The sequence below is a fragment of the Glycine max genome, chromosome 2, assembly GCF_000004515.6.
Source record: "Glycine max cultivar Williams 82 chromosome 2, Glycine_max_v4.0, whole genome shotgun sequence".
NCBI classification, from domain to species: domain Eukaryota; kingdom Viridiplantae; phylum Streptophyta; class Magnoliopsida; order Fabales; family Fabaceae; genus Glycine; species Glycine max.
This window is the reverse complement of record NC_016089.4, coordinates 27,968,474-28,112,652: the sequence shown is the minus strand read 5'-3', so window position 1 is coordinate 28,112,652 and position 144,179 is coordinate 27,968,474. Positions and strand designations below refer to the sequence as shown.

Below are 144,179 nucleotides of genomic sequence, written 5' to 3'. Positions count from 1 at the left end.
GTAAAAATGGGGGTGCAAATAGCACCCAGGCCCACTTGGGCCCTCCAGAATATTCCTCCAGAAGGCTGTTGCTTCTGGAGGAAGCAACCTGGCTCGCCTGGGCGAGCTGAGCTCGCCTGGGCGAGCTGGGCGGCAACCACCTCCCCTATTTTGCTATAAATAGGGGAGGAAGTGAAGAAGAAAAGGGTTCAGCCCCTTTGGCACTTCTCTCTCTTTCGAATTTGCTTGGAAAAATTGTTTCCGTGAAGAAAATCTAAGCCGAGGCGCTTCCGAAACGTTTCCGTAACGTTTTCTGTGAGGAATCTCGCAAAGGTTTCAACAGTTCTTCGACGTTCTTCATTCGTTCTTCATCGTTCTTCGATCTTCAATGGGTAAGTACCTCGAACCAAGCTTTTCGATTCATTCTATGTACCCGTAGTGGTCCACATTGTGTTTCGTGCATTTTTATTCTCGTTTTGTTTACTTTATATACCCCCTGTTGACGTGCTTAAGCCATTTTACTTAAGTCATTTCTCGCTTAACTTAAAAATAAAATCAATTTCCACCGAACGTTTGAATTGTATTATCCGTTAACTTCGGTTAAAATGAATTCCGACCGTTCGGTCGTGCCGTAACCACGTTGGAAATCAAAAAGAGGTAAAAAATAATATAATAATCGAGAAAAACATCTTTTAGCAAAATAAAGCGGAAAATCAATTGGACGTTTTCTCTTTGGGATTTCTCATTCTTAATCGAATTGATTAATAACTAAAGTGAAACTAAGGCTAAAATCAACTCGCCTAGTCAAGCTCGTCCACAAAAATAGGCTTTTGAAGTTTGTCATTTCAATTTCTCACTAAGTAAAATGGATCATTTTTAAGGTCCAACGCCTTAAAATGATCACCACTTAAGTAAAAAAGAATCACTTGACAAAAAGAAAGAACTACGTAGGTCTGAGTTCCTCATTGAGGATACGTAGGAGCAAAAGCCCCGCTTTTGTCGACCACCCCAAGAGATCGTTAATGGTCCAATGCCTTAACGTTTCTCTCCTTTCAAAAACAAGAGATCGTTAATGGTCCAACGCCTTAACGTTTCTCCCCTTTCAAAATCAAAAGACCGTTTAATGGTTCAACACCTTAAATGACCTTTTGTTCAATAAAAACATATTTTGCAAAAAAAGACAAAAACAACTTAACCAAACACTTTGTTCCGAAAGAACTACGTAGGTCTGATTTTCTCATCCCAAATTGAGGAATACGTAGGAGCAAAGGGAAACACCCTTGTCGACCACAAAAAGAGAAAATATAAAAAGGGTATAAAGGATATAAGGACATAAAAGGGAACATAAAAATCAAAGTTATGTTTGCACATTCGATTAAAGGCTGCCGTCCTTTGTGATGGACGTGTGGGGTGCTAATACCTTCCCCGTGCGTAAATACAACTCCCGAACCTTTCACTTAAAAGTTCGTAGATCGCGTCTTTTCCGGTTTTTCCGACGTTTTCCTCAAATAAACGTTGGTGGCGACTCCGCGCGTATTCCTTTCGTGGAACACGCATCCCGCGAGTCTCGCGTCGCCCTCCCGCCGAAGGGTAGGTTGCGACAGTTGGCGACTCCACTGGGGACTGTTTTTTAGAGAGTTAGGCCATTTAATCTTGTGCAATGTTTTATCATGACTTTCTCCTTTGTTGGTTTCCCTTTATTTGTCTTATGTTCTTGTGTATATAAACTATTTGTTGCTTTTAGTGTGTTTTAGAATGTATGCATGAGGTAAATATTTATTCATTTGATGCACACAAACACTAACACTATTTGCACACACTGTGAGTGAAAAAGGGCCCTATACCCGGGTTCATGGGAACATAAGGAGTAGAGGTGAATCTGTGATCATGCTAGGTCTCCGACTTGCTTGATTACAGTGAACCCTCATCTAGAGCTTTTTTCTTTGAAAACTTATTGTTGCTAGTAGTCCCTACTGCTGCAATATGTTCTTCGAAGGGGATGATACCTCTAGAAACCATCAAGAGAGATATGACTACCTTGGGGATTATTGCTAAAAGCCTAGTTAGTTCTCTCCCTTATAGGTCCCTTAAATAGGGGCACGGAGCAAACACGCTGCGTGCCATTTTTCACACTGCCATGCATAAGTATCATATACCCGTTTGCTTATGTTCAGTGAATATTATCATACTATGTACATCCCCGTATTGTACCTTTCGCATGTGCATCATGTGCGGGTTCCGTCTTAATCCCCTCTCTTGGGCAAACCAACGGAGGGTCCGTGTCACCTTCTTAAATACATACATTGGGGCACTTTGCTACCCCTAGACGTTGTGTCTAAGAAGGAGACAATGTCCCGGGCACCCGCATTCTTAAATTACATCTGTGTCATATGCATTTCTTCATGCATTCATCCATTCCACCCATGATAGATGTCGGAGTTTTGATTCGCACTAGATTTTATTTCACTTTAGTAAAACATGGGATCAAGTTAAAAGCCTTCACTTAAAAAGAGGTTTTATCCAGTCAAGGTCAAGAGCCTAGGGATCACCAGTCTAAGAGAGTTAGGGCAATTAATGGGTCAACTTCAACGGCAAGCCTTCTGCAAAGCCTACGGTAAGATTTGGGACCTAGCTAGGGTAGAAGTCTCCATGGGACCGATTGCATCCATTTCCCAGTATTATGAGCAGCCCCTAAGGTGCTTCACATTCGAGGACTTCCAGCTAGTGTCGACTGTGAAAGAGTTTGAAGAAATCCTGGGATGCCCACTGGGAGGAAGGAAACCATATCTTTTCTCTAGGTTCTATCCGTCCACGACAAGAGTTGCCAAGATAGTGAAAATCTCAGCACAAGAGTTGGACCGGGTAAAGCAAAACAGGAATGCGGTAGTCGGAGTACCAAGGAAGTGTTTGGAGGAAACGGCAAAGGCCTTGGAAAATCAAGGCAAATGGGCTTTCTTTTATTGACATCTTGGCGCTTTTGATCTTTGGAGTTGTCCTCTTTCCGAATATGGAAGGGTTAGTGGACCTAGCAGTGATTGACGCTTTCCTCACCTTTCATCATGGCAAGGAAAGCCCGGTCGCCGCCATTTTGGCCATGTATGACACGTTCGACCGGGGATGTGAAAAGAGCAGCGTAAGAATTTTTGTTGTGCACTGGCTCTCTATGTGTGGCTGGTTTCACACCCTTTTCTCCAAGAAGGTAGGCCCGTCTATCCGCTACAAGGTCACCGCTCGTGCGTCGAAAAAGGAAAGGCGAATCGGGACCAACTCTTGGCTAGCATAGAGGGGCGTCTGTTAATTGGTTCCCTCGCTAGAAGGAAGGAAGAATCAGGATTCTATCTTCATGCGAAGGATGTCCCATGAGAGGAGTGCCATCAGACGAAAGCATCACGCCTTTCATCGCACGGGGTTTCAGTGACCACAACGCGAGGGTACTCCAAGGAGTTCGCAAGGCATGGGATACGGCGTGAAGAAAGGACAGAGAGCTTAGGGGAAGCAGTAATGGGATCATCGGCGGCTATCATAAGTGGCTGGGAGTCCGAACACAAGGATTGGATTGGCTCCCAAATCTAAAGACTGTGAGGGACGATGAGGTTAAAGCTTCGGAAGAAAGTGATGAGGTACAAGCCCTAAAGGCAGAGCTTGAAAGAGCCCGAGTAGTCGAAGAGAAGTTCAAGTCCATAGCCATCAAAGTCTGAAAAGAGTATGATGAACTAAGGGACGTCAATATGGCCACCGCTGAAGCCTTGGAACGAGAAACCAAGAAGGCCCAAAAGGAAGAACACGTGCCAGCAAAGTTTTGAGGGGCTTTATAGGGCAGCAATAGTAAGCTCAAGCTCCGAAGAGGTGAAAGGAATCATCACGGGTCAAAGGCATGATCTTGAAGGACGAGCTAAAGGCTTACCTTAGGTCGAAAAGAAATTTGTCCCAACAGTTAAGCGAGACTGAAGGGAATATGTGGGCCATCATCGATAAGTGCAAAGAGAAGCTAAATCTAGCGGCGACTCACGAGCAAAGGCTAGAGGATGAGTATGCCAAGATATCAGCAGAAAGCGAAGCAAGGGAGAGGGTAATTGATTCATGGCACCAAGAGGCAACAATGTGGACGGACCGATTTGCTCTTACTTTGAACAGGAGTCAAGAACTTCCCCGATTGCTAGCCAAGGCCAAAGCGATGGCGGACACCTACTCCGCTCCCGAGGAGATCCACGGACTTCTCAGCTATTGTCAACATATGATAGACTTAATGGACCATATGATTAGAAACCGCTAGGAAGTTCGTATTGTCGCTCAGATCTTGACTAGTTATAACTTTTTGAATAAAATGAGTTTATCCCACGTTTTTACTCCAAAAATCAGTGCGAATCAAGTCACTCCCGCATTTTATCCCTAGCATGCATTGTATGTTGGTCTCGTCCTTTGTCACGGGAAGCCGGAAGGTCCATATCACCTTCTTAATTGTACACATGGGGCACTGCGCTCCCAAATGCGCAAGTAAGAAGAGATAATTTTCCGGGCTCTCGTGTCCGTAAAATGCGTTCATATCATGCATCGCATAAGCATCTCTTCATAACATCATAATGAACATATCGTTCCTGCATTTGTCCGTTATCATATTCCAGCCTCACATTTTGCATGAGTCATGGCATCATCATGCATATGCGTTCAACAAACTTTTTGATCTGCAAAATTGCATACCATTTGTTTTCATGTTTGCTCATCCTTGCGTTTTCCTCTACAAAACAAAAACAAAAAAGGGGAAGCGCGAAACTTCACACTACCTTCTTAGTTGCATGTGTTAGGCACCATGAGCCAACCATGTTGGGATCATAAACCCATTTCTAAAAAAAAAAAAACACACAACAACAAAACAAAATAATTGAACATGGTACCTAATGCATGGTTAACTAGGAAATGGTGTTTCTTCGGGCATCTCAATTTCATAATTACATTTTCCGTGCATAAGCTTAAAGTATGCCCGAGTCATTCATCCCTATGAGATGTTGTTGAAGTATTGGCGATCAGAATTGCCATTCCTTGGATTATAGGGTTGAACCAAACTCATGCTTTTACAAAAAGGTTCATCAAGTCAAGTTGAAATATGGAAGTAACCGTCCTGCAAAATTGGGGCAAAAGATGAATTGAGTCACATCACTGCTTCGTCTACTGCCAAACATATTTAGGATTGTTGATGTCCTTGTTACTTCCAGTTTCACCTTGACAAAGATGTCATGGACCATGTTGAAAATCTAAATTGATTCAACCCCATATCCTGCGTAAAAATTCGCAATACTTCGACTGTACATCATTCGCATGCATCCATGCTTTTCATTGGTTGCATTGCTCATTGCATTCTTTCCTTGAAAAATAAAATAAAATAAAATAAAATGAACTTATCAAAAAGAAAAGGACACGCTTTACGGCGCCCTTACCGAACTCGTGCTAGAGCTAGAGTAATGGGTGAAGCAGAGGAGGTGCAAGAGAAGATGAAGGCTGAAAATGGAGGCCATAAAAGAGCAAATGGCCACAATGATGAAGGCCATGATGAGCATGAAGAAGATAATGGAAGCCAATGCGGTTATAGTTGCCGCTATTAGCGCTGTCGCTAAGGTGAACCCGATGCTCCCATCTGGCCTCAAGCAAATGAATCATCCAACCTCAAATATGGTAGGCAAAGATTTGGGAAGTACGGATGACCCCATGATGTGCAAATTCAAAACGAGTACGCCTTCCCATCATATGGCTTGCCTCCCAACTATACACCACCCAATGTGGCATACACTCTCAATGAAAATCTCATCCGATACTCATTGAGAACCAATAACCTCATCAGGCACATATCTCTCAAACCATGGGGGAGACACATGAAATTCCCCACCACAATCTAGCTGACTTCGAGCCTTGGCTCAGATATGCCACTGAAGGGCAAGCAGTTGGTGGTATACCCTTTGAAAACACTTTGGAGGGCCCTCAGTTTCGCCCACAACCACAACCATTGCATTTTGCGGTGGGAAGAGCCCCTCCTGCTATGGCCGAAAAGGGAAAGGCGGATCATCTAAAGGAAAGGCTCAGGGCCATTGAAGGAGGTGAAGATTATGCCTTTGCTAACCTAGAAAAGTTGTTCCTAATACCCAAACATGGTCATTCCCAAGTTCAAGGTGCTGGACTTTGACAAGTACAAGGGGACTACTTGTCTCAAGAACCATCTAAAGATGTATTGTCAGAAGATGGGGGAATACGCAAAAGATGACGAATTGCTGATACATTCCTTCCAAGAAAGTCTTACTGGGGTAGCTGTTACCTGGTACACTAACTTGGAACCTTCCCGAGTCCATTCTTGGAAGGACCTAATGGTTGCCTTTGTTAGGCAGTATCAGTACAATTTTGATATGGTTCCGGATAGGATGCAACTACAGAACATGTGCAAAAAGGGGGACGGATCATTCAAAGAACACGCCCAAAAGGTGGAGGGATCTGGCGGCCCAGGTGGTACCCCCAATAATGGAAAGGGAGACGATAATCGTGATGGTAGACACATTATCGGTACTCTACTATGAAAAGATGGTGGGCTGCACACCCTCAAAGCTTTGCAGATTTGGTCTTCGCCAGTGAAAGGATCAATGTGGGTCCGAAAAGAGGCAAATTTGATCATCCTACTAGGACGACTGAGAAAACTGGGGCAAATAAAGAGGGTGAGGATGAGGGAGAAACCCATGTTGTGACTGCCATTCCTGTACGGCCAAGTTTCCCACCAACCCAACAATATCTTTACTCAGCCAATAACAAACTTTCTCCTTACCCACCACCCAGTTATCCACAAAGGCCATCCCTAAATCTACCACAAAGTCTGTCTACCGCACTTCCAATGACGAACACCACCTTTAGCACAAACCAAAAACACCAACCAAGAAGTGAATTTTGCAGCGAGAAAGCCTGTAGAATTCACCCCAATTCCAGTGTCCTATGCTGACTTGCTCCCATATCTACTTGATAATTCAATGGTAGCCATAACCCTAGCCAAGGTTCATCAACCTCCATTTCTCCGAGAATACGACTCGAACGCAACGTGTGCTTGTCACGGAGAAGCCCCGGGGCGTTCCATTGAGCATGGTAGGGCTCTGAAGCGTAAGGTGCAAGGTCTAATTGATGCAGGCTGGCTGAAATTTGAGGAGAATTGCGTGTAAATCCTGACATTGACAAGAGATGCCACACATGGGGCAATTTTGAAAGCTGTTGTTAGGTGTCCCTAATGACTCATCAGGGTTTCCAAGTTTATGCCATTATTGTAAACCACAGCTACAATGTTAAATGAAATGGATAAAGTTGATATCTTTCTCCCTCATCCTCTCACAAACGCATGTTTGCTTATTCAACTTTCACCAGAATATGGGTGTAAGCCATTGGTCTGTTTGCTCAAGCAACCTGCGCTCCTGAGTGTTGACTTCCAAGACCGTTCAATCAGAGATTACTCATCTTGCACGTTGGTGGGGGTGCCGTAAAACAACGAGCAAAGTTCAAAACAAATAAGTTTCAAAATAAAGAATAAGTTTCAAAATAAAAAATAAAAAGGCATTTGATTGACTGTGTTTTCAAGTAAAAATATAGACCTTCATGTGACCTCATTTTGTCTTTTTAGAGAGAAGTGAGTTATCAAGAATAGGATGTTGGACAAATGGCCTCAGTTACCTTAAGAAAAAGGGGGGTTGAATTAAGATGCAAAGACTATTCCCCAATTGAACTATCAATCTCTCTTTTCGAATTAACAATGCACACAGGGATAACCCTTCCCTTGTGTTCAGGAATCCTCTACAACAAGAGACCCACGGTCTCTTAATCCCTTTTCAGAAATAAGAAGAAGAGAAGAAGAGGTCTCTCGTAAAAGAGGTAGATTGTAAAATGAAGATCAATCAAAAATTCCTTATTGAATAAGCAAGTGGTTGACCAAGGAATCTTTTTGAGAGGATAAGACATTTCAGTTCAGAAAAACTCTTGATCTTTCGAGAGGATAAAACTGTTTGGGCAATGAAAACTCTCTTTAAAACATTTGAATGGCCATTCATAAAACATTTGAATAGATATGTCTCTTGGAAATTATTTTCTGAAAATCCCCTTTGGTAATCAATTACAAGACTTATGTAATCGATTACAGGTTTTAAAAATTTGAATTAAAACATTTTCAAACTGCTAGTAATCGATTACCAGAGAGCAAATCTCAATTTGAAAGGATAGAATTCCTTGGTCAAACCTTTTGTTTCTTCAATTTGGAAACTTCTTCCTAAGATTCTAGAGATCAACTTGATCATATATCTTGATTTTCTTGGATTCTTGTCTTGAATAAAACTTGGAAGCACTTGATCCTTTGGCATCATCAAAACATCAAAACATCTTGCTTCTACATAGGAGTCAGTTGACTTAATCCATCAACTAAAAAAAAATCCTTCAACTATTTCTCGTCCTTGGAAAATTCTTTTTTGCAAGAATCAACTGCTTCTTTCATTCTTCCTCACTACGAGGTCGTGAAAACAAGACAACAATTGGTACCTCTAAGCCCTACACTGGGGCAACGAAAGGCACCATGCAAAAACTTCAAGCGAACCTAGGGGCAGATTAGAAGTTCTCACCCAATAGGTTCCCTCCTACAAGGTCATGACGAAAGGCAACGATTGATACCTCAAAGCCTTACACTGGGGCAATGAAGGGCACCGTGCATGAGCCTCAAGTGAACATAGGGGCCGATCAAAAGTTCTCACCCATCGATGTTTTTAACAAAAAAAGGGGGACAAACCCTAGGATTTCAATGGATTGATCAAACATCAAACGACTCCATTGCCGTCGCTCCAAAATGGTCAAGTGACTAAATCAAACAGAACACATACTCTGAGGGAGTTCCCGGAGAGATTTGCAAAAGATAGGATGAGGTTGCATGAATTATCACCTCTTTCAAAAGGACAGTCAATCTGTGTTTTCCAAAAAAATTAAAACAAAATCAAAATCACAAAATAGGGAAAGAATGTCATGAACGTTGTACAAACTTTCCATTACATTGCATTGTTTCATATGAAGTCTGCATTTACCGCATTTCAAGACAAAGGTTGCATGCATCTGCATCCCTAAAAATCATGTTAACTGCATAGATTTCCTACATCTGATGTCCAAATCTTTTGAATTTGGGATGACCGGCTCTCTCGATGAGTCGATCTCTTGCTTTCTCATAAGGGTGGACCCATGGGTACTTGTACCTATCACCTTTAGAGGACTACACATCCTCGCCTTGAGAGGATTACATGTCCTCACCTTCGTAGGGCTACACGCCCTCACCTTTAGAGGACTACATGTCCTCGCCAACAGAGGGCTACACGTCCTCACCTTTAGAGGACTACACGTCCTCGCCAACAGAGGGCTGCACGCCCTCACCTTGAAGAGGACTACACGTCCTCGCCAACAGAGGGCTGCACGCCCTCACCTCCAGAGGACTACACATCCTCGCCTTGAGAGGGCTGCACGCCCTCACCTTTAGAGGGCTACGTGTCCTCATTTTCAGTGGGCTCCACATCCGCACCTTAAGAGAATTTAAGGTCCTCTGTCCTTAAAAGCTTAACCGAGGCTCGCGCTCCCGGTTAAGGGGCCAGTAGTTTCCTTTTAATAGTTCCTGGGCCACCCCCTGATATTGGAGGAGGGCCAACTGTGCGAGCACAACCAGAGAGGGAGGCTATCACACAGCAACTATGCATACCGGGGCAAGATTTCACCCGTGCCGCTGCAAAGAGACGAGTGCGGATCATACGCACCAACATGACCACTCTTACACAGATATAGATGACATTGCTACTTAGCAACATTCTGCCCAGCGACCGCAATGCCAATCTCCCCCTGCAAAAGTATCAGTTGGTCTGTGTCGTCCCGACATGGGTAAGTATGCATATGGTTCAACTGATTTCTGATACCATCTATTGTTTGCAGGGATCGCACCCACAAGACACCCAGTGGACCCGGAAAAGTCCAATAGGGCCCTGGGGTTTCCAGCTCTGGTTACGGGCCTCTATCAGTCCTACAGGGTGCACGTACACCCCCTAGCAAGGTCATGCCATCCCGACATAGGTGAGTATGCATATGGTTCAAACTAATTTCTGCTGTCATCTATTGTTTGCAGGGATCGCGCCCGCAAGACATCCAGTGGACCCGAAGAAGTCCAACAGGGTCCTAGGGTTTCCAGCTCTAATTACGGGCCTATGTCATTTCTACGGAGTGCCTGTCAACCCTAGCAAGTTCATCAGGCCCCTATTAATCAGGCTTTCATCAAGAAGTACTACGCCCCCAGGCAGACGCAGGGCGAGACACCACAGTAGCATTAGGATGGCCGGTAGCGGGCAATAGACGCACCGCCACCACCTTTAGAGTTCACCTCTGCTCATCCACAAAAAGGTTAGAGCGTTGCCTACGACACATGGCCGACCCATAGGCGACCAAGTCCAAAGCCAAAGGTAAGCAAAGTACTAGGTCAGTGACCGACAAGTCATTAGGCGTCCAGCTAAAGACGTTAAAGAAGCGCTACTAGGAGGCAACCTAGTACCTTTTGAATCTATGCTTGTTATTTGATCACTTTTTATAGTAGGACACACCTAGTTGTTCATGATCCTGGGGATTTAAATAAAACAAGCACAAGCTCGAAAGGTAGTCATACCTTACAAAATATATATATATGTATGTTTAGGTAGAAAGATACCTTAGATATGCATGTATGTAAACAAAAAATACTTCACAAAATATATATATGTATGTTTAGGTAGAAAGATACCTTAGATATGCATGTATGTAACAAAAAAATACTTCACAAAATATATATATGTATGTTTAGGTAGAAAGATACCTTAGATATGCATGTATGTAAACAAAAAAATACTTCACAAAATATATATTTGTATGTTTAGGTAGAGAGATACCTTAGATGTGCGTGTATGTAGCAAAAAAATACCTCACAAAACATATATATGTATGTTTAGGTGGCAAGATACCTTGGATATGCATGTATATAGCAAAAATACCTCAAAAATATGCACATGTTTAGGTAGCAAAATACCTCATGAAAAAAAAGAAGAAGAAAAAAAAACAAACAAGAAAAAGAAATAAACAAATGATAATGATAAAAAAAAAGAAGGAGAAAAAAAGAAAAATAAGTTGTCAAGCTGAAAACCCAACATGCTTTTGAAAAGAGATGACTTCCAACTTTTCTTTGGAAAAATTCATTGATCATAACCGATTTTTGAAGAAAAAAAAACGTGTCTACACTTGAAGGGTGAATGCTGTGAAAATTTCCTCGGACGCCCGAAGTGGACTTGGAGGAATGCACAAATTGATAAAAGAACATATTTTGGAAACATTGGGTTGATTTAAAATAGAGGAAATGAATCCTGAGCCCTAGCATCACATGACCATAAAAATTTGACACTTGAGCGTCCGCATAGGCGCATGCATGACCAGTTTTGCATAAAGTTTCCAAATCATCATTTTTTGCATTTGTGTCATGGAAATAATGTGGGGCATCCCTTTTATCCTTGAACCAAACCAAGCCCTGACATGTATCATGTCTAGCCATTCTACAAGCTTTGACCCAAAATCCTGACTCACCATAAACCTTGACCCAGGGTGAGAATGTCAATCCTTACCCTCGGAAGCAAAAAAGAATAGAAGGGAAATTTCCAATCAAAGAAAAAGAGAAGGAAAATTTCCAATGAAAGCAAAAAAAAAGAAGAGAAGGGAAATTTCCAACAAAGAAAAAGAGAAGGAAAGTTTCCAATCAAAGGAAACAAAGGAAGCAAGGAAATTCCCAATCAAAGAGAGGGAGAAAGAAAAAGAAAAGAAAGAAAATTCCCAACCAAAGAATGGGAGAAAGTAAAGAAAAGAAGAAAACTCCTGGTCAAAGAAACCAGAAGAAATGTGCAGAGAGGTCTTTAGACCGGACAATATCTGAACAATACAGAATTGTCACCAAATGAACAAAAAGAAGGAAAGGAAACCATGACCTAAAATGGTCTTCTCCCTTTAATTGCCAACCAGAATCAGTGCGCTAGCGACTTTTTCGCCCCGCACTAAACAAAAACAGAAAAGGAAAAAGCCAACAAAAAAACACACAAAAGCCGAAAAACCCATCAAGAAAACCCATTCCAAAGGGAAGTCCTATTGATCCATGATCACACATGTAATTTTTGATTTGATAGGAAATAATTTGCAAAGTCAAGTCATGACATATCTATGGTTCGGAATTAGGATGAAACACTTACCTGTGCGAGATTGATACACTTTGAGTGATTTTCTTCTATTTTTGTCGGACCCAGTGTTTCCTCTAAATGTTCATTTAGAAACGAAATGCTAACATCCAAAATCTCAGTTAAAGGTTATGGGGGATTTCATCAGCAGACTCTCCTTCCCCGGTAAACGCATTGTTTTTCACTCAAAAAGAAAAAAAGGGCGTATGCTGCTCTAATCAGTTGGAATATTTATCTCTTTACTTAGCATGTTTGCATTTTTAGCGAAGAAAACACCGAGACTTTTTCAAGTCTCACAAGTTATCCAGAACTACATAGGTCTGAGTTCCTCATTGGAGGATACGTAGGAGCAAGAGCCTCGCTTTTGTCGACCACACCGCCTTTTGTTGCCATGACCCAAGAGCTGGTAGCCCGCGGAGACACCTTACGGTTATCCGCACCTTGTCATTCAGTGACCCCAAGTGTGATTGACGAGTAGAGGCCAATGTGGTCATCTGCGCCCTTTCCGGAGATGTCAGCATTTTCCGATGGAGACTTTTCAAGTCTCACAAGTTATCCAGAACTACGTAGGTCTGAGTTCCTCATTGGAGGATATGTAGGAGCAAGAGCCTTGCTTTTGTCGGCCGCCCCATAATCTTTGTCATACTGACCCTGAGGTCATGTGACATGCACCCTTGTATCATCCAGAGGCGGCGGGCCCGATGATACGCGGAGATACCTTACGGTTATCCGCACCCTTTTGTCATCCAGAGGCGGCGGGCCCGATGACAAGCAGAGACAAAATTTGGTCATTCTGCACCCTTGTATCATCCAGAGGCGGCGGGCCCGATGATACGCGGAGATACCTTACGGTTATCCGCACCCTTTTGTCATCCAGAGGCGGCGGGCCCGATGACAAGCAGAGACAAAATTTGGTCATTCTGCACCCTTGTATCATCCAGAGGCGGCAGGCCCGATGACAAGCAGAGACAAAATTTGGTCATTCTGCACCCTTGTATCATCCAGAGGCGGCGGGCCCGATGATACGCGGAGATACCTTACGGTTATCCGCACCCTTTTGTCATCCAGAGGCGGCGGGCCCGATGACAAGCAGAGACAAAATTTGGTCATTTTGCACCCTTGTGTCATCCAGAGGCGGCGGGCCCGATGATACGCGGAGATACCTTACGGTTATCCGCACCCTTGTGTCATCCAGAGGCGGCGGGCCCGATGATACGCGGAAATACCCGAGTGGTTATCCGTATAAACATTCTTTTGCTATCTGTAAGACAGAACGCTTGATAGCATGCAGAGGCTGACATAGTCTTCTGCACCTTTTGTTCCTCCGGGAACAACAAGTCATTTACATGCGGAAATTTCATGGTCACCTGCGACTCTCGTCAACCGAGAGGAGCGAAATTAGTGTCATACCCTAATTTTCGTCCGGGGACCTTTGCTTGATGACATGCGACCTTTCTTTGGTCCTTGTGAGGTGCTTGGCACCCATCATTAGGCAATTTGTGAAATTCCGGGAACGACAAGTCATGGTCGCCCGCGACTCTCATCAACCGAGAGGAGCGAAATTAGTGTCATACCCTAATTTTCGTCCGGGGACCTTTGCTTGATGACATGCGACCTTTCTTTGGTCCTTGTGAGGTGCTTAGCACCCATCATTAGGCAATTTGTGATATTCTGGGAACAACAAGTCATTTGCATGTGGAGATTTTATAGTCACCCGTGACTCTCGTCAAATCGAGAGGAACGAAATTAGTGTCTTATCTTTACTTTCCTTTTATCTCCAATAAAAGACAAGTAAAGAGGGGCAACTGTCATACCCTAATTTCGTCCGGGGACCTTTGCTTGGTGACATGCGACCTTTCTTTGGTCCTTGGGAGGTGCTTGGCACCCATCATTAGGCAATTTGTGAAATTCCAGGACATGCTGAAAAACCAAAAAAATATTGATGCGCAATCCGTAAGTTTCCATGACACACCGGAAATCAAATGGAAGCATCGTTGCATAATTAAGTGAGGTTCCGTAACATTCCGTAAGTCAAAAAGGGGATGATTATGTAATCCGCAAGGTTCCGTAACATTACGGAAAGAAAACAAGTATCGTTACGAAATTCGTAAGTTTCCGTAACTTTACGAAAAAAGAATCACCAAAAAAAGCAGAGGGGGGTGTACTTAGTAAAAATGGGGGTGCAAATAGCACCCAGGCCCACTTGGGCCCTCCAGAATATTCCTCCAGAAGGTTGTTGCTTCTGGAGGAAGCAACCTGGCTCGCCTGGGCGAGCTGGGCGGCAACCACCTCCCCTATTTTGCTATAAATAGGGGAGGAAGTGAAGAAGAAAAGGGTTCAGCCCCTTTGGCACTTCTCTCTCTTTCGAATTTGCTTGGAAAAATTGTTTCCGTGAAGAAAATCTAAGCCAAGGCGCTTCCGAAACGTTTCCGTAACGTTTTCCGTGAGGAATCTCGCAAAGGTTTCAACCGTTCTTCATTCGTTCTTCATCGTTCTTCGATCTTCAACGGGTAAGTACCTCGAACCAAGCTTTTCGATTCATTCTATGTACCCGTAGTGGTCCACATTGTGTTTCGTGCATTTTTATTCTCGTTTTGTTTACTTTTTATACCCCCTGTTGACGTGCTTAAGCCATTTTACTTAAGTCATTTCTCGCTTAACTTAAAAATAAAATCAATTTCCACCGAACGTTTGAATTGTATTATCCGTTAACTTCGGTTAAAATGAATTCCGACCGTTCGGTCGTGCCGTAACCACGTTGGAAATCAAAAAGAGGTAAAAAATAATATAATAATCGAGAAAAACATCTTTTAGCAAAATAAAGCGGAAAATCAATTGGACGTTTTCTCTTTGGGATTTCTCATTCTTAATCGAATTTATTAATAACTAAAGTGAAACTAAGGCTAAAATCAACTCGTCTAGTCAAGCTCGTCCACAAAAATAGGCTTTTGAAGTTTGTCATTTCAATTTCTCACTAAGTAAAATGGATCATTTTTAAGGTCCAACGCCTTAAAATGATCACCACTTAAGTAAAAAAGAATCACTTGACAAAAAGAAAGAACTACGTAGGTCTGAGTTCCTCATTGAGGATACGTAGGAGCAAAAGCCCCGCTTTTGTCGACCACCCCAAGAGATCGTTAATGGTCCAATGCCTTAACGTTTCTCTCCTTTCAAAAACAAGAGATCGTTAATGGTCCAACGCCTTAACGTTTCTCCCCTTTCAAAATCAAAAGACCGTTTAATGGTTCAACACCTTAAATGACCTTTTGTTCAATAAAAACATATTTTGCAAAAAAAGACAAAAACAACTTAACCAAACACTTTGTTCCGAAAGAACTACGTAGGTCTGATTTTCTCATCCCAAATTGAGGAATACGTAGGAGCAAAGGGAAACACCCTTGTCGACCACAAAAAGAGAAAATATAAAAAGGGTATAAAGGATATAAGGACATAAAAGGGAACATAAAAATCAAAGTCATGTTTGCACATTCGATTAAAGGCTGCCGTCCTTTGTGATGGACGTGTGGGGTGCTAATACCTTCCCCGTGCGTAAATACAACTCCCGAACCTTTCACTTAAAAGTTCGTAGATCGCGTCTTTTCCGGTTTTTCCGACGTTTTCCTCAAATAAACGTTGGTGGCGACTCCGCGCGTATTCCTTTCGTGGAACACGCATCCCGCGAGTCTCGTGTCGCCCTCCCGCCGAAGGGTAGGTTGCGACAAGTAGGAAGACCCAACGCCTTTAGATAATCAGTTTTTTTTTCTCACACTTACTTGCTCGTGTTTATTGTTTTCATTAGGATAGAATACACTTTTACTTCAATTCACACTTATTAATTTCTGTTTACAAAATGCCTGATTATTGAACACAACTTTGCTAAATGAACAAGTTCACTGTGTTTGATACTCGGGTTATTTTGTTTTAATTATTTACTTGGCGACCCGGTGCACTTTCCGGTAAATCACTTTCGCGTAAAAAAAGTAATTACAAATTTTAGAAAAAGGAATTGTGGAAGAGGGTCAACAAGCAATTTTTGGCGCCGTTGCCGAGGAACTTTTTCCATTTGGAAAGTTTAGTTCAGTTTGAAGGCATTAATTCATTATTCTTTGATTTATTAATTTTTATTTTTGTTAATATTTGTTTAGTTCAGAATTTATTTTCTTCTTGAATTGGTTAACTATTGTTCCTGTTAGTGTTTGTATGCGTAGATCTTCTATAGGTGAATTGGTTCCATTGGATTTAGAAATTTAAGCCACCTTTAGAAGAAACAACGCAGAGAGAAAAAGAAAGCTTTTGCACGACAGAACAGTAGCATCAATTCTTGAAGAGACTCACTTTTCTGAGTCATCATCTTCTAATTCACCTACATCCAGGGAATCTCAAACAGCGGAATTTGAAGCCGAAGTCATGGCTGAAGAGCAACCTCGACGAGTGACCTTGGAAGATTACTCAAGTACTTTAGTGCCGTAATATTTCTCAAGTGTTGTGCTGCCAGAGGTTCAGGCACAAAACTTAACTTACCCACCTTCATTGATACAGCTAATACGGAGCAATTTGTTTCATGGTTTACCAAATAAAGATCCATACTCACACTTGGCAACGTATATTGAGATTTGTAATACTGTCAAGCTTGTCGGTGTACCTGAAGATGCTATTAGGCTCAGCCTGTTTTCATTTTCTTTATCTGGTGAGGCCAAGAGATGGTTGCATTCATTCAAGGGCAACAATTTAAAGACTTGGGATGAAGTTGTTGAGAAGTTTCTAAAAAAATATTTCCCAGAGTCTAAAACTGCAGAGGGAAAAGCTGTAATTTCTTCATTTCACCAGTTTCCCGATGAATCTTTGAGTGAGGCATTAGAAAGATTTTGTAGCTTGCTGCGGAAAACTCCCACTCATGGTTTTTCAGAACCTATACAGCTGAACATCTTCATTGATGGGCGACCGCAGTCAAAACAATTACTCGACGCTTCTGCAAGAGGAAAAATTAAGTTGAAGACACCTGAAGAAGCCATGGACTTAATTGAAAATATGGCTGCCAGTGACCACGCAACTTTGCATGATACAGTTCATATTCCTACCAAGAAGAGTTTATTGGAGCTTTCATCACAAAATGCCTTGTTGGCCCAAAATAAGTTGTTGTCCAAGCAACTTGAAGCTTTAACTGAAACACTAAGTAAGTTTCCAACTCAATTGCATGCTAGTCAACCTTTACCTTCATCTATTTTGCAGGTTACAGGTTGCACACTTTGTGGCGGAGCTCATGGGTCAGGCTTGTGTATTCCCACTAAAGAAACATCTCATGAAGTTAATTAGATGGGAAACCAGCCTAGACAAAATTTTAATGCAGGCGGATTTTCTGGATTTCAACATGGCCAACCTTACCAGCAGCATAATCAATGGAGAAATCACCCTGGTAATCAGTTCAATAAAGACCAGGGTGGGCTACCTAACAGGCCACAACAACAAGGGCCTAGTTTATTTGAGAGAATAACAAAGCTGGAAGAAACTCTTGCTCAGTTTATGCAGGTGTCATTGACTAATCATAAGAGCACAGAGTCAGCCATCAAAAATCTAGAGGTCCAAGTAGGCTAGCTAGCCAAACAACTTGTTGAAAAATCTTCTAGTACCTTTGGAGCTAACACTGAGCAGAATCCAAAAGAAGAATGCAAGGCTGCAATGACCCGAGGAAGGAAGGTAACCATGGAGGAGGAGAAAAAGAATGAGAAAATGGTGGAGGATGACAAACAACAGCTGGTAATTGAACCAGCACCTGAACTAGTGCAACCCTTTTCTGAACTTATAGAGGAGGAAGAAGAAGAGGAGGATGAACAGATGAGAGAGACACCAATAATTTTGAGTGAAAAAGAAATAAATGAAAAAGAAAAGAAAGAAAAAGAAAAATAAAAAGAAAATGGAAAAAATGAGAAAAATGAAAAAGAAAAAGAGAGAAAAGAAGAGACGAGAAAAAGCAAGAGTAAGTGTGCTAGAGAGAAAAAGAGAGAAGCATCTCCAGTTGAAGGGAGAGAAGTACCATATCATGTGGTACCTTCTAGGAAGGAAAAAGAAAGACATCTAGCTAGATTTCTGGATATTTTCAAGAAGCTAGAAATTACCATGCCCTTTGGAGAAGCTCTACAGCAAATGCCGCTCTACTCTAAATTTTTGAAGGATATGTTGACAAGGAAGAACAAATACATTCACAATGAGAATATAGTAGTGGAAGGTAACTGCAGTGCAGTCATTCAGAAGATCCTTCCACCAAAGCATAAAGACCTTGGGAGTGTGACCATTCCTTGTTCAATTGGTGAAATCTCGGTGGGAAAAGCTCTCATTAACTTTAGAACCAGTATCAACTTGATGCCACTCTCCATGTGTAGAAGGTTGGGGGAGTAGGAAATAATGCCCACAAGAATGACCTTATAGCTAGTTGATCACTCCATAACCAGACCCTACGATGTTATTGAAGATTTTTTGGTTCGAATCAAACATTTCAATTTCCCAGCTGATTTTGTAGTGGTGGACATAGAAGAGGACTCTGAGATTCACTTAATCTTAGGGCGCCCGTTCATGTTGACTGCAAGTTTTGTAGTAGACATGGGAAAGAAAAAGCTGGAGTTAGGCATTGATAATCAGAAAATCAGCTTCGACTTGTTTGATGAAGAAAAACATTTGTCGGACCAAAATGTTTGCTTACAGGTGAAGGAGTTTGATGAGAAGGTTCTGAAGGAGAGAACCAAGATTGATCCAGGATAACAGAGAACTATGCGTCAAGCTAATGACGTTAAACAAGCACTTGCTGGGAAGCAACCCATTCATTTATTTTTAATTTTGTTTTGCTTGCATTTAGTCTAGTTTGATTGTTTGTGATTGTGTGATCTTCAGCATGTTTGGTATTGAAGGAATGGGTTCATAAGCTTTTCTGAAGAGGTGGACAGAAAAAGAACTCAGAAAAATTTTCAGTTGTTCACTCACTAAGTGCACCTCTCACGCTAAGCGGGCCCTTGCTCGCGCTAAGTGCTTGGACCCCTGACTAGTGGCTGGAAGGTAACACTAAGCGCACTTCACTGCGCTAAGCCCAATTACCTCTCTGGAGTTTGATTTCTCGAATTGGGCTTAGCAAGGTGATGCACCAAACGCAATTCCCTCTTTGTTTTGGAAATCTTTGGAATTGCGCTAAGCGCCAGCTAAGTGCTAAGCGCAAGCCATCACTGCATTAAGAAGCATGTTTTTGCGCTAAGCCCACCATTGGTAGCTAAGCGCGGATTGCAGGATCAATCCAAGCTGCAGGAAGCGCTAAGCGCGTGTCCTCGCGCTAGGCCTAAAAACCACTTTGGAATTTGAAATTTGTGAATTGGGCTTAGCGTGAGAAGTCACGCTAAGCGCTTGGGCCTTAAAACCCAAACATCGTGTTGTCACGCTAAGCGCGGCTGTGCACTAAGCGCGCAACACGAAACTGCTAAAATAGAATGGGAATTGACTAGGCAGTTACCATTTTACACTAAAGAGCATTTTTCCCATACACTTTTGTGCATTGTGCCCTTCTTTTGCGCTGTTTTATGCATAAAGTTCCCTGCATTCCCACATTTCTGCTTCTTCATGCTATCTGTACTTCAATCCAAGTAAGCTTTACTTGCTTGATTTTCTTTTCAAGTTTCAAACTTTAGGATAGAGGACTTAGTAGTTTGTAAGTTGAATCTCTGTTTAGTTTTAGTGTTATTAGGTTAGTATGGTTAGAATAGACTTAGGGTTTCATTGTAGGAGTAATGTAGTTAGGATCTAGTGGCCTAATAGGGGCCTTAATCGAAAGGGGTGAAAAAACCCTGGGTTTTTTCTGGAAATCGAGATGAATTCACTAAGCATCATGTTGCGTTAAGCGAATTCATCACTTATGTTGAAGATTTTGATTTCCATATGATCCCGCTAAGTGTGGCCCTGTTGCGCTAAACGAATTCATCTTCTCTGTTGAGTATCAATGTTGAACTCACTAAGTGCGCATGTGCACTAAGCGAGGGATGTGTTTCAGACACTTAGAATTTTTGAATTTTGTTGAGCGCTAAGCGTGCCTGTCACGCTAAGCGCTATTTCGTCTTTGTTTTCAAATTTCATAGAATTGGGCTTAGCAAGCCTACTCGCTAAGCCTGTGCTTTCTTTTTGAGTGGTTGCGCTAAGCCCGGCTTGCCGCACTAAGTGCTAATCCCTCTCTATTTTGAAAACTTGTGGAATTGGGCTTAGCAATTGCTAAGCCCATTCTACAGAAAAAATATTTTCTGCGTTCTCGCGCTAAGCGCGTGGCTATCGCGCTTAGCCCATGAGTAAATTTTCATAAGGCGCGCTAAGCGCCCAGTCTTATTTCTAGTTTTATTTTCTGCTTTTCTTTTTGAATAAATCCTGTGTAATCTTGTCTTGTGCTTCTATTGTTTTACAGATGGCTTCACGAAAGAGGAAGGCAACAGCTTTGGTACCCCAGGCCAGATATGATAGATCTAAATTTTCATCCCAAGACGCTTGGGACCGTTACATAGATAATATACACGGCCAGAAGATCCTTTCGGAGAGAAATGTAAAGTTGTATGTCACTGAGTTTGATGAATTCAGAAGGGAACTAGAAAGGAGAAATTGACATAAGGAACTTACAAACTTTTCAGATGGGAGCATAGACGTAGAAATTGTCAAGGAGTTCTATGCAAATCTCTATGACCTCGAAGACAAATCACCCAAGCAGGTAATGGTTAGGAGGCATCTAATAAAATTTGATGATGATGCCCTTAACTGTTTCTTCCAGACATCGGTGGTCATAGAGGAAGGGGAGAGCCTGCCAGCCTAATCTAGGTTTGCTCAGTTGAGGCCAGATTCACAAGAGTTGGCAGCCCGCTTATGTATCCCTAGAAAGGGATTTGAATTGAATGCAGACGGGCTGCCTCTGAAGATTTTGAGAAAGAATTTGACTATGTTGGCCCAAACCTGGAGCGTACTTTCCTTTTCTAACTTGGCCTCTACCTCTCACACTTCAGACATCACTTTAGACGGGGCCAGGTTAATTTATGGCATTATTCAAAAGATGGACATGAACCTCGGGTACCTCATCTCGAGTCAGATTTCTCTTATTGCTCAGCATGACTCCTCGAGGCTAGGTTTTCCTGCCCTCATCACTGCCTTGTGCAAGGCCCGAGGAGTCACCTCTGACTCTTTGACTTTTGAGAGCTTGAGCCCAGCCATTAATTTGGCATATGTTAAAAAGAATTGTTGGAACCTGGATGACCCTTCGGTCTCTTTTCGAGGAACCCACAAATTTAGGGGCAAATGATCTGAGGTACCATCTTCTTCTGCTCCCCCTTCTTCAACTCCTTCCACATCAACTCCATCTACATTTGCATCTGCTCTCCCACCTTCAGTCCCAGCTCCCATTCTCCTAGGGCTTGCCACTCCTAGCTCAGAGCATTTATTGTCCATGCTGCAGAGTTTGCATCAAGGTCAGATCCTGATTATGCAAAGTCTGCAAAACTCGGTCTAGCAGAGGCATGTGATGAGCGTTGAGGAGTTCATTCAGTCGGTGGCTTGGCCAGGAGTCCAGTCTTCTCCTTCGGGAGGGGGTAAGGCCTCAGCAGCCCAGGAGTCGCAACCAAAGGAGGAGGATGACACTATCATTCTAGAGCCCACTCCACCTGAGTCCTTTACTTTTGAGGCTGACACAGTTATTGCTTAGGAGGATGTGGCATCACCAGAGCCCTTCCCTTAGGTAGAGCCATCTCCATCTCCTTCCTCTGAGCCTAAGCCATCTGCACTAGCACCAGTGCCTGACCAGTCTACTTCTCAGGACCCATCATCTATACCGCTGTTGGATCTGAACGAGCATGCGGAGGATCATTCAAAGGATGATTGACAGGATCAGGACTTTTATTTTCTTCCATTCTGAACAGTTTATTTTTATTCTATCTTTAGTAATTTTTATATTTAGATCTATGTTTATGTTTCAGTCTTTAAATTTCAGTTCAGTTTTTAATCTCAGTTTATAGTTATATTTTGTTTGGTAGCTTGTATAAAAGCATGATTAAACAGTACATTGATTATATTCAGTGGTTTGATGTCTGATTTGAAATTCGGTGTTTGTGATTGGTTTGAAATGATCAATTGTATGATTTGAGTGGATTGGAATGTGTAGATCATATGCCTTGAATGAGCATGCTGTCATTAGAAGAGAAAGAACATGAAATTAAGATTATGACTGAAAATGCTAGTCGATTTGTCAGATTGATTGTGAAGGAATGCGTTAACCATAACCCGGTGAGAGTGTGATCTCTAATTGTGAGAGAATGACTAACATTAAGTAATGATTTTTTCATGAATCTCTAAAGTATGGAAAGAATGCATGAAATTGAGGATGATGAAGGCCATGTTTTGATTGAAAGTAGCCACTTAGCCAAAAAGCTTACCTTGTGTATGAATGAATTATCCCTTGCACCCAGTTCAAGTTGAAAGTATGATTGTTTGATGGAACCTTGAGCTTGTACAATTCATCTCCTGCTACCTTGTCTTAGGTTGTAGGAGAGCATCATTCGTAGAAAGAATCTTGGTTCAAGGCAAAGTTGCTCCAAATTTGGGGGAGTTACATTTCAAGTTAATTTTGTCCCAAATTTGGGGGAATCACTGGGTAAAAGATTGAAATGGTAAGAAAAGAGTAGCACACACAGTTAGTTAATAAGTATGTGTTAAAAAAACTGTAATTATAAAATAAAAGTGTGTGTGCCGCTATTCAAGAAAAAGAAAGCTAAGTGTGAAAAAAGGCAAGTAATAAGGTTGGAACAAAAAGAAAAAGGTTGATCTATGGATGAATGCTCTCCTAGAACTTAAGTTTTGCATCCTAGAAAAACCATGATTAGTTTGTAGCCCGGCCTCATTACAAGCCTAATAAAGTCCTTCGAATTCAGTTTGTGTGTTCTTGACTGTATGATATGAGATGAAGTGCAAAGGTTGAGACTTGTGTTAGTTGTTGATTGATAGATAACCTAAACACTTGTGCTGGAGTGAAACAGTGACCATGAGGCTTTGGTTAATGACCCTTCCTTGATATCTATCATTTTTACTAGCTTACTTCAGTTATGAGGCCTAATAAATATGTTCATATCTTTGAAAAGTTGCATGTCTTGTGAGAAGCTGTTGGTTGAAGCATTAAATGCCATTTATTTCATGTGATTGAATTCTTTGGAACAAACTTTGTTTTTGAATAACCACTGTGATTCTGTCACTTGAGGACAAGTGATTTGTTTTTTCTTTGCTTGAGGACAAGCAAAACTGTAAATTTGGGGGAGTTTGTTAGTCATCTTATACGACTAACTTCTGTACATAAAACTTTTACAAAATATCTATATTTTCCCCAATTTATAGTTCTTTTCTAGGATTGTACATAAATTTTACTTTTCTTTGATCTCTGTTCATTAGAAGCCTCTTTATATGGAATTAATATTAAATTCTCTTCAATTTCAGGCAAACATGAGCAAATTTGAAGAAGTGCCAAAGTGAATGTCGTACTAAGCGAGTTTCGTGCGCTTAGCGCGTATCAGCGGCTAAGCCCAGCACAAGAGCGCTTAGCGAGTCAAGGGAATCTGGAAAGACATCTACTACGCAAGCTCGCGCTTAGTGCGATATCAGCTCACTAAGCGAGTCATCTGTCGCTTTCCAGGCTCAACGTGAGATTGCGTTAAGCTCAAATTCACTTACTCGCGCTAAGCGCGACGTCTAGGTTTTTAAGCCCTTTTAAAGCCTGATTTGCACAGAAAAGAGAGGGGGGAAGAGCTTTTGGAGTGAGACCACAGAGAGCCTCTGAGTGTGGACTGCAAAGAACGAAGAAGCAGAGCAAGGAGCCAAGTTCTCAACTTTTAGAGAGATTAGGGAGCTTTTGAGTGATTGTGCGGTGCCAAGAGGTGGAGGAGACATCCCCCCTCCTGTGTAAGCAAGCAATTTCTCTTCATTCCCTTTCTTTATTGCAAAAGGAGCCGTCAATACTGCATGTTACATCATGAATAGGGCCTTAATAAGACTCATTTTAAAGAAAACCCCATATGAGTTATATAATGGTAGAAAACCTAACATTTCACATCTTCATGTTTTTGGTTGCAAATGTTTTGTGCTTAATAATGGTAAAGATAATCTAGGAAATTTTGATGCAAATTTTTGATGAAGGCATCTTTCTTGGATATTCATTGCAAAGTAAAGCATATAGAATATATAACAAAAGAACTATGAGTATTGAAGAATCAATTCATGTTTCTTTTGATGAATCTAATGCTATTCTATCAAGAAAGAATATACTAGATGATATTGCAGAATCTTTAGAACAAATTCATATACATGGACAAGATTCTAAAGGAAAAGGGAAAGGAAGCAATGAAGATCCTCAAGAAGAAGCAAAATCAAATGATGAACTTCAAAAAGAATGGAAAGCCTCAAAAGATCATCCCCTCGACAGCATTATTGGTGATATCTCAAAAGGGGTTACAACTAGACATTCTCTTAAAGAATTATGCTATAATATGACTTTTGTATCTATGCAAGAAGATGATAATTGCTATGCAAGAAGAACTAAATCAATTTGAAAGAAACAATGTGTGGGAACTTGTTGAGAAACCTAAAAACTATCCCATCATAGGAACAAAATAGGTATTTAGAAATAAGTTAGATGAACATGGAATAATCATTAGAAATAAGGCTAGATTAGTTGCAAAAGGATATAATCAAGAAGAAGGTATAGATTATGAAGAAGCGTATGCTCCAGTTGCTAGATTAGAAGCCATTAGAATGCTCTTAGCATATGCATCCATAATGAATTTTAAGCTTTATCAAATGGATGTTAAAAGTGCTTTTCTAAATGGCTTAATTCAAGAAGAAGTATATGTTGAACAACCACCAGGTTTTGAAATATTGGATAAGCCAAATCATGTCTATAAATTGAAAAAGGCTTTATATGGCTTGAAATAAGCCCCTAGGGCTTGGTACGAGCGTCTAAGTAAGTTTCTTTTAGAAAAAAAACTTCTCTAGAGGAAAAGTGGATACTACTCTTTTTATAAAGAGAAAATCACATGATATTTTATTAGTTCAAATTTATGTTGATGATATTATTTTTGGATCCACTAATGAATTATTGTGCAAGGAATTCTCCCATGACATGCAAAGTGAGTTTGAAATGTCAATGATGGGAGAACTTAATTTCTTTCTTGGATTGCAAATTAAACAAACCAAGGATGGTATCTTTGTCAATCAATCAAAGTATTGTAAAGAGTTAATCCACAAATTTGACATGGAAAATGCTAAGCACATGGCTACACCAATGAGCACTGCTTGCTATCTAGATAAAGATGAAACCGGTCAGTTAATAGATGTTAAGCAATATCGAGGTATGATCGGATCACTTCTTTATTTATCTGCTAGCAGACCTGATATAATGTTTAGTGTGTGTATGTGTGCTAGATTTCAATCAAATCCTAAACAATCACATCTTAGTGCTATTAAAAGAATCATAAGATATTTAGTAGGCACTATGAACATAGGATTATGGTATCCTAGAAATTCCACATGCACCTTAATTGGATATTCTAATTTAGACTTTGCCGGTTCTAAAACAGATAGAAAGAGCACAAGTGGAACTTGTCAATTCATTGGATCTGCTCTAGTTTCTTGGCATAGTAAGAAACAAAATAGTGTTGCTTTATCCACTGTAGAAGCGGAATATGTTTCTGCCGGCAGTTGTTGTGCACAAATCTTGTGGATGAAACAACAACTTTCTAACTACGGAATCCTTCTTGACCATATACCTATTAGATGTGATAATACAAGTGCAATTAATCTTTCAAAAAATCCACTTCAACACTCTGGAACTAAACATACAGAAATTAGGCACCATTTTCTAAGAGATCACGTTCTAAAGGGAGATTGTGTATTAGACTTTGTTGATACAAAGAATCAACTTGCTGATATATTCACAAAACCTCTCCCCAAAGAAACATTCTTCTCTGTTAGAAGGGAATTAGGCCTCTTAGATGTTAGTGATTTAGATAAATAAGGATTGATTGATTAATTTATTTTTATGATTGATTGTTTGTGTTAAGTATGTTACTTTGCTTGATTTTGTTTAAATTCTTGTTATTATGATAAGCTTTATGAATTATTGTGTGTTTGATGTTTGAATGATTAAATTAAATGCATTAGCAGTGATGATTGATAGTATTAGATGTATTTAGCATAGACATAGGTAATTTTTAGAGAAACTAGCCTAGTTTATGCTCTGGTAATCGATTATCATTCAGTGTAATCGATTACACAAGAACAGGCAGCCTGTAATCGATTACAGCACCCTGTAATCGATTACCAGAAGGCTTACTACTCCTGTAATCGATTACCATACCTTGTAATCGATTACACTTCGTCCTCCTCTATAAATACCCACGAAACCAGTCACGCTGCGCAGCCTTACCCTCGTTCTGGAGCCTCCTTCATCCCTAATCTTCAAATTCTTATATCTTCCTCATTTCTCCACCAAAACACGTCCCGTAAAGCCCAATCTTCCTCTTTTTCACTCCTCTTTCGATTCCACCGATTGAAATTCACTAAAACTTCATCAAATGGCAGAATCGCCAAAAAAGAGAAAGGGATCATCCTCCACCGCCGCTGCTGCTGCCCATCGCCGCCACAGACCATCCGAAGCACCCACAGCACCTATCCATCCTTCCTTGTCATCTCCAAGATCATCCACTATGTTTTCTTCCGATGATCAACGTCTATGGTACCTTTCTCAATTTTCTTCTAGGATCATTTTAGACCCTAAGTACCTAGACATAGATTTCTTCAATGATGAGACATTTGATTGTTATCAAGTGTTTCAAAATTCTTGCTTGGTTGATTTCATGTCTTTAGAATTGCGTTATTATCCTGAACTTGTCAAAGTCTTTTATTGCAATTTAAAAATTCAGGATGACATTCTTTCTTCTAAGGTGCATGGTATTCCCATGATCATTGATCAATCATTGTTCTTTTCTTTGACTAAACTACCCAGTCAAGGTGCACCTTTTGAGAGCACCATTGTTGATGATTGGAAATTTGATTATTCTAGTCATGATGCTTGTTGTATGGTTTGCAATGACCAGGCTGAAATGACCGGTAGATTGCTGGCCAGATCATTAACTTTTGATAATCGTATCATGCACTACATTATTGTTAGAATTTTGCTTCCCTGGTCTTCAAATTTGGCTCAAGCCTCTGAGGAGGATTTGATTTTGATGTGGGCTTTCCTTACCGGTCATCAAATCGACTGGGCTCACTTGGTTCGGTACCGAATGCATAAGGCATTACGGGCCAATGCACCTCTCCCTTACCCTCAATTGGTCACTCTATTTCTCCGTCATTTTCAAATTCCGCTTGATTATGAACCATTTGTTTAAGTCAAGCGTTCCTTTGCTATTGGTGCTGGTGCAGTCACTTCTTTTGGATACTGTAAGGATTGGAATGGTCCATGGCTGAAGAAAGATGCACTTCCTCCACAAGATGAGCGTACTCCTTCTCCTCCTCCTCAGCGAGATGATTCAGCCCTCATGACTGAAGTTCTTTCCGAGTTACAGGGTCTGCGTACTTATGTTGGAGAACGTTTTGATTTATTGGATAATCACTTTGCCGGAATGGATATCCGTCTCACACAGCTTGAAGAAGATGTGGGTTATATTCGTCAGAGCTTCGACCTTCCACCACCACCTCCACCTTCTTAGAGTTTAGTTTCTAATTTTCTTTTAAGCCTTGTATTTTGGCTATGGTAGTTAAGTTATCATTTTTTGCACTTTATTTATCTTTTAGTATTTGGACTTTAGTCTTTTATGTTTAGATTCTATGTGGTTTTGAATTATGACTGTTTGGATTATATTTTGGTTATGACTTATTTATGATTTTGGTTGGTTATCACTTATAATTGATCTTAGTCCACTTCATTATTTTATCTGTATTGATTCCCACGAACTTTGGCTTTTTGATGTTGCCAAAGGGGGAGAAAAATGGGGTGATAGAGAAGCTTAGAAAAAGCTTAGAAATCAAGTGATCATCAATTCCAAAACATAGGGGGAGTGAACGCGCAATATATTATGCATATATATTGCTTGCTTGTATCTTGATTTCAGAACTTATATTGTCATCATCAAAAAGGGGAAGATTGTATAAGCAAATGACTTTGATGTTTTGATGATGATCATGATGATTTGATGCAAATGATGCAAATGCGCTTTTCAAGTTTAAATTCAAGACAATGATTCAAGAATACAAGACACAACATCAACATGATCACTAGTATTTTAGGAAGGGAATTCCTAATTGATATAGCAAAAGGTTTGGCCAAGTAATTTAAGTTAAAAAGTGTTTTTCAAGAGATTTACTCTCTGGTAATCGATTACCAGAGGATGTAATCGATTACCAATGCCCAAAAATGGTTTACAACAGCTATTAAAAATTTGAATTAAACCATTTAGACTGTGTAATCGATTACACAATATTGGTAATCGATTACCAGCAGTTAATAAACGTTATAATTCAAATTTTAAAACCTGTAATCGATTACACAAATCCTGTAATCGATTACCAGAGAAGATTTTCAGAAAATAACTTCCAAGAGTCACATCTATTCAAATGGTTTATGAATGGCCATCAAAGGTCTATTTATATGTGACTTGGAAACACGAATTGTGAGAGAGTTTTCATTGCCCAAAAATTTTTATCCTCTCAAAAGATTAAGAGAGTTTTTCTGAATTGAAATGTCTTATACTCTCAAAGATTCCTTGGTCAAACACTTGCATATTCAATAAGGAATTGTGATTGATCTTCATTGTACAATCTATCTCTTTCAAGAGAGATTTCTTCTTCTCTTCTTCTTACTTCTGAAAAGGGATTAAGAGGACGAGGGTCTCTTGTTGTAAAGGATTCCTGAACACAAGGGAAGGGTTGTCCCTGTGTGGTTCAGACTTTGTAAAAGGAGTTTTACAAAGAGAGTGGAAAATCTCAAGTGGGTTGCTTGAGGATTGGACGTAGGCACAGGAAGTGGCTGAACCAATATAAATCAGTTTGCATTTCTCTCTTCCCTTAAACTTCTTTTATTTATTGCATTTATCTTTTGCTTTAAAGAAGTTTATTCTGAATTGTCTTTTGAGTAATTCATGTTAAGGGTGCATTGTTAATCTAAAAAGAGAGAGTGGAATTTTAATTTAGGAATAGTCTTTGTATCTTAATTCAACCCCCCCCCCCCTTCTTAAAATAACTGAGGCCATTTGTCTAACAGGTTTTAGTTTTTATTATGTTGTGATTATAATGCTATTTAAATTAAGCCGAGTTCAACAAAAGGAATCTGAGAATGAAGTTTAGTTTAAATTAGTCTAAACTTGCGAGACATCAAGGTTTAGTACTTGATCCTTTGGCATAGAACACAGGAACATCCATAATTAGAGAAACATCTTAAATTGCATCAACTTGTTTAGTAGGAAGACCCAACGCCTTTAGATAATCTGGTTTTTTTTCACACTTACTTGCTCGCGTTTATTGTTTTCATTAGGATAGAATACACTTTTACTTCAATTCACACTTATTAATTTCTATTTAAAAAATGCTTGATTATTGAACACAACTTTGCTAAATGAACAAGTTTCATGTGTTCGATACTCAGATCATTCCATTTTAATTATTTACTTGGCAACCCGGTGCACTTTCCGGTACACCACTTCCACATAAAAAGAGTAATTACAAATTTTAGAAAAAGGAACTATGGAAAAGGGTCAACAAGCAGTTCACATTCACTTCACTATTACCAAATAAGACTTATTAAAAACATATTTGGCTCAAAACAAGGCCGTCAAAGTTTACAAAAAAATGTTTTGTTAAATCAATGAGGTAATATAAAATAAAATAATATCATGCAATTAAAATAAAAACTCATCCCCAATGTCACATCCTATCAGAGCATTGTGTCCCAACGTCCTCTAGCACAAGGTTCTTTAAAGTCATCCACCTAGTCATCTGCTCCCACGAATACAAGGTTCGAGATCATCATAGGATCCAAACACAAATACCACACAGGGAGTGAGTTATCATACAGAAAAAAACTAAACAAATAAACAAGACGTAATCAAAATAAATTATGGAAATATTTATAACATAACTCAACTTAATACAACCCACATCACTTCACCACTTTATCTTTAAAATTCATTTTTTTCAATCACTAATCACATTACACATGAATCACACACTCAAGTCAAGACATAATAACACTCATCAATTTCATAATAAACAATTAGCAAGCATTATGCAACAATTATACTAAGACTTAAACCTACATGCAATGCAGTACCAGGTCAATGAAAAACCACCCTAGGGAGCCGAGGAGTACATAACAAGACACACCACACAATGGGTATGTCAGGTCATTCTCACTAAGTAAAATCATAAGGTGATTGTTTGCAAACGTCGGCAAGTGTACTGATTCGCACAAGTAGTATAAAACAATAAGACCAAGTATCGTATCCTCGGAGAATTTGTTTCACTCAGACCACGTATATTCAGTATGTAAACATTTGTATGGATTAAAGGTAAGGTAAATGTTAAGTTCTATACTAGAAAACCCATTTGAACATAAACAAAATATCTAAAGCTATGAAAGTGAACAACTATCAAGTTAAAAGCGTTGGGTCATTCTACTGTATTTCCCTTGATGTTTAATATGTATTTTTCTCTATTTAACGTTATCCCTGTGTTCTTATGCTGAGAAACTACTCAAACCAAGATCCCTCTAGTGAATGAGTCTAACTTTCTTTAAACTTCGTCCTTGATCCCTCAACAAACTTAGTCTAAAATAGTTGCATTAAGCCTATAGCATAATATGGACTAGATCACTGCACTCAATTCTTAGACATACAGATTTCTAGCTTGCTTTACCAAGTTCTAAGGCTTTAAAGCATTTCCTAATGCTAAAAATCCTAAGTGTATATACAAATGGGTGATCAAGCCACAAGCACATAAAATAAGCATAGATAGAAGTAATGAACACATAAAAATAACATTAAATAGATAGTAAGAGTGTTACATCAAGGTTTTTCAGCAGAACTCCCCAACAAAGAGGCTTAGCCTTCCATTACAAGCAATGCAATCTCACAATACAAGGAAGGAATAGCTTTGAGTTAAAGAAAATGGCAAAAGATGATTGAGGATGTCTCCTACCACCTCTAAACCCTAAACTTCACTCCTTCTCACCTAAGCTCTCTTTGCTCTCTTTCTGTCTCTTGTTCTCCCAAAAAATGTGCTTTCCTCTAAACTCCCTTTATTTTCGCCAACTTCAGTGTTTTAAAGACTCTTGGACCTTTCAGCTTCCAAAGGCTCACTTAGCAAGACTGGCTCGCTAAGCGAGAGTAAGTGAATTTTGGCTTAACGAGACTGGGCACGCTGAGCGCGAGAAGAGACAACGTCCTCCCTGGGCGGGCACATCTCTGGCTTATCATCTTCTAGGGTTTCCCAATCCGTTAAGCGAGTTGTATGCCTCGCTAAGCGGATGCCACTCGCTGAGCGGATCAGTCTCATTGAGTGAGTCATCAGTTACACTAAATTTCTCTTCTTTGGCCTGAAATTGAGTTGAATTCAACATTAATTCACAAAATTGGAGTATATATTCTATAAAATCACACTAAACAGAAAAATATGTAAAATTCCTACAAAAATAACCATAAATTGGAGGTAAAACGTTATTTCCTTGCAAATATTCAACATTAAACTAACTCATGAATAGCAACTAACGATGACCAATCAGGGTCACTCTATTTTGCAATAATACTCTAACCATATGAGATCAACATAGGCTTAAAGGAGCACTCAAACCGAGTGTCTTTACCCCCAAAGCCTAGACTCCGAAGAATCCGTTAGGGCCTCACCTTCCTGATTCAGGTCCAACCCCTAAAACAATTTTTGCAAGCAAACACTGCTCATGAATTATACAATACCCATGATGTCACACTCGTGTTTCAAACACGTTTAACATATTGCGCTACAATTTAATACTAGTTCCTAACTAGGAACCTACACTTTCTCTTTAACATTGCGCATAAACATTTTTCTCAATATAAACACTGGTCGGGTTATTCTAAAATTCACAGCTCACAACACAATTATTATCACATCAAGTGTTAAACGCACACACTTATTCACAATCAAATATCATGCCCACAACTTAACATCTCATAATGTCACAATCCACCATCACAAGTTTACATGTATCTCACAAATTAACACATGTTCAACTTTGTATTTATACTTGATTTCAACAATAATATCATAAGCAGGCACTGCTCATGAATTATACAATACCTACGATCAAACACTCGTATTTCAAACATGTTTAACACATTGTGTTATAGTTTAACACTGGTTCCTAACTAGGAAACCTACATTTTTCCTTTAACATTTTGCATCAACATTTTTTTCTCAAGATAAACACTGGTCGGGTTATTGTATAATTCACAGCTCATAACACAAGTAATGTCACATCAAGTGTTAACCACACACTCATTCACAACTAAAACTCATGTTCACAACTTCACGTCTCATTATGTCACAATCAACCATCTAATGTTTACGTTTATCTCGCAATTTAACACATTCAACTTTGCACTTATACTTAATCTCCATAACAATATCATAATCTCAAAGAAATATATTATTCTACAATTCATCGTATATTCAATTTATCACTTATATACAATTTCAATCACAATTTCATAATCTCAATATAACTATTTGTTACGCTAATCTTATTCAAAACACAAACAAATTATACAAAAATATTTCTCAATCCACGAGGAGTAAAACCCCTCAAACAATTTCATATAATCATACAAGAAGAATTTTAATACAATAAACATTCCAAAATAAACCCCAATTTGATCCTTTAAGAACCCCTACACATGTTCATTCTAACCCCAATTGTGATAAACTCATCCCTTACCTCTAAGCGGGCTCATGTGTGTATTCTAACGGTGATAGCATTTCTAACAGTTTCCTAAGATTCCTCAAATTTTTCCTCTGATTGTTCTGATAGGGTTTCCAAGCATTAGAGAGAGGTGTGACACCCTCTACCCCTCACATATATATTAATAAAGGAATAAAAATTCAAATATTAATTAAAAGTATTTTTAAAAAAATTTTAAATACAAGTCTTTCAAATGGGAAAAAGGCTCACATTCACTTTTCAAACATCATCATAAAATTTTTCTAAATAAATAATAAATTCACTTCGACTCAAAGAAGGCCATCTAAGTTTCATACAATTAATATAGAACTTATATCCTAATGTCACATCCTATCAGAGCGTGGTGTTCCTGTGTCCTCTAGCATGAGGTTCTTCATAGTCATCCACCTATTCATCTGCTCCCCCGAACACAAAGTTCAAGATCATCACAGGATCCAAACACAAACAGCAAACCGGGAATGAGTTATCACATTTCTAACTACTAGAGAGAAACAACACAACATATAGTAGCCAAATACAATTTACTTAGCATATCTCACATTATTTCATCACTTTGTCATTCATCAATCACACTTTCCATCCATCAATCACACCTTTCAATCATCAATCACAATACACAGGAATCACACACTCCGATCAAGACATAATAACACATTAATTTCATAATAAACAATTAGCAAGCGTATGCAACAGTTATGCTAAGACTCAAGCCTATATGCAATGTGGTACCATGTCAGTGAAAAACCTCGTCAGGCGCCTAGGAGTACATGACAAGACAAACCACACAATAGTAAGTCAAGTCACTCTCACTAGGTAATATCATAGGGAGACCAGTCAGGGTCACAGTGTTTTGCAAGAATGCTCCAACCATATGGGATCAACATAGGCTTAAAGGAGCACTCAAACCGTGTGACCCCCAAGGCCTACACTCCGAAGAGTCCGTCAGGGTCTCTCCCTCCTGATTCAGGTCCAACCCAGAAAACATTTTAGCGCACAGACTCTATCAATGAACTGTACAAAACACACGACTTCTCTATTGTTCTCAAAATAGTTTTAACTCGTCGCCCTAAAAGGGACTTAACATTAACTCGTCGCCCTTAAAGGTACTTATAGTCGTGTGATTATACAATTCATAGTTCATACTCAATGCACATAATATCTCAATCACATACATACACAATTTATCACATACACTCGATCTCAATCACAATGGTATAATATCAAAATAGCATGTTATCACACATCATGGATCATATACACTTTACTTATGAACTATGCAATACACACATTTACTCAATTGTTTTCAAAATTATTTTAACTCGTCGGGTTCCCACAGTGAATCCCTATCACAATACTCGTCGCCCTTAAAGGGTCTTACAATTGTGTGATTGCTTAGTTCATAGTTCACAACTCAATACATACATCTCATCTCAATACACATATATTTCATCATCCGTCACATGTTCCATTTATCACATACGCACAGTTTGAATCATCATTTCATAACCTAAACATAATAATTTATACAAAAGATTTTATCACAACATGGGGTGTAAAACCTCTGAAATAGTTTTTCACAATTGTATCAAAATCAATTAATCAAAATCATGGGTTAAACACAAAGACATCAAGAGCACTCAAGTTTATCAATCAATTCTCATCAGGACATCAATTAGTACATAGAACACAATAATATTGTATTTATAATCATAAAGGAAAAGTTATGATTCAATAAACATCTCAAAATAAACTCAAATTTAGTTCTCTAAGGATCCCTACACATGTTCATTCTAACCCCCAGTTGCGATAAACTCATCCCTTACCTCTGAGCAGACTCACGTGTCTTCAGCCAGCGATAGTAACATCTCTAGCGGTTCCCTGAGATTCCTTCAATTATTCCTCCTACTGCTTTGATAGAATTTCCAAACGTCAGAGAGACGGAGAAGAGATTGAAACTTCCACTTGTACTGTCTTCATGCGATTCATTTTTCTCCCTCTACAAATATTATTTCAAAAATCCCAATGGTGTAAGTGTTCGCAATTGAATTTCAAACAACATACCCAAATTTCATGAAAATCCAACGGTTAAAGAAATCGGGATCATAGTTTTACCGAGACATTTTTGGGTTTCTGCGGGAAATTAAAATGCTACAATACGAAGGATTTTCCTCTAAGCTCAGATATGATTTTGAAATTCCCAACGGTGAGCATGTTTGAAATTGGGTTGCAAACGTGGTACTCAAATTTCACAACGATCCAACGGTGAACGAGTCTGAGATCGTCTTTTTTCTGAGACAGGTTTGGTGGGTTACGGGAAAAAGAAAGGGTTTTGAGAGCAGAAGGGAAAAAACGAAAATGAGACCAACGAGAGACACCTGACTCAACATAACTATTTATACCTAGGGTATTCAGCCTATTATTTGCTCTACATTTATTTATTTGTTTATTTTATAAAAATAAACTTTATTTTATTTTCTATGAAACAAATAAATGAAATACCCTTTTTATTTTCTCTCAAATCATTATTTTAATTAATAATTATATCTCCTTATTTATTTATTTATAAAATCTCATCATTTTTCTAAAACTCAATTTATTTATAAATAACAATCATTTTTAATATATATTACAAAAATTGGGATGTTACAAGAGGAGTTCCACTGTCTACGTGAGATGAGTATTTCTCCCTCCACAGATAGTAGTTTACAAATCCAAATGGTGAAGATGTGCATAAATGAATTTCAAACCACGTATCAAAATTTCACACAATCCAACGGTTAACGAGTCCAGGATCATAGTTTTACCGAGACAGTTTTGGGTTTTTGCGGGAAAAGAAAAAGCTACAATGCAAAGGATATTTCTCTCAGGTCTGACATTTTTGTGTAATTCCCATGATGAGAATGTTCGGAAATGAGTTCCTAACCCGGTATTCAAATTTCACGATGATCCAACGGTGAATAAGTCTGAGATCGTCATTTTTCTGAGATATGTGTGGTGGTATGCGGAAAAAAAAAAAGAGTTTTGGGAAGAGGAGAAGGAAAACGAAACTGAGAAGAAGAAGAGACGTAGAAAGTATTGTTATTTTTTTATTTATTATTTTATAAATAAATACTCTATTTTATTTCTTATCAAATGAATAAATCAAATATCCTTCCTTTTTTTCCTTCAAACCATTATTTTAATACATTTATTTCTCCTTATTTTTTTTAATTATAAAATCTCATCATTTTCTAAAATTGTTTTTTTTTACTAAATTTTTTTTTAATTTATTTACGAAAAATGGGATGTTACATAGTGAGTCTTTAGCCCTTACCTTGGTCTTGATATGAGCTTCAGGGATGTAATTCACCTAAACTTTCGTATATAAAAAAGTATTAAGTAATTACGTTATTATTCAATCATAAAATAAATTTTCGTATATAAAAAAGTATTAAGTAATTACGTTATTATTCAATCATAAAATAAGTTAATTATCTTTTATAATAATTATTTTAAAACTTTTACCAAAAATATTTTTGATTGATTTTCAGTTTATATCATTAAATTCTTATTATATTATAATTTAGAATAACTTTATGGGTTTGGTTAACAATAATACCACAAGGACACTATAATAAACTAGGGGAAACACATCATGATTTTTTTTACAGATATATTTGGTTTAAGTATTTTAAAAAAAATAGGTTCATTTCCATTATTTGTTCTTTATATTTTAGTGATTTTTTTGTTTTGTTCCTTTAAGTTTCAAAAGTATCATTTTGATCTTTTATGTTTTTAAATGTTTTGTTTTAATCTTTTTAGCAAAAATATTAAATATGTTAACAGAAAAGTGTGACATGTTTGTTAACATTGATTGGAATGATGATATGGCGTGTTAATTGAAACAGCATTGTTTCAAACAATTTTAATCCAGTCCATTAAGTTTTTAAATGGTTCCATTTTGGTCATTTAAGTTTAAAAAAATCATTTTAATACTGTCAATTCCAAATACTCATACTCAATACTGGTAGCAGATTACCTTCTACCAAAATTATCACACTACTTCAAAGAGAAAGGGAAGCTCAATTGTTCATTTGCTCAAGCGATTTTTCCATTAATGATTCCCCTGTATAAGAAAAGTGGTACCTTAGTAAGATTGTACTGAAACTCTATCATTAAAAAATTGACAATTTAAAGTAGCTACAGCTTCCTCAATGGCTTTTGTTCTATATAAGTTGTTGTCAAAAGGATCTTGCCGCAACAAAACAGCTATTGCATTTGCGAATTCTTCAAGAAATTAAATTAATTTCATGTGTAATAATGGAGTGGCTAAAAGTACTGAGTCGCAAAATTTAGATAGTTGTGCATAACCAATAATTCCAAATAAGCACTACTATTGAATGTGTTAAAATTACCATGAGATCAAGCACCAACACAACAACAATATCCCTGCAACTAAAGGGTGTAATCCAGTCCAGGTAGAGCCTTCTGAAATTAAATGGAAAAAAATGTATTATGTTTAAGCCACCCCATCCATAATCTTTATTCTATTCCTGTTCAAAAATTTAAAAAATTAATTCTTTTGGTACAATTAATTTAGATAACTTCAACGTATTAAGTTTTTGTTATTCGGGTGAATTGTATCTAAATTTGAACTTATCTAAAGTAATTTGAAGTAATGTGATAGTTTTGGTAGAAGGTAATGGTATTTACCAGTAATAGATACTGAGTATGCATATATGGAATAGATAGTACTAAAATGAAATTTTTGTAAACTTAAAATGACCAAAATGAAATAAGTTAAAAATTTAATGGATTGAATTGAAATCATTCTAAAATCATTAAGGATCAAAATAACATCATTTGAAATGATGTTATTTCAATTAACATGTAATATCATCATTCCATTAAGTGGTAACGAATATGTCACACTTTTCGGTTAACATGATGTTTATGCTAAAAAAGGCCAAAACGAAATCCTTTGGAAAAAAAATAAAAGATCAAGATAAGACTTTTAAAACTTAAAAAACCACAACAACAAATGCTAAAACATAATAACCAAAAGTGACATTTAGGGTGCATTTTGATTCGCTAAAAAATAAGGGATTGAACAGCACAAAAATATTTGTCCAACTTTTGATTTAAAAAATGACTGAGGGACAATACAAAATAAAGAATGATGAATTGGATAAAAACCCAAAAACTTGTAACTCATTAAATCGGTACAACTTTTTGTCTAGTATCTAATAAAAGTCACAATACAATATTATTCCTATTTTTTTACTTTTCATTTTCCCACATCTGTTTTCTTTTTCCATATGTGTCTCCTTCTCTTAACTTTCCTCTCCAAACATTAACAACCTCACTGCCCTCCTCTTCACCGTGCCAAAACTCTCCCAATTTACCTCCCTCCTCGCCTCTGTCATGTCCCTCACCACGAATCTCTTAGATCGTTCCTCTTTCTCCATTCTCGTCGTCCCCAACACCTATCTCATTGCCGACGACCACATCTCCCACCACCACCTCTCCTCGACAGCCCTCGCCGACATCCTTCACTACTGCCATGTCATCCTTTAGTTTCTCTCTTGGTTCAACCTCCGCTCACCCCCTCCCCCCCATCTAGCAAGCTCATCACCACGCTTCTTCAAATCACTAGCCGTGCCACCGACAACTTCGGCTCCATGAATCTCACCCGCGACTCCCAATCTGGCGTAATCTCAATCCACTCCCCTGCACCATACTCCCCCTCCAACACCACCATCCTCTCCTTCAATATTTAATAATTAAGAAAGCTTGAATTTACATATTACCAAAAATATCTTAATAAGATTTTATATTCTTAATAACATTGTATTATTGTGAAATATTTTTAGTTATAACATTATAAATTATTATTAGTTTACTTATGCATTTCGTTAATTTTTTTTGAATTTTTTTTTAATTTATAATATGATACTTATAAGATATAGTTAAAAATATATCAACATAATTAATAAATTATAAATTTTTTATAACAATAAATCTAAAATAATGCTTTAAAATATATCACAATATTAATAAGTCATGAAAATAAATTTTATGTTAAATAATAAGATAATGTAAAAAGTTTCAAAATCTTATTCTGGATCTTTTCCTGGTGCAAATCAAATATTGCATGGTACAAAGGATATTATTATAGTAAAATTTATATTATTTTGTTCAGTACATAAACACATCAAACAAAATACAATACAAAATTATTTATACTGTGCATTGATCACCAAACAACATACAATACAAAAAGTTATCTTATAACTCAACTACTTGTCCAATATTGGTCTATTTATCCTATCTTTTTAGCAAATCAAATACAGCGTTAGTCTATTAGCTTTATGGTTACATTGCATTTTACTCTCCATGTGCAGGGTTTGGTGAATGGTTATTCATAATAAACAATGGTATTGATTTTTTTTATCATAATTTTTCAAAATTATGAAATGACAATTTTGTTCCGATCCATATTTCTTTCTATTCCATTCCATTTTATTTCATTCTTTAAAAACGATAATTAATGAAATAAAAAGTGAATATGAATTAGTTTTAATGGTCTTTTGTAATTTATATTAATTATGATCTTATCACAATCATTACTAAGCGAGGTATGATTTTTTTTTTCATAAAATGGAGGGATGGCATGTTTAAATAAAATAAATCTAATTGGGCAAAACATAATTTGTTGTAAACTTATATCTTTTTTTTATAAGCTAAAAGAGGTATAACACAAGAACTTATTAGGCTGCCATTCATCCTATTACTACTTTTATCATAAGTTTATGTAATAAGTGATAATATGTTATATTTGTGTTATAATGAATACTTTTTTTGTGAAGGTTATAATGAATACTTTAATTACTTTTATTAGTAAAATAATAACATTTTAGTTTAAAAAATAAAACAAAGTTCCTCAAATGTAGGGTTGTCAAAATAATTTGTTTTTATAATCTAACAAATTCATCCAGACATATATTCAATTAAGTCGTTTTGATAAACAAAAATAATTGAATTATTATGATTAATGGACAAATGGATCAAGGGGTTCTTTTCATTACTATTGTCTAAAACTCATTTCTTCTTCTTCCTACTATGTGATCAATTGACAATAATATCGTAGTTATTAAAAAAATCAAATATAACACCTTTTAATTAGATTGGATAAGATATCCATTTATAAATAATAATTAATTGATGAGTTATATATTTTTAATTAAATGAGTCATGGGTGGGTGAGTTAAGTGAGTTAAATTTTTTCAATATATTTCTAATATTATAAATAGATTTTTTTTTTCATTCATTACAGTACAACTTAAAACTTAAAATTTATCCAATCGAGCCACCTACCCAGGCAAGAAAATGAAATTTTTAAAAATAATTACTGAGTTTTAATTAAGGTCTCTAAATCATTTATTTCTTCTTAGTCCACTTCTAGTTTCTTAATAATTGCTTTTTCAATATTTTGATAAATAGACTAGTTACAATTAATAAGACAGTGTCCTATAGATACAAGATGTCCTTAATCATTTTTATTTTTGTCTAATTTAAATATAATATTGAAAACCCATGGTGAAATTTTAATGGTTCCTCCCCTAATTTACACACAACTATCAATTCTAGATATTTTATCTCGAGGACAAGAATGGATTCAATATCATCATATCCAGATGAACAAAAATCCTAATCCTTAATTCAATTTAGGTTGTTACACATATAAATTAAGGTTGAGAAGACTAACAACAAAAAATAGTATAGTATTTTAGTTGATTTAAAAATAATTCATATTTAAATTTAAATTAATATACAAAAGGCTGGATAAGATGATAAAACGAGATAAGATATAAAAGGCTGTATGAGACACGATGACAGTTTACTTTTTCACATAACCTTACTCAATCTCAAAAGTTGGATAATGTTCTTTGACAAACATTAGGAAAAATATATAACTTTAAAGATCTTATAAAATCAGGGTAAACCAAAATTTTATAAGATGTAGTATAGAACCATTAAACTAACGATAAGCTTAAGGGTAACTTAGCTATCAAGAAGAATTCTTAATTGCTGATTTTCTACTAACAGAGAGGCTAGGAAGTTACAGCCACTCATAGGAAATTGATTCAATTGATACTTTTAGTGTAAAAAAAAGACAAGATTAGGTAATTAAGCACAGAACCATTTAGTTGAGAGAGTAATCAAATCAACGATATGTGCATGCTAATTAGGGATAACTCCCGACTTAGACTGTCAAAGGCTAAGGACCCTATCAAAATACATAACACAGAATTACTCATGCCCATTGGTCCCCCTCCAATCTGTTTACTCCCTCTCCTCTCCCTCTTCTACAGACTCAAACAAGTCATCCCAGTCAGAAATTTTTGGGTTGCTTACACAGATTGTCTTCTCCATATGCAGCATTTCCCCACCTTATTTGCCAAACCAGCAAAACCAAGAAAATGGTAAATCTTTCCTATGATAAAAGATTTCCTGTCATAAGGAATGCATGGATTCAGGCAAACCGTGGTTGAGAAGATACAGCTTTTTCACCATTAAAGTCAGAAATTTTATATACAATCAACAAGAGAATGAATTAGTGATGTGACACTAATCTAATCCCAAGCACTAGGCACACCTTGACCATACCCTCCACCATAATTGCCACAATATCCACCACCAGTTCCGCCACCATAGTAATCTGTTGCTTTATTAAACGAGCCCTCTTTCCTAAAATCTCGGCCACCAAAACGGGATCCCCCCGACTTCCTATTTCTGTTGCCACCACTGTAAGTAGCCCTTGCCGCATAACGGCTGAGCCAGGCAGGTACTTCTTGATTTGCTTCTTGCATCAGATCAGCTAATGGTTTAGCCATGTTGAAATTACCTTCGTTGAAGAAGGCCGTTGCTAATCCCATTTTACCAGCTCGCCCCGTTCTTCCTATCCGGTGCACATAATCATCAATGTCATTGGGAAGATCAAAATTTACCACATGTGCTACCCGTGGGATGTCAAGACCACGTGCAGCAACATCTGTTGCCACTAGAATTGGTGTGTTTCCAGTCTTGAATGACCTCAATGCTAGTTCTCTTTCCTGCATACAAAACCATTACATTGTGCACATTTATTTTCAGGAGTACACAGATCAAAAGAAATATGGGTTTGGATCCCCTAATGTTACATTTCTGTCATGTGAAATCTCAACCTTTAATAAAAAAATAAGAGAGAAAATTTAATAATATATAAAAGGACAAATTCTAGTTCAAAAGCTCTAAAAATATATATATGAGAAAGCACTTTCTAAACTGTAAATTGATTGTGAATAGAATCTTTGGAAACCCTTTTGGGGGGGGGAATTAAAATAACTATAGCATTACGGCAGATTTTAAGTAAGGATTTCAACTAGAAGTTGCCACAATAGACAAATTCATTTCTCACATAAAAAGATGGGAGCCCAATAATATCAAGATTGCTAACAATTAAAAAAAAAAACTCAATTGGACCCAAAAAGGTAATTTGAAAGTTCAAAGCACAAATTCTATTGGTTCTAATGAAAAGAGGACAATATAACTACAAGAAAAATCACCTGAGAAGCAGAAGTGCCATTCAATATTATTATTCGATGAAATGATGGTGGCATGAAGATTTTCTCCCTTTAAAGTAGGAATTGGGTAAAAGAGATGAGCTGTCGTGGTTAATTTGAAACCCCTCATTTCAATTATAACAAAAACAAAACAGTAGATTTTCTATGGAAGAGAAAAATTAGAGGTAGCACAAGAGACCATCCTTATCATCAATGATTACACAAGTAGGATTGGAGACTCTTGTCAAAGAAAAGATTTGGAGGGATAGGTACAAGGTGTTCCACAAGAGGAAAGATTTTCTTAGACAGGGATTTAAATGAGCATGCTGGTGAGGCAAGGCAATTATCAGGAGGTCATGGTGGTTTTGGTTTTGGAGGACTAAATGAGGAAGGACAAACTATTCTTGATTTCACTATGACTTATGATTTCAGAATTATGATCAAGAAGCATGAGGAACATTAAATCACTTATAAGAGTGGAGGTTTAAGGTTGCGAATTGATTTCTTTTTGGTAAGAAGTGTTGTTAAAAGAAATTGTAAGGATTAGAGGGTGATTCCAGGAGAGTCTTAATGCGCAACATAGAATTGATTCTTGATGTTTGTTCCAAAAGGCATAAACAACAAACCCAACAAGTTACAAATCCAAGAATCAAGTGGTGGCAACTCAAGGGAGATAAACATTTGACTTTCAAGAAGAAATTATTGGAGGAATGTAATTGAAAATAACAAGGTCATGCTAACCTCATTTGGGATGAGATGTCTTAGAAGATTAGGAAGGTTGCAAGAGCTGTCTTGGATGAATCAAAAGGTTTTGGACCGAGAGATGAGGAATCTTGGTGGTGGAATGAAAGCATTTAAGACAAGTTAAGAAACAAGAGTGTTTTACAGCCTTACATGGGTGCAATAATGTTAAAAGTTGAGCAAGGTATTTGATAAGCACCCAAGTACTTGGGAACCCTGCCTAAAAAGCTAGCTGCTAAGGGGGAAACCAAGCACTTAAATAATCCACCTCGCATTCCATACTACTTGATGTTGGACTTAGGCACCCCATAATACCAAGTCCCATCATGGCACCACCCCTGAGAACCGACATCCAGGCAGTTTCACTCTACAGCCTTTCAGTCAACCTTTTTTATCAGCCCCTCTGTAGGTAGCCTTTTTCAAGACATCAACAACTGGCTCTAACACCAATTAACAATCATCCAAGTACTTAAGTCGCATTAAGACTCTCCTGGAATCACCCTGTAATCCTTACAATTTCTTTTAACAACACTTCTTACCAAAAAGAAATCAATTCGCAACCAATTAAGAATACTAGAAATGAGACAAGAAAAATTGTGAATGAAGCACAATCTAAAGCTTTTGAAGAGTTCTACAAAGATCTTGAGACAAAAAGTGGAGAGCATAAGATATATAAGCTTGCCAAAAATAAAGAAAGGAATAGATTTGAATCTAGTAAGATGCATTAAGGATGAAGAAGGAAAAGTATTGGTCAGAGATCAAGATATCAAAGAAAGATGGGAGAAACATTTTATAAGCTTTTCAATTATGGACAAAGGATCAGCTTGGAAGTGAAGACAGAGCATATGCATTGCAATTTTAGCAAGAGGCAAGAGGAGTATGACTTGGAAGTGAAGATGGGAGAAGATGTCATACCACATGTTACTAAGTTTAAATATATGGGATCAATAATATAATACAATATCATGAGGAAATTAATGAGGATGTCACACATAGAATACAAGCAAGGTGGTTAAAATGGAGAAAGGCGTCAAGGGTTATTTGTGATTGCAAAATACCAACTTTAAATGCAAGTTTTGTTGTACAGCAATAGTTTGACTATACTCTATGGTAGTGAATGTTGGTTTTAGAGGGACAATACGAAGAAAAGGTCGGGGAGATATAAGGTTGGCTCAGTGGTTGGGAAAGGGTGAAGGGAGAATGTAGTGGGGAGAGGTTGCGGGTTCGAATCTCCCCAACTGACATTTCTAACAAAAAAAAACTAACATACTAACATTTGCCGATAAAATAAAACGAGGAAAGGTGGGAATAACATAAATGAGAATGTTAAGATAGATGTGTGACTACACAAGAAAGGACAAGATACTATATGATTGTATACAAGGAGATATTAGTATAGCGCCAATTGAGGAAAATATGACAATTGGTTAAGGTCCAATGGAAAAGGGGGAGAACCAGAGAAGGAGTTAAGAGGGATTTTTTGGTAAATAATACGAACTCTGGTCCTTAATATAAGGTCCAATTCACTAATTCACTAGGATTAAGGAAATTGGTTAATTTAGTTGAGAGCATTAAATTTGTCTTAAATTAATTTTTTTCCAAAACTACCCCCATGAACAAAACTAACAAACATTATCACACCATTCTAGGACTGACTTTAATTAAGGGAATTTTTATAAAAAATAATCAATGCAGGGGACATTTTATGTTGGAAAGAGGAGCATTTAATGATAATTTCCTTTCAAGTAGCTTAGTTAATAGTTAGTTGGGTTTAATGTATCTAAGGAAGTTGTGATATTTTAATTGTTCTCTTGAAAACAGAATTAGTTATTTATTATCCAGGTAATCATTTTGATTATAAATAAATCAATCTGCTGGGTGAAAGACTAAACAAGAAAGGCATATTCAAAATAGCTTTGCTTCTCTCACTCTCTTAACATGAGAACAGAGCTCCTGATCTAGGGGGGCTCTGCTTCCGCACAAAAAGGGTTATTTAGCACGTTTGACTGGACTTTTGAAGTTGTCAAACTTTTCCAGCAACTGTCAGAATTCCGGTGACTTTTACAGCGACTGTCAGAATTCTGGAGACTTTTCGGTGACTCTCAAAATTCCAGTGACTCAGAATTTCGGTGACTTTTCGGTGACTCAGTTTTCAAACAATTTTTCCTGCTGCTTTCAAGTATGGAGGGGGAGGTTGTGCATCCACCTCAGAGTAACCAGTATTGTGATTTGCAGAGCATTCAGTCCGCTTATAGATTGAATGGAAAAAATTATTTGAAGTCGTCACAGCTTATCTTTCGAACTCTAAATGGAAAAGGGAAAATCAGCCACTTGACTGGTGCTGGACCAAAGAAGGGAGACCCAAAATTTACAGCATGGGATGAGGAAGATTCATTGATAATTGCTTGGTTATGGAATTCTATGAATCCAGAGATTAGTGATACCATTATGTTTCTCAGCACAGCAAAAGAAATTTGGGACGCAATAGAACAAACTTATTCTAAAAATAAGTTGTTTGCTCATGTCTATGATGTAAAGGTGAAAACATTAGCTGCAAAACAGGGAAACAAATCTGTTACTGAATATGCTGACCATTTAAAGTCTCTTTGGATGGAATTAGATCATTACAAAGTAATTAAGACTAATTGTGCTGAAGATGCTGCTGTTCCGAAGGAATTTATTGAAAAACACAGGGTTTATGATTTTCTTGTAGGGTTAAATCCTGAATTTGATCAAGTCCGGGTTCAAATCCTTAGAAAACCAGAAGTTTCAAGCTTTAATGAAGTGGTTGCTATTATACGAAGTGAGGAAAGTAGGAGGAATTTGATGCTTGATTCTCCAGTTGTTGAAAGCTCAGCCATGATTGCTGGAAAAGCCAAAAATGACCAGGCAAAGAAAGTAGATTTGTGGTGCACTTATTGTAATAAGGCATGGCATACACGGGAGAATTATTGGAAATTACATGATAAACCTCCCAATCGAGAATTGGGACAAAAAGAAGGAACATCCGGAGGAGCATCTCAAAGAAGTGGACAGGTCTATGTGGCTGAAAAGAATGAAGAAAAAGCAAACTCTTCCAACTTGTCGAAATCTACTAGCCTTAGTCAAGAAGAAATAGAAAGAATGAGAGACTTTTTTAGCAGCCTTGAAAAACCATTAGGTACTTGTACATTGGCATATTCAGGTATGCTTCCTCTTTCTTTTGGATTTAATGTCTCAAAAACACTTCCATCCCTTTGGGTTTTAGATTTTGGAGCCACTAACCATATGACTCCTTCATTTAAATACTTCTTCACCTATTCTCCGTGTCCTAGCAATAAGAAAATAGCAATTGCTGATTGCACTCTTATAACTGTAGCCGGTATAGGAAACATCCAAATAAATCCCTTCATAACCCTAAAAAATGTTTTGCATGTCCCAAAGTTGTCCACAAATCTTGTCTCTGTTCAGAAACTTACAAATGAAGTCTTGTATTATTATTTTTTACGGCCATTGTTGTGTATTCCACGACAAGGAATCGGGGAGGACTATTGGATGTGCTAGAGAAAGAAATGGCCTTTTTATCTTCTTGAAGAGTCTTGTGTACCAGTTTTAGAAGAAAACCAATCTCATTCCTTCATGTTATAGTCTCAACTATAAAAAAAAAAAAGTTCTACTTTTTCATTATCGACTAGGACATCCCTCTTTTGAAATCATTAAAGTTATGTTTCCATCTCCGTTTTCTGGCTTAAAAAATTAATGCCTTCAATGTGATGTGTGCGAAATTGCAAAACACAAGCGTGTACCTTTCCATCAAGTAATAAAAAGAGTACCTTTCCTTTTTACCTTGTTCATACTGATGTTTGGGGCCATCTCCTATTCCAAATGTGTCCGCGGCTCGCTGGCTTGTGACTTTTATTGATGACTGTACTTGAGTGACTTGGGCTTTCCTTCTTAAACACAAATCTGAAGTAAGCAATGTCTTTCAAAATCTATTCTAATTGATTAAGAATCAATTTGGTGTATCCATAAAGAAACTAAGGTCGGACAATGGGAAGGAGTATTTCAATCAAGTCATTATTCTTTTTTTCCAAAAAGAAGGGATCATTCATGAGTCTTCTTGCGTCCAAACACCACAAAAAACTGGCATTGCAGAAAGAAAAAATAGGCACCTGTTAGATCAAACTAGGGCATTGTTTCAAAAAAATGTTCAAGAAAGTTATTGGGGGGAGGCTGTTCTCACAACTGCTACTTATCTTATCAATATATTACCCTAAAAAATCTTGGGATATAAGAGTCCTATGGATGTACTTTCTTCCTTCTATCCTAACTTATCCACTTCTAGTAAACTTCCCCCAAAAGTCTTTGGGTGTGTCTCATTTGTCCATGTTCATGGTCAAGATAGGGGTAAACTTGATCCTAGAGCTCTTAAGTGTGTCTTTGTTGGCTACTCCTATACTCAAAAAGGGTATAAGTGTTTCCATCCTCCTTCCAAGAAATTTTGTGTCTTGGGATGTCACCTTTCTTGAGGATCAGAATTATTTCAATCATCCTTATCTTCAAGGGGAGAGTCTTTGGGAAGATAAGGAGAATAATTTTGATATACTTGTCCTTCCGACTCTTGAGTTAAATTCTTGTGATCTTACACAAAAACCTGAGCAAGAAACGTTAGCCCAAAATGAATCCAACAAGGATGCGCCCACCAGACTTGAAAATGATATAAGGTTTGGGAAGAATCAGGTTTACACCAATGTTGTTAATGGCGGATGGTGGTTCATGGCGGAAAGCCAAAAATCTACCATAAAAATATGGCGGATGGCATAACGGGAAATGGCGGAAGTCATGGCGGACCAAAAAAAAAAAAAAAAAAAATATATATATATATATATATATATATGCACACACACATTTATATATACATATAAATATTAACAAAACAATAGATAAAAAATAAATATAAATAAAAAATTTAAAAAAACAATGGATTGCATTCAAATAAACTAAAAAAATTTCATGAATTGACACAATAACCAACACCAAATAAACTCATTCAAGAGTTCAAAATAACAAAAGGATAAAAGCATAATGCAAAGTGCAAAGTAAAGGTCGAGGTTCTAATCATCTTCTCCAATCCCAACATAATCCTCTTCGTTGTAATTAGTAGAAGAGGACTAAACAGAAAGGAAAAAAAAAAAGCAGAACCAAAAATTAAAAAAGAGTGTCAAACAGAAAAAAAAAAAAAAACTGAACAAAAGAAAAACAGAACCAGGTGCCGCTGCAGTCTGTAGTCGTTGCCGACACCGTCGCCGTCGTTGCTCGCGTGCGTGGTGCATGGTGCCGTCGTCAACTTCGGGTGAGACCTCACACTAGTGCGTGGTGCCGTCGTCGCTGGTGCGTGCTGCTCGCGCTGGAGTTCGGGAGTTCGCGTGTTGTGTGCTGCTCATCCCATTTTGATTCGAAAACCGGGTTTAGGGTTGGGTCGGGTCAGCCCAAGACGACCCAATCTCATTTTCGGAAAATTTTCAAAAAAAAAAAGTTTCTTCCGCCATTCCGCCACCACCACCGTTAAGCCTATGGCGCCGCCATTTGAAACCCACAACGCCACCGCTATTTGGTGGCATTTTTTCAAAAATCCGCCATGCCATACCGCCATGGCACCGCCATAACCGCCATTTGACAACACTAGTTTACACAAGAAGATCAAAGGTCATTTCTGAATTAACACATGCCCAAGAGGCCAATCCAACTCCTGTAGATCAGGTACCTAACTTTAATTTTCCAATTTTGAATGATAATCTTTTAGCTTCTCCAAATGAAACGGAAATTTCAGAACATAATGATGACCTTTATCTTCCCATTGCCTTTAGAAAAGGAACCAAAACATGTATCAAAAAGCCTCTTTATCCTCTCTCAAATTACATCTCATTTCATAAATTTTCTCCAACCCATAAAACCTTTCTTGCAAACCTAAACTCTATCTCAATTCCCACTAATGTTTTTGAGGCATTATCTGATAAAAATTGGAAGCAGGCCATGGATACAGAAATGGAGACATTGCCGAAGAACAAAACATGGGAGTTGGTTTCTTTGCCAATAGGAAAGAAACCAGTGGGTTGCAAGTGGGTGTATACAGTAAGTGAGATTGGTCACTTAGGGTTTCACACAAACCTATGGGATAGATTACTCGGAGACTTTTGCTCCAGTTGCAAAGATGAATACAGTTCGAGTAATACTATCTCTTGCTGCGAATTATGGCTAAGAATTACAGCAGCTTGATGTAAAGAATATTTTCTTGCATGGGGAGCTTGAGGAGGAAATTTATATGGAGGTTCCACCTGGATATGAAGGTGCTGCCAATTCTGTTTGCCGGTTAAAAAAAGCTTTATATGGGTTGAAACAATCCCCTCGGGCATGGTTTGGGAGATTCACTAAGGTCATGACAGCCTTAGGATAAAAACAAAGCCAAGGAGACCACACTTTATTCATCAAACACTCGACCTCAGGGGGAGTGACTGTATTGTTAGTATATGAGGATGATATCATTGTTACTGGTGATGATTGGAAGGAACAACAACTCTTAAGTCAACATCTAGAAAAGGAGTTTGAGATGAAAACTCTTGGGAGGCTGAAATATTTTTTGGAAATTGAAGTGTTCCACTCCAAGAAAGGTATTTTCGTATCCCAACAGAAATATGTCACAGATTTGCTGAAGGAGACAGGTATGACAGCTTGTAAACCTCTAAGTATTCCCATGAATTCAAACCTTAAATTGGGTAATGAAGATGAAAGTGCAGAAGTGGATAAGGAGATATATCAACGTCTAGTTGGAATTTGGAAAATTGATTTACTTGTCTCACAAGGCCTAATATTACTTTTGTTGTTAGTTTAGTGAGCAAATTTATGCACTTTCCAAGAGAAGTCCATTTACAAGCTACCTATAGAATTCTCCATTACCTTAAGGGGACACCAGGAAGAGGAATTTTGTACAAAAGAAATGGGAATACAATACTTGAAGCTTATACAGATGCTGACTATGCAAGATCAATAACTGATAGGAGATCCACTTCAGGATATTGTACCTTTCTAGAAGGAAACTGGGTAACTTGGGCTATGGAGCTGAAGCTGAATTTCGGGCTATGCAAGATGTTGTCACGTGATCTAGTGCTGAAGCTGAATTTTGGGCTATGGCACGCACAAGGTATTTGTGAATTGCTTTGGTTAAAAATCATCTTAGAAGACTTGAAGATTAAATGGGAGGGACTCATGAAGCTCTACTGGGATAATAAGTCAGCAATCAGCATAGCCCATAATCCTGTACAGCATGATCAAACAAAACACATTGAAGTGGATAGACATTTTATCAAGGAAAAGTTGGATAGTGGTTTGATTTGTACTCCATATGTGCCTTCACAAGGTCAACTTGCAGATATTCTCACTAAAGGATTGCGCACTCCAAATTTTGATAGAATAATATGCAAGTTGGGAATGGATAACATCTATTCTCTAGCTTGAGGGGGAGTGTTGGAAAGAGGAGCATTTAATGATAATTTCCTTTCAAGTGGCTTAGTTAATAGTTAGTTGGGTTCAATGTATCTTAGGAAGTTGTGATATTTTAATTGTTCTCTTGAAAACAGAATTAGTTATTTATTATCCATGTAATCATACTGATTATAAATAAATCAATCTGCAGGGTGGAAGAGTAACCAAGAAAGGCATATTCAAAATAGTTTTGCTTCTCTCACTCTCTTCTTAACATTTTAGATTGGAACTTATGAAAAGGACCAAGTCAAACTTATAATTTGGACCTCAAAATAAGGATTATAGCTAGTACCTCTGAAAATATGGCCTTTAACCAAGCCAAATAACGTCATGTAATCTATTTAGCCCACGTTACCTAGTGGGAAAAAGGATTTTCTTGTTGTTGTGTTTGTAGAAAAATTAGATACGTGATATCAATCCCCTTTCTACGGTGGTAGGGATTAACATGGATAGGAAGTCTTAAATTTGATCCTTGATTTTTCTTTTTTAAAAAAATTGAGCTGCTAGGATTTTATAATACCTTTTAAATCTCATGAGGAATTTAGAATTTCATAGCACAAGTCAAACTCTTATTTACTACATTTACTTGCACTAAACCAATTCAAGCCCCTGGCCACAACAGAAACATAAAACAAACAAAGAAAAGAAAGGTAATTTTAATGTAATCAAAATAACACAAGTCAAACTCTGATTAACTACATTTACTTGCACTATACCGATTCAAGCCCCTGGCCACTACTAGAAACAACAAAGTAACATAAAATAAACAAAGAAAAGAAAGGTAATTTTAATGTCAATGCTGACATGTTTTACATTTTATACATAAACTTCAATTAGCAAAATAGACTTACTTGTTGTGTTCTGTCACCATGAATGCTAGCTGCAGGAAATCCATTAACACACAAGCAGTGTTCCAATGCATCAGCTCCTTTCTTCGTTTCCACAAAAACTAATGTCAGACCTTGCTGCAAAAAACCACCCAAAAATCCTTAAAGCTATGAATATGATAAATCAGCAACTCAGATTTAGCTACTCTTATGGCAAACAGTTGTTCCAGTGCAGCATAATTTTAAGAATAGTGAACTTTACTAACAAAATATAAACTAATCACAAATACAAGGCTGATGAGAAGCAGTGCATACAGGTGACAACAAATTTACCTTGCCATTAACTCCAGTTTCCCTCTGAGCATGAAGAAGGTCCATGAGGTGGCTTCTCTTGTCTGACTCGAGCACATATTCTACTCTTTGAGCAATTAGATCAGTACTTGAACCGACCCTTCCAACAGCCAGAAACACATAACGTGAAAGAAAATCTGATGCAAGAGCCTGCGTTCAAATGGAAATTGCAAATGTGCTATATCAAACCCACTTTTTCAGAAGAGTCATTACAATCATTGTTCTATCATGTAGCTAAAAGAAAATTACATCTAGCTGATTGCAACATGGTTGTCAACAACTCAACCTTTTATTGATTCATTGATTGGTGTTTCTATCTCATAGAAGGCATGATCCCCAGCACAAAGTGTTAATAACTCATTCAACAGTCAAACACAACCAAATTTAAGTATCCTAGTGACAATTAGAAAGCATCACCCTTAACAATTACCAAAAACTATATCACCATCACTTCATTCTGAATAAACTATTGCCACAACCACCATACTAGCTCTATAAATAATATTTTCTGTCGACTAGTAATAACCGAAACACTGTCATTTTTGCACCTGCCAAGCAAATGCAGCTTGGTTACAGGATCAACAGTAACACTTTCACCTTCCCAAATCAAGTTCCACATGCAATGATATAAATTTTAAAACAGCATGGTTATAGAAACAATAGGAATCTACACAACAGACACAGACGTCATAGCATTGGCATTCCACCACAATGAAACAAAATTTGAATTGGGAGTATTGTCTAAGAACTATTGTATCAAATCTAACTATCTAAGGGTTCATTATCACAAAAATCAATCATTCAAAAGTAAGAGAAGTGTTTAATTTGTGCAAAATTATGGATGTCCAAATTGCTAACTTCACACCTAGACTCTCCTTGGGGACTAACTATGAAAGTTAAAAGCAATTTTTCCATGTTTGACCATACCATAGCAGGATTTTCCATAAAGTTGTCAACCTTTCAGTTATGTAAAAGTGACAAAGTATAAAACAAGCTTTTTCTCCCCTTGTTCAATCAAATGCTTTCTTTTTTCACCACTTTCATGCTTGTTACTGTTGGGGAAGTCTTCTATGATTATTAGGCTTTAAAGCAGTTACTCAAACGCCTTAAATAAAGCAATCGCAATTTCCACTAGTGCAAGAATGGAGTAAAAACTTAAAAACACTTCATTTTCTCATTTCTGCCAGCAGTAAAAAAAGAGAAGAAATACCAGAAAAATGTTTTTTTTTTACAGTAATGGGATTTGTTAGCTTGTTTAAAGAAAAGGTGTTTCCAGCTTTAGAAAAAGATGAAAAATTCAAATTTTTCCCCACATTAGTTTTTTTTTTACAAAAGCAGTTTTGAGCTTCTTTTTTTTTCTTTATTTTTTTTTAGGGGGGAGTTCCTCATGCAAAAACATGATCAGTTTGAGAATGAGTCCCAAGATACCTGTATCTCTTTGGGAAATGTGGCACTAAACAACAGCGTCTGTCTCATGCCTGGAGGAGGCATGTCCATTTGTTCAACTATCTTTCTTATTTGAGGCTCAAAACCCATATCCAGCATCCGATCTGCCTCATCAAGAGCCAAGTATCTTATCATCTGCAATGACAACCTAGCCCTCTCAAGCAAATCCACCAATCGTCCTGGAGTTGCCACCAGAATATCAACGCCTCTCTCAAGCTCCCGTAACTAAACAATGCAACACAACATTATTACCTAGTCAATTTAAGTTATTAACAATGGGCTAGTCATTAATCAATTTTGCGATTAAGAAGTTGAAAACCATCATCTATCAGTTAAACCTTTCATCAGAGCATATAATATAATCGATCAATCAATTCTTCATTTTCGGGTTCAGGATCTCTAAAACCATATTCCATACTGTTCATTTCAGACCAGTCTCCTCTAAAGTGTGCAATTCACTTTAGAGAGTATAGTAATCTCAGTCAATGATGAGAAAATAATCGGTGGTTGATATTATATGAACATGTATAATAAATCATGGATGTGTTGGAATATTAGTCATGAATTTTCACACCAATAACTAATATTACTTACTTTACACGTACTTTAGAGGAACCAAGTCCGTTCATTTCAACACAACTTTGCCCACGCTTGAAATGAGAAATAGTATGATTTTTTGTTTGATAAGTTATGTTCCTTACTAAAAAATATATATATACGCACATATAAATATTACATGCATCAGCATAAACCATAATGTCAAGGAGGTGATGGTAAACAAAACAACCAAAATAAAGTATATATAGGCAAAAGTTAAAATAAGTCAGAGTGCCTTGAACATCAGTGGGTAAAAATAACCTGTTGGGTGATTGGTGCTCCTCCATAAGCAACCACCACTTTGACACCAGTTTGATAAGAAAACTTTTTGGCCTCATCATGTATCTGCGAGACAACAACATTTTAGTTTTTAGTATATATAGATCAACATCTACACATATGAAGGCAATGCAAACCAGGATCTAAAATCAGAATTGCACCTGACATGAAAGCTCCCTTGTAGGGGAGAGGATAAGTGCCAGCGGATAAGCAGTTCGAGCCACACGCGGCCTTTGAGCATATTGCTCCCTCATGATTCCACTTATAATAGGGAAGCAAAAGGCAGCTGTCTTTCCTGACCCAGTCTGAGCACAGGCCATCAAGTCTCGCCCCGCAAGAGAAATCGGAATGGCATACCTCTGAACCGGGGTTGGTTTCACATACTTGCATCTCTGTATATTCTGATTCAATGCCACACCCAAATCTATTTCCGCGAATGAATTCACGGGCAGTGGCACATTCTCCCCGCTAGTCTCCACAGGGATATCATCATATGCCTCAAAGTTAATCCCCGTATTCTCTTGCTCACTAAAAGATTGATCCTCAGCTTCAACATTCTCAAAAGGGTTCGCCTCACGCCTCCCACGGTCCCTCCCCACCCCTCTACCATTCCAGCCACCGCCACCACCACTCTGAAAACCAGAACCATATCCTTGCTGCTGCTGCCGCCCGTGATCAGGTTTAAAGTAACCACCACCCTGATGAGGAGCTGGACCACTATGATTAACCCGGTCATTCCCCAGAGCCACCGCCGGGTGTGACGCTGCCGCCAGAGGAACCTCTGACGACAATGCCCGGTTCCGAAGATGTGGCGGTACATAAGCTCCCCGGGAAGGGCAAGCCGAGGCATTGGTGATGCCAGAACCAATGGCAGAGTTGTCAGCAGAATCCGCCCACGAAGTTCTCATACTGCAGAAACCGTCGTGACTTTGCTCTTACAACAAGCAAATGCTGGAAAAAAAACAAAAACTAAGCTTCCCAATCCACGATCCTCTTACCTGCACGCTTTATCACACAATCACGACCAGCTAAACAAAAAATAAAAATAAAAACGATCAAACCACATAACAAAAAAAAAACGAGATCGCGGCAAGGAAAACTCAAATTCCAAACACGAAATCCACAAATCACAAGAACGCAAGTCGCAAACGCGAAATCCAGCTAATCAAAACAACAAATTCCCAAATAATCATAAGAAAAAAAAACCAACAACTTTCCAAATTGAAAATCATTTTTCCAAAAATTAAAAAAAATAATAATAACAATCCGCAAGCAGATAGATCGAGAAGAGAAACGAAAGCAAGCTCGTGATTTCTAAAAACAATGAGCGAATCAGATTTCAGAGAAAGAGAGAAAAAAAAAAAAAAAAAAAAAAAAGCGAACCTGAACGAATTACAGAAGAAACGAGCTTCGATAGAGTTTTTTTTTTTCTTAAACACGAGGATATCGCTGAAAGGATGAAAGGAGATTTATCTTTTCTTTCTCAAGTTGAAATGAATCAAAACTTTTTCCTTATTTTCTCTTCAAGTTTTCTCCGCTGCCAAACGCAATTTTTTGTTGTGCGCTGAAAATAAGGAGGTTAAAATATCTTAATGTGTTTCGACAGTCGGATAACATATCTTGCTTTGTATTTTGGAATTGATTAAAAATTCTAATCAAGAAGTCACATGAGATTATTTTGTTATTTTTAATTAAACTAATTGATCAAAATTATCAATAATAACATTAGATAATATTTTTTTATGATATTTGTTAATCTTATCTTCATCAGAATAATTTTAAATTTCATAAAAAAAACATTTATCATTCGTACATCTTTTTTGCTAAAAAAAAATTTAAATTCTTGACAATTAAAGATTGATTCAAGCGTTCTCGATACAACCAATTGAACTTTTGTAAGTTTGTTTTTAGACATATTATTGTTAAATCGTATCAATACCATAATTAACTTTTGCATAGTTTTACGTAATGAACAAAGAGAATTAGTTTTCTTTAGCTAACTAATAGTAATGTTGTGATTTTATTTAATTGGAATAGTTTTGTTTTTCAACCACGTAGTCAATATGATTCAATGAATTGGTACACTTAGAACCATATATAGCCAATTAGAATTGATAGACATATTGTGTTCATATGATCATTACATGCACTGAGTCTTAAAAAGGGGACTCTCGTTTAAAGGAGGTTGGTGTTCCACAGTACCGGGCAAAGCTTTTGCTTCATTCTTTACATGGGTTACGTTATTCATAGGGGATTCCTCACTCCTAATACTAGGTTTGGTTTTATTAATACCATCGTTTTTTGAGAAAAAAAATAGTTAATAATTATGACTTTTCGAGCAAAATAAATATAATTTTTTTAGAAAAAAATAACTTACAGAGATGGCAATATTTCAAACATATGTATCAAATTTTAAATAATAATAAATAGAATTTTATTACATTAAATACTGATAGAATAATTATATTAAATATTGATAAATAATATAATGTATACAGAAATTCATAAAATGTCACAAAATTATGCCTCAAAAAAAATGTATAATGTATAAATTAATTATACATGTAAATTATAGAAAATCATGATAATCAAACAAAAATTATCATAATTATAATACATTAAATAAATTGAATAACATATAATAAAAAAAATTCATAATCAACTTAAAATGTAATGAATCAATTCAGTCTTGATTTTGTTTTAGTTATTAATTTTTTAATCTCATTTATCATTTAAATTATAATTATTTCCAAATAGAAGAAATGTCTCACTTAATAATATCATATGATCAATCAATCAAATACGGACCATTAAAATTAATTGATTAAATTGAATAAGGCTATTTAATAATTTTAGAAGAAATGAATACAGGATTCTCATATAAGACTATTTTATACATACACCATCTTAGTTCCTAGTGTGCCTTGTATAGGTGTTAAATGTTAGCAATTTTGGGTCATACATATATATAACACATAATTGAATGAGTTAGGGCCATTATTTTATTAGTCAAAATATTAAAGTGGTCTAATCAATATAAAATTATGGTTAAGGGCATATATGTCATGAAAGGTTAATTGTATAGATACTATCAATGATATTATAATTTGATAAGAGGCCAAATTATAATTATTATGATCCTCATTTGTAGATAGGAGTGATAGACGTATCGTTTCACTTTTTTTTTTCTCTTTGTCCCCTATCATAATACAAAAATTCACATAAGACAAAAAGAGCTCTCTAAATTTGGAAGATCATAAAACCAATCTTGATCCTCACCAATCTTTCATCATTTCATTATGCCTAATCCAGGTACGTTTCCGCATTTAGTTTTTTATCATGATTTTGAGTATGGGAACACAATGTGGTTTTATCATGATTGATGATTGTCAGTTAGAATCAAATTAGGTTGATTGATTGAATCTCAACATTTGGTATTTGATTGAATCCCAACATTTGGTATCAAAGCCTCCCATACTTAATTCATGTATGATTTTGGAGATTTTATTCATTCAGGCAGTTGGCATATTCTAAATTTTAAATGAATTTAGATATTTTACATATTGTTGGTAAGATCAAGCAAATAACTTTAGATATTTTATATATTTTCATGTACTTTGTGCTCGTTCTTACTGTTAGAGGCCACTACAGTAAATTAAAATAATAATCATGGGCTTCTGAAATTTAAAATAAATAAACAAAGTTAAAAGAATTTACTCTAGAAATGTTTTAATTTTGGATTTAGTGCATCAATGTTCAAAATTTAGCTATGGTATATCATTTTAATTGTTTAGCATTTAGATGAGCTAATTGAATCAAGATATCACAAAAGTGACCCCTCTTGTGTAGATTGTTCATGAGAAATGTTAATGTGTGTGATTATTTATATGAATGGTGATTGGTCCAAAGGAAAGTTACCATTTAACTAATTTACATACACACGTGTGAAAACGTGTGATAATTATGAGGTTTTGCATGTGAATGATAAGTCAAATCAAAAAATGGGTTTGTCATTTGATATGTTTTTATTATCAATGTTTGAACATAACAACAAGGATATCACTAACAATTAATACTACTATCCAAAGACTTGATATTAATGGTGCACTAGATATCTTGAGATGGGATATACCATTATTTAAATGCATTGATGATTGTTACGTGAGTTTATTGTATTATTTGTTTTGATCTTTTCAGTTGTTCTTCTGTATCTGCTAATCTGAATTCGATTTCGGTTCTTAATGGTACAAATTTTAAAGACTAGAAAACAGAACATGCAAATTGTTCTTGGTTGCATGGATTTAGACCTTGCATTAAGGATTGAGAAACTCCTTTCTCCTATGGATTCCAGTACCTCTGAACAGAGGAAACTTCATGAGAAGTGGGATCACTCAAATCGCATGAGTCTTATGATCATTAAGTGCGGCATTCCCGAGGTCTTTAGGGGCACTGTTTCAAATGATATAACTAGTGCAAAGAATTCCTTGCTGAAATTGAAAAGCGCTTTGCAAGAAGTGATAAGGCGGAAACAAGTACTCTTCTTCAGAACTTAATGCAAAGGAATTGTCAAGGAATACATTATGGGAATGTCAAATATTGCTTCAAAATTAAGGGCACTAAAGCTTAAGCTATAAGACTTGCTTATTCACAGTTCAGTCAGTTTAAGATCTCTTATAATTGTCAAAAGGAGAAATAGTCTCTTAATGAGCTCATTTCATACTGTGTGCAAGAAGAGCAAAGGCCGAAGCAAGAAAGGACCTGCTCATGTTGTGAGTACCTCTAAATACAAGGGCAAAAGAAAAAGAACTGAGGAGCTCAAGAATGAAGCTGCTAAAGGTTTAGTACAAAAGAAACAAAATCAAGGTGACAATTGTTTCTTTTGCAATGAGCCTGGACATGTAAAGAAGAAATGTACCAAATATCATGCTTGGCATGCAAAGAAAGGTATGTTTCTTACTTTGGTCTGTTCTGAGGTCAATTTAGCTTCAGTACCTAAAAACACTTGGTGGTTAGATTCTGGTGTCACTACTAACATCAGTGTTTCAATGCAGGATTGCCTAAGCTACCGGAAGTCAATTGATTATGAAAGATGGATCTATGTTGGAGATGGTAAATCGGTGGAGGTGGAAGTTATAGGGCATTTTAGATTATTATTATGTATTGATTTTTATTTGGATTTGAAAGATACTTTTGTTGTACCGTCATTTAGAAGGAATTTGATTTCAATTTCTTATTTGGACAAATTGGGTTATTTGTGTTCATTTGAAAACAACGTGTTTAGGTTGTCTTTTAATTCAGATATTGTTGGAACTGGTTCACTCTTGGCTTATGATAATCTATATTTACTTGATATTGTAGCTTCTTATGGTGAATCCTTTAATGCGGAATTACGTGGTACTAAGCGTAAAATTGATAATACAAACTCAGGAGCATTATGGCATAAGCACTTAGGTCACATTTCTAAGAAAAAAATTGAACGACTTGTGTTAAATGAAATCTTGGATTCCATTGTTTTCATAAGCTTTGATGTTTGTGTTGAATGCATAAAAGGTAAACAAACCAAAAGCAAGAAATTAGGTGCATATAGAGCTACAAACGTCTTGGAATTGATACATACAAACATTTGTGGGCCATTTCATACACCTTCATGGAATGGTCAACAATATTTTATATCATTCATATATTACTACTCCAGATATGCATACCTATTTCTTATACATGAAAAGTCACAATCTCTAGATGTGTTCAAAACATTTAAAGTTGAAGTTGAAAATCAACTCAACAAAAGAATCAAGTGTTAGATCTGACTGTGGTGGTGAATACTATGGCAGATATGACAGTTTAGGTGAACAACGTCCGGGACCTTTTGCTAGGTACCTAGAGGAATGTGGAATCGTCCCACAGTACACCATGTCGGGGTCACCTAGCATGAATGGTGTGACTGAAAGACAAAACAAAACTCTTAAGGATATGGTAAGAAGCATGATTTGTCATTCTAATTTACCAGAGTCACTCTGGGGAGAGGCACTAAAGACTGGAGCTTACATTCTAAATAGAGTGTCAACCAAGGCAGTTGCCAAAACACCTTATGTGCTTTGGGTTGGGCGAAAGCCTAGTCTGAAACATTTTCATGTATGGAGATGTCCAGTTGAGGCAAAGCCTTATAAGCCAAATGAAAGGAAATTGGACTCCCGAACAGTGAGCTGCTACTTTATTGGTTATTTTGAAAGATCCGGGGGCTATAAATTTTATGATCCCAAATTAAAGACAATTTTTGAGATGGGAACCACCACATTCTTTGAGGATATTGAGTTTGGGAGGAAGAATAAGGTTAAAGACTTTGTCTTAGAGGAAGAATTAGTAACAATTCCAGAATCGATTCATAAAGTTGCTTTTGATAAAACAAATTCAAAACCTCTACAAGATATTGTTATTGAATCTCCCATCAAGATAATTTGGTCGTTCATGAAGAACAAACTCAAGATCCTCAAGAACCTATGCTTCATGAGCCAGTACCTTTGTGAAGATTTACAAGAGAAAAGAGAAGTACTATTCTGAATGATTATGTGGTATTTCTCAAGGAACATGAGGAAAATAATGGTATGATGGAAGATGACTCAGTCAACTTCCCTCAAGCCATGCAAGATTTCAACTCAGAAAAGTGGATTGAAGTAATGAATGAGGACTATAAGTCCATGCAAGACAACAAGGTTTAGGAACTTGTCCATTACTAGAAGGTGTGAAACCCATTGGTTGCAAATGGATATTTAAGACCAAGCGGGATTCCAAAGGTAATGGGGAGAGGTATAAGACTCATCTTGTGGCGAAGGGCTATACCCAAAAGGAAGGGATTGACTTTAAAGAGACTTTCTCTCTAGTTTCATTGAAAGACTCTTTTAGGACAATCATGACTCTTGTTGCACATTATGATTTGGAGCTTCGTCAAATGGATGTCAAGACGACATTTCTCAATGACAACATTGATGAGACAATTTATATGGTGCAACCAGAAAACTTTGTGTCAAGAGACCCAAAGAATATGATTTGCAAACTGACAAAATTCATTTATGGGCTAAAATAGACATCTCGTCAATGGTATCACAAATTTCATCAAGTAATTCTCTCATTTGGTTTCGAGATAAATCTTGTTGATGATTGTGTGTATCACAAATTCAGTGGGAGCAAGTACATTTTCCTGGTCTTATTATATGTTGATGATGTACTGCTTGCCACTAATGATATAGGCATGTTGCACGAAACCAAGAGATTTCTATCAAGAAACTTCGAAATGAAAGATCTTGGTGATGCCTCCTTTGTATTAGGAATTCAGATACACCGAGATCGATCTTGAGGTATTCTAGGATTATCACAAAGGAGTTATATCGAAAAGGTACTTAAAAGGTTTGGCATGCAGGAATGTAAATCCGAGGATACTCCAGTTGCTAAGGGAGACAAGTTTAGTCTCAAACAGTGCCCAAAAGGAAATTTGGAAATTCAGGAAATGCAAAAGATTCCTTATGCATCAGCTGTAAGGCCTTTGATGTATGCCCAAGTATGTACGCGTCTGGATATAGCATACATAGTTGGGGTATTAGGTAAATATTTAAGCAATCCATGAATGGATCGTTGGAAAGTAGCCAAAAGAGTTATGATGTATTTGAAGAGATCAAAGTATCATATGTTCACATACAAGAGGCCATATCAGTTGGAGATCACTGGGTATTCTGACTCGGATTTTGCAGGATGCCTAGATAGTTTGAGATCCACTTCAGGTTACATTTTCATGTTAACTGGTGGTGCGGTTTCTTGGCACAGTGCCAAGCAAACCCTTACTACTTCATCCACTATGGCAGCAGAATTTGTGACATGCTATGAGGCATCAAATCATGGAATATGGTTGAGAAATTTTATCATAGGGCTGCAAATTGTGGAAGGAATTGAAAGACCAGTTATATTGTGACAATAAATCAGTTGTATTATATTCTAACAACAATATGAGCTCGACCAAGTCAAAATATATTGACATCAAGTTCCTAATTGTTAAGGAAAGGATACAGAGTGGACAAATTTCCATAAAACACTTAGGGACAAACTCCATGATAGTAGATCCTCTTACTAAGGGACTTTCACCTAAGGTCTTTCATGAGCATGTTGCTCACATGGGTGTTTTACAGTTCGAGGAATCTTTGGTTTAGTCAGAGTTAGTCACTTTTATGTATTTTATGTTCTATGTTAGATTTTATGTATACATTGAATTTTGAATATATTTGGTTATATATATGTGTGTGTGTATATATATATATATATATATATATATATATATATATATATATATTATTCAATTATTACACTTTGTACATTAAGGTTATTAAATGATCTCATTGAGGTAAAGTAGGATCAGTTGAAAATAGACGTGTACAAGCCACCTTCACGTAATTTTCATGCTACACATTTCATGATGAGTCTATGTCATTTGATTCTATTAGCATTAGTGATCATTGATGGGTTTAGTTGTGATTGATACAATAAAAACTGCTTTGGTTCTACGTGCGGATGTAATCAATGAACAAGATTTTTGGAATATGCTCAAGGCATGTAATGGCAAATTTTGAGCTCATAAAGTCTAACACATTCATAAGAATTGTAAGGATATATATATATATTTGTGACCAATGGAAGATTGTTAGCAATTTTGGGTCACACACACACACACACATATATATATATATATGTATATATCACATAATTGAATGATTTAGAGCCATTATTTTATTAGCCAAATATTAAAGTGGTCTAATCAATATAAAATTATGGCTAAGGGCATATATGTCATGAAAGGTTAATTGTGTAAATATCATTAGTGATATTATAATTTGATGAGGAGCCAAATTATAATTATCAAATTTGGGGGTAACTGATGACAATTGCTAACATAAGAGGTTATGTTCCCCGTTTGTAGAGAGGAGCGAAAGACGTACAATTTCGTTTTTCTTTTCTCTTTATCTCCCATCAAAAGAAAAAAGTTCAAAGAAGAACAAAATGGCTCTCTAAATTTGGAAGATCATAAAATCAATCTTGATCCTCATCAATCTTTCATCATTCCATTATGGCTAATCCAAGTATGCTTCCGCATTTAGTTTTTTATCATGATTTTGAGTATGAGAACACAATGGGATTTTATTCTTCTTTAAGCAATAATTTTTCTCTACATGGATAGAAAACATGTAGTTATGATTGATAATTGTCTGTTAGAATTAAATTAGGTTGATTGATTGAATCCCAATATTTGAAATTTGATTGAATCCCAACATTAAATTCATATTTTATAATTTATAGAAATATTTTTATATTATTTGAATTTTTAATATAGTATTAATTATTTATTTTAAATTTTAATGAGCGTATGTTAACAGGTATGCCAATAAATATTTTTATATACATATATATTCTATAAAATTGTTATTATTGGAAGTGTTGTCCTAAATAAAATCTCATTCACTTTGATGTCTTTCGTGTTTCCTCTTTACTTTCTTTTAAAATAAGTTAATTTTGTTCATTTTTTATTTTTGTTTTTGTTTATATACTTGATTTGGGATAACAAAAATTGAATGAAGTTATTTATTTATAATAAAATTATGTGTCTTGCTAATTAAATATATTTATTATGGTTTGTATGCATATTTTTATATTTTACACTTGTAGTTGATTGCATAGTTTTAATGTTTTAAATATATCACAATTAATAAATAATATATTTTATTTATTATTTGGATCACATGATAATTGTCTATTTTAATTTTAAAACCTATTCTAGGAAAACTAATAAGTTAATTAAGGTATTATAGAAAATAAAAATTCATATAAGATTGCATGATTTAAGTAAATCAAATATATATTCATGGTAATTTTCTTAATTGTTTATATAATTCAGACAAATTTTCGATTGATAATTTTTTGTTGGAAAGTAAATAAAAGTGAAAACAAAAAAAAAAGATAAAAATCACAAGTAGAATGATAAAAAAATGTTTGATTTAATTAACTTTAAAAAGATTTTATTATGTCCTTTATTAAATAAATTTTTAAACTAAATATACTTAATAAACTAATTAATTACCAAACAAACACTATTAACATAGTCAAATATATTTAATCAAAAATCAAATATTCAATATATCAACCAAATTTCAATAAACTGTACTTAGCATGAAAATTAGTATTTAATGGTTAACCTTTTATTCAAACTACATACATTAAAATAATTTTTATTATATAGTACTATATGAATAATTGTTTCCCTTAAGTTAAAAGTTTTAAACTAAATTTATTAGCATGACTGAAACAAATAATAAGAGATAAATAGAATTCATATCTAAGACTATCTATTAAAAAAACATAATTTGATTAACAAAATTGAATTTACAAATACAAAATTACTAATTCTCAATTCATAATCCTATAAAATAGAAGATTTTTTCTAGATACCTATAAAATAAAAGATAAAACACAACTTTGGTTGTGTCACTTACATACTATAATCCTATAAAAAATATAAGTGTAATTGGATATTTTTCATATTTTTACTTTGATCAACAAAAAATATACCATATCAATTTACGCGGTTCTTATATCTAATATATAAAATTCAAAAAAATATAATAATGAAACTACTCTAAAATAACTTTGTCATAGTTGCTAAAAAACTTAATCTTGGTGGGTCCCATTATGTCATATTTAGGAATTCCAATAAATTTTTCTCTAATAATGAAATCACTTAAGTACTTAAAATGGACTCATGTATTACCTCACATCTTTATAATTTTTGTTTAAAATAATAATAATTTTACTTTAAGAGTTGATTCTTATACAATAATCATTCTTATGTTATGACTTCCAACTTAGCCTACGCTAATGAATCTTCCAAATGAGAACCACTTCCTACCTCTAAGAATAAAGAGTATTTATTCATTTTGTTTTATTAGACAAATTTGACTACATGAACTAAATTCAATTAGTTAGGTTTTTTTCTTTGATCAAGTTTGACTGCATTGGTTAAAATATTCAGTTTATGTTTTACAATTTACGTCACTTGAACATTGGACTAAGTCATCCATCTTTTTTTTATTGCTTTTAAGATTTCTTTTCCTTTATTTTTTATTTTCTATAATGAGATTGCTGAGGGAGTCAATCACTAAGGGAAAGGTCTATCAGGCTCTCATGGGTATGAAATCCTACAAGGCGCCTAGCCTTGATGGATTTCAACCTATTTTTATAAAATGTTTTGAGACTTGATTGGTGATGATGTTTGGGATTTTGTGAAGAGGGCCTTTGAGATAGGTATGGTTGATCCTTCTACTTATGAAACTTTGATTGTTCTTATTCAAAACCATCACAATCCCTAGTGTTTAAAGGACTTTTGAGCAATTAGTTTGTGTAATGTTATCTACAAGCTAATTTCTATTGTCTTGGTGAATAGAGTGACACCTGCTTGGACCGCCTCACTAGTCATATGCAAAAGTAGCTTTATCCCTGAGAGAAGTATTACAAATTGTGCAATCATCTTGTAGGAGATTATTCATTCTTTGTCAAGGACTAGGAGGCAAAAGGGGGATGTTGTTTTAAATTAGACCTTGAAAAAGTGTATGATAGAGTGAATTGAAGATTTTTGAAGAGGATGTTAGTTGACTTGGGTTTTTAAAAAATATTGTCTCTTTAATTATGCATAATATCTCCTCTTCTGCTCTTTGTTTATTGTGGAATGGCAAAAGGTCTTTCTCTTTTGTTCCAAAGAGAGGACTATGTCAAGGGGGTTTGCTATTTTTGTACCTTTTTCTTTTGTGTATGGGAAAGGTTTGGTTATTTGATTAAGGAAGCAATATGGATGATGGTTCTTGGGAGCCTTTCCAATTAAAGAGAGGTCCCCCTCAATATCTCATCTCTTTTTCGTAGATGATGTTACTCTCTTTTCTAGAGCCAATCCATCCATGATGAGAGTTATTACTAATATCTTGGACATATTTTGCTCTAAATCAAGGTGAAGAGTTTGGGAAGTCCAAAGATTTTGCGTCTAAAGGTGTGATTGCTAGGAGAAGGAGGAAGTTGTTTAATATTTCTCATAATAATTTTACTCATAATTTGGGGAGATATTTGGGCTTCAGTATGGTGCATGGGAAGACAAACGTTTTTCTCCTTTAGTGGAAAAAATTAAGTCCTCATCTATTGTAACACCCTTAGTTACTATTATGATTTTTCTTAATTTATTTGCAACATTATGAAGTAAAGGAATTAATTTAGAACGAATTTTCCAACATCCTTTTTCAAAATAATGAATAACGTTTTGTCATTGCTTTTAAAAAATGTTATTACCGGAGATCCCTTAAAATGATAAGTCATATTAAGATAATACTCGTTATACATAAAATAAGGCATCCATCAACATCATATCTTTCAATAAGAAACAATTTGATTTATAAAAATTTAATTTTCATTAAACCAATACAATATAATAAAAGCTCATTTGTACATTCTCAATTATGCCTTGTTAAGCAACTACACTATACAATTATAACACATGTCTACATTCTTGAAATTAGATATGTAATATATGTCACATACGAAAGAATGATAACAACATAAGATTAAAACCTAATATATCCTTTATTGTACAAGAAAAGACTGAGACTTAGAGCAATGACTCAAAGAAAACTCAACCCTTATATACTCACTTCAAAACTCTTGAGGCATCATCAGTAGATCCTTATTCTTTTTAAACAAGTACAACTGCTTCTTCAGTGCTCATCGCAACTTTCACATCCGATCTTCGTTATTAGCATCGAGCCCTTCATCCTTCTCTGAAAAACAAAGGGTGTATGAAGTTAGTCACTCATCTTCTCCAAAACCAAAAGCAAACAACCTTACGATCACAAACATACATACTAGCCACCACTAGGTGGTTCTCTCATGGTCTCACTCGAATCATATTCACGTTTCTAATAGATTTTTAACTTATCACATTGCGAGCCTGTTGTCACTGGAACTTTTAGAACTCAGTGGTCTTACATAATTTAAATTGGATGGTTGTTAGGAGTACACCCTCACCATAGTACAATGGCGAACCCTTACCAACTAGTTATGTCTTGCATCTGTCAAGATTGCCAAGTTGGCACTATGGAAACACAACCACAAACTCAACACCATACCCTTAAGAAATAGCAAGTCAAATATCCATCCCCCGAGTATCACTCTGTGTGGTCATCCAATCTCTGAGGAATGACTCCTTAACAAATTTCCCCACTAGGATTGTCCCTTGCAGGTTTGTGTGGGCTTCTCTATCAATGGTACTAGATGACAGTCAACTAAACGACATAAGCTTATTAATATATCGCACGCAGATCAACATCTCCCCCATTATCTTAAGTGGTCAATCCATTGTTATCCCATATTTCACAAACATAACACACAACATTGATAGAGCTCCTCACATAATCTCTACAAAACTTGTCTCCACAGCTAGTGATCACAAAGAGATCATATTTCTTGAACGACATGTTATCCTTATCACAATTTTGTCACATTTTGCATGGTTTAACCATGACTAAATTGAGAAAGGGTTCTCCCTTCTCCTTTTGTGCTCACAAACAAGCGTGATCTTACAACACATCAAACTCAATTCATGAAACACACATGTATCATGCACCACAACAACACATCATAATCCATAACAATTCATTAAAGCATTCTTACTCATTCCATGAATTGGATTCATGCCACATCCCATGTTTTATTACATTATATGTTATCCTTCCATCTCTCAATATTATGTGGGGTTTATCATGACTCATGTTCTCCAAGCAAGGGTCCTAAGGCTTATTCTAAGTCCAATCCTTACGAATGTACTCCAATGTGCAAAGGTGCCTAAGATTTACTATGTCTAATAATTTATTATGTTCACACTCTTATTAAGTCTTTATTCATTATTTGTCACAATGAATCTTAACTATCACGAGAATTAAATTCTAGTTTCTACATATGCACTCATGCATTGAGTCCATTTGTCCCACCTCAAGTATCCCATAACCCTTAATCACACCAAACAACACCACATCAATATATAAGCACACACTCAATCAAGGTCTTCAGCACACAATTTGCCCAAGGATCCCAATTTCTCTTGATCTCCAATTCAATCAATAAAAATTAAATAGAAGCAATTAAAATAAATCCATTCACAATAGTCAATAAATCATGTTAAAGTATAATGGTCTCCATTTGGGGTAGACTCATTCAATCATGGTAAAGTATAAGGGTCTCAAGACTTATTCCAATAACAATTTAGTAATAACGATTAAAATGTGAATAGTTCATACTCAATTTGATTCAATTCCTAACTCATCAATGCTTAGTAAAAGTAAATACTTAAATCATAACTTTAAAACCCATTTATATTATTCTAAAACCCCAGATCAACAAGGAAATTCAAACTCATAATCCATTTGGAATACAATCACATGTGCCTAATAGATAGTGGCGCTTAAGGGCCACCTACCATGCGCTTAAGCTCCACCACCTGGCGCTTAAGTGCCGCATTTCTTGCGCTTAAGTCCTAACATCTGACAACAACAGTGGTGCTTGTAAAAGCAAAGACATGTTTAAGCGTGAGTAACATCTCGCTTAAGCATGTGGACGACTAGAAGACCTAAAAGATATATGCATTTTTCACCTCCAATGACTTCCAAATCAACCCAAATCAAAACCCAATAACACCAAACACTTTCCCACAACAAGAACCACCCAAAATGACAGAGAATTACAAGTTACAACAAGTTTGCATGAATTTACAACAAAATAGATCTAAAGTGTTGATTTATGGAGAGGTATTCCTATGCTCCTACCACATATCTAAAGTGGAGACTATTCTATGAGCAAGCAAGAAAACAAGAGTAAGAATTGTCTCCTTCATACCTCAACTTAATGCACGAAAATTGGTGAAGAATGAGTGGTTTTAAGTTGCAAGACACAAGCATTTAAGCAATAAGGTAAGAACTCAAACAAGCAGGTAAGAACAAACTTCCAAGCCAGCACCCAACACAAAATATCCTCCCTTTCTTCTTGAAACCTCACGACCACCACCACCAAGAATGACCTCTCTTGGCCAATAGAGCATAAAAATGAGGGGTTCACTCTATGTTAATGCTTTTAATTTGGTCTCAAGTGTGTTGGAATTTAATTTGGACTTGGAGGTAATAAAAGGCTTCAAGATCTAGGATTTTAGGGAGTAATGTAATTTTTTTATGGTCAATGGGGTGCCCAAACATATCTATCCAAGAAATTTCATTTATGGCTAAAATGACTTTTGAACCTTTTGCTTAAAAAGGCTAAAGTAGAATTAGGGCAAAAATGGAAATATCACTTTAATCGTAAATGGCAATCCTCTAGTTAATTGACCTTGATCCTTGTGCTAATTATCTAGGGAAGAGTCATTAAATCTAACCTTACACATTGTTAGTCTTACATAGAGTAACTATGTACAACGCGAATTTACACAATGCAAGTTCACAGTATAAATTCTACATAGTCCAAATTGTTCTTAATTAAATATCAACAATCAATAGATGTTGGTCACAAAAAATCAATCACACGAATAACTAAATGAGATTTCACTCAAGATTAATTATCTTAGGAAAAAGCATAATTAAATTATCTACATAGTATAAATTCACACAGTGAAAAACTTTGATTTCAACTAAAGTTGAATTTTCGCTAAAGCTTGTCACATGGAATAATGTACATACAATTCAAAATTTTGTAAATCACTTAAATCATCATTGTAATTAATTTCAATATCAATTAAGCTTTCATAAAGCACCCAAACACAAAACTTACTATAGTCTGAGTTACAAATTTTTAGGGTGTTACATATAACAGCCTAGAAAGGTAAACTTTTGAGAAGGCCAGGTAAGTTGCCCTTGTCAATTTTGTGGTGGTGTATATTCCCACTTACACAATGCAATTGATGGGTGCCACGACAAATTTGTGATAAGTAGGATATGTTGGGCATTAGTTTATTTGGAGTGGAAATCTAGAGGGGAGCCTCCATCTGGTTAAGTGGGATTCTATTATTCAGAAGAAGAGGTCTAGGGGTTCGAGTAGCTAGACTTCATAATATTGCTTTGGTTGGAAAGCTTATTTGGGATATTCTCCATAGCCCTAACATGCTTTGTGTTTAGCTTATTCATAATAAGTGCCCCGTTGAGGATATTGACGATATGGTGCAACACAAAGGTTCATAATTGCTTACCTCGATCAAGCATGCTTATTCAAAAATTTGTGATTGGTTCAAGAATAAAATTGGAGGTGACAATTGTAGCTTTTGGTTTGATGCATGGTAAAGGACTAGCATCTCATCGAAGGTTCCTTATGTTCACCTTCATGATGCTAATTTGAGGGTGAGTAATACGGTTTTGGGTGAAGGGTGAGATCTCAACAATATTTAAACGTTGTTGCTCGATGAGGTTGACGACAAAGTATTGGCATCCAAGGTCATTTTGCATCATTTTGTGTTTGATGTCAATGTGTGGGAAAGTGACCTCTCTAGCATTTATTCTACTTGGTCAGGGTATAATTGGCTTCTTGTGAATCATGGGCACTCGTTAGGAGATCATTAGGATTAGATTTGGAATAGTGCACTACTTGAAAAATGTCAAGTTCTTTATTTGGCAGTTGGGGCATAGTGCTTTGCCTACAAGAGAGTTTTTGGCGCATAAGCATATCCCTATCTGTCTAGCTTGCCCTTAACGTGGGGGCATGTATTGAGGACATTCACCATATTTTTTGGGTGTGTGGGAATATTATCTAGGTGTGTGATGTGTCATCATTTTATCATATTTCTTAACCCTTTTTGTCACCATTTTAATTACTAATTAGCCTTAATTGTCAAATTAATTATGCAGTTTTATCATTTGGTCCTACTGGATTAATTTTTGTGTTTTTAATTTAATTTCAGGAGAATTATAAGCAATTGGGCTTGAATCCGGAATTGGGCTTGGACTTGAAGAGAGCATACAATTTTATTCTACCAAATCTTATCTAGATTTTATCTCATCTAGATTTTATCTTATCATATCTAGATTTTATCTCATCTAGATATTATTTCATCTAGATCTTATCTTATCTTATCTAGATTTTATTTCTTCTATATATTATTTCATTTAGATTTTGTCTTATCTTATCTTATCTAGATTTTATTTTATTTATGGGCTTGGACTTAAAACAGATTTGTAAGCTTTGGGGCTGAGAACTATATAACAGCACCAAGGTTCTAGTTTTAGGCTCTCTCTCTCTTTCGTTTTAGTTTTTTTCGTTTTGGAGAATAATTCTAGTTTTCTTCATTTTCTACTACAATTTTTTTTGATATTGATTAATGGAAGGCTAAGTCTCCAGCGTTGTTTTCTCTTGAGGATCAAACACAACTCTCTTTGAAGTTTTATTATTACTATTGAATTCTGATCAGTTTTTCCTCTTCACCAATTACTCTGTATTTGTTGCTATTAATCCATGCATGCTTAGTGCTTGATTAATTATCTCTGCGCTTAATTTACGTTCATGCTTAATGATCAGTTTCGTTCATGATTAATTGGTGTATGTGTTGCTTAATCACATAATGAATACCTTATGTTAAATTTCGCTTAGTAATTTAATTTAGGGTTGGATTAAGTGGTTGAACTGATAAAAGATAAATCCTCGTAACCTAGGATAAGAGACTTGCTTGTGAATCAAGGGGAAACAACATATTTTAATTTTGATATTTTCTAATTCAAATTTACTTGCTGTTTAATTTACAAAAACAAACAACCCCCCCAATTCGTTATTGTTTTATTACAATTTGTTATGAACGTTTGGTTGATCATTGCTAATTGGAAGACGACCTAAGATCACTTCCTAGATATTGCATTTTTAATGTTTATTTGATTCTGGTACGGCCTCGATCAGTGTGGCAGGAGTTTCATATTAATTGTCAAATCTCGAATAGAGATGGAATGAATTGGATAGTTTGGATTTATGCTCAGATGCAACAATTTGGGAGGCTTATTCCTATCACTTTGTAGGAAATATAGAGGGATAGGAATAAAGTAGTGTTCTAAGGTAAGAATTGTTATTGTTTCCATGTTACAACTAGGGTCTTCTCTCTTTTTACCAGTGTTAGATTGGCTTTTGATAAGCAACCATACAATATGCAAGGCGATATCATCAGACAACAGAGGTGGGTGACTTGTCTTTAGGCCAAGGGAGATCAAGTTACTCTTCATACAGATAGGATTTGTATTGGGAACCTTGGTCAAGTTGCTTATGGGGGATTACTTCATGATGCCCATGGTAGCTGGATGCGAGGGTACCTTGTGAGCATTGGATTTGCAGATATTTTGTAGGCAGAGTTGTTGGGTTTACGTCAAGGGCTGAAGGTGGCTTGGAAAATGAATTGTAGTGATGTGCTTTGTGTTTCAAATTCTATGCATGTGTTGCAACTTATCAAGCAGCTTATGCATCACTACCATGCTTACTTATGCTAATATTGTGGAGCATATCAGGGAATTCTTAAAAAAAGTGGAGGGTGGAGTTCAAGTACACTTTATGTGAGGGAAATCCGTGTGTGGATGCCTTGGTGAAGAGAGGTTTGCCTGTTAGTGATTCTTTGTGGTTTTGGAGCATCTTCCTTCAAGTTGGATTGTTTATTGTTGGTTGATGCCATGCAAGTGTCTTTCAATAGACACTAAGGTCATGCTTTTGTTTTGTTTTGCTGCTTGTTTGCCTTACATTACCAAAAAAAAAGGTCTCGTTCGAGGTGGTTGTGAGTTTCCTATTTTTGATTTTGAAATACAAATTTGAAAACAAAACATGTTTGGATAAAATGCGATTGAGTTGGATTTTTCCCTTTATTTTGAAATGCTTCTCCTATTCTTTGGTTTTAGTTTCATATGTTGATGCATGCTAATGTGTGAGACCTCTATGAGGAAGTAATGTTGTTTGTTAGATTTATTAATTTTTTAAATCAATGGCTAAATTTTTTTTTAACTTTTTTTTTTTCTCTTTCTCAAATTTACCCCCCTTTCTCCCTCTCCATAATTTCCAACTACTCAACACGCTTTTCTATTTTTATCAGAATCAACAACATAGTGCCTTCCAATTTTCCCAAACTCAACAACATCTTGAAGGGAAAGAAAGACTAGTGCCTTCCAATTTTACCAAACTCAACAACATCTTCAAGGGAAAGAAAGACCCTAACAAGGAAGTCAAGAACTCCAACAACATTATCCTTATTATTACTTTCAAGAACTATAGTTCCTTCCCCAAATTATAATAATTTTGTGAATCTTGTGTTCATTCACCAATTTTAACATTTCTAATAGATTCTATCCAACTTGGACTAGATTAGTTAGATGTATAATATAATATCTAGATACCCAACTTTAAATCAAATGTCACAAAAAACATTTTTAAATATTTAGTTTTGAAGCATGTATGTGAAGTTTCAAGTGGAGATGATGGTGGCTTCATGGTGCAAATTGTAACACCTTGAAATTTTGATAACTTAAAATTGATGTTTAATGTAATTCTTGTGTTATTTGATTATTTGGTTGATTTGGATGAGTTGAGGTGTTGTGTAGATTAGCTATGTGCCATTACTTGATGTGGATGTTAAATTATGTAGAGTTTGATGGATTAGCCATATTTCATACTTCATATTACATAGAAATAATATAAACTTTGTAAGTAAGTACTTGTAGTTTCTCATGAGGGGAAATACTTGTACTTGAGGGCATGTCACTCGATTCAGAACTTCTTTAAGACTCAGGCTGATCATCATTAGGGAGAGTGACCTATGTACGATAGGGTGACCTCAACACTTGCTGTCTAGTTTTCTTAAGTGAGAGTATGGTGTGGACACATTTTGGCTATTTCTTGATGAATGATACCACATTGTATTTGAGAGTTGATGTCAAGTGCATGCATCATATTGAGCATGATTGATTGGGACTATGGTAAAGTTGATGATTGTTAAGTGTATAATGGACTAATGGATATTTGTGTATGATTATAGTATTTGCTAAGGTTTTTCATACTAATCATGGTCATTTGATTTTTGTGTTGATTCCTTTTATAATAAACTGACCCTTGCAATTTTTGTACCGTGTGGTCGATACCTATGATGATCACGAACCTTCGTTCGTGAGAGCAGATGGACAACAGTAGATTACGTGGAGTGAGATCCTTTTGTTGGAGCCACCAAGCCGACATGATGACGTTGGGATTATTTTGGGAGAGAGTTGTGTTATATATATATATATATATATATATATATATATATATATATATATATATATTCATTTGAGTATTTGTGTATTACTGGTGAACATATATCGCGAAAAAGTTACTTTCATTTTTCACAAGCAAATTAATGGAGTTTTCATCTAAAATTAAAATTTTACGCGGTTTAGAGTAGTGATATCGTAGCACGAGGTGGGTCGCTACACGAATATGATTGTAGGATGGGCGAAATAAGGTCGCACATGGTAGTGATGAATCACTAATGATAGGAGTTACAACACACCAAAAAGGGTTTATGGTGCAACGACAAAGGTTTTCATACCCTTTATTGCTTTCCATTGTGGCTTTCAATTTTATTGTAGCAACCATGCTTTTTCAAGAGAGCGAGAGAGAGAGAGAGTCAAATGTTATGTTTGACAAGGTATTTTACCTAATCTCTTATTTTTTTACTAATTGAAAAACTTGTTTAAACGACAATTAACAAACTTTTTTTAGCAATTTCTTAGTAGTTTCTATAGGTTTTTTTTAAATGATACTCGAGGTAACATTTTTTAAAATGTTAGTTTCTAACTTTTTATATTTTCTTTCATTTTTATTCTCAATAAATTTATTCAATTTCCTATTATCCTTTTCAAGTAAAGTGATTTTATTATTTTTCTATTATTTTGTACTTTTCAACTATTTCATCAAGTAATTTTCAATTAACTTTTTAGCTACCAACTGATTCTCTAGCTTTTAGTAATAAGTTAATTTTTTAGTTACCAGCTGATTTTCTAACTTTTAGTTAACTTTTTAGGTTTCACTTAATTTTGTAGTTAATTTTGTTAAAAATAACCTAAAGAAAATGGAGATGAAGGGATGAGTGGTTGGTGACAATGGGGGAGATGAAGGCATAAATTTGGAAATTCAAAAAAAAAATCTAAACGATTGATTTAGAAAATTAATAAATCTATGTGCTAGCCTGCGTCTTCGTCTTCATATGTTATCTCACTTCATCTCTCATTTCTTACCGAGAAAGTGCCCCTCCAGTCCACAAAGTCTTTAATCACTGTCACCCTCTCCCCCTCCTCCGGACACCACCTTCACCATAACTGTACCACACTTCTCGCTTGCTTTCTTATGACAAACAATATTCCAAAATTGAAAATCAACGTTGCAGCAACAATAGGGATAGCAAATATAATAACTTCAATATAATTCTGTCCTGAGCAAATATCAATAGAATTAAATCACTCACCAATTCAACCCATTATTAGTGTTGTGCGTTTGTACTTGAAGACGAGTCAAAACCTGTAGGTCAATGTTTTGATGCTATTGTTAAACATTATATCTTAAATTGTTGCATCCATGAAGCAATGACGATTCTGAAACATAATAAGTATTCTCTTTTAACTAGTTACCAGGGTCCTTTTTTGTTTTTTATGTGGTAGTCACAATCATAGCCGGCGCAATAGCGAGAAATGCGATACAGTTACAGAGGAGGTGGTGTTAAGAGATTGTGTTTTTCAAAACTAAAAAATTCAAAACAAAAACCAGATTTGATTTCTAAAATTTTCAAAACTTTAAACTGAAAATTTTCCGAAGAAGCCTAAAATTTTAAATATTTTAAAATTTTGTTTCTAGATTGGATTTTAGTTGTTGAAAAAAAAATTACAAGAATTTTCATTTTTTTATTTTATTTTATCATAACGTTAGATGTGATAGGCTTAAACTAAACCAATTCCATTTTTATTGAGTTAATTTGGTTTGGGTTTAACAAGATAGTTGTCAGCATCAAGCAAAATCGAACCAAACAATTTAAAATTAATTTACTTTTTCTTTTTTTCTTAAAAATAACTAAACTAAACCCATAAACTACCCTAATTAGAACCACTCAAACAATTCTCATTAAAAACATTCTTTAAAACTTGTGTAGATTTCAATCAATAAGAAAAAAAATGTATTAAAAAGAAAGCATAACAAATTTCGTAAAAGAAAGAAGAATAAAATATAAAAACAATTATGTTATTGTACAAAAAGAATAAACAATGGTTATGAGAGTGGATTGATTTCCTTTTTTTACGTTAGTGGATTGATTTCCTTATTCTTTATGCAAATAATGTTGGTGAACGACCAAAACAAATAGTATGTGACATGATTGCATTAAAAGGAAATGCTTAGTTTAATTTGCTTTACATTTATAAGATTTTCATATTATACACACATTTAAATGAAAAGTAGTTCCATTTTGGTATATTATCAAGCGAAGAAGGATAAAGAGATTTAGGGGTTGCTAGATCTCAAATTAAAGGTTAATCACATAATTGACCTAAAGAATTAAAGTTTATGAAAATATTTTATGATGGATAAAAAAATTACAAAATTTTTATTATTAACAATTAGAAATAATCTAATGTATAATTCTTAAAATAATTATTATAAATTTTAATAATTTTATTATACATGATAATGTAAAAAAATTTATACCGTCGTGGCATTCTAATTGAATTCTAAAAAAGTATGATCAAAATTAATTTTATCACATATTTTAAATACACTTAATAACTATTTTTTAGTTTAATTACTACATACATAATTTCTTAGTGACAATTCTATTTAAAATACTATTAGACATTAATTCTGTGAGGACTTGAATCTTGATTTGTTATATCACGAGGAACTATATTCTTTTTCTAGACATATATATATATGTATATATATATATATATATATATATATATATATATATATATATATATATATATATATATATATATATATATATATATATATTTATTGTTTATTATAAGTTTTGGTTGATTGAGAATGCAGAGTGTACGATACATATCATAAGTTTGATACTTTTATAAAAATCAGCTTACAACTTCATACAAATATTAATTTATGATTAATTGAAAATGTGAAATGTAAGAAATATTTATTTGTATTTTCATTTGGCCATTGCTTTAATGTAACTTAAAAATACATTACATCGGTTTATATTAGGTATATTCCAATCATGAACTTTATTTACATTTTTTATTTTAGTTTTAAATTTAATATTTTATTAAAGAATCACTTTATCCCTAAACTTCACCATTTAATATTTTGATTTTTGAATCAACAACTGATTGCGGTGGTTATGTGACGATTGATTTTGATCATGCGAAATTGAGCGTCGATATGTTGTGACATTTAGAATCGTTGTAGGTGATGTAGTTGGTTTGGAAGATTAACTAATTAAGGTGTATAACCATTCATAACATAGGTGCATTAGATGCACTGGCTAACCTAAGTTTATTTGAGGGAGTGCACTTGCACCCGCTCATTCTTTAAAATTTATCAAATATATAAATAAAATTTTATATTTTTGTATTTTATTTTATCTATATTTATATAATTGAACCTCCTAATTTTATTTTTTATAATTTACATTCATTAACTTAGGATTTTGGATCCGCCACTACTTAGATGTGAATTTATTCTTGGACTTAGCTGGATTCCTTTAATCTTTTTAGTGAAAATGTTGTTTACATGTGAATCTAAAGATGGTTAAAATAAAAATATAAGTGGAGAGGAAAAAGATGACCATTGGAGATTTGGAGGTTCGGAGAGGTCCAAGGTAATGAGAAGGTGAAGGGTTCAGGTCTTAAGAATAAATTGGGAAAAAATGGAAAGACAAAGGAAAAAAAAGTTAAAAAAGAAGAAAAATCTCAACTATTGGTTCAAAAATTAAAATATCAAATGGTGAAGATTAGGGATAAAGTGATCTTTTAATAAAATATTAAATTAAAAAAATAAAAATAAAAACTTTGCTATAAGGTTCTTAGGTTTGAATTGCAAAAAAAAATAAAATTAATTAACTAACATGGTAATGTAATTCACATGACATTCCATGATTGAACTTTATATAATACATATTGGTATAACTTATTTTAAATTCATATTAAAGTAACAATCTTTTCAATTTCTATTTTCACCTTTTAATTATAAGATTGATGGTTATTTATTTTGTGTTTTAAAAAATTTGTTTAAGAAATTTTGTTTTTTCCATTTTCTTTATAAATCTTTCAAAACAAAGAAGTATAGTTTTATAATTAAAAATGGAAAACAGAAAATGCATCAAAAGTAAATGGATTTCATCAATAGTCAATAGTATTACAAAAGATATTCAATGTCATCACGTGTTGGTTGAACAATTTTTCAAGTTCATTTTTTTATTTTACTTATTTTTTAGTCTATTTTTCTCTTTGTTTATTTTTGTTTAAAATCATGTAATGCCCAAGTCCAACTACTAGTTTTTGGAATGTGGACAAAAGACGACCTAGAATTATTATACTCTTTTCTTTATATATATATATATATATATATATATATATATATATATATATATATATATATATATATATATATATATATATATAGATGTTTGTGTGTGTAAAATAATTAATGAATGAGACTCCTTATGCAAGATTGCAAATTCGAGAAAGCGGATAGAAAACCAAAGGAAGAAAGAAACAAAAAGAATGTTTTGCTGAGTGCATCTATATCTATATACTATCTATAAAAGAGATACCTCTGAAAAATCCTAAAATACCCCTACCTAAGATTGTGACATCTATTCATTTCCTTGGTTTTTTGGTCTTTTAGCCTTTTCATTTCTCACTCCCTTGGTTGCTCCACGTATTGTTCCATGTGTTTTTCTTTTCTAACCTTTTCATTTCCCACTCCCTTGGTTGCTCTCCACGTATTGTTCCAGTGTCTTCTTTTCCAATCTTCATCCCAAGTCTTTTCAGTTTTCTTTTTATTTTTCCATTTCTCTTTCTCCTGTGGCAAAAGGCTCTTTTCTCTTTCTCTCTCACTCACTTTCTTTCTCTATACAACTTGGAAGCTTTCTCTCTCTCAAAGCAGCAAGGTCCTCCACCACCACCACCTCCAATCTCCGTCTTTTACACAGAGAGAGATACTGTGTGTGAGATCAGTTTTTGGTTCATGGGTTCCTTTTCTCTTCTACACAATTCCAAGCATCTATTCTTGGTATTTGATATATTTCATTCCTTTCTCTCTTGTATATTTTTTTCTTCTTTTAATTTACTATTTTTTGGTTTATAAACGGTCACCCATGATGTGGATTGGATTTTGTGTTGTGTAGGTTTGAACAAGTTTTGGGCTTTTGGTGGTAATGTGGTGTCTCACTATATGAAAGTTGCGAGTTAAGTCTTTTCTTAATTCATTGTGATTTTAAGTTAATTTCTGTTGTTAGAAATTAAGGGACCAAAAAGCCTAGGTTTGCATACTCTATATGATTGTTGTGCATGCACTATTTATGATGCAATGTTCTATGGAAATTGGATTAAGCATGTGGATTTGGGCAAAGTTTTTGGTCAGAATCGGGTATTTGATGAAAACAGTATACCTCCATTAATAGGTTGCTGTAATTTATCTTTTGAGGAATTTATAATTTATCGAAATTATCCTATGCAAAATTCGTTTTTTGTCTATACTTTAGGTTAGGCTTTTATCTGATTATTTTTATAGCATAGGGTGGAGGGAAAAAAATTGGTCAATACTAAAGGCATGTTATGGGCTGCAGGTATGGTATCAATCTGGCTAAAGGTATTCTGGAACATCACTTGAAAGGGATCCTAGATTCTGACAAACCAAGGAAATTGCTCGAAGATTTTCGAATTGGCAAGCTCATCACAGGTAATATACATAGGTTGCAGGTTTCTAATTAGCATTTTAGGATAACTTTTTTTTCCCATTTTTGATTAATTAAAATAATTCAGATTGATAATTCACATTTTCTAATCATGTTCATTAGGACATTTATTGGTTGCAGGTTATGTGTTTGATCAAATGTCAAGATGATATTTTTGGGTATATTTTCTTATTTCTTATTGGTATATATTTCAATTTAGGTTGGCAAGATAGAAGCAGAGAAAATGCTTATTCAAATGGTTGAAACTGAGTTGGAGAAGAGAAAGCAACAGGGCACATATAAAGGAGGATTTGGGGGGCAGTCCCACTTTTTTGGGTACTCCGTCTATTTTAGATATATCATTCTTAGAATTGTAAGGTTTGATAATATGATTTGCTATGAGACAGAAAAATATGAAAAGGTCCTATGGTCCTGCTTTAGGATTTACCTTCAAGTTTAAGTTGGATTAAAATTCTTTTGAACATACATTTGCTAATGGCATCTCTATCTTTGGTTAGAATTTGTAGTCACCTGTACTCTTTTAAAATATGTAGCTATGAAGGGAGATGTGGCTTGCCAACTAATTTTGATTCTACTTACTGCTATGCATTGGGTTATGGTGTTGCAGCCCTCCTTCAAAGTGGGAAGACTGGATTAATATCATCAGTTTGTGCCAATGCTCTTCACATTATCTTCTAATCATCAAATTAGATGTTTCTTCTCGATTGGTTTTAATGATTGATTATGGTTGAAAATGTTTGGTAATATTGGGGCCATCAACTCAATTTTTTTATTTGTTATGATATTTTGATCAGGTTGGTAATTTATGTGCTCCTGTAGAAGAATGGATTGTTGGTGGAACTGCACTCACTTCATTGATGGACGTGGAGAGGAGACATGGTATACATTGTGATCTAGCGGAGCTTTTGCTTTGCCCCAATACCTATTTTCTAAATTTTTATTCATTACATGACATTTTGTCTCCATGTTGTTACATTTATTTGAATGTGCTTTCTCTGATGTTCTACTGTTAATGAATTGTGTGATTTTCTTTTTAGGTAAATTCAAGCCTGTTATCAAAAAGACCAATTGAAATTATATATCAAACCAAGAAGCTTTTCATTTAATTGATTCATGTGTCTTAGCTTTCAAGCGTTTGGTGGTGATTATTTTATACATTATATATACTTTGATTTTTATGTGTGTTTAGATCTTATTCCATTGAAATTAATTTACATATATAAAGACATCCAGATGTAGTTTGATGTACCTTTAGTCATTTAATACTGCTTAACAAAGCAAGGGTAGATGATAGAAAAAATTATTTAATTCACAAAACAAAAGAAAATAAACGATAGTTTTGTAAATACTAAATACTATTATAGTAGTAATTTTCTATTATATAATTATTACTATTACAGGTATGCATCAGTGGTGGCAATAGAGAGCCAGTCCAAGTTGGATGACGAGCAATGGCTAGCTTATTAGATCACCTATTCGTTTGTCACCCTTGCGGAAATGATTCTTCAACCTATCTTAGAGTGGCGAGTTAGAAATTATATATTTGTACGAATGAATCATGCATAAACATATTCTCTCATTGAATTTATTTATTTTCATTGGAATTTATCTTGAATTTTATCAAAGAGGTTTAACTGTTTAACTCAGAAACTTGAACAAGTGTGTCATAAATCTCTTAATAATCATCTTTGTGATTCCTACGGACTACGGATCAAAAAGAAATTGTTGATTAATATAGTTAGGAAAAAATGATTATAAAATTTGAAATTGGCAGGATACCAATTTGGTACAATGTGAAGCTATTGACAGTGGCATGGCTGGTGTTGCCACAGTTCGCAGGAGCTGCGTACTTATATGAAAGGTTTGTGAGAGATACATAAGGAAATACATAACGGAGAGACAACATCTCTATGACAACCACCAGCAACAAAGAAAAAAGTCTCCCAATAACGGTGGCAAGGCCAAGAAGTTCTTCGAATTCGTCACGCCCAAGAAAGTGAGTTTTAGTTGGTTTAACCTTTTTTCTAATTATCATTTTGAAATGACTTAATTTGATACATCAAATTCTAATGTAAATTTGTGGTTGTGAATTTGCCATGACGATGCTGGAACAGAGGGATCAAGAGGCGTATTGAATTGGCAATTGGACGGTGCTGACCAGTGTATTTTAAGTTTTTTAACTGAGAATCTTTCAATTGGTCTTTTGAGTCAAATCAACCTTCCTTTTAATTTGGTTATAACTGTGTTTTATTTATGTTTTATCTATATATATGTATGTGGATCTGTAAATTAACCATTTATTTAATTTTGATTTCTTAAATGATTGGCTCTTATATTTCTTCTATCGACTGCTTTATCTTCTCTTATTTCTTCACTTTCATAACTTAAGCTGCAAGGTACAAAGACAAAAAAAAATGTAATCTTCTGAGTTTCTTGATGTAATGTTTTGCGCCGTGTATTGTTTTCTTAGTTTTGATTAAATATATATGGTTATACTAATTTAGAAGTCAAATGCTGTATTTGTTGACCCATCACATGTGATTGTGTAAAACTACTTGCTGCTTAGACTTATGTAGTAATCTTCTAGGTGGGCTTCGATTAACATTCCTAGCATGCCATTTGCACCCCGACCAGTAGCATTGGGGGCGCCTCCCCATTCTACCAATTTTTTCACACACAAAAAAGTTTTTTAAACCCTATAAAAGAAACTATAAACTTTAGCATGTTATATTAGACTATTCTTATTTTCTTATTGAAATTTTAGATTGATGTTATCATTGTTATGAATATGGATTGTGAAATCTATGATTATGTTACATAATTTCAGTTAAGTTTTAAGAGTGGTTGCTATTTTTGGTTTCATATATTTGAGGGCATCATTTTTTTCTCTGTTCTTTTGTTTTATGAAAGTATTTGATGAAATTCGATAAATTATATTAACTTTGCTTTTTCTTCTTCTTTTATTGCATTTTTTAAATAATAAAGATTACATCATGGATTTTTTAAAATTATAATCTCATTGATATTGATTGAATTTTTTAAAAATTTCATGATAATTTGGTTTGAATGTGATGTAACTTAGGTTTAGATTAGTAGACTGATTCCTGGGTTTGGAACCTTTTTTTTTTGCTTTCGTAGGTAGAAAACATTTTATATGCTGTATTCGTATGGAATCTACCTACTAGTCAATTTTTGGCTTTCTGATAATGAGTGCATAGCTAGCTATATTATCATATCATCAACTTGGTAACCATTCTTTATCGTATAAATATACATTCTTTAACAAAAAATATATCTTTATCACATAAAGATACATTCTTTATCCGATAGGCATGCTTATCCTCAAAAACATTGATTTGTTTATTGTTTGGATGTATTATATCTGCATCTACCACATAACGTATCTGAATGTATTATATTACCCGTTATTAACATAAATCTATTTAATTAGCTAGCATGACATCCTAAAGGACTATGTATTTAAATTGAAAAACAGGTATGGCACGTAGAATTAGCTTAATTGTCAAGATTAATGATATAGAGGATACTTGGAGACTTGCAATCAGAATTACAAAAATATGCTTCATTCAAAAGAATGTAGGAGGAGGTTTTTGGGAGATGATTTTAATGGATGAAAAGGTAATCCTACATTCATTAAATTATCAACTCAAGTTGATTAAATATTATCTACACAATTGGAGCCCTTATGACTTTTATTTTTTTGGCTCATCTTCTTAGGGACACAAGATCAGGGCCACAATGAACATTTTAAATTTGACAGATGGAAAAATCAACTCAAAGAGAGAAAAACTTATATTGTTTAGAACTTTGAGGTAAAAAATAATGTATTAGTAGGTAATTTCTAATTTGCATATTAATCATTATAGAATAAAATATGGTGTATGCTTTTGGGGGAAAATTTTAGATTTATTATCTTCTTTTTTTAAGCAGATGTGATTGATTAGTTTGTTGATATAAAGCAAGAACATCGTGTTAATCCAAAGATGGTAATCAATGTACTGTACTATATAAAACTCTTTAATATCGTTATTAGTCTTTTTCCTTTTTTTATAATACCTTTCTTTTAATTATTTTATCGAAAATCAATTGGCGAACTACTTGTGCATATACACAGATTATCGACTAGTACTATTATAAAAACCGTCCAACAATTATCACGTGTTGGTTGAACAATTTTTCAAGTTATATTTTTTATTTTACTCTATTTTCTATTTTTAAAAAAAATCATATATTGCACAAGTCCAACTACTGATTTTTGGAAAGTGGACAAAAGACAACATAGAATTATTAAACTCTTTATATTAAATATATTTTTTTTTGAAAAAATAATTAAAGAATGGGGCTCCTTGTGCAAAATTACAACTTCGAGAAATAAAAAAGGAAACAAATAAAAAATACCATAAAAAGAAGGAAAGAAACAAAAAAGAGTGTTTTACAACATTATAAAAATTATCCAACTTTGATCTTGGTCGAACAATTTTTTAAGTTATTTTTTTATTTTACTTGTTTTTTACTCTATCTTTCTCTTTGTTTTGTTTTTGTTAAAAATCGTATAATACATAGGTCAGCTACTAGTTTTTGGAAAGTGGACAAAAGACATCATATAATTGTTAAACTCTTTACATTAAATATATATTTTTTTTTAAAAATAATTAATGAATGGAACTCCTTTTACAAAATTGCAACGTCGAGAAACGAGAAAGAAAAAAAACCATAAAAAGAAAGAAACAAAAAAAGTGTTTTATTGAAGGCATAATATTATAAAAACTATTCAACTGTTATCAGCTGTTTGGTTGATTAGTTTTTTAAGTTATTTTTTGTTTGTTTATTTTACTTGTTTTTTACTCTATCTTTCTGTTTGTTTTTGTTTTTGTTTTTATTTTTATTTTGTTAAAATTTTGTAATGAACAAGTATAACTACTACTTTTTGGAAATTGAACAAAAAAACAACATTGAATTAAAATCTTTACACTATATATATTTTTCAAAAAAAATAATTAATGAATTGTACTCCTTGTGCAAAATAGCAAATTTGAGAAAGCAAAAAGGAAAAAAAAAAACAAAGAAAGAAAGAAACAAAATAAGTGTTTTACTGAGCGCATAATACTATAAAAAAATTAAAAATTGTCCAAGTGTCATCGTGTATTGATTGGACAATTTTTCAAGTGTTTTTTTACTAGTGTTCTTGCTCTATCTTTCTTTGTTTTTATTGTTTTTTTGTTAAAGATGGTGTAATGCACTGGTCCAATTGCTAATTTATGGAAAGTGAGCAAAAGATAACAGAATTATTAAACTCTTTACATTAAATATATTTTTTTCAAAAAAATAATAATAATTAATGAATGTTGCTCCTTGTACAAAATTACAAATTCGAGAAAGGATAAAGAAAAAAAAAGTCAAAAAACCAAAAAGAATGTTTTAGTAAGCACATAATATTATAAAAATTCTTCAACAGTCCTCATGTGTTTGGTTGAATAATTTAAGTTTTTTTTTACTTGTTCTTTAGTCTATCTTCCTCTTAGTTTGTTTGTTTTATTTAGATCGTGTAACGCACAGGTCCAGATCTTGCTGCTAGTTTTTAAAAAGTGAACAAAACCTGCTGCTAGTTTTTAAAAAGTGAACAAAAGACAGCGTAGAATTATTAAATTCAACCGCCATTACATAACACTACATTTTTTTTATTCACTCACTCCGTTCTCTGCTCTTTTTCTTCTTCTACCCCCACACCGGAGGAGAGAAAACCAATATCACTCTTCACCGTTAGGGTTAGGGTTTCGGTTTCCCCCTAATCCAATCGCGCAGCAGCAGCAGCGAGATGGGCGCCAATTCGTTGTCATCGGCGGAATCAACCCTCGATCTCGACGAGCAGATATCGCAGCTCATGCAATGCAAGCCACTCTCCGAACACCAGGTTTCCATTCCCCTCGTTCTTCGCGATCTGCTTCGTTTTGGTTTGGAATTTACCTTGATTTGAATTTGTTCATTGCTTAGTTTTTGCATTTTTTTTCTTTTTCTTTTGTCTCACTCTCTTTTCCGTTTTTGAATCGCTTAGAATAGGAGTGTTGGAAGGATTGAGTTGGAAATCGCTCGTACTTAACGTGGAGAAATTATGAAGATGATTTTTTATTTATATAGAAATGGAAATTGATCGGAAAAAGAAAAAAATAATAGATTTTTATTTTCGACAATTTTAAAAGCCGTTTCTTCTATTCCTGGCTGGATTTGTATGTAGTTTGACAGTCGTTTAGGGTAATATGGATTAATCAATTTCATGGTTTTGAAGGATTTTAATTATGGATGGTTGATTATGGTGTGTGGATGTTTCAAATTGCTTCGTTAGGCTCAATATTTAGAAAATCTAGTCTAGGATTGTGTATATTTGAAACACTGGGAGGGCTTGCTTGCCTTGAAGTTACTTTTCATGTGATTGGTTCCGCATTAAAAGCTCATAACATGCGTAAAATCTGTGAAAATCAGAACCTTCTGCTTTGGATTTGGGAGTTTGACGTAGGTATTGTTTAAATTGGTGCAAAACCATACAGCCTATTTGAAGTTTCTCCCATGTGATGGTGTAACAGAGTGGTTGTTAAAACAGCCTCTCCGCTCTTGTAAGGGTGATGTTGCATTCGTCTGACCCTCACCCTTCTAGAGCCCAAGATTGTGAGTATGTTGTGCCCTGGCTGTTTGTCTGTTGAGGGAATCTGACACTAATAATCATTATTTTCATGGACTGCTGCTAGTTCTGTAATGTATTTGGCGAGCTGAAGTAATTTTGATTCTTGTATATTATATAGCATTGTGGTAACTTAGAGTTATGTGCATAAAGTTGTTGCAGAACTTTGTTGGCATCTTAGTGGAGCAGTGTTTACGAACATCTGTGGGCTTTCTCTCTAACTTGTACATAGAACCACAATGCAGAAGGAGTTCTATTGTTCTAAATATGTTGTGTTGGTGCTACTTTTATGGAGTCATTCAGTTTTTATAATAAATTCATGCTTTTGTCACTTTTGTATCAGCAGTATAGTTTATTTGTCTGTCCTCACAAAAGATCTTGTCTCTCAAAGTTTGTATGCTTGAAAATTGACTTAGATGGGAAAATGAATAGCTTTCATTGCTTCCTTTGTGACCTATTTGCACTTTGATACTTATTTTGCATTTTTGCCTTAAAAATATCATATATGTTTATTTTTTTTCTTGCTATTTTTGGATTGTTTTAACAAAGCATGATGGCTCTTTTTTGGAAGTTGTCTCCAATATAATTTCCTCCTGACTATTATCATCTCTGGGAAAATAAATATAAAAGTAAACTAACACTCTTGTTTTCTATTCTGCCTGTAGGTTAGAGTTTTATGTGAGAAGGCTAAGGAGATTTTGATGGATGAAAGTAATGTCCAGGTGCAACCCTCTCTTCCTTCCTTTTTATTACTCGTGTTATGTTTTGATATTTCTCTAGACATTGATCTCACTTTTCATTGCTTTTTCATCTTCTGCTTGCTTTGTGTGAAAAGTAATCCTTTGAAGCAGAAATGAGTTGTTGCTTATTGGACATCATATTTTTAGGTTTCCCCCCTTATTATTTGGGTTCATTATCTGATATTATTACTTCTATTCCCTGTTTTGTAATGGGAAGAAGTAATTCTTTCTATCTTCTTTTTTGTAAATTTGTGTGCTATATAACTTTTTTTGGATGCCAACACATCTCACTATTTCAATGCAACTTTTAATTGCAAGTTTTTTTTTTCTCTTAGAGAGAAAGCATTAATTTATATCTCTTCTGTATCACAGCCTGTGAAAAGCCCCGTGACAATTTGTGGTGATATCCATGGGCAGTTTCATGATCTTGCTGAACTATTTCGAATTGGAGGGAAGGTATCAGTTCTGACTATCACTTTCCTTTTGTATTCAACTCTCTGTTTCAGCTGGGGAATGTCTTAACTAAATAATTGAGACCTGCCAAAGAAAAGGCTTTTGAAGATTGAAGTGCTTCAGAGGTATCGCGGAGTAGATTGTATAACCAGGGAACTACTCCTTGAATTCACTACAACCCTAATATTACCACGTTAAAGTTTACTAACATGTCACTGGTGCAAAATGAACCTTTTTGTGACAAGGTTTCTGTTTTTATTTTTTATATTATACTTTGCTGATTGTTTAGCTATGGAATCTAAGAATTTGTTTTGTTTACAGTGTCCAGATACTAATTACTTGTTTATGGGTGATTATGTGGACCGGGGTTATTATTCAGTTGAAACTGTAACAGTAAGTACTTTAAAGATAAACTTGTGGAATTTTCTGCACCTTGTTGCTTTGTAGTTTAGTAGTTCGTTCTCCATTCCGGGAGCTTGCATTTTATGTTATTCATGCTTTTTGGCATATGAATCTATGAAAGTATGGGTATGCATTCAAGTTGCTTCTTGCTATTAGGGCGGAATTGAATACTGGACTGCCCCCAAATGGCAAGTAGCTCCTTTCAAGTTTCAAATTTATAATATAACAAGGAAATATAATAGTTAGAATTTGCACTGTGCAGTATTATTAGCGGCTTTTTTAACATAGTCAGATTTAGACGGCTCCCAGTTGATAAAAATTATAAATAAGTCTGCATTTTATATATTTCAAATTTTGAAGATAAGTTTGTCTGTGTCAATTGCTTAACTTGTGAATATCAGGCAGAGGCAATTGCTGGAAATTTTTGGGTTTTGGGGTTTAAGAAAGTCATATTCTGATGAAATCTCAAATCTGAAATTAATATATTTTGAAGCTATGGTTGTATATTTTAATGTTATTGATGTATATTTTAATGTTTGATAGCTGTTTCTGAATTGGGATTTTTATTTCTGAGATCATTAAAGGTTATCTAAGCATACTAGATCTCAATCATCAGTTATTGTAAATTCCTTTCCATTAGTGGCAACATGTTTATGTACATGACTACATCTAAAAGATTGTAATTTTTTTTCTGGAGATTACTTATGCTGTTATTGTCTCTTAGATTACTGAATGAGGTTAAATGTATTTTTATTTATTTGGACATATCTTTATGTATTGGCTGGATATTGTTGTATTGTATGTTAGAGGTACTAATTTGTTATTCTCTCTAGCTTCTTGTGTCACTGAAAGTGCGATATCCTCAGCGAATTACTATTCTTAGAGGAAACCATGAAAGCCGTCAGGTATGCTTGCATGCAAAATCTTCTTTCGTTCAAAATTATGTATTATGTTCCTGAGGTTCTTATATTGGACTTATTTATGGAGTTATTAACTTGTATTCCTTAATGCCGCAAAAATTAACTTGTCTTGGAGGCTTTCTAGTTGCATAATGTGTTGTTTTGTACTTTTGTTACTGTTCAGGCTTTGATTTAAAGACTCGTGTATTAGTTGTTGAACTAATTGTTCCTTTCTTTATCCTTTTTTTAATATTTTTTTGCACAGATCACTCAAGTATATGGATTTTACGATGAATGCCTCAGAAAGTAAGCTTTCAAAACCTTCATTTAGAGGTCAATGGGGAGGGAAGGGGATACTTCCTTTTAAGGGAAATCTATGTACTTACAATTTTGTATTTGTTCAAGTTAGAGTTTATTTTTGTTGATTGTGAATGTTCACTATGTTGGTTTCATAAACTTGCGTTAAGAACTTAAGATATGTACTGGATACTGTATAAGCTGTTTGGGAAATCCTTTTTCTTTTTTCCTGCAATTTTCGTGGTACTTGTAACATTATATTTTGATTTGCTAGTATCTTTACATGCACTGAACGGAGTGATCATCTGAGCTTTTCCAGTGATTTGGCACTGTATGCAACCATTTGATTCCAGATTTTTTATTTTGAGATGTTCAGTTTTTTATGTGATTGATATGTGGCATGTGGCAACATCTGAGTTGTGTTGTGGAAGTTGTATGGGTACACACTCTATTTTTGGTCTACAATGTCTTGTTCTTGTTAACATGGATAAAGAATATATAGTTCTATTCAATGTATTGGTCAAAATTGAAATTAAGAAAAATATAATAAGCAATGATAATTTGTTGGATCCAATTTTGCAGACTAGATGACCTAGACAAACTGTTAACATCAGTATGGCTGTCCAGATTTGGTCAAATCATGTAAATTTAAATAAGTTATCCTTCAAAAAGTAATGCTTCTCAAAATATTAATGACAAGAAAATGCTGCTTTTTGAGGGAGGGTTGAGGAAGCGTGTGATGTGATCTATGCCAATTTTTCTTTCATGACCCTTTATTGGAGTATGTAAATGCATAACTGTGAAAACAGTTTTGTATCATGATTGTAAGGGCTGTTGGCTTTTGCGCATCACCCATCTAGTGTTAGTCAGCAGTATAGAAATTGTAAGGGTTGTTAGTTTTCACTAACGACACCTCACTAGGATCAGGTAGTTACATTCTGTTAGGATTAGTTATTGTTAGTTTCACAGTTCAGAGGTCTTTAAATACCTTAGTTGTAACTAACTCAAATCAACTTTTCAGATCAATAATATTAGTTACCTCATTTTTCTATTTCTCTCTCTCTCTCTCTCTCTCAGCTTATCGAAAATGGTATCTAGAGCCATTTTTTCGTAAGCATAGTTCTTCTGCAAGATCCTGTACTATGCGTTCATGGCTTCTGCTCCTTGAAATTCAGTTTCTCAATCTTTTCCTAACTCGATTGCAGAGAAACTTGATGATTCGAATTATCTTTACTGGCGTCAACATGTTGAGCCAGTGAATAAATCACACAAGTTGCAGCGATTTGTTGTTAATTCTGTCGTTCCACCTCGGTATCTCACTGAGGACGATTGCGTCACTGATCGAGTCAACCCTGAGTATGAAACCTGGGAGGTTTAAGACCAAACGCTCCTTGTTTGGCTACAATCTACACTTTCGAAGTCCGTGCTGCCGAGAGTTCTTGGTTCCAATCATTCCTATCAAGTTTGGGACAATCCATGAATACTTCAGCCTTCACACCAAATCCCGTGCACAAAAACTTTGTTCTGCCATGTGCACGATCAATCTTGATGGAAAATCGATTGAGGAATACTTGTGCAAAATCAAAGGCTACGTTGATGAATTAGCTGGCATGGGCGTTCCTGTTCGTCACGAGGAGTATGTTGATGCGCTCCTCGAAGGATTACCATTTGATTATGCGCCAGTAATCTCTGTTATCGAAAGTAAGAAGCGTACTCCTTGCATTGCAGAAATCAAAGCTCTTCTTTATGGTCATGAAACTCGCCTTACACGCTACAATCAAGATGCTCAGACGATCAATTCTGCGTCGTTAAATTACACTCAAGGTTACTCGCATCCAAACACCTACAAAAATGGTGGTTCTCAAGACTCGTATAGTCATGGCGGTGGTTGTGGTACCTTTTATGATCAGAGTATTGGACGCGGTGGCGGTGGCCCTGGCAGAGGCAGCAGTGGTGGTCGGTTTGCTAACTTCCAGTGCCAAATTTGTTTTAAATATGGGTACACTGCTAATGCTTGTCATTTCAAGACTGATGTTAGTTTTCAACCACATGATTCTCTGACCTTTTTTGATCCTAGTATGCTGTAGCCTATTCCTTATTCCACTGGTCCACCTAGAACCTCCAACACCTGGGTTAATCCCAATTCTAAGTCCACTGGTCTAGGCCACAGTCAATCTAGTTCCATGTTCAGGAACTTGTCCTCGCATGGGACTGGTCCAGCTGGCTCTACTTGGATACCAGATTTTGGAGCCGGTTTTCATGTTCCTGATGATTCTCAAAATATTAAGCAGTTCACTCATTTTGATGGACCCGATCAGATCTTCATAGGCAATTGTGAAGGTTTAAGTATCTCTAAAACTTGTTCCTCAACCTTTATTTCTCCTAACGACACTGGTATAACCTTTAAACTTCACAAATTGTTACATGTTCCTTCTATTTCGAAAAATTTGTTAATTGTGAGTCAGTTTGCCAAAGATAACTTTGTGTTTTGTGAGTTTCATCCTCATATCTGTCTTGTGAAATCTCAGGAGACACATAAGGTCCTCCTTCAAGGAGTTGTGGGTGTTGATGGCCTTTATTCATTTCACAATCTCCAGCTTCAAGGCAATCCTTCCCTGCTGATGTCTACTTCTGCCCCTGTTACAAATGCTGACTTCTCTTATTCAACTGCTACTGTCAATAATAGCTCTAGCATAGGCTCAAAATCTGTTGTTTCAGGTTAGGACATCCAAACGATCATGTTATGAAAATTGTTCTTAATCATTGTAACATTTCCCATTTGAATACAAGCTTCACAGAATTTTGTTCCTCTTGTTGTATGGGTAAAGCTCATAGATTACCTTCTCACAGTTCTACTTCTGTGTATTCACCTTTAGAACTTATTTTCACTAACTTGTGGGGACCTTCACACCTCATATGCTGGTTATACATATTATGTTTCCTTCATTGATGCTTTCTCTAGGCACACATGGATTTTTCCTATAAAGTCCAAGGTTGAAACCATCTCTGTTTTCCAAAATTTCAAGTCCATGGTTGAATTACAGCTTAATACTAAGATCAAGAGTATTCAATCAAATTGAGGAGGTGAATACACATCTCTCTCTAATCTCCTAGCTTCCTTTGGAATCTCTCAGACTAATCTGTCCTCACGCTCATCATCAAAATGGTGTGGTTGAGAGAAAACATAGATGCATAGTTGATTTGGGTTTGACTTTGTTTCATGCTTCTTTACCACTACAGTTTTGGGATTATGCCTTTACTACAGCTGTTTACATAATTAACAGGCTACTTACTACTACTCTTAAATTTGCTATTCCTTTTGTTACCTTGTTCAATAAAGAGCCTGATTATCACTTTTTTAAAACCTTTGGGTGTGCCTGTTTTCCTTTGCTAAGACCATATCAAACACACAAGCTCAATTTTTGAGAGTGCTTGTTTCTGGGTTACTCTTCTTCTCACAAGGGTTACAAGTGCTTATCATCTTCTAGAAGAGTTTACATCTCTAAGGATGCCCTGTTTAATGAGTTAAGGTTTCCTTACTCTGATCTTTTTTCCCCTTCCTCTAGTTCCACAAAGAGTTTGGATACTTATTTTAGTCTCAGTCCTAGCCTCTCTCCACCTTGTGTTGCAACTATTCCCCAGATAACGCAAGCATCACCTGCTAATTCCGGTTCTATTCCACTTATTCCCCTGGGTTTTCACCTTTGTCCACTCATTCTCCCATCACCACTGTGTTTGTACCTCCATCATCTACTTCTTCTGCATCCATTTCTGCTGAACCTCAAAATTCTGAGTCCACTACCCTTCCTACATCCACTTCAGAGGCTATTACTGCACCCATCTCTATCCCAGTTAACACTCACCCATGCAAACAAGATCTAAATCTGGTATTCACAATCCTAGACAGCACCCTTTACTATTTCTCACTCATTCTGAGCCTAAAACTGTGAAACAAGCCCTAGCAAATCATGACTGGCTTACTGCTATGCAGCAAGATTATTATGCCTTGATGAAGAATAATATTTGGGACTTAGTACCATTACCTCCTAATAGGCAGGCCATTGGCTGTAAATGGGTATACAAGGTAAAGGAAAATGCTGATGGTTCTATTAACAGATTCAAAGCAAGGTTGGTAGCCAATGGGTTTCATCAAGTTCATGGTTTTGATTTTCATGAAACATTTTTTCCTGTAATCAAGCCTGTCACCATTTGAATTGTCCTTACTCTTGCTCTGTCCTAGGGATGGAAATTGTTTCAGCTTGATGTGAATAATGCCTTTTTAAATGGGACACTTGAAGAAACTGTTTTTATGAAACAACCTCCTGGCTTTGAAGTTACAGACTAGTCACTGGTCTGCAAGCTCAATAAAGCCATCTATGGCTTAAAACAGGCTCCAAGGCAGTGGTTTAACAGACTTAAGTTCGCTCTACTACAGTTTGGTTTTGTTGGAAGCAAGAGTGATTCATCCTTGTTTATCTACCGACAACAAATGCATACTGTTTATCTGTTGGTCTATGTGGATGATATATTCTGACAGGCAGCTTAACCTCTCTGATTCAGCAGCTTACAGACAGACTTAAATACTGCTTTTTCCCTTAAGCAGCTTGGTCATTTAGACTATTTCTTGGGCCTAGAAATCAAGTATCTGTCCAACAATTCTATCTTGATGACTCAGCAAATACATTCGAGATCTACTCCATAAAACTAACATGGCTGAGGCTCACTCCATTTCTTCTCCAATGGTCTCTAACTGCAAACTGTCCAGATATGGTGCTGATGCTTTTCATGATCCTACTCTATACAGATCTGTGGTTGGTGCATTACAATATGCTACCCTTACTAGACTTGAAATCAGTCTTGCTGTCAACAAAGTTTGCCAATTTATGGCTGCCCCATTGATTCTCACTGGACGGTGGTGAAAAGAATCTTAAGATATCTCAAAGGCACCTTGTTTCATGGTTTGCTTCTTCAACCCACTTCTATTACAAAGCCCTTGATTATTAGAGCATTTTGTGATGCCGACTAGGCGTCTGACATGGAGAACAGGCGCTCAACCTCAGGGACTGCCATTTTTCTTGGTCCAAATTCAATATCTTGGTGGTCTCGCAAACAAAAAGTTACTGCCAGGTCCAATACAGAATCCGAATATTGCAGCATAGCTTAGACTTCCACTGAGTTGACTTGGATTCATACTTTGCTGACAGAATTAAAAGTCCCTTTCACCACTCATGTTATCTTCTGTGATAATCAGAGTGCTGTCTCCATTGCTCATAATCCAGTTTTTCATAGCAGAACTAAACACATGGAAATTGATGTGTTTTTTGTCAGGGAAAAGATTTTGGCCAAGCAGCTCTCTATTATTCATATTCCAGCTCTGGATCAGTGGGCTGATGTTCTGACTAAGCCTCTCTCTACATCAAGATTTGAAGCTCTTCGAGGCAAACTCAATGTGAAGAGTCTTCTGAAAACTCTTCTCCTTGAGTTTGAGAGGGGGGGGGGGTATTGGAGTATGTAAATGCATAACTGTGAAAATAGTTTTGTATCATGATTGTAAGGGCTGTTAGCTTTTGCTAACAACACCCATCTATTGTTAGTCAGCAATATAGAAATAAGGGCTGTTAGTTTTCATTAACGGCACCTCACTAGGATCAGGTAGTTACATTCTGTCAGGATTGAGGGGGCTGATGATGGATGGCACTTGGGTAGAAAATCCTGATTTGATCAAGGCTGAAGTTCTGCAACATTTTCAGAATAGATTCAATGAACCTCATTTGAACAGACCCAACTTGGATGGAGTTCAGTTTAATGTTCTGTCTCCTACCCAGAGGGAGATGATGGTCCAGCCTTTTAATGAAGAAGAGATTAGGTGTGCTGTGTGGAGCTGTGGAAGCGACAAAAGCCCGGGTCCAGATGGGTTTAACTTCAGATTTATCAAACATTTTTGGAAGGAGCTAAAACCTGAGTTTCTAAGGTTTTTTGCAGAATTCTATGTGAATGCTTCATTCCCCAAGGGCAGTAATTATTCTTTTATTGCTCTCATCCCTAAGCTCAAGGACCCACAGTCTATTAGTGACTTTAGACCTATTTCCCTCATAGGTTGTGTCTACAAAGTCATTGCTAAACTGCTAGCTAATAGGCTGAGAAAGGTCTTAACTCACCTCATTGATGAAAGGCAGTCAGCCTTTGTAAAGGATAGACAACTGCTGCATGGGGTTTTGGTTGCTAATGAGGTAGTGGAGGAGGCAAGGAGGACCAACAGGTCTTGTATGGTATTCAAAGTTGACTTTGAAAAGGCCTATGATTCGGTGTCATGACAGTTCCTTTTCTACATGTTGAGCAGAATGGGTTTTCATGAGAGATGGATTAGCTGGATCAAGGGATGCATCACCTCAGCTTCTGTGTCAATCCTTGTAAATGGAAGCCCAACCTCAGAGTTTAAGCCTCAAAGAGGCCTGAGACAAGGGGATCCTTTGGCCCCACTTTTATTTGACCTGGTTGCTGAAGGGCTGACAGGTTTGATGAGGGAAGCAATTAGCAAAAACTGCTTCCAAAGCTTTCTGGTGGGGAAGAATAAAGTGCCTGTTAATATTCTCCAATATGCAGACAACACAATTTTTTTTGGAGAAGCTTCTATGGATAATGTCAAATCTGTGAAGGCCATGCTTAGATGTTTCGAGATGGTTTCTGGCCTGCGAATCAACTTTGCTAAAAGTCAATTTGGAGCTATAGGGAAATCTGAGGATTGGTGCCTATCTGCTGCTGCCTTCTTAAACTGTGCTCTGCTCAACTTTCCTTTCTGCTACCTAGGGATTCCTATTGGAGTTAATCCGAGAAGAATGGTGGTGTGGGAACCCATTATCAGAAAATTCGAGGCTAGACTCAATAAATGGAAACAGAGAAACATTTCTATGGCTGGCAGAATTACTCTAATTAATGCTGTCCTAACAGCGCTGCCTATGTTCTATTTGTTTTGTTTCAGGGCCCCTACAGCAGTGATTAATAGGCTAACTGCAATTCAAAGGAAATTTCTCTGGGGTGGCAGCTGTGAAGGGAAGAAGATAGCTTGGAGTAAAGTTTGTGCCTCTAGAGCTATGGGAGGCTTGGGAATTACAGACATTAAGGCACTTAATAATGCTCTGTTAATTAAATGGAAATGGCTGATGTTTCACCAATCAGACCAGCTTTGCAGCAGGATCCTATTTTCTAAGTACAAGGGATGGAGAGGCTTAGACCAGAGGCCATCAAAGAAATATTTCTCCCAATGGTGGTCTGACTTAAGGCTTGTTAATCAGCACCCAGACATGGAGGATGTCTCCAAGCAGTTCTCTTGGAAGGTGGGTAGGGGAGACCAAGCTCTTTTCTGGGAAGATTCTTGGGTTGACGGCGGGGTACCTCTCAAAGAGCAATTTCCAGAACTTTACCAAATTTCTTCCCAAAGATTACACATTGTGGAAGACATGGGGTACTTCTCTGATTATGGGTGGGATTGGAATTTCTCTTGGAGACGTAATTTGTTTGACAGTGAGATGGGGGTAGCTTCAACTTTTTTAGACAATATTGCAGCTATCACAATTCATGGCAATCTGAAAGACACCTGGCTGTGGGGGGCTGAACCTAATGGGATCTTTTCTACCAAATCAGCCTACAACCTTATTAAAGCTGAGCAGCTCCCTGAAGTTCAAGTTTCGGGCTTTCATCAGCTTTGGGATCTGAAAGTCCCTCCTAAAGTCCTATTTTTTGCTTGGAGGCTGCTTTGGGATAGACTCCCTACTAAGGATAATCTGTCTAGGAGACAAATTCAGCTTGATAATGACCTATGTCCTCTCTGTCAAACTCAACCAGAAACTGCCTCTCATTTGTTCTTCACCTGCGAGAAAGTGTTGCCTCTGTGGTGGGAATTCTTTACTTGGGTCAAGCAAGATACAGCTCTTCATTATAGCCCAATGGATAACTTCCTTCAACACTCATCTACAGCTGGAGGAAAGGACATCAATAGAAGATGGAAGATATGGTGGTTGGCTGCCACAAAGTCAATTTGGCAATCCAGGAATGACTTGCTGTTTCACAATCATTCGTTTGATATCTCTAAGTTGGTTGATAATTCTATTTTCCTCACTTGGACTTGGCTCAAGGGGTGGGATAAGGATTTCAGTGTTCCTTATCACCAATGGTCATCAGCAATGCCTTTAGCCTTTGCTTAAGTTTGCTGTGTAGGGTTGGGATTGTGTTGTTTCTTTTGTGGGGCTCTTGTCTTTTGTACCTTATCAGGAGATTTCTCTCCTGTGCTATTTGTAGTACCCCTGGTACTCTTTCATATTAATATATTATTATTTTTGGCGGTTAAAAAAAAAAAAAATTCTGTCAGGATTAGTTAGAATTAGTTATTGTTAGTTTCACAGTTCAGAGGTCTTTAAATACCTTAGTTGTAACTAACTCAAATCAACTTTTCAGATCAATAATATTAGTTACCTCATTTTTCTATTTCTCTCTCTCTCCCACTCTCACAGCTTATCGAAAACCCTTCCTTTCATTATTTTTTTTATATCATCTCTAATAGATAAATGGCTACAATCATTCAGAACCTTTTTGTTTTGAAGATATCTGCTTTGTAAAGTTACTTCCTTTGTATCCGAAGCAAATTTTATGATGCCGGTTGCCTGGCTCTGGTTACATCTAGTGGTCAATTTTTTTTTATAAAAAAACAGTAATATTCCATATGTTCAATGAAGGCTTTAATACTTAAATTTGACATTTTTGTTTGTTGAAGTCAGATTTCTCTTTATTTTCTCTTCAACCAAACTAAAAAATTACTTTCTTCCCTATTTTCTTTTCCTCCATCCAAACATAGGGTAAAGGTGATACAAGCATCCGTCAATGTGAATTGTAACAAGCTAATAAGATGTGGTTTGATAAATATTGATAGAAATATATTAGGACTATTAGTCTTAATGTTGGTAAGCTTGAGCTACATTATGACTAATTTGCCTAATAAATTCGAACAAATATTATATGCATTTGGATTTAGATTGAGATGCAGCTTGACTAGATCTGGATTTAATTCTTTTTAGGTTCAATTTTATGAGACTCTGGATCAGTATATCATAAATGTTTTTTTTAAGAGAGTATATTATAAATGTTATCTTATCGATTTATCTAATTCCATGTTTCCTTCATTAAATGCATAATAGTTCTTATGATTGTTTCTTTTGCAGATATGGTAATGCTAGTGTTTGGAAGATCTTTACTGACCTTTTTGATTTCTTTCCGTTGACTGCATTGGTTAGTATACTTTTTATCTTCCTAATTTGTGATTTTAACTGGTGGAAAGGACAATAAATATTGAGAATAAACTGCATATCAGTTATTATGTAAATTTTTTAGTTAACTACTTTTTTTTCCTAGATTAAGCAAATTTATCAATATTTTCCTCTTGTCAGAGGGTTGGAGGAACCCTTTATCCTAGAGCAGTACCTAATGAATTTTAAATTAACCTAAATTTACATGTTCTATTGGTAAAGTAAAATGTTGGAGGGGTGACTGGGATAATGGACTTAGACATATATGGTAATTTTTAACAAACTCATGTTGTTTGTGCTAGCATAAGTAGTCTTTTAATTAAAAAATGATGGTCATGTAACTACACTGAATTTCTCTGTTAGTGAATTTAAAATGCTCAAGTTTGTTCCGTTAGTTTGTAGTTTGCAACTAGTTCAATTGCCACTCATTTTTATTATAATTATTTTCTTGCCATATGAAAAAAACATTAGCAGTTAAAGGTCATAGTTTCAGGTTTTTGATCATTCAGCTTCTAATTTAATATGGTCCCTTTCAGGTTGAGTCCGAAATATTTTGTTTGCATGGTGGGCTTTCACCTTCAATTGAGACTCTTGATAACATAAGGAACTTCGATCGTGTTCAAGAGGTTCCTCATGAAGGGCCCATGTGCGATCTGTTGTGGTCTGATCCAGATGATAGGTGTGGCTGGGGAATTTCTCCTCGTGGTGCTGGATATACATTTGGCCAGGTAACTAAAGATATAATTTCTCAATTCTATATGTTGGTGAACATACTATTTATGAAGCATTGAGAGAGATTTGCTACTGTATTTTATATTCAAATTCATTCTTTCTTTCAGGATATATCCGAACAATTTAATCACACAAACAAGCTTAAGTTAATTGCTAGAGCTCATCAGCTGGTTATGGATGGATTTAACTGGGCTCATGTAATTGACCTTCTCATGGAATAATCTTTTTTGTATTGTTTGCTTTGGAATTATGGGAGTGAAGTTTAGATGTCCATTGTTTTGTTGAAACAGGAACAAAAGGTGGTTACCATTTTTAGTGCACCTAACTACTGTTATCGATGTGGGAACATGGCCTCCATTTTAGAGGTTGATGATTCCATGGGCCACACATTTATCCAGGTCTCTCTTCCTATCTTGTTTAACATAATTTGCTCCTATACTGCTTGGTAAAATATTTTCATGTTCACTAGATCGCTGGACATAAATTTGAAATGTTCTTGCAGTTTGATCCTGCTCCCAGGAGAGGAGAACCTGATGTCACCCGTAGAACGCCTGATTACTTCTTATGATGTTGCTGCTGCTGCATATCATACTGGGGTCGCAGTTACATCTCATTCTGCACAAATTTCAAGTAGTTTGTGCATCCTCATCCTCGTTGATGAGATTACTGTAAGGACTTAAAATCTTTGGGTATGCACACCAAACTTTTTTGGTGATTGCCCAATACCGTACTAATGTAAATTAGGCGAGAAACATTCCAGTTTTTTGTGACGCTCAAGAACTTGCTGGACACCCTATTGGAGAAGTCTCCTAGATGATGGCCATGTCAGAATATGTATTATTCCAGTGACCTGTGGATATATTTTTTGTGTTTCCCCATCTCTAGAAGCAATGACTGTGTTTCCCCATCTCTAGAAGCAATGACTTGGATTTTATATTTCTGTTGATGATTTGCTTTGCTATGTTCTATCAATTTTCAGTAAAAGTTGCATGATAATAGTGATTCAGTTTTGTTCTTTACTAATTATGTTCAATTTCATTCCTAGAGCTTATTGGTGGTTATCAATTGGCTTCAGATTGCCAGTGAAAAGAATATATATACTTTAGTTGGTCAAACTAAATAGTTGTGAACGAAAGGAAATATGATTCTTTTCCCTTGCCTGTTGGCTTTGATGCAGTTGTATGTCTATATAAACATTTAGTATCTGAATATCTGCCAAGTAGCGTTCCATCTTCGGTTGACATATCGAAGTTATCAACCAAGCTGCCTCAGTTGTTCAGGTTAGTGCTGATCTCCTTTGTTAATTTGAACTTAGTACCCTACATTTTGCGACAAATGTGGGGTTTTCAAAATAAATAAATAATTGTTAAAAATTTACAAATTTATTTTACTGAGAAAAACATTTTGTGTAACTCGTTTGATTTTTATTCCAAAAAATGCTGGAATTTCCATTTGGAAGGACTTATCATGTAAATTGCAAGAAACACGCACGAGGCCTATTACAGAGAAAATAGATTTGAATTAGAAGGTAAATAATTAGCTCAGCCATCACATTTTAGTTTTCATTGGAACAGATTCAAGAGAATTTTTCTTGTGTTCACAGTTTATGGAACTAAATGAAGCAATTATAATCTAAACAGGTTTTTTTGCCACGAAATTATTTTAACTAAGAAATTACTATTAGACGTAGGAATTTCGGTCTTTCAATTTGTCTTCCAGAGTTATAGTTCAGTAAAATTTATCCCAGAAATTGAACAATTGTTTTACCCAACGGACGAATTCCTTTGAAATTAGTTGATATAATGCATCTCTTAGCATCCCAAAATCATGTATGAAATAAGGGATTGCAAAAGCAAAGCCCTTATACTGAAGAAATCCTATCAATATCAAAAGCTTCGCGCTGTAACGTGCAAATAAACTTGTGTATGTATTCTACCCGTGTATGATTTGGCGTTTGTTGAACGTCCAAGTTTTCTCTTCCAAAAATTGCGTTGAACGTGTCAAGGAGTGTAATTTGTGTAAAACACACACCCGTGGTTGATTTTATTGGGATGCCCACGGCATTGGATACCATAGGTAGAGTACATTTTGCTAGAGCCTTGCTGCAGAATTTTACGATAAGAACTGTAGGTATCCCCAACAACATTCTTCTCATAAATACAAGTGTATAGTAGTAAGCTCAGAATAGAATAGAAGAGGAATTGTCATGATGAAATTGATGGTAGGTATGCTGTATCCTAGCGACCCGTATAATGCCCATTTAAGTTAAGATGTTTAGTTTTGGGAACAAAAATAACATGGGTGTTGCTAGGTGTACTCAACATTATTGCTGGTGCACTCAACACTTAAGGTAAAATGACAAAAATACCCTTGATCCGTAAGTCATTTAAGTTGATCCGTAAAAGACTTATGAACCAACTTGATCTGTAGAAGCCTTACGGATCAACTTGATCTGTAAGCCTTTTACGGATCAAGTTGATTTGTAAGGTTTCTATGGATCAAGTTGATCCGTATTGTTTCGTAAAAGGCTTACGGATCAAGTTGATCCGTTAGCATTTTATGAATCAACTTGATCCGTAAGTCTTTTACGGAACAATACGAATCAACTTGATCCGTAGAAACCTTATAGATCAACTTGATCCGTATCAACCTTATGGATCAACTTGATTCGTACGATTTATGGACCACCCTCACACACACCCATCACAAATGCGAAATAAGCGCATGGATAATTTTGGTATTTTAAAAAAATGTTGGGTGCATCAGCAATAATGTTGGGTGCACCTAGCAACACCCAAATAACACTCAAAGAAATATAATTGATTGAAGGCTAATTTGTCCTTAACACTTTGTACTTAGAGAACATAAACAAATGAGTCTTAAGAGTTTAAGCCACTTAAATAATAAATTTCATAAATGTGCAGAAAAAAGGTGAACAACAATTCAAACTGGTTAAAATACTTGAAAGCTGCAGGTTGTAGGGTATCTTTATATATATATGAGAGGTAAATTGAGATAATTGATGCAATGACTTTTTTTCGTCCACATGGATGATAATTTCGTAATTTTATGTTATTATACTAAAATAAATTATTGTAATATATTTCATATTTCAATCAAGATTAATTTCTTAATTGATGTGTATAATAAATGCACAAATATGCCGTCTTTCAAGATCAGCCATATATATATATATATATATATATATATATTCTCCCTGTTGCTATCAATGACCAATGAGAACACTCGAAGACCACTTTTAATATGAAGTGAAAAACATCATATGTCAAACTTTAGTTGCATCTTGCATTGGGCATTGGAAGAGGTTCTTCATTTTCCACAAAGCATGCAATGGAATAATTGTTTCACTTCTTACTACATTCTTCATTTCTTCATCTTCCCCACAATCCTCTTTATTCACGCAGCATTATGATTATACGAAATCAAATTGCTTCTCTTAATCATGCATTGGGTGTGCTCCATGAATTGTCCAAGTGAAACTTAAAATGATTTTTTTATTTTACGAAAGTGAAGTCTTAAGTTCTTCTCTTGCATTGGTACAATCTTCTTCCATTCTCTATCATTACTTTTTTGTTCATTAATATGTTCTCAAATTTACAATGTGACTTTAATCCAACACTAAACACATTTTTTCTCTTCTTCCTCTCAAAGTTGAAGGTGCTATTTTATTGGAAGTTGATTTTTCTTCTTCTGATTATCATTTTACAAAAGTACGAAGTCATCAATTATGAAAGTTCACATTCATTGCTTAACATTTGAATATGCTTTTATATATATATATATATATTACTAATCTTCAATATGTATGGAAACGAAATAGGTATCATGAAGATAAGACACAAATGAAAGATACAATAATGTCAATCTGACATTGTAATATACTTTTAACCATGATATATATTTCATACTTTTAACATTTTTTTAGGCTTGAACTTGGTTGCTGAATTTTGATTTTTATATAGGACACGAATGAAAGATACTATAAAATAAAAAAAGATAGGTGTTATAAAGATCTTCATTCTATTTTATTTAGAATTAATTATTCCACAATCTAAGTATATCAAAATATTTTTTTTGTATTTGATTTTTTTTCCTTTTCTGATTCAAATTTGTATCTAATTGTTTTAGGCTTGATTTATGCCCAAATATGGTGTCAATGGTGATTGATTCTTTGTGGATGTGGCATGGCTATCTGACTTGATATTGTTGTGGAAAATGGAAATGAAAGCAACCTAGGTAGTGATATATGGAAGCCAACATGAGTATGTTAGTATTTTTTCTCTCCTTTTCTTTCTTGTATTGTATTTGATTTAGTTCTTCCTATGGATCCATTACAATCTCAATATTCTTTTTCAACATGGTACAATTTATTTTTGTTTATCAGCAATAAAAGAACTTTTATTAAAAACAGAAAAATGGGTACCAGAAATACCCTGTAGTCTACATAACAATAACATTGTTATTTTATTTTAAATTTAATGTTGATGCAAAGTTGAGGCAATCTAAACCTAACATCAATTGTTTGTCCGAATTTCATGGTAATTTTTATTTCCTTCTTTTAGATAGAGAAAGCCATGATTGTAAGCCAGGTTTAATTTTCTTTCCTATGCAAATGCTGAAATACATTATTTTTGATGTAAGATTGTTTTTGCTCTGCTAATATTTTTTATATTTCCTATGCAATATATAATGAACAACATTTTTTTGCTATTTCCCTTTCTTTTATGCATTAGTCTGCAAAAATTTCATCTAGAATTTTTTAACTGAAGGTAGGTATTTTTGTTCGGAATCCATTTGTTTAACAAGTGGTATCAGAAATTAATTCTTGTATAAGGTTTAGAAACTTCAAGAATAGTTATGACCTCATCAGATTAATAGGCCTCATATATTCAATGGTGTGGGTTATCATTACTAGAAAACTCATATGCAAATTTATATAGAGGCTATAGATTTAAACATCTGGGAAGCCATTGAAATCGGTCCTTACATTCCTACTATGGTAGCAGGAAATGCAACTATAGAAAAACTTAGGGAACAATGGGATGAAGAAGAAAGGAAAATGGTACAATATAACTTAAAAGCCAAAAATATAACAACATTTGCATTAGACATGGATGAATATTTTAGAGTATCAAACTGCAAGAATGCAAAAGAAATATGGGATACCTTACAAGTAACCAATGAAGGAACAACAAATGTAAAAAGATCTAGAATAAATACCCTAACCCATGAATATGAATTGTTTAGAATGAATCAAAATGAAACTATACAGGATATGCAAAAGAGATTCACACATATAGTAAATCATCTTGCATCATTAGATATTTCCCAATGAAGATCTTATTAACAAAGTTCTAAGATGTTTAAGCAGGGAATGACAACCAAAGGTAATGGTAATTACAGAATCAAGAGATCTTACTAACATGTCTCTTGCAACTTTGTTTGGAAAGTTTCAGGAACACGAAATGGAACTCATGAGACTAAATCAACATGAAGAAAATGACAAGAAAAAGAAAGGAATCGCACTTAAAGCTTCATCTTCAATTCAAGAAGGAAGTGATAAAGAAGACTTGAATGAAATAGAGGAAGACGATGATTTCAATTTCTTCGTAAAGAGATTCAATAAATTCCTAAGAAACAAAGGAAATCAAAGAAGATCAAACTTCAAACCAAAGAAAAGAGGAGAAGATTCATCTTTTATTCCAAATTGTTATGAATGTAATCAACCAGGACATCTGAGAGTTGATTGCCCAAGTTTCAAGAAAAGAATAGAAAGATCTGAAAAGAAAACCTTCAATGATAAGAAAGCAAAGGAAGCTTACATCACTTGGGAAGACAACGATATGGATTCGTCCGAAGACTTAGAAAATGAAGTTGTAAATCTAAGTCTTATGGACAAAAATTATGAAAGCAATGAAGAGGTAACATCTTCTAACAATAACTTATCTATTTCCTTTGATGAACTTCAAGATGCATTCACTGATTTACATAAAGAATTAGTCAAACTTGCAAAACTAGTTTCATTTTCTAAAAAACTATTTCAAACTTAGAAAAAGAAGTTTTAAAATTAAATGAAGAATTAGAAAATCTTAGAACTGAAGTCAAAACTTTAAAACCAATTGACACAAATCAATCTTCCACCATAAAAGTAATACATGATAGTAAAGAAGCATCTAATTCATGTAATTATTGTAGCAAGTTTATAGAAGAAATCAAGGATCTGAAAAATTCTCTTGCCAAATTTATTATTGGCAAAAATAATTTAGATATTGTAATAGGAAAGCAAAAATGTGTGTTTGATAAGGCTAGATTAGGATATAGACCCGATAAACAACAAAAATTATATAAAAATTTCTTTGCATCTACTCAAAAGAATAGTTCTCCTTTCTTAATATGTTTTTACTGTGGAAAGAAAGGACATAGTGCATCTACATGCTATTTTAGGAAAAATAGTAATAATATTAAAATGATATGAGTTCCAAAAGGATCTTTTATCAAAATTGACATTCAAGTACCCAAGAAAGTTTGGGTACCTAAGTCATAAAAATGATTAGATAGGATTCTTTGAAGAAGAGTTGGTACATTGATAGCGGATGCTCTAAACACATGACGGGAGATGCATCAAAGTTTAGTCATATTTCTCCCAAGAATAGTGGACATGTGACTTATGGCGACAACAATAAAGGTAGAATCCTTGGAGTCGGAAAAATAGGTACGACTTCATCTACCTCCATTGAAAACATTCTACTTGTTGATGGTCTTAAGCATAGTCCACTAAATGTTAGTCAATTATGTGATAAAGGCTATCTAGTATCATTTGACTCTCATAATTGTGTTATTGACAACAAACATGATTGAAATATAAAACATATAGGCTATAGATCAAATAATGTATACATGATAAATTTAGATAAAACATCAAATCATGATTAATGTTTTCTTAGTAAAAATGATGGTCCTTGGTTATGGCATAAAAGAATTACCCATATAAACATGAAACATTTAAATAAACTAATTTCTAAGGATTTAGTTATTGTTTTACCAAAACTTAAATTTGAAAAAGATAGATTATGTGATGCTTGTCAAAAAGGAAAATAAGTAAGGGTTTCCTTCAAATCAAAGAATATTGTGTTTACAACTCAACCCTTACAACTTTTGCATATGGATCTTTTTGGCCCCTCTAGAACTATGAGTTTTGGAGGAAACTACTATGTTCTTGTTATAGTTGATGATTACTCAAGATTTACATGGACATTATTTCTCACTCATAAAAGAGATGTTTTTCATGCTTTCAAGAAACTTGCTAAAATCATTCAAAATAAGAAAAATCTCAAAATTATATCTATTAGGAGTGATCATGGAGGAGAATTTGAAAATAAGGATTTTGAATCATTTTGTGATGAAAATGGTATTGAACAAAATTTTTCTACACCTAGAACCCCTCAACAAAATGGAGTAGTTAAGAGGAAAAATAGATCTTTAGAAGAGATAACCAGAACTTTGCTTAATGATACAATCCTTCCTATATATTTATGGGCTGAAGCTGTAAGTATTGCATGCTATATAATGAATAGAGCTTTAATTAGATCAATCTTGAAGAAAACTCTATATGAATTGTATAATGGAAGAAATTCAAACATTTCTCATCTTCATGTGTTTGGATGAAAGTGTTTTGTGCTAAACAACAACAAAGACAACTTAGGTAAGTTTGATGCAAAATCTGATGAAGGTATATTCCTTGACTATATCTTGAACAATAAAGCATTTAGAATTTATAACAAAAGAACTATGATCATTGAAGAATCTATCCATGTTGCTTTTGATGAAACAAACCCGATTATGCCAAGAAAGGATACTCTAGATGATATTTCAGATTCTTTAGAAGGTATGCATATTCATGGTGAAGAGAACAAAGGCAAAGGAAAGGGAAATGATGAAGACTTTCAAATTGATGAAACAAAAACAAGTACAGATCTTCCAAGAGAGTGGAGAACTTCAAGATACCATCATCTTGAACATCATCGGTGACATATCTAAAAGGGTAACAACTAGACACTCTCTTAAAGATGTTTACAATAATGACTTTTGTTTCTTTAATTGAACCTAAAAATTTAAAAGAAGTCATAATTGATGAACACTGGATTATAGGTATGCAAGAAGAGTTAAATCAGTTTGAAAGAAATAAAGTTTGGGAATTAGTTGACAAACCCAATAATAATCCAGTTATAGGAACTAAATGGGTATTCAGAAACAAATTGGATGAACATGGAATAGTAATTAGAAATAAAGCTAGGGTAGTAGCCAAAGGATATAATCAAGAAGAAGGAATAAATTATGAGGAAACATATGCTCCAATAGCCAGATTAGAAGTCATTAGAATGTTATTAGCTTTTGCATCCATAATGAACTTTAAACTCTATCAAATGGATGTTAAAAGTGATTTTTTAAATGGTTTTATCCAAGAAGAAGTATATGTGGATCAACCTCCTGACTTTGAAAACTTAGAAAAGCCTAATCATGTCTTTAAATTTAAAAAGACTTTATATGGTTTAAAACAAGCTAGGGCTCGGTATGAACGTCTAAGTAAATTTCTTTTAGAAAATGGTTTTTCAAGAGGAAAGGTTGATACCACCCTTTTTATCAAAAGAAAATTAAATGATATACACTTAGTATAGATATATGTTGATGATATCATTTTTGGGTCAACTAATGATTCTCTTTGCAAAGAATTCTCTCAAGATATGCAAAATGAATTTGAAATGTCAATGATGGTGAGTTAAACTTTTTTTCTTGGACTCCAAATAAAGCAAACACAGAATGAAATATTTATCAATCAATCAAAATATTGCAAAGACCTAATTCACAGATTTGGGATGGAAAATGCTAAACACATGGCTACTATTATGAGTACTGCTCACTATCTGGATAAAGATGAAATCGGTCAGTCAATAGACATAAAGAAATATAGAGGTATGATCGGATCTCTTCTTTATTTATCTGCAAGTAGACCTGATATAATGTTTAGTGTTTGTATGTGTGCAAGATTTCAAGCAAATCCCAAAGAATCTCACCTTAGTGTAGTTAAAAGAATCATGAGATACTTATTAGTCACTATCAATCTAGGATTATGGTTTCCTAAAAATTCCTCTTATAATCTAATAGGATACTCTAATTTTGATTTTTTCGGATGCAAAACTGCTAGAAAGAGCACAGGTGGAACCTATCATTTTATTGGCTCTGCTATAGTATCATGGCATAGTAAAAAACAAAATAGTGTTATTTTATCCACTGCTGAGGCGGAATATATTTCTGCTGGCAGTTGTTGTGCACAAATACTTTGGATGAAACAATAACTTTCTGACTACGGATTAATTCTTGATCATATTCCCATTCAATGTGATAACACGAGTGTAATCAATCTATCTAAAAATCCTATTTTGCACTCGAGAACCAAGCAAATTGCAATTAGACATCATTTCTTGAGAGATCATGTTCAAAAAGGAGATTGTGTACTAGAATTTGTTGACACAAAGAATCAGTTAGCTGATATCTTTACAAAACCTCCTCCCAAAGAAACTTTCTTTGCTATTAGAAGAGAATTATGACTCCTAGATATCAATAACTTAGATAAATAGCTATTTTGTTTGTCTATTTATGATTATTTTTTCTTATGATTGTTAATTTTTTTTATTGTCCTTGATGATTGTGTTTGATAGTTATGATGATTATTGATTGCTTTTGATAATTATTGTTGATTGAGGTTTGATGATTGTTTTTGCTTGAGTTTTGATTGTCGTTGATGATTGTGTTTGAGAGTTATGATGATTGTTGATTGCTTTTGATGCTTATTTTATATTATTGTATTTTTTGATTATTTATACTGAATGTGTATTTTTTGTGTGGGTGAAAAATAGTTAATTTTAATGAAAAATCCATGTTTTAGGGTCTGGTAGTTGATTACCACTCCCTGTAATCGATTACAACACACTGTAATCGATTACTAGAGGGGTTTGGGCAGCTGCAGGTTACGCCTATAATTGATTATAGTTCGTCCCTATCTATAAATACTATGTTTTCTCTCTCCTTGTGGAGACCCTCTTGGCCTCTTCTTCCTCACTCTCCTTGACATCTCCCCTCCTTCTCAAAACTTCAAATTTGCATAACTTTCTCATTTCTTATCCAAATCACTTCAAACAAAGCTCAAATTTCATCCTTTTTAATTCTCTAAAAACCCCTGATCAGAATTTGCAAAAATAGGCTTAAATGGCAGAACCATCAAAAAAGAGAAAGGGTTCATCCTCTACAACCACCGCTGCAGGACAACGCCACCACGACACATCCGGTGACCCACCAGCACCACCTCCTCCTTCTTTTTCTTTTCCACGATCATTGACTCTACTTTCTTCAGATGAACAACATCAAAGGTAATATTCCCTATTCTCCAATCATGTCATTCTCGATCCTAAGTATCTAGACGTAGAATTCTTTGATGAGGAAACCTTTGATTGCTATCAAGTTTTTCAAAATTCTAAGCTAATTGCTTTTATGTCTCTAAAATTGTCATTCTATCCTGAATTAGTTTGAGTCTTTTATAATAATATGCAAATTCAGGATTGTGTCATTTTTTTTAGGTGCATAAAATACCCATTGTTGTTGATCAATCTCTATTTTATTCTTTGACAAAACTGAGTAGTCATGGTGTTCCTTTTGAGGGCACTTTAGTTGATGATTGGAAGCATTTTTATTCTAGTCATGATGCCCGTAAAATGGTCTGTAATGACCATGCTGATATGACCGACAGATTTCTTACTGGCCTCATTCACCTTTGAATGTCGCATTATGCATTATATCCTTTGTCGAGTTTTGCTTTCATGTTCCACAAATCTTGCTCAGGCCTCTAAAAGGGATTTAATTTTGCTATGGGCTCTTCAAACCGATCGCCAAATTGACTGGGCCCATCTTGTTAGGTACCATATGCATAAGGAATTACGAGCCAATGCACCTCTTCTGTATCCTCATCTTGTCACTATGTTTCTTCAGCATTGTAATGTTCCTTTAGAGGATGAACCTTTTGTTAAGGTCAAATGATCATTTGCTATTGGTGCTGGTGTTGTTGCCTTCTTTGGATACCAAAAGGATATGGATGACCAATGGGTGCGTAAACAAGACCTGCCACCTCCCATTCCTGATGAACGCACACCCTCCCTACCACCGTAACGAGATACCTCCTCTTCCTTATTGAATGACATTCTCACTGAGCTTCGGGATCTTCGGGCTTTCGTAGGTGATCACTTTAATGCTATGAATTCCTGCATCCCGCGTCTTGAAGACGACATGAGCTTCATTCGTCGTTGCTTTGATCCTCCTTCGAATCCTTAGACGTTTCTTTTACATCCTACTTTTCTCTAGTATTATAAGTTGTTAATTTTTTGGACATTTTATTATTTCTGCCTTGTATTTGGCTTTGGATATTTAGCACTTGGTTATTTTGTGTTTTGCTTTGGATATTATTTTGTGTTTTGCTTTGGATATTTCGCTCTTGGTTATATTGCTATGGATGATTCGCTTTTGGTTATTTTGTGATGTTAGCTTTGGATTTTGTGGCTTTGTTATTTTGTCTGGTATTTTTGACTTTTTGATGTTGCCAAAGAGGGAGAGAAACTCAGGGTAGATCTTTTCTAACAATAGGCAATAAATTGCAAAATTACGGGGGAGTAAGGGTGAGTGCTCGTCTTGCGAATATAATATCTTGTAATCATGTTTTCAAATAGTTGTCATCATCAAAAAGGGGGAGAATGTGAATGCATATGTTGTATGAAGATTTTGATGATGCCAAAAGATTGAAGCAATTCAAAGTTTACTACAAGATTCAAGTTAAAATCAAGATATCAAGAGAAAAGAATCACGATAGTCCTTTATGTGTTAAAAGAATCTCTTAAAAAGATTGCAAAAGTTTGGCCTTAAAATGCTTAAACTTTCAAATCTCTTATAAAGTTTTTAAGTGGCTTTACATCTTCGAAAAATATATATTTCTCGTAATTGATTACCAGAAGCAAAAATGATTTTGCAAAGCTTTCAAAAAAGTTTGAAATTGAATTTTAAAGGTTGTAATCAATTACCACTTGTGTAATCGATTATCAATAACAAAATGTTTTGAATTTCAAACTGAAAAGACATGACTTCTCAAAAATTAATTGTGTAATCGATTACCACAGATCTGTAATTGATTACCAGTGAGAAAATTTCAAAAATAACTCTGAAAAGTCACATCCCTTCATAAGTTTTTGAAAAGCCACCAAAGGCCTATAAATATGTGACTTATGTTCGAAAATATTTAGAAATTTTCAGAACTTCATTGTCTTATTCTCTCAAAAGAAAATCTTTGGCCAAACACTTGCAAAACAATTAAGAATTCTTATAAGTTCTTCAAGTTGTATTATTCTTCTCTTAAAGAGAAAAAAACATCTTCTGTACTTCAAAAGCAAACTATTGTTGTAATCAAGAGGCAGTGGGTCTCTTGATTTGTAAGTTTTTCTGAATACAAGGGAAAGGTATCCCTGTGTGGTTCAAAAGTTATAAAGGAATTTACAAGGATAGTAGAAATCTCAAGTGGATTGCTTGAGAACTAGACGTAGGCACAGTAAATGGCCGAACCAGTATAAAACTGAGTTTGCAATTCTCTCTTCCCTAATCTCATTTACATTATTGCAGTTTAATTTTATTTTGCACATTTAAATAGCATCGAATGAATTGTTCATTGCTTCTTTTTCTGCATATTAAGACTGCATATATCTTTTAAAGAGATAATTAATATTTGTTAGGGGAAAATTTTGAAACTTAATTCACCTCCCATCTTAAGTTATTGAGGTCACTTGTTTAACAATATGTAATTTAATCATTTTAATAATATTGTTAATAGTATTTGTCACATTGTTGGAAAGAAGTTTATGCATCTTTTTATGATTGGACAAATCACATATAGAATACTAAAAAATTTCAAATAAACATACTCATATGCTTTTTTTTATCCCGTGTTGTTATATTGGAGAGATTTTTTATTTTATTTTTGTCACACTCTCTAGTAATTGTTTATACCTATTTGTACATCTGAGTAAATCATAGTGTAAATAAAGACAATAACATTTCAAGTAAAATTTATCACATTCTTTGACATATATGTCTATGCCTATTTTCACACTTGGATAAATCACATTTAGTGAATAACACGAGTTAAATACTATGCTAGATATATTAATCCTGTTGTGATTGCATTTTTCAAATATATTCTTATTGAACATTGCTTAATAGTTCATTTTCATTAAATAAAGGCAATCTCATTTAAGATAAATTTGTGACATTAATTGGATAAAAAAAAACAAAATTCAAATAAAAATTGTCACACTCTTTGACAATTGTTTTGCCTATTTTCTCACTTGGGTAATCACATTGAGTGAATGACAGTTTAAATAAATAATTCGATTTTATTATGTATGTTTATCACAATTTAAATATTACACTTACCATATTAATTTTATTGTGATTTTTCATATTTTAAATATTTTTTTAACAAATATTGTTCAATTGTTCAGTTCCATTAAATAAAAGTGAAAATTGTTATATTCTTTGATAGATGTTTATGCTCATTTTTATGGTTAAATAAAAATAAAAATACTCAAATTCTTTGTATATCCCATGCATCACACAAGTAAAAAAAAACTAGTTTAATGGAAAAGGGAGAACGTGTAGAAGAAAGATTGTTAGGGTTTTCAAAGAAAGGAAAAATTGACTTAGACAAGTTATTTTTAACACTCAAATTTTAATTGTCAAAATAGTCCTCAATGTTTTGATTTACATGTAATGTGCCACGTCACCAACATTATTAATGTTAATTGATTGATGCTAACAAAGACTAAGAGCATATGCAATGGGGGAGTTTTTTTTAATGAGTTGCTTAACAAAAAAATTGTTTTGGTGTGTCACATATAATTTTGAATTGTTTAAATATTGCGTAGGAGTTGCTTAACTTTGTATTAAATATAAGAGAGAAATTAATTGAGTTGTTTAAGATTGAGGTGACACAAATTGAATTACTTATATCAACACCATTGTAAATATTCTAACACGACTAACATCTTATAATTTCAAGAATGTATTTACAAGTTTTTTTTCAAGAATCAACATGTCAACGTTCTATAATTTCAAGAACTAAAATAATGATTTACTTATAAATTTTTGTGATAATTTGGGTGGGTGATTACCCTTAATTACAACAAAACTCGTCACTCATGTTGATACATACACATCTTGGATAGTAATTTTTTTAATATTTATTTCTCATTATTATTTGTCTTTGGAACTACATTTTGTTTTTGTGTACTCAAATTTGTTCATGTCTCTTTCATATTAAATTTTAACTTACAAATTTTAGTTATACACTTTTCCATGATCGCACTTTGTCATTAATAATTATCATTCTTCTCACCAAAATCCTTCATAGAAAAAGGTTTGAAAATGAGATAGGGGAAGTAGACCTCTTTGTTGTGTTTGACAAAGCACATTCCAACCAAAGAACATGTAAATAAGCGAAACCGGGTGGTAACCAATTACGAAAATTTGATTATTCTTGCTATTAAATTACATTATAGATAATGAAGCATACTCTTGTTGTAGTTGTTGCCACGCCCTATAGGGTTCTACAAAAGAAAGAAAAACACACATTTTAATACAGTTTGTTGTTTGTTGTAGCATAAGACTAGAGATTACATGGCACAATATATAATAAGTCACTGACTCCCCATTCCTCGTCCCTTCATGACATGTCTCCTTAGGCCAGGTATATGGACATTGGTGATGTAGTCATTCCAATCAATGCTCTTTACATCAAAGCCAAACTCCCTTTTTTCTTTTTCAGACATGCTTTCCATTAATCTTTGTGTGTTACTGTTATCAAACCTGGATCACATTAATTTGTTTGAAATCAGTAATTTATTCCTCATTACATGTATGGTTGTTTTTATTTTATTTTATTTTGAGTAAACAATATATGGATTAATAACATAATTTTTATATTGTCATTTAATTACAAAATATCACATATTTACATAGGGGTGTAAGTGAGTCGGTTTAGGTTGGGTTGGTCAAACCTGTGACCCAACCCAATCAGAGTTGGTTAAGGTCGATTTTCTAAAGCAAAAAATAAAACCCAACCTAAATCAATCTGTTTGTAAACAGTTTGAGTTGGGTTGGGTCAACAAGTCAAAACATTTAATTTTGTTTGTTCTTTTTTGAAATGTAATATTTTTATAAGTTAAAATTTTTATTAAATGAATCAGACATAATTATTTATTGTTAGATTTTTTATTAAAAAGAAAATTTTATTGTGATGGCACATCCCACTCCACTCGAGTGACTCCTATCTATCTATCTATCCATGGGGGATGGGAAATTAAACATACCATATTCGAAATAAGGAGTTTCAATAAACATGCTGAGGATGGGTTTCAAATACTTTTTTCTACCAAAACTAATGAGACACTACAAGGCTTACCCTTTGTAAATAGACCCGAAATATTTTTAGAAGTCCATCTGAAGGGACTTCAATAAATAAAATCATTGTTGCTTTGATCCTGAAGGTTAAAAATGCGTTGATGATTACTCAATTCATGTCGATAAGTCTATATAATCAATAGTTTTTTAAAAATACAAAAATATATAATAATAATAATAATAATAATAATAATAATAATAATAGTTTAATACAAATTAAAGGGTTAACGGGTTAATGGTTTAACAGGTTCAGATGTGGCCCAACTCAAAACTCAATAGGTTTGATTGGTTCGATTCAGGTCTAACCCAAACATAAAAATTATTCAACCTAAACTGTTTGGATTGATCTGGGTCAATTCGGATTCGCAGGTGATATGCACCCACTTACACCCCACCTTTTATAATAACTATCTTCAAAGTCATGTCTCATGATTTCTGATTGACTATGAATTATATAGGAAGTTTATTAACTTTTTTAGAGTGTCATTCATATTTATTGAGAGTGAAAATTTTTACACTGACAGTGCATGTTAAATTAAACTTGAGCTACTATTGTTGCCACTAGTTGAAGAGTGTGAAATTAAATGAGTATCTAACCTTCCACCGTAAAATGTGTATGGTTCATAAATGTTGGCCAAGTACTTTGCTTGCTCCACTGATTTTCTGCACATGTTTTCAAGTTTTTGAGACATCTTCCCCTTTGAGGAGGCCACAGCTGTGAGGCCTCTTTTCTGAATAGCATCTCTCCACAGGTGGCCAGAGAATTCTTCTGTGGAGCTAAACAACTTCATCAGTGGAACTTGAATTGGCCTACCCTTTGAGTCAATGCATGGTGAGGAGCTGTAATGTTCATAGAGAAGCCTTGCCAGGTCTTGGAAAACTAGAGGGTTCACCACAGATGAAGCAATTTGGTACACATTGATATCTGGCTTTTGGCTCACTCCATGCCTTGCCATTGCAGCTAAGGTTGCATTAACAACCATGTCAGCTGGGACCTATATGATGAGAGCAAATGAACAACTGCTTAGTGTGAGAAATGAGAATTATTAACCAATCTATGGAGTTTAAGAATTGTTTAATTCTCTTTTTACTTTTTAGATAATGGATTGTGTGAAAAAACGTAATTCTTTAATGTCACTTACCACATCTAGTACTCCATTTGGATCTACCAGAAAACCTGTTAGCTGCCCTTTCCCATAGCAGAGAACTATTGGATCCATCATCCTGGTAGTTAAAAGAAAAACTTTTAGTTACAATAACAAATCCTTATCCCACTAGGTGAAGTCAGTTGCATAGATCACAACGTCATTCAGCACACTTAAAAAGAAAAACTTTTAGTTATATCAGACAAATTAAGAGTGCAGTTTGTTTAAGATTCTTTTTCCCAAGAGCCATTTTTGAAATATGTTGAAGTATTTGGTAAGCATTTTAAAAAAATATGAAAACCAGATTTTAGATTATTTTGAGAAATTATATAAAATAATAACTTTTGAAGTCTCTAAAAGAAAATCATTTTTTTTATGCTATCTTAAAATCACTTTTTATTATGCTTAAACAAATGGTCTTTAAGTTCGTTTTCTTTTTAAAAAAATGATGGTAACTTACCTATTTCCTTCCATCCATCCAGGAAATGGTTCACTGAAAGTGCTCTCAATAACACTTGGTCGCATTACAACAACTGGAATATCCCCTCTCAATTTGTCAATCATCATTTCTCCCATAGCCTTTGTGAACACATATGTATCCTGCCACCCATATCTTCTGGCCCTGTATAAGAAATAACTCAACAATCAAATTAGATTATGAATTTCAAATAGGAGGTTGAACCTTCCTGTTTCTACAATTTCTTGATCATTTTACATAAACATGAAAATTGGAAAGATAAATAACGAGCCATTTAAAACATGAAATTTTTTAAAAACAGTATAATTGTGGCCACAATTGCGGTTGCAATATCAAGATTTTTGGAAACTTCACATCACAACCATAATATAAGGAAACTCAATACCTCTCTAGACCAATCTCCTTCATTTTCTGAGCTAGTAAGTTGTCTTCAATGTCCCCTTTGTAATTTGAAACCAGATTTATTTCTCCTTCAATGTCCAATGTGGGAAGGTATTTTGGGGAAACTTCAGATATATATTTTTCTCTTGCTATGCACTCTCCAATGCTAAATGGTCTCTCCATGATCCTACCTTGCCTTTGTCCATTGACATATGCTGCACATTACAAGCAAGGACTTTGTCATTTGGGTATACAATGTAAATCATACTTAGCACATGGATTTGAGTTTTTAAAACAATTCTTGTCGTTTTACCTGTTGAAACATGCAGAAAGAGCTTGAGCTTCTTGCACTTTTTGGCAATGTTCATAAGGCGGCATGGCCCTATGGTGTTTATGTTGATAGCAGTGTCATATCTGATAGCATTAGTCAAATGATTACACACAAAAAAATAGGAATTTATCATTGATGTAGAAGCTTTTTGGAGAGTCATAGAGGCTAACCTTTCATCAAATGTGGTATTAGCTGCAGAATTTACAATGACATCTACCTCCTCTGCTATAACATCAGATATACCCTCATCTAGTCCAAGATTATGTTCACAAATATTGCCTACAACAGGAACTAGCTTGCTCAACATAAAGGCTTGGTATGATTTTCCATGGATTTCTTGAAGGCATCTGAAAAGTTCTGTGTTTATGATCTAAACCACACAAGCAAAAATTTAACACGAGATTAAGAAATGAAGCAATGAGCTTAGACAAGTTCAAACTGAAAAAATAAGATGAGAAAACATTTTCTATTTATTCCTATTTTCAAAATTACAAAAACATCATCTCATTTTAACTTTTTCTATATTTTCAAAGATTCATATAGAAACAGTGAAAACAAAAGAAAACATGTATTTAGTATTTCAAGTACGAATCTTGAAACAAAGTGAAATTAAGATGTCATTTTTGTAATTATATGTGAATAGAAATTTTTTCTCAAACCTAAAATTTCATAAATGCCATACTTCGTTTTGCAATCTCTCCATTGCAGCTTGCTTATTCTTTGCCTTGATCAAAAGGTACATTTTCCCCACATCTGGCTCTGTCCTTAGAATCTTCTCAATAAAAACTGAATTAATAGCAAACAAATGTCACTACTCACAATATATCATTGTCAAAACCTATTAAACAATTGAGGAAACTTAAGATGCTTGGCATATTATCTCCACAAAAGATTATATTAGAAAGATACCTTTGGCTAGAAACCCAGTTGCCCCAGTAATGAAAAACTTTTTCCCTCCAAGAAACTTGACAATGCCTATTCCATCTTCCACCCCTATCAATGTTGTTGGTCCATCATAAGGCACCAAATCCTTCACCAAAATCTCTGCCTGGCTTTTCCCATTTTGTGACAAGACCAAGCTTCCTGCATCCATTAGAACTGCAGCTGCATGATCTGTGCCAACCAATGCTGATCTTTCTGTCAACACAGAAGACAAGCCTGAGGAGGACTTAATTACATTCCCACCCCCTTGGCAATACACAACACATGCCTTCCTCCTTGAAGGGCACCGCTCATTGTTTTGTGGCACTCCAAATATGAGTTTGGTGAGTAAACTTGAGGAAAAAGAATAACCTATGGACAAGACCCCCATGGCTTGCAGGGAAAATGAGAAACAAAGTTAAGAAGATAAAAGGGTAGTGCTAGCTAAATGTGGTGCAGTTAAAATTGGTTGACTTGAAATCTTGGCTAAATTTCTTGATGAACAAGAAAGAAAAATGCAAGTAAACAAACTCCACTCTATAAGATAAGAGAAGGGGATTGGTTGGTTTGGTGTACAAAGAGAATGAATGAAGGGAAGGGAAGGGAAGAGTCTGAAGGGGAAAAGAAAAGTAGGTTGGATTTAAGGATGAAGGAGATGAGAGTTAGGTACTTATAATATTGTATTTTGTGGAATGTGAGAGTATATCTCATATGAAACTCTCTTTTTGCCGCATTGTCACACCTCACATGAAGGCATGCATGCACCTAAAGCTTAGATGGCGGGAGCTCTCTTTCTTTCACTTGTTTGATTATTATTCTCTCTTCTTGGTAACTGGTGGTTTCTTATGTTCTATTCTTTGCTAGAAAATATAGGGATAGAAAGGGTGTGAGTGAGACACTGGTTGGTTTTGGTTCCCATTGAGCTGCAACTTTGGTTTAGCATTTATATGAGGAGAGATCACTAGTTTAAAAGTAACTCTTTTAGAATTATTTATTATTATTATTATTTTTTTGAAAATCTAATGTTATAATTTTTTTGAATTTAGTGTCCTATTTTATCCCACAAATTTGATTTTACTGGTTTAATTGAACAATTTTTAATAATGATTTAACTTAACATTCAATATTTAATGAAATTTGAACGTGGTGGTGCAATTAAATGTCTTTGTTAAATATTGGAGGTTAAATTAATGGATAAACCAAAATTACACGGTTATGATAAATAATGAATCAAATTCGTGAAATAAAAGGGAGAGACTAATTCACAATTCACAAAGAACAATAATAAGGAAATTAAAAATGTTATATAAAAAATATATTAAGAGTATAACTAAGTCATAATGTATTAAATTATTAATGATTATTCTTTAGTAGCCGTATAAAGATCAATAGTAAGTGTAATGTCAAAAGGGGTCAAATTCTTAGGTGACAAATGAGCCCAAAACTTTGAAGCTTCAAATGCAATACAGATAATCATAAATACTAATGTTCCTTTACGTACATGATAACTACGTGACATTCATATCATAGTAAGTTAACCCCAATTTGTCTAGTTAGATATTATGGGAGATATATTGTAGGAGAGAAACACATTGAATGTTAGAAAATTGTACATGTTCTGTTCAACCAAATCAAAGGGAGAGAGAAATGTAAAAGGAATGAATGATGATAAATAACTCAAGCTGTTTAATGAATAATGTATAGGCCGAAGTCAAATAATTCAATAAGAATTAAGAAAATTTACCATGTTTGCATCGAGGATTTCAAAATTTCTAGAAAATTTAAATACATAACATTTTAATTACTTGATTTAAATTCTTTTCATTTTCTAAACATTTTGTTTGGATGAAACAATTTAATTTCTTATATTTTAATTTTCTTGTTTGGATAAAATAATTTAATTTTCAATCAAATTCAAATTTTAATTTTTAAATATTTATTTAAAAAATAAAATATTAATATTGAATAAAAATAAATATTTTTCATTTTTAAAATATTTAAATATTCAAAATAATTTCAATAATTTTTTTAATATTTAACAATTAAAAACAAAAAAATAATAATTAAATTAAACAATTTTGAATCTTACACAATATTCTTGTATTAACACAAAAAAACTTAGATTAAACAATACTACAAACTTAAGAATGAATGATATATAATTCTTTGTTCAATCTAGTTTCTTATTAAAAAAAATTCAATTGCATCGTCTCGCAATAAATTTTTAAAAACACATCGAAAATAAACAATTACATGATTTAATATCTCATACAAAATTCAAATATTAATATTAATTTCATTGTTTGTAAGAGAAGAAAATAATTATAATACATATCAAGACCTAAAATCTTATATTGTCCACGTTGATATCATTCACTAATAATAGATAAAAAATAATTGATGACTCAAATAAGCCCAAACTAAAACTAAATTATATCATTGGTTATCCGTGTCCCAAAATATGCAGTTACTAGTGAAATTCCAATACTCCAATATAGGACTCCAAACCACTAGCCTCTAATCCTCGTGTGACAAGTAGCAAAAATGATTAGTTTTTGGATACACCATTGTAGAAGAAACATGAGTTTCTATTTCTTGTGTCTAGTCATCAGTTCTCACATCTCATTATCACACTTACCTGAACAACAAAAATGTCAAAAATCAAACCAACCATAATTTAGTGAGAAAAGAGATGAGCCATTGAGTTGGGTGATTGGTGAATAACAAAGGTTGAAAGTTGAAACTTATGTAGAGAAGAGGTTAAGGAATTTTGCAAGATGTGTTAAAACATAATCTGTGTTTTTGTCGATTGGGAGGGCTTTCACATTAGCTAATTGCTTTAGATTTAGATTGTCGATTTAATAGTTTTAGCCCATTGTTGTCGTGTTAAGATGAGTATCAAAACTGACTCATGTAACACTTCTTGAATATCTTCATCATTGACTTTACCATCCATTTTTTTTACCATTAGGTTAAAAGAGTTGGACATTTTATTCAAAGAAGTTATTATTCCTTATTTTACTCCAATCTCTTGTGATCAGAATGTGTGCCAAAAGAAGTTCAACCTTGTCCTTTTTCCTTTTGCATTAGAACTTGGTTATTCTAGGTCTATAGAAGCATTATCCCTTCTATTTTGTTTCACACAAAAGTGGACTATGTTATTCACATTGCTTCTTTATTCTTCTATTTTGAAAAATATTGCAAATTGTATGTTTTTTAAGAGTTTAATAACAAGTATCAAAAGTTCGAAACTAACATATTTAAATATATATCAATATGTTTTAAATATATAAAAAATAAATTATGAAATATTTTCAATTTATATCTTATTACAAATAATTCATTGTAAATTGTATTTTTAATATATTATATTTATTTCATATTAAAATTAAATGTGTTAATATTCAATTTTTTATGTTGATTAATATATATATATAATCATATAATTTATTGAAGTAATTTATTAAATATTTTCATATATATTATCATATTTATTTATATTTTAAAAAATAAAAAAAATTAAAGTAATAATCATACTCATTGAAGGTATAAGAGTAGTCTTATACCATATAACCATAACAATGTTGTGAATGATTCCACACTCATGATAAATATGAAGCAACAACAAGTACATGATCAAACATGGTCTTTTTTTGTTTGTGGTTTCAAATTCATATGATCAACATAAAGCAAAAATTAAAATATGTGATCAAACATGTATGCTTTATTTTTTATCGTGTTTTGATATAAAAATAATAAAGTAATATATATACTGATTTTAACCTTTTTTATACAATTACAAATGTTGACCTAATGTGTGACATTGTTTGTTAATAAATTTAGTGATTGCTTAACTTGATTGGCATAAATTATAAGCCAAAACATTATTTAAAATAAAAAAATTTAATTTATTAGATTTTTTGTGTAAATTTAAATTGTTAATTCAACTAAAACATAGACCATAAGCAGACAATCAAGTATTTTATGAAAATTTAATATGAGTAGTCATTATTAATCATAATGAATTATACGTGAAATTCCATAATAATTCTAATTAACACTCTAGATTAAAATACTATTATTTTATTTGATGTCGAATATGTGTTTTACGAAGAGTAACTATGGAGCAGAGATACAACTAGAAGCATCCCCCATACATGATAAATTATTATTTTAACCTTCGGATATCATTAGAGACCTAATTAGACCATTAGAAACATACATCTCAATTAATTAAAGTCCTACAACAAATTGGCTAAATAAAAAAAATACTTAGTCTTGGGAAAATTATTTCTTTTATTCTCTTTTAAAACTTATTTTATTACTTAAGTGTAATATAAATCCCAAGACAAATCACTTTTACCACAATCCCTTGTCAATCCCTCTTTATATCCTTCAACCAAAGACATTCTCCACATATAGAAGCAATTTTGCTTCCCCACACCTCCATCCATACCCGTCAAGTCAAATGACATAACTCATGAATACTCTCGTTGGTTCAATTGTCTCCATTTTCCTCCATCCACTTTAAGCAAGGTGAACTTTTCTCTTATTTTTTTCTTGTTAGGGCTATGCAAAAGTATTTACCATGTTTTCCATCTCTTTTTTCTTTCCTTTCTATGGCTTCAAAATGATAGCTTATCTTTCTTGGTTGTTGGAAGCTTGGAGCACCATTCTTTAAGAACTTTGGCAAAAAAAAAAAGTCAGAAACAAACCTTTAGTTGGGGGAAACTCTTAAGCCCTCGGAAATTTATGAATTGTTTGTGTTGTATTTTTTTCCTAAAAAATGTTTGGTAAACTCTTCCCAATTAGTTTGACAGCTTGAGCAAGGTTCTTAATGAAAAATTTATTCTTACATGATTTGCTATTTTATTTCTCCTTTCTCCACGTTTTGCTAATATTTTCTTGATTTTATTGGTTGGATATTGGCATAATGTTATGTTTAAAATTATATTCTTTGATAGATATATATGATTGTGTTGTTGGGTGATATGTGTTGTGTTGCATTTTAGTTCATTATTATGTGTCCTTTTAGTTAGAATTAGTTGTATGATTTGTTGTTTAGGTCTTAGTTTTGCATATTTTGAATGTTTTCATATTTTTTTAACTTGTTACGCTTTTGTTTTTTTAATTTGTGCATGAGATTTATGTTGATTCAAGTTTAAAATCTTGAAGATTAGTCCATAGGTTTTGGTTTCATGATTTTACAATGTCAAACAAGTTTTAATATATACGACATTTGTATTGTATGTTTTTAGACTAGTCATGATGTTTGATATAGTTGTAGTTTGTCTTATATTCATGCTTAGTATGATTCAAATATGTTAAACAAGTGGATTGATCTCTAAGTTTCTTATAAGCATTAAGTCCAACACTTTGTAATCGATTAGGAGGTTTTGTAATCATTTACAAAGTGTTAGAACAAGCAACAAAATCATCTTATACTTGAAATTACGCTAGAAGCATCGAAGTAATCGATTACCAATTTTGTAATCAATTATATGTGCCAGTTTCAGAAGAAGAAAGTTTTGTTGTGTTGCAACCTACCCTTCAGCGGAAAGGCAAGGCGAAATGTCAAAGGTGCATCTTCCAAAAAGGAAAACACGTGGGAGTCACCACCAACATTTATTTGAGGAAAATGTTAGAAAAAATGAAAAAGAAAAGGTCTGCAGATTTTGAAAATAAGGGTTCGGGAGTTATTTACGCCTGGGGAAGGTATTAGCACCCCATGCGCTTGTTACAAGGGACTACAACCTTTGATCGAGTGTGCAAAACAATACTTCAAAATTGTGCATTTTCCCTTTTTATATTTTTTTTTTCTGGGATTGACAAGGGTGTTGCCCTTGCTCCTACATATCCTCAGGTGCGATGAGGAATTCAGACCTACGTAATTCTTTAAGTCTGAAAGTTTGTGTGTTAAATTGATTTTTATGTTTTTGAAAGATTGATTTTAATTGCTAACAAAAGTCGTTAAGGTGTTGGACCTTGAAATGATGTTTTAGAATTTGAAAAGCGGAGAGAATTGTTAAGGCGTTGGACCTTGAAACGATCTCAGGTGATACTTGATAAAAACAAGTTAGTTATGAGTTGTTTTTATCTTGGTTTTGTTTATTAACTTTCAATCTCTCTTAAGACCACTTTACAACATTAGTGATCGGTTAAGATTGAACTTTACAAAGAAAAATGAGATTGCCGATGATAGATGGAGAAGATGAGTGTTCACATAATAACAAGAGGGACCCCTAAGGGTACATAGATCACATTCAATCCTCAAAAATAAAACTAACCGACGGTCACACGAAGAACACGGAACAAGAAACGAAGTAAGGAATGATCGCGGTCGCGATTCGGTAGCGCCTTGGCCTTATTTCCTCTTCTTTCTTCTTCTTCTTGCTCTCTTCTCTCAATTCCCTCACCTTTTGAACCTTGGAACCTCTCCCCAGCCTCCCTAGCATGCCTATTTATAGGAAAATGGGCACTTGGGGCAATGGCAACTCACCCAGGCGAGTTGATGCTTACTCTTGAAGTAACTGGCTCACCCAGGGAGCTGGTTCCTTCACCCTGAAGTAATTTAGGGGCCCAGGCGAGCTAGAGGCTAGCTTGGGCAAGCTAGGGTCCAGGAAACTCAATAAAAAGACCCTTTTTGCCCCTCTTTTTTGGTATTTTTTGCATTCCTAATTGAAACACTGAATGGTTCCTTGCTTTGCACTATAACTGGCGTTCAACACCGTAAGTCGACTAGCAAGGATCAAAAGATCAACGAACAATAGTCCTCGGACGAAATTAAGGTATGACATGTAGCATAAGATAATTGATTACCATTTATTGTAATCGATTAAATGCATTTGGAAACTTAAGGAGCCCTCTGTGTGGTTCAAATAATCAATTACCACATTGATAATCGATTATTCTAGAAAGCACAAAAGCATGAGAAGCTTTCTGTTTAAAATGAGATAATCGATTACCATTTCCTATAATCGATTGACACATTTTTGGAAATACAAAATAAGAAGAATGTTAACAAATTAATCGATTACCCAGTTTGATAATCAATTAAACCAATTTTGTCTGTTAAAATTATAAATACCCTCACTGGTTATTTTCATTAGTGACTCTTGATACGTTTTTATCAAGATTCATTCATTGTTCATCATGATTTTATCATTCTTTGAAGAGCTTGAGGATGTTGATCTACACATAAAGGTGGATTCAATCCAATTTTGATTTCTTTATTGTTTTTTATCTTGGTTAGGGTTATCAAGGATTTGCATGAGTTTATAGGATTTCAATTCTTGTTCTTTCTCTTGTAGCGTTCAAAGGAAGAGTAGAATTCAGGAATTGCATATGCATAGTATTTATACTTGATTCTCTGTTAGTGAAAGTTCTAAAGTGTCTTAGAACAACTGTACGCAGGTCCTTTTAAGGATTGAACCCATATAAATTCTATGTGATTTTCTCTTTCTCTAACCCTTAGTCTTATATGTCAAAATTGGTAATGGAATTGATCTTAAAGGACCATAAAACTCTGTTTTCATCTTATATTGATTTCATTTCTTTCTTGGTTGTGATAATATTTATATGATAAACTTTTGAGAAAACTTTGATTAATCAAAAGGGTTCATTTTAATTGAATTAAGAAACTAAGTGGTAAAGTTTTCAAAGGAATCTATTTATCCCCCTTCTAGATTCCTAGTTAACCAACACTTTCTACTTGGTTTTAGGTTGCAAAAAGAGCCTTTTTATGCATGCTAGACTTTAGGAATCAAGCCTTGGCCTTTAGAGGCATCTTGGAGTGGAAATATTGGAGCTTTTCTTATGCTGGCCAAAAGTTGCACGAGCGTGCAAAAATTCGTGCACCCATGCACATAGCTTCTTTGGTGTGTGTTTGAAAGTTGCATGGGCATGTATGCCTCAGTGAGATTTTATTGCTTTATTTTATGTTTTGTTAGTGAGCATGCCTAATCATATTTGACCCATAGCTTTAAACAGGAACTTTCTGTTTAGATTAGCATTACAAATCTTGCCTTTTGAAAACTTAGATAGCAACATGGATTTCTCTTCCTATTCCTCTTCCTCTCTTTGTTTGTGGTTAGATGTTTTTCTTTTACTTTATTTCAGATTCTATATATGGCTACAAGTGAGTAGTTTTCCACTATTCCTTATTCTAGGATTGAGGCACAACCTTGACAATTGTTCATGTTAATTTAATTTAATTAAGGTTTTCTTTAATTTTGTGCTTTTAATTCTTCTCTTATTGATTTATAAACGTTAGATGTTTAATCACCGTTTGCATGACGTTAGGCACTTAAGGATGAATTGAAAGATGAAGTTAACGTGTTGGAACCATAAGATGAGAGCTTAGGTTTTGATTCATCAGAGTAGGATTAATCCTAAGTGGATAAAATGAATTAGTAAAAAGCGTAAATATTTAATTGAACATAACACCACGAAAATAGGGATTAATTCAATATGCTGCTCAACTTGTTAATTTCTATTCAATGTGACACTTTACCTTCACGTTTGTACTCCAAATGTATTATTGTCAATTCCAACTATTCTAGGCTTATATATAAAGATATTTTCTTATATTTGAATTAAGATTAATTTGTCATTAAAAGAGAATTAGAAAGAACTTTCAATTTGTAGATTAATTGAATAAGAGTCTTGGTTTGAAATCCCCACGATCCTCAAAGTTTTCTAAATCTGAATTTTATCAAATAGAAATATTGCTCTATCTTTATATTTATCTTTAATTTAATCTTTATCTCTTGAATCAAATCTTCAAAACATTCCCGAATCAATTTTTAATATTTTCCCAATTTAATTTATATATTATATTTTACTTATAAAATTCACATACTACGGTCTCAAATATAAATTAATTTAGAAAGTTAGTTAGTAGCATTTAATTGCCCTGCTCTCATTTAAAAAATAATAATTTTTTAAAAATATTTTTCATTGAAACTTGATATCAAAAATAAAAAAAATATTGAAAATAAAATCTCAATTAAGTGAAGATCATTTTAGAGATAGTATCATTAAATGGGTCAAAATTAGTTGAGATTTGTTTATATATTTAAGAACAAGAATAAGCATTTTTTTCTCTTATATTTAGGCAAGAGTTCTTAATATATATCAATTTATGTGGTTCAACGATTGATTAAGTGGTTCAACTAATAACTCACTAACCGAATACCTAGTGACTAGGCTGGTTTTGGTAATACTGGTTTTAAGAATACATGTATTTACTTTTTTTTATCCATAGAAATAAAAAATAATGTCACAAGATGTACAACAATTCATGCATCCTATTCAACCTATTAAGTTAAATCCCTTTTACACACATAGTTAACTATACCAACTTATAATCTTCACCAACAAAAAAATGGCTTCATACACAAGTCAACTTCTTATATCAATACAACACGCAAAACAAACTCAAAAAATCGAATTCAATATCAACAGCCAATAGCTGCCATCTATGACCCTAGAATGTGATAGTGTAATACAATTACAAAAGCATTATACATGTTAAGTAACAATTAGCATCATCATCAACCATTTGTGTAGCGAAAAAACAAAAGCACTAAACAATTACAAGTTTCCATGTATATATCATCTATGCAAGGGTGAATGATCTCCAATCTAGCTCATCATCTGAAGAACAATCTCTCTGTAGTTCCTGAGGAGGTATGAAGCAGTCCAAGGACAACCCTGGCACATTGAATGCAACATCATCAATGGTCCATGACTCTTCCAACCTTGTGATGGATGGTCCAGCCTTCAGGTTGTCCCCAAACCTGGTGATCAACGCGGTCGATGAGCCAGCATGTGCAATCATCACACCATCCACAATTCTATAGTCCTCAATCTTGGTTGACATTGTGGTTTCCCAGTATGTGGGGTGAGACCCTGGTGCCTGAATCCTGGTCAGGTAAGAGTCCTCTAGGTACACCAAAAGGCCACTTCTCTGGCTGAAGTAACCAAATATGGCATGCTTGATCATCTCGGCCGTGTTGTCGCTGCGCTCAACAAGGTCTTTCTGATCAGCTGAGAGTTTCAGCACAAAGCAATCCATGCCTGAGATTTCTTTCTCCCCCATGTATTGTGCTGCACAGAATACAGCAGACACTGCCAAAGGGTCTAGTCCCTACAACGCACAAATATAGTGTCACTTAAAAACCAGAACCACTGAAATCAGTACCAAATAGTAGAGATACCAAGATACAATTATGGGTGCAGATCAATTCAGTCTCACTGCAGAGTGGACCCTGTAGGCTAATAAAGTCTACAATTGCATTCATATTTTGTGTGAAAACATTAAATTCAGCTCTTCTGTTTTAGTCTTCTTAGGCCTTGGTTTTGAAGAATCTTAATTGAAATGTTAAGTCAAAATAATCACACATAAACCATGATGGTTGATGAGCAAGTTGTATATGGTGAGGAAGCTGAGAAATAAAGAAAAAGAAACATAGGAATGTGGTTAGATGGAACAAACCAATGAAATTTAGTAGGGAAACACAGATCCATTAAATTGGCTGGTAGCATGTGGATATATTGAAAGCCTTGTATAGTTGTATTAATTAAAATGAACAATAGCAGCAGTGTTAACCCCCATTTATGGCCATTTAAGTATTTGATTACCACTCTACATCTGTTACAGATCTGTGTCAACAACACTTTTCTTTAATTTTTTCTCATAATAATTTCCAAACACCATCTTAACACATTAACACATTCCAAAAGGGGTTCTTCCCTTACACTTTATGCCAAAACACTATACCCCACCAATTCATGGAGCCAGGGATTAGGTCACAAGTCGTACCAATTCAATTTTTTTATAACATAAGATTTTCATACTCAGCATCATTATGTCCCAACATTAACAATCACATTTAGCTGTCAATTGTAACTCAGCTCTAAAAACACCTTCAAGGTACCACACCAATGAATACCATCACAACAACCAACATAACAGTACCAACAACAAACACAACACAAAATTTGTTGGAAAATTTAAAACAAGACATGATGATGATGATGAAGAACTTGCCTGAAGAGCACGGCGAAGAGGCCGGACACCACCTTTGGCAGCATGCACGCCAAGCCAAGGCGTGTGGCGCCAAGCAATGGCACCATTGCTACCAGCCACAACCTTTTGGCCACCCAAAACCAGCTCTATCTGCCACTTATCAGGAACCATTTGCCACATAACAAAGCACCCTTTCTCCAAATTAATGCCACCACTTGTGGATCCAAGCTCATCCACCACATCCATTGTCACTTTCCCTGTTGTGAACACATTCTTCACTGTCCCCTCCAACTTCCTACACCCTGTTGCAGCCCTGAAGTGTTGTATGATATACTGTGCCGAAGATGACACCTATTACATATTACATTTGTTCCAACAAATGAAGAAAAACATTATTGAAATGCCTCTGCCATTCTCCTTAAAAGAATATATCAACCTTTTCATATCTTTACGACACACTCTTTACAGTAATCACATGGTAAGATGATAAAATCGGTGGCACACACATAAAGATTAAAGAGGTTCCATGTATAAAGAAAGTGATCAAAAGTAACACTTTCAACTAACTTTTTAATCTTGATCAAGAAAGAACATCAGTTCAACCAAAGAAGGTAAATTAGCAAGATTCTTTTAAAAAACGCACACACAACTTATTTTCATAGACAAACAAAATACATAATTGATGGTATTTTTTTCTTCTGGTAATTATGAAGGGAAATTTATATGCGCTTGTGAAGAATTACATATAGCAAAAGTTAGAGCTTTGCCGCTCAATAGTCTTATGTGACTCGAAAAGAATTATATCTCGTAGGTTTGTATCTTACTGACTCAAGTAGGATTGTTTCTCATGAGAGAGATATATATACAATGTCTTTAGACTCTTCACCAAAAAGAAATATATATAGCAGAAGTTTTCAAACAGCAACACCACCACTTTCTCTTGCATGGTGATGGTGCATTAGAATTTAGAGAGAAAAAAAAGAGAGAAAGAGAAGAAGAGGGCTTGCCTCATTGAGGGGTAGAATGGGGTGGACAGGCACAGGAAATAAAGGGCAACCCAAGACACTAAGGAGGATCTTGAGGTTGGACTTTTTGTTGAAGGCAAGGGAAAAATGAGTCTTGATCCAATTCCAGTTCCTCCATGACTGAAGGCATTTCTTTGAGTTACTATTGTTGTAGCCTTCGTTTTCTTCATTGATGGGTTCTTCTGATAATGGTGCAAGTCTACCCATCATAGCTTCAGCTTCTTCTGCAGGTTGTTGAAACGTGAGACACACAACAGAGAAAGAGGAAAATGCGTGCAAAGACTTGAAGACAGGGCTTCAAAGGAACACATACACACTTTGTGGTGTTGTTGTTGCTGCTGTTGTAATGTGTTTGTAGGGGTTTGAGCACGCGCAGGGTGAGTGCGTGGGGTGCACGATGGAGAGAAAAAAGAAAGAAAAAAAAAAGGTTGCACCAAAGTTAACTGCAAGATTGAATGTGGTGATGTGACCCAAAGGGTCTGATTTAAAGAGAGGGTGTAAAAAGAACTGAGAAAGATGGGATAAAGTAGAAGTTTGATTGTGCTTTCGGATTGCATTATTATATGGTGCGATGAGAATTAGGGTTGGGATAGGCCAGGTTGGTCTACAGGGGTCTATGACCTGTCCTACATAAAGTCTGACCTGGATTGGCCTATTTAATTAAAAGGTCAGGCTCAGGCTTTTTTAAAAGCCTATTTAATTAAATAGGTCAGGCTTAGGCTTATTAAAAAGCCTTAGAAGCCTAATAGGCCGGCCTATATATATATATATATATATATATATATATATATATATATATATATATATATATATATATATATATATATATATATATATATATATATATATATATATATATATATATATATATATATATATATATATATATATATATATATATATTATTTTTTTGATATAATTAATATTTTTTTTAACTAGCAGATTCCATTCCTATAATTAAGTAAAACTTTAATTACAAGGTGTATTCTAGAGCAAATAAAAATCATATCCTATCATAATATCCTATTATCATATTATGTTTCTATACAAATCATATCTTATCATATCCAATTATGTTTTTATACAAAAATTATATCCTATCATATTTACGTTCCTATGCAAAAATCATATCATTTTTCTATCAGGTTTCCTTTTTTTTAATTCTCCTATTACGTTCCTAAATAAAAAATTTATTGTAAAAAAGCTTTTAAAGAGGCTATCAGGTCAGACCAGGCTTTTAAAAAGGTTTGGCCGAGCCAAAATAAAAGTCTTTGATAGGCTATAGGCCAGGCTCAGGCCTCAAAGATTCATTGTAGGCTAGGCTCAGGCCTTTTAAAGCCTGGCCTGGCCTGGCCTATTCCCACCCTAATGAGAAGTGAACAACTAATTAATCTTGTAAGTAATCCACCACTTTTGAGCCTTAACTTTTGATTTCTTAGTAAAAGTAGAATCAATAATATAATCATGAGTTTATGAATTGATAGTGCAAAGATTTTTGTATTTTTTTTAATTAATTAGAAATTGTTTTAAATGTGATTTTTAAAGTTTTTACGGGCATGTATTTTTAAACTGATCTATAACTATTAATAAAAATAATTATCTCATTGTATATATTTATTATTCCTAATTTATGATTTAACTACTTTTTAAAAATTACTCACAATTACAAATAGTTATTATCTTATAACTTTTTTCAACATGATAATTATTATAATTATATCTAACTCAGAAAGAAAAAATACACACTTAAAACACAAGGCACTGTTCTTCACTGTTCTTCAACTAGTTATTATAAATATAAATAATCTTATCATGCATGCTATCTATACTTAAATGACAATACCAAAATAACTGTCGACGTATTTTAATTAAATTATATTTAAATCTACATGATGGTATGAAGTTGATATCACATTATTTCGTTCAATAATCCGTCCTCAACCTGTACAAATTAACAGTCTTGTTTTATTGCAGGTTTTGCTTGCTTAGATATTGAAATTGAAAAGAGAACAAAACTAAAATTCAAATAATTTCTTTTTTGTTCTTCATTCCGGTTATAATCCAAGTTATAATTGAAACAACTAAAACATGTCATGTGACACCCTCTATTTAACATATATATATAAAATAAATAAAATATATAAAAATACGGATAAACAAATTTATGTGGGTAAAAGGTTCAGATTTATTTTAATATTGTCAAATAAAACTTATTAAAACATACGACTCAGAACAATGCCATCAAAGTTTACAAAAGAAATTTTGATAAAATAAAATAACATCATGTGATTAAAATAAAAACTTATCACCACTGTCATATCCTATTATAACATTATGTTCCAACGTCCTCTAGCACGAGATTCTTTAAAGTTATCCACCTAGTCATCTACTCCTACGAACACAAGATTCAAGATCATCACATGTTTCAAACACAAATAACACACAGAGGGAGTTATCACATTTCTAAAAACAAACAAATAAGCAAAGATATGATCAAAATAAATTATAGAAGTATTTATAACATAACTCAACTTAATACAATCCACGTCACTTCATCACTTTATCATTTAAAATTCATATTTTAATCACCAATCACATTACACATGAATCACACACTCGGGTCAAGACATAATAACACTCATCAATTTCATAATAAACAATTAGTGAGCATTATACAACAATTATACTGAGACTCAAACCTATATGCAATGTGGTACCATGTCAATGAGGTACATAACAAGACACACCACACAATGGGTATGTCATGTCACTCTCACTAAGTAAAATCATAAGGTGATCAGTCAGGGTTACTCTGTTTTGCAAGAATGCTCTAATCATATGGGATCAACGTAGGTTTAAAGGAGCATTCAAACCAATCTTTACCCCAAGGCCTAGACTCCGAAGAATCTATTAAGGTCACACCTTCTTGATTCAAGTCCAACCCCTGAAATCATTTTTGCACGCAGACAGTGCTTATGAATTATACAATACTCACGACCTCACGTTCGTGTTTCAAACATGTTTAACGTATTGCGCTACAATATAACATTTTAGGTTCCTAACTAGGAATCCTACACTTTCCCTTTAACATTTTTCTCAAGGTAAACACCAGTCGAGTTATTATATAATTCGCATCTCACAACACAAGTATGGTCACATCAAGTGTTAACCACACACTCATTACAACCAAATTATATGTCTACAATTTTAACATATCACAACGTCACAATCTATCATCATATGTTTACGTGTATGTCACAAATCAACACACGTTCAACTTTGCATTTATACTCAATCCCAAAAACAATGTTAAGATCTCAAAGGAGCATGCTATCTCACAATTCATCACATATTCAATTTATCACTTAGGCATAGTTTTAATCACAATTTCATAATCTCAATACAATTTATCATGTCAATCTAGCAAATCTTGTCCAAAGTACAAATAATTTATACAAAAATACTTCTCACAACATGGGGAGTAAAACCCCTTAAACAATTTCACACAATCATATCAAAATCAAAATCTTAGGTTCAAAATACAAAAACACTATGAGCACTCAATTTTATCAACCAATTCGCATCAGGACATCAACTGGTCCATCAAACACAACAATATCGTATTTATAATCATAAATAAAAAATCATAATTCAATAAACATCCCAAAATAAATATCAATTTGATCCCCTAAGGATTCCTACACATGTTCATTATAACTCCAATTGCGATAAATTCATCCCTTACCTCTAAGCGGGCTCACGTGTGTAGTCCGACAGTGAGCGGCGTCTCTAGCAGTTTCCTAAGATTCCTCTAGCTTTTCCTCTGTTTGTTCTGTTAGGGTTTCCAAGCGTTAGAGAGAATGGGAAGAGATTGAAGCCTTCATTTTACTGTCAATGTGTGAGACTAATTTCTCTCTTCAGAAACATTATTTTGCAAATCCCAATGATGAGAATGTGAGAAATTTGGTTCCAAAGGTGGTGTTCACAATAATCCAACGGTTGAAGAGTCCGGTATTGTAGTTTTACTGGGATAGATTTTAGATGTCTGTGGGAAAAGAGAAAGCTCAGTGCGATGGACATTTCTTTCACCACATATATTATATCAAAATTCCAATGATGGGTGTGTGAGAGAATAATTTTTGAACAACTCCTTCAAATTTCATAATGATCCAACGGTTAACAAGTCCGGTAGCATCATTTTAATGAGATAGATTTAAGTGTATGTGGAAAAAGAGAGAGTTTTGAGAAAGGAAGAAGGGAGAACGGATTTGATTTGAGAAAAAGAGATATCGTAGAGACGTGTTGTGAATGTAAAAAATGACCTATTATGTCTTTATTTATAAGGTACTTTCTGTCTTTTATTTATTCTATCTTTTATTTATTTATAAGAAAAATTTTATTTTATTTCTTATCAATTGAATAAATAAAATATCTTTTTTATTTTCCTTCAAATCATTATTTTAATTAATAAATTTATTTCTCCATATTTATTTAATTATAAAAATCTCATCAATTTTTTTAAAACTTTATTTATTTTTAAACAATTTTTTTTAATTTATTTTAAAAAAATGAGGTGTTACAGGTCAATTAATCTCATATGTTACATTACTTTTTTTTTTATCGGCAATGGATTATATAGGATAAAATATGTTTTCATTTCATGTATTTTAGTTAAATTTTGGTTTTAATTATCAAATTTTAGTTAAATTTGTTTCATAAACTTTACAAAATGCAATGATTTTTATCTCTCCTAACAGTGCAAACTTTACTAAAATCATATTTTTTTTCTAAAATTCAGGATCGATCAAAATTAAATACCTAAATAAATATAATTTTCTTATAAAAAATACAAAGACTAAAGACTAAAAGCATATATTATCCAATCATATATTACATATATTTTGACTGATAATGGCATATGAGCGCTTTAATTAGTACTGATGAAGACATACTCAAAAGGAGATTAAGAAGCCCACACATATCTGGAAAACTATATAGGAATTGAAAAATATAAGAACATAAGACCACATCATTAATTTGGACTTTCAGAATTCATAATTAAACATTATGATCTGCTTCCAACAGATCTGCGCAGACTGTTTTACAAAAAAGTATTCACTAATGGTCTCACGTTGGCCAACAACTTTTCACCTATTGTTCCTAAAGTTGGTCCATGGTTTCTTTATCTTTAGATTTTTTTTCTTTAGATTGGAGGTGTGAAAGTGTCATAACACGAGGGAATCCATGGTCCCTTACCTTTTTATGATAATAAAAGATAACAACATTAGCATTGTCAAGAACATTGTTCTCTAACTTCCAATTATTATTTCTTATAAAGAGTATCGTTACTTTTATCTCATAAAATATTTATAATAAAAAAGAAAGATGAGAAAAAACTGAAAAAAAAATATGAAATAAGATAAATAGTACGATAAAAAAATATCGAAAGGTAAATATGAATAAAAATAACACTCTTCTTTTTATATAAATAGCCATGCACATGCATCAGGCATATTGGAAGTTGGAACAACTTTGAATGTCACGTGCTGTGCATATTTTCTTAAAGAAGTCATGAAATGTGAAAAAGTGTGTACGTCAAAAATAGAAATGCAAAAATATTTAAAAACTATCTTAACCCTTTTTATATTTACTAAAATCACATGAGGAGTCTTATTCTAAAATCCAATTTACATATATATAGATATAGATATATATAAATTCTGAATAAACATTAATTGAATCTATATATTGATAATCTTTTTATATACTCCAATAAAGATTATTGAGAAGGCAAATAAAAGTGATCAAGTTCCTAAATCTTAACAAAGATTAATTATTATTAAAATTGATGGACACTTCATGCTTATTATAATATATATATATATATATATATATATATATATATATATATATATATATATATAAAATCTTTTTTTAGATAAATAATGAATAGCTTTTACCAAAAAGTAATTACATGTTCAAATTGAATAGAACTATTATAAATAATAATTTTTTTTAATATTTAATATAATTTTATATCAAAATCTTTTAAATATTTAACGTCTGCATATCAAAACTCAAAAAATCTAAAATCACTAATTAAACTAGAAGAATCTCACGTTAAGATCATAAAACCTTTGGTGTTAGACGGTTGGTGGTGTTTATATGACTTTTTTACGACTAACTGTTTTTTTTTTCTCTAAGTTAATTTCCCAGTCTTTCATGTAATTGAAGAAGCAACTACATTAATTTCATACCTTCGAAAAATTTGCTCTCAAATATCTAAACATTATTAAGCGTGGGCATATAGAGAAGTTTTTCATAATATAAGTTCGAACAAATTATATTAATACTCCTTGAGACTTTTTGGATTATACATAATATCTCTTTTTATTTAATGTTTACAACCACTTGCAGGAGTGTTAGTATAATTTTTCAAACAATTAGAAAGATTAATGTAATATATAAAAGGGTGCCAGTATAATATTTTCAAACAAGGAGGATTGGCATAGGAGTAAAAAAAGAGCGATATTACGTGTAATTAAAAAAACTAAGGGATGAGTATAATTTGTTTTATATGTTTTTCTCTCCTAATTAATGCATAGATATTTATATAAATTCAAGTTTAATAATAATTGTAAAATTATAAGATTTATTGAGGGGCATTCAAGTTCTAAATAATATTAATTTTAAAATTATAAGAATCATAAACCGATTAAAATAGTAATTTGTGATTTATTAGTTTAATCACAATTAAATCATATATCGTATACTATTTCTTCTTCTTTTTATAAGAACAAGCACTACTACAAAGTAGGTTTTTTACATCGGTTAAAAGTGGTTTTTTACATCGGTTTTGACCCGATGTTGTAGCCAGCGATGTTGAAACATAGTCGTCCTACTATGATGGTTCAACGACCGATGTAGAATGGCTTGGGTTCCACAACAGGTGTCGACCCAAATCTGATGTAGAGTGCTAACGATTCTACGTTGATTGTTAGGAAACCCGATCTAGTAAGTGGATTCAACCAAATAAATGAACAAATGATTATTAAAAAATTATCAAAATATTGAAATAGTTTCTGGCAACTACTCAGTGGGAGAAATTACATTTTAAATCAAAGTGTTAGAAATACTTTATAATGTAAAATGAACTAAATCATCTCTTGAAAGAGCGTGAAAGCAAGATGGTAACTAAACAGTTCCAACCTTTCAGTACTTTTAAATTTTATATAAATTTGGAATTGTATCAGAATAGGTCACCATCTACAAGAAATAAGAATGACAAAAAGATTTTGTATGCAGGCTATGAATATCAGAGTACAAACGACATATCCCTTAGTGGGAAAACACATCAAAAGTATGCAATAGCACAAATCACTCGATGAAGAGCCAAATTCACTATTAGAGTTGCTTGAATTGTGTTCACTGATTTTGTTGGTGCCACCATTCTCAATCTTTGCTGGAGGGTAACTTGGAAGAGGAGGATCATCCCCACCAACAATGTCCACCTCCTCTTCAACTGGTTCATTGCCTGCACACAATCATTAAAAATTAAAATTAAAGGATCAACAATATAGTCACTTATCAGTGCTTGTAAAAAAAAAGTCACTTATCAGAAATTCAATATTGGGGGATAGCTTGTTGGGCCTAATAGCAACAAGAGTGGCACCCTTCAACACAACCCCACTTGGTAATTCCATGTGCGGCGCATACCACAGCCTCATGTTAAGCGCCGGAACGAGAGTCCTCGTCGACGCCGACAAGGCCGAGAGCGGATTCACTCTCAGCTCCTCCAACTACTCCCGGTTCATGTAAAGCACCCTCTGGCCATCGACGTCCGTGAGAAACAAGTTGTCAAGGGAGGCGTGCTCAACGATTATCGGTTGAAGCAAGTAATGTTTGGCGGAGGCGGCGATGAGGGAGCTTATGATCCAAACGACGCGTAGTTTGAGGCCGTTGTTGGTGTAGGAGTTAGGAGGAGATTCCAGAAGGGGCCGCGGGAGTTGTCGGAGGCGACGGAGGAGGAACAGTTGCCGTTAGAGATGATGCAGTAGACGCGGACGAGGGAGTGGAAGCGACACGAGACGGCGCAACAACGACCTAGGGTTTTCTCTTTGGAGAGTGAGGGAGTGCGTAGAAGAGTAGCTAGATCTAGCTAGGGAGCGCGAAAGTGCTAACAACGCCATCCTCCGCCAGAGAGAGAAAGCCAAAAAAGCAAGACAAAAATTAAAGAGTTTGTGCGACCCGATAAAATAAGAGAGAGAAAAAAAAAAGTATAGCCATTCAAAGACGGTCGGATAAAACCGTCTTTGTACCATCCTTAAACTTATAATTTAATTACGATAATGCCATTTTATTATTTTCAAATACGGATTCTCCCAACCGATTTTGTTAGCGCGTCGTAGTATATAGGTTTTGTAGTAGTGAAGTAATAGCATATTTTACGATATCACTTGTTTCTTGTAAAAAGGTCATAGGTAGTATAATATATTAAGTGATAAATTTATGAAAAAAAAAACATGAGTTGAAGTTTTTTAAAATCTCAAAGTAACATAAACAACAATTATATGTCTTACAAGATAAAAATAACAATAATGATACATTTTTACAATGTAAACTTCATAAAGCAAGACAACCAAAAGTTATTTTGCTTGTGTTTCTTTTATCAGTTAACGAAAAAATAAATTCCAATATAAATTTATGGTTAAGATTATTTTAAAAATATATCCAATTTTAATGGATCATTTAAATTAATTTTAGAGGTTAATAATTATGTATTATTAGTGTGAAAATTTGTATACTGACAACTAATATCGTTGGTGTGATTTATAAAAACAATAATAAAAAAAATTAATAAATTATCATAAATAATAATTTATAATTAAATAATAATATAAAATTGTATTACCTATTAATAATGTACAGACTATTTTCTCTTATTTTTAATAAAATTAGTTTATCCAAATTTATGTTAAACTAGACTTTAGTCAATAAAGAAAACACGTACACAAATCCAACCTAAGAAAAGTTAATTGAAATCATAATAAGGGTCTGTCTGCTGGTGGGAGGTCGGATACTATTATGTTGTCATACATTTTATTTTTTTTTTGGTCTAGAACGCAAGATCTGTTGGAAATAATTATGTACAAAAAAATTTCTCTATTGGAAATAATTGTGTACAAAAAATTTTCTTTAAACTTTGAAGTAATTATATATTTAGGATTTTAATTTGGTTAAGTTAAAATGATTTTATATTATTTGATTTACGCATTGAGTTTATTATTGTAAAAAAAAGAAAAAGAAATTGAAATCTTAATAAATACATTCGTTAACCTAATTAGTAGGCGCGTGGGAACAATATTGATTCGTTAATGCGTGTATATGTAGTCATTGTAGTGGGTTGGATAAACTTGGGATAGAAAAAATACACACATACGTACGTATACAGAAGGAACTTTTAAGGGAGGCAATGGAATGCGTGAATGGCTGAATGCGATGCAGGTGACGCGTCCCCATCCTTTTCTATTTGTAATAATGCTTTTTCTGGTAGTTCAGTACAAATATTGGAACCTAGGATTTGTTGGTTAGTGTTTGGTTGGAAATTTTATGTTCACGACAAAATAAAGAAAAACTAGTTGGAAATTAATTTTCTGGCAAATAAGACATGGACCTCTTCCACTGCAACACTCATGTGAAAAAAGTGCAGGATTGTGCAATCATAATTCAATGGTTTAAATTATGTTTGTTATAAAATATAAAAGACTAGAATACATTAAAATATGTTTGTGATTCTTATTAAATATTTAAATTTTGTGTTTTTTATAATAAAAAATTCATTTTTCATTCCTGATAAAACAGATTTATTTTTTATTCTTAATATTTTTTAGTTCTTAATAAATTAATGAACTTTATATTTGTTTTTTTGATAAAAACAAATTCATTTATTATTAATTTTTTTGAAAAAGACTAAAAGCAAATAAAAAAAGTTTATCAAGGAATAAATATATAATTATCTAATTTATCGGGAACTAAAGAAAGTGTTAAAAATCAAAAAATAAAATTATTATTTTATTAAAATTTAATAAAAGAATCATAAAAACAAATATAAAATTCAAGATTTATTATGCATAAAAATATATTTTAGCCAATATATAAAATTATGCGTGTAGGTTTTGCCAAATCTTGCAATAATTTTGGTTAGATGATTTATTAGGGTATTCAATTATCTATTAAGAGATTGAAAGGTAAAGACGGTCGCCAGTAAAGTAAACAAACAAACAAAAAACGAAATATTTTGAGTATTTTTCAAGAGTTTAACTTTTCATGTATTGTAAGTTTAAAAAAATTTCCTACTATTAGCTAATAAAAAATAATATTTTGTTGACTTTTAAGTTAATTAATATAAAAATTAATAAAATTATAATACATAATTATTTATTATTAATGACAATATAAAATTCTTTATACTTTATGTGTATACACTATTTATTTATAATGATTATTTATACTTTATGTGTTATCGGGACATGACTTGATTGGGTGTAGGAGAAAATTCAGAGTAGAGATAGCTTATGATCATATCAGGTAAAATAGTTTGATAGGGTCTTTTTTTACCTGATTTAAATTTGGGACCAACTGGAAAAAAGAAAAATGTTGATCAAGATACGACTTTTTTTCTTTTTTAATTGTGCAATAGTCAATACAAAATTACGAAGTAGTTTCATCTACTAGCTGTAACTGAAAGAGATGTTGAGTAGTTAGTACATGAAAATGGAGTTTTTTGGGATCTATAGGGCCACAACGTAACAAATCTAACTTTGTCTCTTCTTCATCTTCAATTTCTTTAAGAAAAATTGCGTGATGTTATGTCTATCAAGTGAGTTATTATATCGAGTATAATTAAACTTCTTTTGAAGATGAGTATGAAGTGAAATTATTTGATAAAACCAAGTTGATAAATCCTCCAATCAAATAATATAATAATTGTAATTCTATAGTTGATAAAAACTAACAAATCTTCCATACAGATAAATTTATTATTTGAACATATATGTCTTTCTTATTCTCAAATCACCCACAATTATATTCAAATAAAGTTGAATTTTATTTTTTTTAGTAGAAATTGAAGACAAGAGATTTATAATAATTCACATATTCTTTCTCAAAATTAAATTAGACCTCTTGACAAATAATATAGGATTAAACATATACAAAATTCATTTAAAAAAATACATAATTTTGACGCATGAAATATTACTCCTAATATCATATGATTGCACTCAAGCATGCATAAACTTAACCCACTTTGATATATCACATGTTGAATTTTCATACATTATTAATAATTAGATTGAATCATAATTGTACGAAATAGGACACCAAAATAATTAAAAATGATCAATGATACTTAACTCTTAAGTCATGCTTGATTCTTGTTTTGATACTTTCTTGCTATGCTTCTTATCTTTATGAGTGTGGGATATGATCTCTTCTTTATCTTATCTCCTTTTAGAATTGATAAGATTCAAATTAACCTTTCCATATGTCCCAAAGACACATTTATAGAAAGAGTGGAAAGGTAAATTTAGCATTTTACGTAAGGCTACTATGGTTTATATTGTCTTTTCCCAAAACAATACAACCTTTCAAATCACACTCTTACATGAAAAGTTGCAATAGTTCTTGCTCATCAAAGAACCATTCAACCATAGTTTACACGATCTGGGTACCCTTACCATTTAATTTCCAATATCCATTGATTACAAAGATATGCCAGGAAACATCAAAATATATTTAAACCAGTGTTTATAAAATCAATGTAAGACAAAACTTTCTATTTGGTAAATGACTTCAGTTGAAAGATTATATTGTCAGTTTTTCCAGCGGGATACTTGAGAGTGTTACACATTTTTAGAGATAACTTTAAAACTTTATTTTATTTTGACTAACCATTGAAGGGTATAATTTTAGGGTGAAAGGGTTTCCTTTGCATAAATGAGTCTTTAAATATACTCAAGTATGATTTGGAGATGATTTCTTTTTAAAAAAACTTCAAACCAGTAGTATTGCTTGTTTCTCATTCTAAAACACATATTGAGTAGGCAGAAAGGCAAAAATCCAAATCTTAATCTAACACAACCAGTTCAATAGAATTAGAATCAAATATCAAGTACAAATGTTGTCTAGTCATAAAGCTGAAACAAAACCACCACAGGTCCCTCTACTGACAATCTGAAGTATTTCAACATACAAGCTCCATACAAAATACATATGAAAACTACAACATTTTCCACCGCACCCACCACCATGGTTATCAAGTTAATCACCTAAAATTGTCTGGACTTCTTGATGCGACTTCTTGATGCATAATGTTATGAGTTGAGAATCAACTCAAATGGTCCTAGACTTCGAGGGTCAGGTTCCTCCAAGGCAGAAAAGGGAAGGAAAGTGATTTATTAATTTTCTATGTCTTTCTTTACAGAATTCATGACTTATATAGCACTTGTGGCTTATTGATTTAGAGTTGTTATCCAAAATTCTAACAATTTTGGTAACAAATACATGGCTATCACTAACAGAAAAGATTCTAGCATTTTTTGGCAAATAATCGAAATGGAAATGGTAGACAAAATGATCTTGAAGGGCCAATAGATTTTTGCCAAGTCAGCACCCCTTGTCAGGGGTTGTTACACGAAATCTTTCAGGTATTGTGGCTTGGTCACCACCCTCTTTGGCCTTTGATTCATGTCTGCTAGTTGCGATTCTAGTTGTAATTCTGCTTGTTGCATTTCTAGTGAAGCTTGTTGTTTTCCTTCCATAACATTCCCATGCCCTTCGAAAAGCACCTTGTCCTCAAAGTGATACTTTTCTTTGAGGTCGTCCCAGGATTCCCACGAGGCATCATCAGGAAGCAATCCATTCCACTGAACCAAGACCCGAAGCTTAGGTGTGTTGTTCAAGGACTCCCATTTAGTGTTGAGGATTACTAAAGGCGATACAATGGGTTCATTGTTGATGGATGAAGATGGTAGCTCTGCGATTAAATTAAGTATGTCAGGGGCCTGATGGTATATGGCTTGAGAAGAGAGCAGTGGAACACGGGATGAATGTGGGAGTTAGGTGGCAGTTGAAGTTGGTAAGCCACGGGTCC

The 144,179-nt window shown here is 34.3% G+C and overlaps 5 protein-coding genes across 12 annotated transcripts; 2 read left to right on the top strand and 3 right to left on the bottom strand.

The window, feature by feature from the left end:
• Nucleotides 1-41,471: 41,471 nt before the first annotated feature.
• Nucleotides 41,472-56,219, bottom strand: LOC100800039 (DEAD-box ATP-dependent RNA helicase 37). 4 transcript variants are annotated; one of them, XM_006575114.4, is made up of 8 exons: nt 55,997-56,219; nt 55,612-55,641; nt 54,775-55,522; nt 54,596-54,679; nt 53,720-53,962; nt 52,274-52,441; nt 51,965-52,078; nt 41,472-42,365 (listed from the first exon to the last, which is right to left on the bottom strand). In XM_006575114.4, exons 3-8 carry the CDS (start codon nt 55,519-55,521, stop codon nt 41,886-41,888), a joined length of 1,836 nt encoding a protein of 611 aa, XP_006575177.1. In that variant the 5' UTR covers nt 55,522; nt 55,612-55,641; nt 55,997-56,219; the 3' UTR covers nt 41,472-41,885. The 4 variants fall into 4 exon arrangements, with proteins under 4 accessions (XP_006575177.1, XP_006575174.1, XP_006575175.1 ...); XM_006575111.4 differs by having other exon boundaries at nt 54,775-55,641; XM_006575112.4 differs by lacking the exon at nt 55,612-55,641 and having other exon boundaries at nt 54,775-55,611.
• Nucleotides 56,220-79,749: 23,530 nt separating this feature from the next.
• On the top strand, nt 79,750-82,907 carry LOC102659565 (pyrophosphate--fructose 6-phosphate 1-phosphotransferase subunit beta). 3 transcript variants are annotated; one of them, XR_005887437.1, is made up of 8 exons: nt 79,750-79,948; nt 80,064-80,123; nt 80,505-80,617; nt 80,833-80,948; nt 81,167-81,278; nt 81,428-81,512; nt 82,408-82,629; nt 82,748-82,907. XR_005887437.1 is itself a non-coding variant. In XM_041007205.1 (4 exons), exons 2-4 carry the CDS (start codon nt 80,857-80,859, stop codon nt 81,644-81,646), a joined length of 423 nt encoding a protein of 140 aa, XP_040863139.1. In that variant the 5' UTR covers nt 79,962-80,617; nt 80,833-80,856; the 3' UTR covers nt 81,647-81,953. The 3 variants fall into 3 exon arrangements, 1 of the variants encoding a protein (XP_040863139.1); XR_005887438.1 differs by lacking the exon at nt 81,167-81,278; XM_041007205.1 differs by lacking the exons at nt 79,750-79,948; nt 82,408-82,629; nt 82,748-82,907 and having other exon boundaries at nt 79,962-80,617; nt 81,428-81,953.
• Nucleotides 82,908-86,127: 3,220 nt separating this feature from the next.
• On the top strand, nt 86,128-101,142 carry LOC100801108 (serine/threonine-protein phosphatase PP2A-4 catalytic subunit). 3 transcript variants are annotated; one of them, XM_003518966.5, is made up of 11 exons: nt 86,128-86,565; nt 87,993-88,049; nt 88,440-88,523; nt 88,842-88,913; nt 89,756-89,827; nt 90,087-90,127; nt 99,331-99,397; nt 99,951-100,142; nt 100,254-100,343; nt 100,437-100,544; nt 100,649-101,142. In XM_003518966.5, exons 1-11 carry the CDS (start codon nt 86,470-86,472, stop codon nt 100,712-100,714), a joined length of 945 nt encoding a protein of 314 aa, XP_003519014.1. In that variant the 5' UTR covers nt 86,128-86,469; the 3' UTR covers nt 100,715-101,142. The 3 variants fall into 3 exon arrangements, with proteins under 3 accessions (XP_003519014.1, XP_014623267.1, XP_006575178.1); XM_014767781.2 differs by lacking the exons at nt 86,128-86,565; nt 87,993-88,049 and adding an exon at nt 88,619-88,765 and having other exon boundaries at nt 88,455-88,523; XM_006575115.3 differs by lacking the exons at nt 86,128-86,565; nt 87,993-88,049; nt 88,440-88,523 and adding an exon at nt 88,530-88,765.
• Nucleotides 101,143-114,795: 13,653 nt separating this feature from the next.
• Nucleotides 114,796-119,459, bottom strand: LOC100776505 (fatty acyl-CoA reductase 2, chloroplastic). The gene is made up of 9 exons (XM_003520272.5): nt 118,958-119,459; nt 118,731-118,834; nt 118,219-118,418; nt 118,031-118,131; nt 117,722-117,932; nt 117,319-117,480; nt 116,856-116,937; nt 116,311-116,708; nt 114,796-115,119 (listed from the first exon to the last, which is right to left on the bottom strand). Exons 1-9 carry the CDS (start codon nt 119,358-119,360, stop codon nt 114,951-114,953), a joined length of 1,830 nt encoding a protein of 609 aa, XP_003520320.1. The 5' UTR covers nt 119,361-119,459; the 3' UTR covers nt 114,796-114,950.
• An 8,858-nt stretch (nt 119,460-128,317) lies between these two features.
• On the bottom strand, nt 128,318-131,569 carry LOC100801654 (uncharacterized). Its single transcript, XM_003518967.5, has 3 exons — nt 131,009-131,569; nt 130,023-130,352; nt 128,318-129,119 (listed from the first exon to the last, which is right to left on the bottom strand). The coding sequence occupies exons 1-3, from the start codon at nt 131,234-131,236 to the stop codon at nt 128,589-128,591; spliced, it is 1,089 nt and encodes a 362-aa protein (XP_003519015.2). The 5' UTR covers nt 131,237-131,569; the 3' UTR covers nt 128,318-128,588.
• Nucleotides 131,570-144,179: the final 12,610 nt, after the last annotated feature.

What these genes read in the sequence shown, in the direction of transcription:
- LOC100801108 (XM_003518966.5), top strand. Translation starts at nt 86,470, where the DNA reads ATGGGCGCCAATTCGTTGTCATCGGCGGAATCAACCCTCGATCTCGAC. An exon ending in CTGGATATACATTTGGCCAG is followed by an intron (nt 100,143 to 100,253) that starts GTAACTAAAGAT and finishes TCTTTCTTTCAG; the next exon opens with GATATATCCGAACAATTTAA. An exon ending in ATGGATTTAACTGGGCTCAT is followed by an intron (nt 100,344 to 100,436) that starts GTAATTGACCTT and finishes TTGTTGAAACAG; the next exon opens with GAACAAAAGGTGGTTACCAT.
- LOC102659565 (XM_041007205.1), top strand. Translation starts at nt 80,857, where the DNA reads ATGCTTATTCAAATGGTTGAAACTGAGTTGGAGAAGAGAAAGCAACAG. An exon ending in GGGCAGTCCCACTTTTTTGG is followed by an intron (nt 80,949 to 81,166) that starts GTACTCCGTCTA and finishes TAAAATATGTAG; the next exon opens with CTATGAAGGGAGATGTGGCT. An exon ending in AGACTGGATTAATATCATCA is followed by an intron (nt 81,279 to 81,427) that starts GTTTGTGCCAAT and finishes TATTTTGATCAG; the next exon opens with GTTGGTAATTTATGTGCTCC.
- LOC100800039 (XM_006575111.4), bottom strand. Translation starts at nt 55,521, where the DNA reads ATGAGAACTTCGTGGGCGGATTCTGCTGACAACTCTGCCATTGGTTCT. An exon ending in CAAGGGAGCTTTCATGTCAG is followed by an intron (nt 54,680 to 54,774) that starts GTGCAATTCTGA and finishes GTTGTCTCGCAG; the next exon opens with ATACATGATGAGGCCAAAAA. An exon ending in AAACTGGAGTTAATGGCAAG is followed by an intron (nt 52,079 to 52,273) that starts GTAAATTTGTTG and finishes GGTTTTTTGCAG; the next exon opens with CAAGGTCTGACATTAGTTTT.
- LOC100776505 (XM_003520272.5), bottom strand. Translation starts at nt 119,360, where the DNA reads ATGGGGGTCTTGTCCATAGGTTATTCTTTTTCCTCAAGTTTACTCACC. An exon ending in AATACCACATTTGATGAAAG is followed by an intron (nt 118,132 to 118,218) that starts GTTAGCCTCTAT and finishes TAATGCTATCAG; the next exon opens with ATATGACACTGCTATCAACA. An exon ending in CTTTCTGCATGTTTCAACAG is followed by an intron (nt 117,933 to 118,030) that starts GTAAAACGACAA and finishes TGTAATGTGCAG; the next exon opens with CATATGTCAATGGACAAAGG.
- LOC100801654 (XM_003518967.5), bottom strand. Translation starts at nt 131,236, where the DNA reads ATGATGGGTAGACTTGCACCATTATCAGAAGAACCCATCAATGAAGAA. An exon ending in CCATTCTACCCCTCAATGAG is followed by an intron (nt 130,353 to 131,008) that starts GCAAGCCCTCTT and finishes AATATGTAATAG; the next exon opens with GTGTCATCTTCGGCACAGTA. An exon ending in CTCTTCGCCGTGCTCTTCAG is followed by an intron (nt 129,120 to 130,022) that starts GCAAGTTCTTCA and finishes TGTGCGTTGTAG; the next exon opens with GGACTAGACCCTTTGGCAGT.